This window comes from Catharus ustulatus, chromosome 6, assembly GCF_009819885.2.
Source record: "Catharus ustulatus isolate bCatUst1 chromosome 6, bCatUst1.pri.v2, whole genome shotgun sequence".
Taxonomy (NCBI): Eukaryota; Metazoa; Chordata; class Aves; order Passeriformes; family Turdidae; genus Catharus; species Catharus ustulatus.
The window spans coordinates 23,879,562-24,000,533 of record NC_046226.1 but is presented as its reverse complement, the minus strand read 5'-3'; the positions used below and the strand labels follow the sequence as shown (position 1 = coordinate 24,000,533).

General features: G+C 49.6%; 3 protein-coding genes across 3 annotated transcripts; 1 reads left to right on the top strand and 2 right to left on the bottom strand.

Annotated features, from left to right (window-relative positions):
• Window positions 1–31,141: 31,141 nt before the first annotated feature.
• ISCA2 (iron-sulfur cluster assembly 2) lies at window positions 31,142–32,942 on the bottom strand. Its single transcript, XM_033063907.2, has 4 exons — window positions 32,846–32,942; window positions 32,513–32,681; window positions 32,256–32,371; window positions 31,142–32,064 (listed from the first exon to the last, which is right to left on the bottom strand). Exons 1-4 carry the CDS (start codon window positions 32,929–32,931, stop codon window positions 31,890–31,892), a joined length of 546 nt encoding a protein of 181 aa, XP_032919798.1. The 5' UTR covers window positions 32,932–32,942; the 3' UTR covers window positions 31,142–31,889.
• A 4,151-nt stretch (window positions 32,943–37,093) lies between these two features.
• Window positions 37,094–39,173, top strand: NPC2 (NPC intracellular cholesterol transporter 2). Its single transcript, XM_033062730.1, has 4 exons — window positions 37,094–37,201; window positions 37,285–37,392; window positions 37,578–37,750; window positions 38,367–39,173. Exons 1-4 carry the CDS (start codon window positions 37,117–37,119, stop codon window positions 38,451–38,453), a joined length of 453 nt encoding a protein of 150 aa, XP_032918621.1. The 5' UTR covers window positions 37,094–37,116; the 3' UTR covers window positions 38,454–39,173.
• A 609-nt stretch (window positions 39,174–39,782) lies between these two features.
• LTBP2 (latent transforming growth factor beta binding protein 2) lies at window positions 39,783–109,977 on the bottom strand. Its single transcript, XM_033062931.2, has 35 exons — window positions 109,458–109,977; window positions 101,432–101,502; window positions 95,544–95,787; window positions 78,431–78,606; window positions 76,863–77,033; window positions 75,088–75,288; window positions 74,503–74,771; window positions 72,869–72,971; window positions 64,340–64,414; window positions 60,457–60,579; window positions 59,829–59,993; window positions 58,810–59,040; window positions 58,255–58,277; window positions 56,553–56,592; window positions 56,094–56,180; window positions 55,033–55,155; window positions 54,701–54,829; window positions 54,185–54,304; window positions 53,126–53,245; window positions 52,795–52,917; window positions 52,476–52,601; window positions 50,029–50,151; window positions 49,637–49,762; window positions 49,417–49,539; window positions 49,056–49,187; window positions 48,017–48,142; window positions 47,130–47,273; window positions 46,664–46,855; window positions 46,461–46,541; window positions 45,729–45,857; window positions 45,356–45,496; window positions 44,944–45,111; window positions 44,186–44,449; window positions 43,818–43,967; window positions 39,783–40,663 (listed from the first exon to the last, which is right to left on the bottom strand). Exons 1-35 carry the CDS (start codon window positions 109,910–109,912, stop codon window positions 40,497–40,499), a joined length of 5,241 nt encoding a protein of 1,746 aa, XP_032918822.1. The 5' UTR covers window positions 109,913–109,977; the 3' UTR covers window positions 39,783–40,496.
• Window positions 109,978–120,972: the final 10,995 nt, after the last annotated feature.

The window sequence follows — 120,972 nt, the reverse complement described above, 5'->3', positions numbered from 1 at the left end:
ACAGACATTCAGTGTGACCTTTTCCTTGCTCCAGCTACGAAATCTTGCTGGATGCCTAAAGCATGTGGCAGAATCTCAATCTCCTCACAGCATAAAAAACTCCCACTCTCCTGGAGAGTTGCCTTAGGAGGGCAGGACATGGAGGTCATTACGGAAAAGGGCAAGTCCTCATGAGGGCAAGAGACCTCCATGCATTCTAAATGTCCCCATCAATGCTGATGCTCCTGGACCAGAGGCAGCTGTGGTGTAGGCTGGGAGAGCTGAGGAGCAGTGTGGGATTTTACAGGATATGAAGGGGGCAAGGAGAGAGAAGGAGGTGGTGTGTATGAGTGCAGTAACTTATGTAGGGGATATGTTCAGGGAAATAGCAGACATCTGGAGGACGAGTGGGATATGGAAGGGAACCCTGTGTGCTGTCTAGCTGCTTTGCATTGCTCTGGAAAAGCAAAGCAGCTCTAAACCCAGAATAGCTGCTCCATATGCTTTGTCTGTTTTTGCTTGCAGCCAGAGCTTTGTGGTAAATCTGGCCAACAGTCTCTTAAAAATGCTGAGCTCGTGGGACTACTTGTCCACCATGGATGACCTCAGAACAGTCCTTCCAGCCTGATTCTCTGTGAGTCTGCAACTGCTGAAGGTAAAACTCTGAGTTATGGAAAAATCAAGGGGGAAAACTACACAACCTCGAATCTGTACTCCCATGTAGCCTGAAACTAAAAAAGCTCAGTGAGCTTCAGCTGTAAAAATGTTGATGTGCTTGGGATAGGGCAGAGTGTTTGAGGCCTGTCTGTGCACTTCTGCATCCTATTTTGTTGAATTTAAGTCACAAACTGAAGACTTCGCTTTGACATAATTCTTCCCAAGAATAGAAGTCTGTAACATGTGGTTGCCTGGCAAATCTTGCCCATCTCTGATTGTGAGAGAAGTGAGGTCAATGGCTGACAGATGTGATCCAGCCTTCCTGTTACCAGAGCTGCTTCTGCTGCTGGTGCAGACTGCAGCCCCTGGTCCCTAGGGCCTTGGAGGATATGGAGCAAATAGCAGTATTCAGCCATGTTTTCACAGGAGATGACAAAGAGAAAACTCCTCATGTCCCACAGCTGGCTTTGAGACAAGAGGGTTCAATCCTGTTCTTTTATAAGGGCCTGGACTGTGGTGCTTTGCTTCATTAAATATGCTTCTACTTACTGTTTTTTTTCTGTTCCCTCTCATTTTTTGGAGTTGTCCCGCTCTGCCCAAAAAACCCATGCTGGGCGAGGATGTGTCCCAGCTTATGCACGTGGGGATTGGACAGCCACAGCAGCTGGGGGCTCTCAGACTGTCCACATGCTGTGATGTAGCGGCAGAGGGTTTAAGTCCAACCCCAGGAAATACAGCTGCTACCTGAGGTGGCCATCACTTGCATGATAGCAGGTCTCCCACTGACTAATTGCTGAATAAACCCTCTTTAAAGGCTGGCAGATTGATCCCTGGGGACCTCCTTATGCAGCTATTAGCAGGAGGCAATGCCTCTGGAAATGAAGCTTTACCAGGTTGCTGAAGCCCCAGATTAAAGGCAGGCAGCAGGGTTAGGATGAAAATATCAGCGAGCAGCTGTGCAAGCACCACAGGGACCCTCCCCATTTGTGCTCAGTCCCTTGCTGGCTCAGAGGGGCAGTGGTGGGCTGCATCCCTGTCTTTGGGATCCTGTAGTCTCCTGCAGACCCTTCAGCATCCCTGCGCCCTCCCCTGGGGACTTGTGCTCGACAAGTTGAGGGCACCCTCCACTTCATGGCTGTAGTGGGAAGTGGACCTTTCACCAGGGCAGCCTCCTGATGCAAACCGCTGCACACAGACCTGCAAATCTCTTGATTTCTCCTTCTTTCCTCATTTCTGGTATCAAATCTCTGAGAGACTCACTGTGAACATATTAAGGAAATTCAACTTGCCAAACAGGAACAGAAGGACTTTGCCCCCCAAACCCATAAAAAGTATTGAAATTCACTCGAATAAGCAAAAAAATGACTGAGCTGTCACACATGAGGCACATGAATCATCTTCAGGGAGGAAAGCAATTCTGGTGATGTCTGGGGCTTGAAGTAACTGTAGTTAACATTATAATGACTCATACCACATATGCGTCATATCGTTTTTCATTAAGAGCAGAATTCTGATGTCCTGTGACTAACTGGAAGCTGGAATTGTGCTCCCAAAGTGGGATGGGAACTTGTCTTGCTCATAAGTTCTGTCTTAGTGTCAAAGGCATTATCAACCTTCAAATATTAAAATAATAATAATAATAACAAAAATAACAACAGCAACAACAACAACAATAATTCTCAGATCAAACACTTCACTCAAGTGACAATTTGAGATGGGTTTTGGAGCTGTCATCCCCAGGAGTGCCATGATTTCAGTAGGAAGAAAATAGATAAATTGAGGGCAGGAACCTCCAGAGAGGCCATTCTTCTGCTCAGCTCATTATTGTCAAACCAGGCTTTTCAGCCCATTTCTGATCTTCAGACAAGGTCAAAATTTCCATTTTTGTCTCTCCACAGAAAGACCTTGGATTCCTTTTCTATAACCCTATGACCCCCTCAGCATCCTCCCAACAAATGTTTTGATGTGCAAATCCTTGCTAGTCAGGCATGAACAGCTCTGGCAGCCCAGGCCACTCAGCCAACATCATCCAGACCAGTCTGTGTGTCACCAAGCCTCTGTTTGTCTGCACTTGTCAGGGACCAGAGCTAGCACTGATCCTTCACCCCGTGGAACAAGGTTCTGGAGGCTGGCAGAGTTTGGGGTGTCAGAGGTGAAGGGGTAATATTGCACAAGAGATATAATACAAAGATGGATGAGTTGGGGGCAACAGCTGCAGAGGATTAAGGGAATGTACTACTGGCAACTCATTGAGGACAACCTCAAATTTTTGAGGGCAGAAGCTGCAGCTTTTGTGGCCTCAGTCCATTACACTTGACCAGGGGAAATGTCATGGCTCTGGGATGATGTCAGCTCCTCTGGTCAGACCAGCCCTCTCCACCATTTCAGCCTTGTTGTTGCCACAAGAGGTCAGCCAGGCTGATTTTGGGGGCTGCTTGTAGTCTGTTAGGGTGTGTCTGGAGGACAGTGAGCACACCCAAGGCAGTGCTAATAGACCATTGCCCCTGTTACAACACCAAAATGCTCAAATTACATCAAAATCTGAAGAGTGGTGGGAGAAAATTACCAGGAAATGGGAGGTAAAGGTGAGGAGATTCCCAGGAGCAACCTGTCATAGGGAAAAATGGGAGAGATGTTGCTCTGGGATATGAGCCAAGGATGCACTGAGCTACCAGAAGAACAGTTTTGGGCGCCTACGCCACAGCTATGTTTTGATGGTAGCATAACTCCACTTCCCAGAGGGCTGCCGTGGGCTTTGAAGCACAACTGATGTCACTTGTTGGCCATGGTTGCCTTTTTTGTACTGGCAGGGCTACGACACCCATTCAGGGATGGAGTCCTCTGTGGGGGGTTACAATGAGCAGTCCTAAAGTGACTGCTGGGGCCTGCAGAAGGTCACAGGCTGGACACCATAGGATGTTGTTCAAAAACCTCTGTGCAGGCAGAAAGCACCCTTCCTGCTCAGAACTGCCCTGGGATGAGGCTTTGAAGAGATGGGTGAGAAAGCCAGGCGCAGAGCAGCAGCAGATATGCAATAGCAATATGGACTTCCCAGGGCTGTCCTTGGGGTCTCATGTTCTCAGGACAATGGCTTCTCCGGGTTCTGGGCCCCACTGAATCTTGTGCTGTCAGCTTAAAACCACTTTCCACAACCAAATTGTCCTCCAGCATAACGACAACATCGAATCTGGGTGTGAAAAGAGTAGCTGAGGGCTATGCTGGAGTTCCTGTATCAAACTGCAGGAAGAGAAAAAACACAATCTGGAATACACCTGCGGTGCTAAACACACCTTACCCTGCCATCTGAAGAAACATATCAGCCAAAAAATTATTATCAAACTTTACAAAATATACCACCTATGGGCTGAAAGAAGCAAGAGAAAGTGCATCTCAAAGGGAAATATTTATAGAAAAAGTAATGAACTACAAAAACAAGTTGCTTACATTTGAAGCTCACTTCAATCATTGCAGCAGGGCAAGGACAGTACTTTGTCTGCTGAAGAGAAGTGCTGTCATGGGTGGCACTGATGCACCATCTGAAATCCATAGCAGGCCAATAATCATTCACATCAGCTGCTGAAATACTTTGTGGAGGCTAGATTGGCAGGAGGAAGAGTCTTACAGACCTTGGGAGGTGAGATTGCTTGGAGATAGAGACAAAAATACATCAGCAGTGGGGTCCAGAGGGAAACAGCAGTCATACAAATTGCCCGTTTAGCTTTGCCTCCCTAACCCCAGGACATCCATCCCCCAAGCTGGACCTGTGACAAGGCTGCAGCATCTGCTGCCATTTCGGTACCACACTGAGTCTGACCAGCTCCAAAGTATATTCACAAGCAGACAGGCTGTGGTGGGGAGCTTGAATCTAAGGAGAAGTGGCCAATATATTTGTTTTCTTGTGGATGCTTGGTTGTAAAAGCAAACTGTGCACCAAGTCCATACAACTACTTGGTTTTTTATTTGGGTCCCTTTTCAGGGTTATAGATTTAGCTATATCGTTAACTTCCTCAACCTCAGACTTGAGATCATCTATAAACAGGAAAGTATTTCAAGTGTTGAATGGGCCAGGCTATGACAAAAATGGGTTTAGTTTGGAGGGACTGTGCTATAATCAATTGACTCAGGATACTGTTATCTGTGAGACGCAGATATAATCCCATAAAAACATTTCTAAAAGGTGAGAATACAGAATAAAAATATTTTGCAAGCCTCTCTCTCATCGATGCATTTCTAATACAGCATTTCCAATACGGCATGTCAAACTCATGAGCACAAATGGTGTGATTGCTGCCCCAAAGGCCTGCCCACCCTTTTCCTTCACTTCCCTGCACCAGTTGGTGAGACCCACGTGTGCAGCCCTGTGGGCTTGAGGCCACAGCTCTGGGCCTGAGCAGATACAGCCTGAGCACCAAAATTGCTATGTAGCTTCTGGATTCAGGCATCCCAACCAGGGTCATCTCTTAGAAGGGTGTCCAGGACATGTGTCTGGACATCACTCCCTATTGCAGTATCTCTCAGTGATCCAAAGGTCCCATGTTTTTAAAAATAAGCTTCTACTCCAGACTGATGTGCCAACTTTGCAAAGTTGCTCTGATTTGGCTCTTTACAGCCAAGTATCATTGTCCTGCACTGCACCCCATACCAGTGTGCTTTCAAAGCATCAGGGTCCTGCAGCACCTCTGCTGGCTTTGGAAACAGGGGAGGTCGGGGACCAAAGTGCATTCTTTGTTTTCATCCAGTAGCGCAGTTTGTACAGGCTGTACCCTGATTTACTGCACCCCCTGATGACCATGCAAGAGCAGTAAACACCTACTGGCCATTTGGCTCAATTACTGTAATTCCCTCTCCACAGGGCTTCTCCATTGTGCCTTGCAGGTTGTTCTGGAAGCAGCAGCACACTGGCTTACTGGCTGGCGCTTCATTATCATATCATCTTCACTTCTGCCACCTGTAGAGCAGTGAATTGATTGACTTGGTCTCACTAGTCCCTAAAGCCTTCATCAATGTTTATTGTGGATGTCTTAAAATCCCATTCTCCATCCACACAGGAACTGCCTGTCAAATCTTGTCAAACCTCTGTCCTCGCCTTAGCCCTCTCTGCTCTTTCAGCAGTGCTGCTATAGAGCAGGAAGGGCGGGGCTCTGAAGACACGGCATGATATGTATTATTCTTGTTTCTCACCCAGCTGCAATGTAATTTGTAATGGTAATTACTGAAGTAATTACCATTTTCTAACACCCAGAGATGTCAGTGACAGGCAGTATGCTGGCAGCAGGTATTGCATGGACATGAAAAAAGGAAATGTAGAGGGCATATCTGGGATGCTGCACATAACAGCACAAAGCCAGAAGTGCACTCAGAATAGCAGTGACTAGGAGTGCCTTTGAGAGAGCTCAGAGCCAGAGTGGTCAGGAGACCAGGAAGAATGACAAGAAGCTAAACAGAAAAGAGAGGAAGGATAGAGTTATGGAGTGAGGATGAGAAGTTCAAACCTGATTCAAGAAGAAGCCAATAGAGAGAAAACAATTGATATCACATCCTGGAGACAGAAGCAGGTGCCACTGGGCATGGGTTGAAGAAGGCAGAGATAAAAGAGCATGGTTGGGAGCTGCAAAGCAAATGCTATCAAAGCATGATTTTGACCAGCACTTGATTAGAGCTAAGTTGTCCCTGCACTGAAGCAAGCCAGACTCTAGAAAGGCCAGGCACAACTGGTTGGCACAACTTGGACGTGAGCTGGGTGTGCAAGGAGAGGGACAGAGGATGAATAAAGGTGCTCACTCCAAGCTTCAGTCATAGTGTGAGAAGCATCACCAGGAGAATGCCACCCTGCTGGTATGGTAGCTTTTTAGCATTCTCCTTGACATCCTGTTTTTCCCTCCTGCTCTGTACCAATTTCCTTTAATTTGCTCATTAAAGGGAGCTGGGTTATTACAACAAATTGTGGCATTTTCTTCTTAAACCTGTGAAATAGCCAGAGCCCTGAAATTGCCCTGAACTCTAATGGGTACAATCCTGGCTCAAATAAATTGTTGGCAACCTTCTTACTGGCTCTTGCAGAGCCAAGATTTCACCTCAGATGGACCCTATCTTTCAATTTAAAAGTACAATAATTACTCTTAAAAGTCATTAAAATTCTGTCTAATCCTAGCCTTACAAGGGGCAAACCCTGAAATTCATTAAGAGTTGTGTAGAAAACAGAAAGGACAAGACAGGAAAAGTGTTTTAATTGAGAGGCTAAGGAATGCCACCTTAAACTGACCTTAAATTGGCCAGGTCTAAGAAGTAGGACAACTTGGTTCTGGAGCCCCTGAGAACTTCCCTGGGTGTGAGTGGCTACGGAGCTGGTGGGAATTCCTCCAGCTTCCCATGGTTTTGCTCTTGTAGCTCCTTGCCTTTTCCAAGGGTCCCAGTGCTGAGGCAGAGGAGGGTAGGTGAAGGAGGCAGCATGGAGCTACGGATGCTAGGAAGTGCCCACCTAATGCCTTTGCTTCACCTTCTCCCTTCAGCCTCCTTGAGGTTTCCATCCACACAGACATGACCTTGCTCACGGGCACTTCCCCCAGATGCCATGTCCAGCAGCTCAGCCCACAGCCACACTGAGGTCACAGGGCAGTCTGGTCTCTATGATCTTGCAGGCCTCACCTTTGCTATCCTGTGTTGTGTCCATCTGCCATCCTCTAAAGCCTCTCACAGAAAAACTTTGAAAGAGTGCAGCCATCAGTGGGGAGCAGCTTCTGCCTGGGGGGGAACCCAACAGTTCTGCTCATCCAGGGGTGTGGTGGAGATCCTCCACGCTTCACCACTCTTTGAGGCTAGGCATGCAAAAGACTCTCTATGCTCTTGAGGAGATAGCCCAGAGCTCAGCTCCTTGCCGGATGGGAGGGCTGTCACAGCTGACCCTTCCAAGGATCTCAGCTGCATTCCTGACTCTGGGATATCACAGCATCTACTTAGGGAGCTGTGCTGGTTCTCAGCTCCCCAAGACTTCTCCAGGCTGGGAGCATGCCAGACACTGGCTCCAGCTCACAGACTGCCAGCAGACTTCAGTGCCTGCGTGAAAGAAGGATAAGGGTGACAAGCAAACATGGGAACTATCTTGGCTGGCTGCTGCCCACCCTCTCCAGCATGCTGCCTGTTGGCTAAGCAGCCATGTGCAACTTCTTCCCCTTCATGGCACTTTGGCCTCTGCTTGCAGATCAGGAGGTCCCCCAAGAAGCGCCAAGAAATCCAGAGGCCACCATATTCTTGAAGAAAACCAGACCTGCACTTCACCCAATGAGACCCTTCATCCCCACCACAGCCTGCATTTCATTGCACACCTGTGCAAAGCCCCACGGGCTACTTCTGACTTACTGTTGGCATCTAGTGGCGGTCTGGTTTTCAAATCCAACACTCACCAAGCCATTGAGAAGTTGCCCAAGGATTTGCTGTTACATGCCTGGAGAAGCATCCCCTTCTGGCAGTGAGCAGGCAGCTGCCAGGGAGAGCCAGTGAACGCAGCCCTGATGTTAGCTTTGGGATAAAAAACCTACCGAAAGAAAAAAATACCTTGGAGGCTGGAAGAGGAAGAAATGAAACGGAAGAAGCTGGCCAGGTGAACTCTGCAAGGGTGTTTCTACAGACCAAAGGCCTGGATCAAGTAACAGGATTAGAGATATTTGGCCAAAAAGCTAATGAGTTGCCTCAGTCAGGAGCTGAATCCCAGATATCCTAGTATTTTCTGGCCCTCAGATATGAACCAAAGTGCCTTGGGTCTGTCCTTTGGTCACTGTATTTCAGTGCAGGCATCCTAGATTCTCTGCTTGTCTTTGCAGATGCTGTAATTTTGTATGCATTTTCATGAGGCTCATATAAATAAAAAATATTTCTTCATCAAATAAGCATCAGTGCATTATTCACAGGCTGCAGCTGTAGGTGGTTGCTTGACCTCTGTGAGAAGCCCTAGTTTACTACATGTTAGACGAACAATTTTTCATTGTCTCTTGTGTTTCTCTGCATCTGTTAATTCCTTTATTTTTATTTCTAAAGCTGTCCCATCATGCTGGATGACTCCTAAATCCCTCTTCTGTCTCTCTCTCCGCATTCTGAAATCCAGATTTAACCCTAGGAGTGCTACTGTTGTCTGAAGCCAGAAGGAAGGCTGCCAACAGCCCCCACTGCCTGTTCTCCAAAATATCACCTGTTTTTCCAATCTATGAAATATGCTGGATGAAACACATTAGGTTCCATTGGTTGATAATCCATCAGTACTCCTGAACACCAGGGAAGCAGCCATGTTCTGCCTTCTTCCAGCTAATTCTCTGAGCTCTGTTCTCCTGTCTCCTCTGTTGTCCTGCCACATTCTGTTTCTCTCTGTGGCTCCCTTGTCCCTCTCTTGCTTCCCAAGTCTGGCACTGTTCCTCTTTGAGCTCCTTTCCTTAAACTGTGTCCATAATTTTCTGATTTCTTACTCCCTACCTCTTCTTACTTCTTCTAGCCTCTCCATCCTGCTTTCTCCTTGCTTCTATCTCTTAATAAATTATATACTGTCATTTAAAACTATAACAATGATGAAAGACCCAAGATGTGAAAATAGCAGTCATTGGTTTCCTATCTGTCAGTTCCCTCCTCTCATCACACCCCAGGTTTATTGCATTCTTCCAGATCTCCCACAGCCAGAGCAGCAGCGATCCAGCCTGGCTGGGGAGTATCTACGTTGTGCCAGCTGATGAAAAAGTGACGAAGGGTGTGAGAAAGGGCCAGCTCCCCTGGCTAAGCTCCTTTGGGAAGCTGTGATATTACAGCTGGAGCAAGGTGAGGGCTGGCTTCGGAGCACTTTCCACCCAGCCATCGCCAAGTGCTCTGCAGTGATAGGCAAATTGCTTTATCTCTGTGACACAGATGGAGAAGTTGAAACAAATCATTGGGTTCTATAATGAGTGAGAGGGACACAGGCAGAGTGCTTTCCCTTTATGCTGGGATAGAAAATATCACTCAAGGGGCCTGGCCCCAGGGAGAAACCATAGTTGAGCTTGACTCTCCCAGTGGGAGCAGTAGCAAACTATTCACTGCAAATCTGGAATCTGCAATGTGAAATTCAGCCTAAACTTTGACAGTCCTCTGCGTCCAGCTTGCTGCTGAGGTGGCAGAGGGCTGACTCACTGGGAGCCCATGCCAAGGCTGGACCTTGGCTGCAGCACACTGCCTGCTGGAGAAAGCTGAGGGGAGCAGCCCTTTAGCAGGGAACCCGACAGAGAAAATGAACACAGCGATGGATATGACCTGGCATAGCAAATGCCATGACAGGCAGACATAGCCCACATAGCCTCACAGAAACTCCCACCTTCTCATTACCCACACCCCAGGAAATAGATTTATCAGAAGTTGATCCAAGCAGTCCCTGGACAAACCCAGCCGATCATCTAGCCCTAGCTACATGCCAGGCCCACATAGCCACCAGCTCTGCTCTTGTTCATCCTGTTTTCCTTGCTTTAAAGGAGGGGATTTGAGTTATCTCCCTTCTTCAAGTGCTTTTTGGCTGTCCCTCCTCTTGAAATACCTGTTCTTACATTGCTTGTGTCATTCTTGATGATCTCAGTAAATCAAGCAGGTAACCAACAGTTGGCTGAACATTAGGCTTGCAGGACATGCTTTTCCAGTGGTATAAGCTGTTTTGAAAAGATAATGAGAAATTAGCCAAGCATTCATGAACAGATGCTCTTCCTTCTGAAGAACACAGGGCTCACTTCATTGTTTGAACAAATCTTTCTACTAAGCCGCTGCTAGCTGCCAAGGTCCTGATTTGATGTGATGTGTACCATTTGTCTTCATAACAGTTTCCAAGTTGAGTGCTACAAACGAAGCTGCCGACACCCATGGGCTGTTTTGGCTGAGTCAGACTCAGTAGATGGAAAGAAAACTTCCTGACATTGAAAGTGGTGGCCTCCTCATTTCAGTGTCTCCCCACCACTGCTCTTGCTGCACAGCTCTCCACAAGGGCACAGTGTGACATGAGGGTGGAGATTTATCTTCAGGGTGGGTCATATTCGTGGCAATGGTCCAAGGGTGTGGGTACCCAATCAGGGACAGACATCCAGATTTAACATTTCTCTCAATTTGCAATAATGAGTGAGAAATTTAATGTCTCTTCAAGAGGGCCAACTCAAAAAAGCAGGTCAGTGCTGGTTCAACCACATGATATAAAGCCATGCTAGCTCTAGCCGATATTTGTAGGGAGAAATGAAAAAGTGGAGAATAGATTTTCTTTTTTGTATCAGGAATCCTTGTGAAAAAAAGGGGGGGAAAAAAGAGTGTATCCAAACAACTTGCATTTCTGGAATAAAAGCAAACACTGGAGTTTGGAGGCTCAGTGGCTTCATTCACATAGATCAAATTCTCTATAAAAAGTTGATAAATTGATACTTCTGTTTGTGAATCCAAAAGCTACAGCTCTCATGTGGGGTCTGGATGAACCCGGGCTCTCAGGACCCTTATTTTGTATCTGTCAGGCTCTAGTCATTTACTCTTGTCCAGCCTCTCAGAGCTTTAAACATCAAGCACAGACCCATGCTGCTCACTCCCTGGGGTCTCATTTCTAGGCTTAGCACAGCTTTGTGCTGCTGAAATCCTGGCCACTTGCACCAATACATAAAAAAGACATATTTCTCCTGAACGTATGGGTCTCTTCATTGTTCTTACAGCTCTGAGGCTATCTTGTATTGAAGTTCTTTTATTAGGCACAAGCATATAGTGTATGAAGCTATAACCCAGCCCATTCTTTTCCTTCAAGGTTGCACACCCGAAGCTCTCATTTTTTAGCCCCACTTCTCTCCCTGGGATGCTACATTTATTCCTTGTTGTCTCATGTGAACTCAGTCATGGACATCATGGGGCACAGGAAACAATTATAATGAGCAGAAATAGCCTGCACACACAGTGGGAACAGCTCTCTAATTCAGAGCCCTTATTATAGATCACAGCCCATAAAATTCAAAGTCTGCATAGACCATAAGAGACTGCGTGGTCTCTGGATTTCCTCTGAAGCACACTATGGGAAGTAGAAAAAGACATGTCTGTAATCTGAAAAAAAATTACTTAACCCTTGCCAGCCTGGGGGTGGACCAGGGTAGTAGAAAGATGGGTGTCTGGAGCTGGGGTCAGGTTAAGGTGGGACACATTAGCCCAGACACTTTTACATCTGGGGTCTGCAGCAGCAACAGATGACTTGATTAGGATTGGGGCTGGATCTTCAGGGCTGGTTGGATTAATTGTGTCTCTTGCCCTGAAAATGCACTCTCATCTCTCAGAAGATTATTTTCTGTGTCCATGGGCATCTTCTTACTCACTGATTTACCTTGTACTCTAGTGGCAGTCTTAACAGGCAAAAGGGTTCATCAGGTAGGACATAACTTACTCTGAGAGATGTTTCTAATCAAAGCCATTGCCCCTCCGAAGCAGAATTACCCTGAATCCTTGGGAAGCCCCCAGTTTTGTGAAAGTGTATATGACCAGGTTGCATTTTACAGCACTGTTTCCCCTGTGGCTCTGTGGTGCAGGTGGCAGAGTAGGGGTTTCTTCACCTGCTTTCCTGTTTCTACCTCTGCCCCCAGTGCTGGACCCACCCTTTCCTGACACCACTTCCTTGGGGTATGCAGAACCATTACTTGGATCTTCTTTACAAAGTGGTTTGCACCACACTCAGTGCTCCCTGTTCATCCATCATGGCAACTGAAGAAGCAACCCCTCCTCAGTGCTCCCAGCAGAGAACAGTGATATTTGTTGTTTCCTCTCTGCTTTCTGCTGTCAGAGGTTCACACACCTCGCTGCCCCAGAAAACAGCTCATCAATGCCATGGTGTGTTTGCAAGGCACATCAAAGCTGGGGATTAGGGCCTTCACAAGACACTAGACTTCAGCTGAATGTGCCCCCAACTCCACTAACAAATCTGCAGCAGCAATGACCCAATTTCATCTCTCTCCACCTCTCAACCTTAGACAAGAGCATGAGATTTATTATGCTGGGACTTGTATTCCTAAGCATGAGGATGTTGCTATTATCAGCAGTTGACAGGCCATCAAGAAAACATTGCTATCAAAATGACAAGCCAGTGGTTAGCGTTTCCCCAAACCCCCATTTGCTGGCAAGCAGCAGGAGGAGCACACTTCCTGCCCATGAACACAGGTTCCTGGAGACCTGGGGGGATCATCCCCCTGAGCAGGATGGATGTGGGTCCAGCTCTCCAGCATCACTGCTGGAGGTTGAACCATTTCTGAGCTGGCTGCTGTGCCCTGCTGCTGGCAGGAGGAAGCCCTGGCTGCCTTGCCAAAGACTTTTTTGGTTGGTGAGAGATAATGACAGTCAGTGTGCTGGGGCTGTCCACCATGTCAGCATCCTATTTTTTGAAGGATGTGTGTTAGGCTTGAATAGCCTCTAAGCACAGCAGGAGAGGTCTCAGCATGGAGCATTAGGCCGACGGGCTTCCTAATCTGAGAATTACCTAGGAATGGCTACTAGCAGAGGTCACATCCTTATCCTTATCCTTTTTCTTTTTTTTTCTTAAGCCTCCTTTTCAAAATGTAGGAACACAGTTCTCGGCAAGCTGTTTTCCCTGATGATGAACACACTCCTACACTGTGTCCTCAATTCTTTCAGAGGAGGATGCCCTGCCAGAAGCATCAAGGGGCCATCACACACAGAGCACTGCCAGGCTGGCAAAGAGGAGGTCACCTGCACATGCATTATTTAAAGCAAGGCCCAGACCGACTCCTCCCTTGAGTGCTCTTGAGCTGGGCTGCTCTAAAATGCAATTGTTTGAAATGTCATGTCAGAAGGACCTTTACCAACAACTGCTGAAAAATAAACGTTTTGGAAGGATGCATGTGTTTTAGATCTTTTTAGGGGTTGGTGTCTCAGGGGAATGGGCTGTTTCCATCACTTTGTGTCTGCTTTCTCTGGGACAAGGTAGTTCATGGCTGTTTGATTACTTTTCATAAGGAATATGGGGGTTCTGTCTGAAATAAAGCCAGTGCACAGGATGTAAAGTGCTCTTCCACAAGGGAAACTAGCCTAAGGTTTCAAGCTATTGAATTTCTCCCTTGTGTACATGGGTGTTTTTGCTTTAAAAATGTGTCACAAAGTAATGGGGGAAAAAAAAGAAAGGAAAAAAAGTGATGAAGTCCATTTGTGACTCAAACAGCCACATCCAGATATTAAAGGCAGATTTTAGCACTTATATCCTCCTTCCAAAAAATCCTTCATCCCTGTGAGGTGCTTTAGTGAAGTGCCCAGAGCTATTAAAAGATTGGGTATGATGCATGACCCTGGCTCGGAATGAGCACCCTTGGCTGAAGTTTCATCATAGAAAATCAGGAGTCACCTATTCCCTAAAATTAGATTTTCTGTAGCCTGTTTTTTTATCCAGGCAGTGTCTGCAGCATTAGGCAGGACACAGAGTAAAACCTCAGCTCTGCTGTTGGTGGGCAGGGGGTGAGCAGGAGCTGTCCTCTTTAATGGGAAAAGAAACCAAATTAATCCTGTTCAGACTCAAAGCATACTATCAGAGGAAGGCTGACAGGTCAGTGGAGAACTGCTCTACATAGCCACATTTTGGTTGTATTAATTTCTCTGCTGCTCAGTCAGAAGATTCAAGAACAAATCCACTTTGCAACTAACATGTAAATAAAGAAAATGTTTTAGAAAATGGTGGAAAGCAGTATTACCATGGTGAAAGTCTGCATCACCCAGCTTTTCTCAGGAGCAAGGTTGCCTTTCCAGGGTGGTCTGCTAGTGCTTGTTCTCACGGTCCTTGAAAGCAACAGATATTAAATAAAGATTTTGCTGATGAGACTGATTCAAAGTCAGTGTTGAGCACTACACTGGAGCTACTCATCTATGGTAGAGTTCCTACCCTCTTGCCTTATTTCAGAGAGCAAAGATGGCAGGTTTTTCTCCCAAAACCTTTGCTACCATCTCAGCTGGAAAGACTCCTTGTTTCATTCAGTCAGAAATACAGAATATTAGAGAAAAAAAATGGTCAACTGCTATTTTTATCAGTTAAATAGAGATCAACTTTCTTTGCCTTAAATGAGCTTCTCTTTCTTGTCTTGCTAATGCAGAAGCTTGCAAAATAGCTTCCCAATTAACTGGGGATGGTATGCATGTTAACTGCTGAACTGCATTAAATTACTGTGCACTTTATATTGTCATTATTGGAAAGTGGGGTTAAAATTTAGCTGTCATTTCATGAAGCTGAGGCTTGACTTCTACTACCCCTGTGTTTTGGCTGCTCATCTTCCCAGGCAACTGCAGGACCTGGTGAAGCAGCATAGTCTGATGGCTTGGGGAACAGGTTCCCTTATTCCATTTGAACATCGTCTTTCTGCTGCTGGTATAGAGGGCTGTCTATAAAGGTGCTTGCCATGGGAACTACTGTTGCAGGGGATTTCTAGGGTTTCCAGCTCCCTGAAACCTCCATTGTCACTCTGTCCAGCAAAAATTGAGGCTGGTGCCTGCTCCCCCTTCTTCAAAAGAGAGGCTTTGGTTACTGTTTGAATTACTTGAGTCCAGCAAGGTTCTGTGGGGCATCCATAAGACTGCAGAGAGGACTGGTATCCTGATCCCATAAGGGCTGGAGGAGCTGGGGACCAGAGCCCAGGACTGGTTTTGGCACAGCCACTGGGATGGAGAGCACCGTTTGGGGAAGTGGGCACAGCAATGCAGAGGATTTGGGGGAACAGGGGGGTGCCAGGCAAATGTAACAGTGAGGTGCAAGATGAAAGGAAGCAAAACCTGACTGGGGCTGCTCTGAGCACCTAAGAACCATCAAGGAGCACCCAAGTCCAGGCAGTAGCTGACAGTGCTGTCACTGACTCTGTCTTTAGCCTCACTGCTGCAGAGTCCAACTTCTGGGTACCTCTCCTGTGGATCTTGCTCAGCCTGAAGAGGAGTGCCAAAGAAAGGAGGCCTTACTCCTGCCTGGCTGTGCCTTGAGATGCAGGGACAGCTACAGGGGAAATGGCAGGAGGCTACAGTCATTGCCACGTTGAGTAAAATTATGTTAGACCTGCCCCTCAGTGTGACTGCAAGCAGGACAATGCAGGGAGGACTCTTCTGTGATAATTCAATTTGTCTCATTTTTATCTTTCTTTTGCTACCTTTCCCTGTCTTCTCCTACAAGACCTCTTTCTCTGGCTCATCTCCCTTTTCTTCTTACTGCAGGACTTCTGTGTTGCTTCTCCCACCTTCTGATTGGTCCCATTTTTTTCCTCCTCTTCTGACACTTCCCTTTTCTCTGTGCCCCCATCTCTGTCTGGAGTTTCCAGATGCCCACATATCAATGCTACTTGTGACAAGGTCAGCTTTTCTGATCCTCCTTCACACCTAAGCACACTACTGTTGACTTCCAAGAGTCAAGAAAGAAAAGATGGATAGTTGCCCTCCTGGGAATGGAGAAATGCTTGAGCTGGGTGACCCAGGCACTGGATGCTGTTGGAAAGGATTCAATTCTGTTCCAGGATGGGAAAGCTGCTTCATTGCCATTGACTTTTCTGACTCTGTTGGGTTGGCCTCCACGGTCTCAGCTGAGCGCTCATGAGAGGCGATTCCCAGGCTCGGGGGCTGAGCACAGGCATCCTCTTGGAGGTGGATGGGTCTCCTTTGGGCAGGTCTTCAACGACAGTTTTGCTGGCCTTGAAGACTGACTGATGTTTGACAGAGAACCTGTTATCTCTGCTTTAAAAGTGCAAGGCAGAGTGTCCACACCCTGCAGTGCCCACACTCCAGGCCAAAGGAAGAGATACCATGCTGTGTCCACATGTCAGGTGGGCATTCCTGGAAATCACCTTGGTGGGCAACAAGCTTCCAAGGAGCTGCCCGCCAGCCTGCCCCCACAGCACCTCACCCCAGGCTCCTTCCTGGGTCACACAACCCGGGAGAACATGTGTTTTGGGATGCTTTTAGCTGATCCTGAATGGGCTGTTCTGGGTTGAAGTGCCTGCCAGGGCAGGCCCCTTCACTGCCAGCATACTGCTGACAGTACAAGTTCCCACAGCCAGCCCCACCAGCCCCCTCACTCACACTTATTGGAAAAAATAATTGGATGGATTGAAGTACAGCACCGTTTTACTTAACAGATAAGAAATTTCATATCTGCCCTGATTAAGGGCCAGGAGATAGGAGCTCGCTCCAGCAGCAGAGGCAATTTCATTTCACTTCTGCTGACAGAGAAAGAAGTTTGAGGGGCTGAGCACTGCTGCAGTTTGCTGCATTAATGTCACCACAGGAGGGACCTGCCTGCTCCCAGTGGGCATGGGGATACTGAGGAGCTCAGGGATGCTGAAGAGCTCAGCCAGGAAGGCAACATGGATGTCATCTGGCAGTGAACACAACAAGGGCTTGGGGCAGTGTAAGATGCTCATCCTCCTGCTCAGCACCTGGAGGGCAGGGGGTTCCCAAGCCTTTGCTGCCTGTGCTGGTGGTATCTGGCACCTCACCACCTCTGTTCTTTCATCATAAGTCCAAAACACCCAGACTGGTAAAGAAAATCAAAGTCAGGCTGAAGCCATCACAGCACATGGGTGTGCTTAAGCTTGGTGCCACCCTGTGTCAGATGTGTAGCACTTTTGTGATGTCTTTCACACCTCAGCATGACAAAATGTCTCTACTAGAGGTATTGCCTAATTCTCTCGGAACTGAAGTCCCTGCTTTCTGGCTGTCCTGCTACCACAGACCATGTGAAATGTATCACAGCACAGTGAGCTCTGCAGACGGGCCAGAACACAAATGCACACCATGGCAGGGGCCCATGTGCTTGAGCATCTCTGTCCTCAGCAGTGGTCTGAGGTATTCAGCAAGTCCATGTACTCACCAGATAGGCTGGGTGTCCTTCATGACCCAGAGAGGCCAGCTGGCCAGGAACAAATTGGTCTCAGTAGTCCTGACATCCAACAGGGCAAAGCTCAAGTAGGGAAAATTTAGGCACCTCTCCAGCTTTGCAACCAAAGCTGGAGTAGGTGAGTGTGCAGGTATGAACAGGAGGCATGAAGAGAAGGACCTTTGCCTGTACTAAGGGTGAAACCAGTGAAGTTATTAATTGCCATCAGCATGACGAGCCAGAGCAGGATGCTACACTGAGCTGGGGGAAATGGCATCTGAGGTTGAGTAAGCAAAGTCAGGAGCAGATAAAAATGACAGCAGGTGTGAAGCTGCTCCTTGAACACAGGGTCCTCTGAGTGCAAGAAGTCAAGGGACAGAGGAGGAGGAGACATGGGGAGCACTGAGGACTAGGCCACTTGTTCCCTGATAGCACAAACACTTGTCACTTCACGACATTATGCCTAAGATCGTGGAGTTTGACACCCCTCCTTCGGGGTCAGTGTCTACAGGCATATTTCTGCGAGCCGAAAAAATTTTTTTGTAGATGTTAATGGTCTTTTCATATTTTCAAAATGAAAATAATTTCTAGCTGGCCTCTAGTGTGAGGTGGACTATGCAACCAGGAAACATTGGCAGTGTTGCATCCTGCATTATGGGCAATCCTGGTGAAGGAAATAGGAGTGGTTTGGCTAAGGTGGCACGTCCTTGAGATCCAGGAGCTTCCAAAATGCTCCCAACACCAGGCAGCAAAGAGCAGCAGGTTCACATGGCGCTGTTTTTAGACCCCAAAATACACCAGTCCCTACCTGATCCACAAAATGGAAGAGATCAAGCACCCTTCATGTACTGAGAGACTTTTGGGGAGTTGAGTGCTCCATCACACAACCCTGCACAATGCATACGGCAGAGATGAAACAGGGACAGAGAGAAGTGTGATAAATGTACTCCTGCTGTCAGCCAGGGCCAGGCACTGGTGTTCACAGGTGGAAACCAGGAAGGTTTCCACTCTCTTACAAAACTGATGTTGAGTTTTTAAATCAATAGCTTCACCTTCTGAAATGTTCCAGAAGAACCTGTAACGATTTTCAATCTATTCTAAATGTCAGAACAACCAGAGTTCTCTTCTGAAAAGCTTACTGGCAGTGGTGCTGGGAGCCAGGCGGGCAGGGAGTGCAGCTCCATCTGTCTGCTCTGGACCGCACAGCTGCCACAGGGGCCGTCTTGTACCTATCCGTGGTCCTTGGTTGCTGCAAGGAGCCTTGGTCCTGGCTGCAGGCAGGAAAGAGCTTTACTTCTTGAGCTATTTTGTATTAAAGCAGGAATATATACACAGAAGACCTGTGCCCCGAGACAAAACTTGATCAGTATCTGTTGCTGCTATGTATGGCCTAATTTGGAGGAACTAGGCTCCACTGAATGTTTTCAGCCTCCCAGAGGGGAAGGATGTTAACCCTGAAACCTGCCCTGGCTTAAGGAAAATGTCTCTGGCAGCTGTCAGGGCAGAGAAGTCCTCAGGGCTCTGGTCTGGAGGTGCTGGTGTCAAGCCTGTTGCAGTGACACAAGGCATTCTCAGGAGTGAGCTGCTTCAGTGGAGATGCTTTCTGTAGTCCTCCAGTCCCTCTAGGGATTTGCAGGCAGCTCGAGTCACAACTGCTGCTTGCTTTTTTCTCTCTTACCTTAACCATAATACCGTAGATGTATTTTCCTCACACTTCTTCTGGCAAGCCTCTCTTTCCCTCCTCCAGCCTGCAGGAGAAGAAGCGGTGAAGAGAGGAAAATGCTGAATTCATGGAAATAGGTCAGAGACTTTCAGGTCTCACAGTGTGCCAGAACAGGTTATTGTGACAGGCAAGCTTTAAGCTATTTAAGCCATGAAATGAGGCAGAGGGTTCTGCCTGACACCAGCTTTGGTCGTCCTCCCAACTCAAGGACATATTTTGTAAAGGTCTGTGTTATTGAGCTCAAAACAAGCCCCAGACAGCCCAGCCCTGTCTGGCATGGGCAGTTGTGAAATCCCCTGCCAGACTTGTGCCCTTAGCCTCTCTAACCTGCTGAGGCCTGGGGTGGGAATTGGTGAGAGGCGTGTAGGCGGCCAAAGCTGTACCACAGCTGCTGCCCAGCCCAGAGGTGCTGTGTGAGACCAGAGGTCTCAGTGTGCAGTGGTCCACTGTGTTGTAAATGGTAATCTCCTCTTGATATCTAATCTGGCTGCTGAAAAGCACATAAATCTCTCAAAAGGCTGCACAGGACACAGCATTTGATACCTGTTCCCTTCTCTCCAATCTATAAATCTTGCATGCAAGTTCTCTAAGAGTCCCCTTGATTATGAACATATTTTTGCCAGCTGAATCAACAACTGAAGGATGGTTCTAGCTTACTTATAGTTCCTTTCCTCACTATCATATGCCAAATATAATCAGGGCCCCAGATTTCACCCCACCAGCTGAGCTGAGGCTAGAGCCAAAGGCAGGGACAGGCCATCATCCTGTGGGTACCTGTGCCATGCTTCCTACTGCAGGCACAGAAGTGCTGGGGGAAGTTAGGTCAGGGAGAAACAGTAAGGGGCTCCGCATGGAGCTGCCCTGGGCACAAATGGAACCTTCCCAAATTGTGTCAAGCAGCTCTGCTCTCTGCGTAGCTCTCCAGGGTTTGCCCAGCACTGCTGTGCTTCAGATGCCTGGGTTGTGCCCATGTGAAACATGCTCGACATATGCAAAGCTTGCCTCAAAATTCAGTTTTCAGGATGCCCAACTTTTCAGACACATTTGCAGAAAGATTTCTCTGAAAATGTATGGAACAATTTTTTCCTGAAAATGTCAAAACATTATGTTTGGACATTTTACAAATGAAGTAGCTTGGCTTTCTTTCAACATGACAGTTCCATTTCAAAACTAACCTACCTTTTATTTATTAATTTTTTAAAGCTAAATAATATTAAATATTTGGGATTCAAATTGATATTTTCGTTTTATTTTTTGCAAGCACCCCCTCAAGTTTTCCATTTGGTTTGAATAGGCAGGTCTCCCCCTTTCTCCTATCTGTGTATGGAGGAATAGGGATGGGTTATTTAGTCTCCCCACAGAGACAAGAGTACAGTAAGCTTGCCCAGGATGCTCCTTCTCTTTGTGGTGGAGCACTGCCTTGAATACCTGTATTCCCCTCCCTCTTCTCCCTCCCTGAGGTTTTACTCCACTGCCCTGTTGCCCCATCCTGGAAATAAAAATGTTGCTGTCAAGGCTGCCTGTACCTCTCCACTCTCCCTGCCTGCCTCTAAAGTGTTTTCCATTAAAACTAAATATTATTTTCTAACCTCACTGACTGACAGTGTGCCAAGAGGGAAAAAATGGTGCAGGCTAAGGAGTGAAAGACATGGAGGCTATGGAAGAAGACAAACAATCAAGGGTGGCATCAGTTCAGTATCACTAGCTTTCTAGCAGGCCAAGGTGTGTGGGGATGGCTCTGGGGTGCATGCAGTGCCCCAAAACCTGCCCTGCAGAGCCCTGGGACCTGCGCATTCCCATCACATTCTTGTCCCTGGCCTGGCTGGGGGTGAGCTGGGGCAGCCTGGGTTCTGCTACCTTCATCAGAACCATCAGGATGGTCTTGTTCTCCCAGCCTTCAGCTGGCCCAGGACAGGAAGAAACCCTGATTTTCCTCCATCGACTTCCCCGCACAGCTGCCACCGATTGCTATGGAAACCCGGGAGGATGCAAAGCAGGGGAAAGCTGCCTGGCTGGGAGGCTCCCGCAGTGGGAAGGGGTCCCGCAGGAGGAGGCATGATGTGACAAGGCTGGGTGCTTCTGCTGGTGTGAGCCCAGGGCCAAGCCCTTGTAGGAAGGCAGAGGATGAGCACTGGCTCGTCCTCCCCATCCCACTGCCCCCCGGGGGGTTGAGGTGCTAGTTATTGCCTACAGAGGATTCACTGCTTTTCCTCTCTCTGTTTCTGCATCAGTCGTGACAGGAGCTTGCAGCAGAAAAGCACCTCCCTCACCAGCTGGGAACTGTTGCCAGATTTCAGCTTCACCAGCCTTTCTTCCCCTACCAATATACAGGAGTTTTCTTATGTGCAGCTCAAAGGCTCTTCTGTTTCACTTTCTTGTGAGGACTATCAAAGTGCTCACAGAATTTTTTTCTTTCTTATTTTTTTAATGTTTAGCAGCCTTTAAGAGGGGTCTCAGCACAGGTGAGAGGCTCTCAGCAGGCACAGGTTCTGCCTTCCCCTTTGAGCAGCAGAAAGACAGCAGAGAGAGAATGCCTCTTAATTAGTGAGCCAGTGCCTCCCTTCTTTTCGCTCCCTGTCCGAGCCCCAGCAAAAGGCCATGAACATCCCTCTGGGGCACCAAAATCAGCTTCTGATGACAGTGCCCTTCGTTAGGCACATTCATGTCCTGGTAGCCTTGTGAAACTCTGAGGAAAATATGCAACAACTTTCTTTGTCAGAGACACCAAACCAGCTTTATCTAGGTACGTTCCCAGTTCTTCCTCCCTTTTAGTATCTCTTAGCTGTTAATGCAGACAGACTCCTGCTGATACTCTTATCTCAGCATTACAGATTATGAGGTGACATGAGCAAAGGTCATGTTGGCTAAGTTAAGACAAGCTATCTGTGTAGGCAGTCTCTGAATAGCATGGCCTGTACTGGGATCATCAGCCAAAAACATACAGAGAGGCACACACCTAGGAAGTATTAGGCTTTTAAGACCAGGTTATGTCTCCTCCCTCTCTTCCCCTGGGGTAAATTAATACAGAGAAAATCCTTTCCAGTGCTGCTGGCTCTGCCAGCAATGCACACGTGAAGATGTTTGGAACCCAGATACCCAGCTCCAGAGTGATTCTGCTAATAAAATGTACTCTTGGGAAGCCTGCTGACCCAAGGAATAGCCCTGCCTGCACAGAATTGAGCTGGGGAGAGAAAGCAGGTGTTTAGATCAGACCTGAGAGAATTTAGCAAGGTAGCAGCTGAATCACCATGCTGCCTGAGGCACGGGAGAAGCGTGAGCAAGCCCAAGAGACAGACAAATACTCTCTGCAGCCCTTGCTGAGGAGTGGTGCAGTGCCCCTCACACCAGTTTGTGAGAAGAGGGAGCCAGAAAGAGAGCTGCTCTCTGGCACTCAGCATCACTTTTTTATGTAAAAAGGGTGGGTGTTGTTTTCAGTCGTTCCTGAATCCTGACTTTGATGTGACAGTTTGTGCAGGAAGGTACAAAAGAAAGCAGGGAGATCTAGAAAATGCTTCTTGCCTGAGTTGAGATTTAGTTAGACTCCTATAATTAACGACTGCAGCTCTCCTAAGAAAGATCCCAGCTGCTTTCCTCTGCAGTTTGCTCTATAAATTTTTCTCTCACACAACTGACACGCTCCAAAACTCATTCCTGTGAGGAAGGGAATGAGCATGTATAAATCAAATCTGAAAAACATGAACAAGAGGAGAGGGAGTAAAAGGAGAACAGACTCCAAAAGAAGTTCTATAAATCAACTTCCCTGGGGGGCTGTGATCAGGTCCCTCTGAGCAAGAGGTAGCTTGCAGGATCATATGTAACTAGCCCTTCACATCTGATCATTAAGTGAAGAGCTCAGGCAGTAAGTGAGACCTCTCTGTGCCCAGCAAAGACATGCTGTGCAAAGTGCACACTCATTTTGTCTTGGGATAAACAATTCTCTCAATAAACTACTTGGTGTTTGGAGCAGCTCCAGGGGAGCTAGGACCTTCCTGTGCATCCCTAAGTGTGCAGGAACTCTTCCAAACTGAGTAGTCTCATCTGCCCTGTAAAATTCTGTCATCCACCACAGAACAAAAGGACATCAACTTGCAAAGCCCAGGATATTGTAGAAATAGGCATTCTCAAGCAGCAGAAGTCTGTTCCTCAGATCCTCACAACAGGAGCCTTTACTGCTTTGGAGAGCTAGTTCTTGCTCCTAAGCATATAAAACAATCACTAAGGCTCTGTGCACTCTTACTTTTCAGATCTGCTACCTTTTCTCCAGGCCAGTGGGGCCCAGCTCTTGAAAAGCGGGTAATGTTCCAGTCCTTTGGCAGGTTTTCACCGCTGAGACTTTGGCAGTTTCAGTTGCTGATGGTCCTTCTGCACAGACTGTTGCCATTCAAAATTCAGCCAATGCAGAGAAGAGCAGGTAAGTGACTTCATGAATCTGGAACCCCCAACAGTTGTATTTTGGGGTGACAGGTGCCCAGCAGGCACGAGTACATGCTCTCCTCAGGCCTTTAATTCCCTTGGTCTATCTGCCTATTCTTTGTTCCTCCATCGCCTTAATATTTGTCTGCATGAACTATAAACTAACCCTTCACCAGTTCCTGTCTTCTCAGAGTCTCCTGTGTCTTACAAGGTTCTTTTGCCTCTTACAATACCTGCACAGCTCTATGTGCCCTCCCACTTTCTGAGGGCGCTTTCTTCACCCACCAAACTGTGCTTCCATAGCAGAGCTGGGTGAGGCTCAACACATACCTCCTGTTGCCTTCCACCCCTAAGCGTCTCTCTGGGCTATTCACCCTTCTCCCAAACCATCCTGTTTTGCCTTTGCTCTCTCACAATGCTTTGAGCTCTATTTGATTTGCACAATTTTCTTCCATGTAATTCAGCTCTGCCCTGTGAATTGGCTCTTCACTGATACATTTTTGCTTAGCTTGAGGAGGATTAAGTAAATTCTTTCACCATGGCAGTCCTATTTCTGGCCTGTGCCTGTTATCAGGGAACATAGGACAGCAGGGGGAAGCATTTTATTAAGAGGCCGAGGTATCTGCCACACAGTCCTACTGCTTTCCTGCTTCCCACTAAGCTTTTGCAGACATTGGTAGATAAAGTTCTGCTAACAATAGCATTGTCACCAAAGGCAGCTACTGAATTTTCTTTTCCAAATGCTATTAGCTTTTCCCTCTAAAGTTTCTGTATTTAATACAAATCTTCTATGTCTGAAGTTTGTGGCAATCATGTATAGACAGGCAAGGAGGTGAAGGGAAGCCTGCCACACAGCTGTCCAACGTGCTCACCTGGACACAGCATAGGATGCCAAGGAGAAGCTGAAGAGGAGGCCCTGCCACTCCCTCTGTCAGTGCCTACTCAGCTGCTACTGAGAGGCACCCTGGCTGTTCGGCTCTGAGCCACGGCTGCAAGGCGAGGACTGAGCCAGCACAGAAACCTCCTATAGGTCCTAGCCCACAGCAGCCCTCAGCAGCAAGAAGCTGTTTCTTCTCTCAGGCTATTGCACAGCACCTTAGTTTGCCACAGCAGACAGAGGGCAGCCACTGCTTTGCAGACAGAGCATGTACAGCAAACCTTTCTCTGCACCCTCTACCTTGGCACCTCATGGACCAGCCAGCCTAGTCCAGCACCAGCAGCATATCCTCCAGCAAGCATCTGTCCATGCAAACCACACAGAGTTTATCTCAGTGCTCAGCACCTAAGGAGGGCCCCACATCTCAGAGAACACTCTCAGTGTCTTTCAAGCAATAGCTCCCAGTCAAGCCCTGGCAATGTGTCCAGGCAGTAATCTTTCCAGGGTGAAATCCTGCAAGTTCAGCAATGTAGAGGACTCACTGGTCTTTGTTCTTCCCTTGATGAAACAACAAACCCAGGCTGACTCTGACAGGTATTTGTCATGTATGATCCACTACAGCAAGGAAAACTGTTGACCTTGAGCAGCATCTGGCTTACCTGGCTGACCTGTTGTGAAGACCACCTCTGTCTCCACGCTGACTTCTGAATGGACAGAGCTTTATCATCCTCTGCTTTCAGCATGTGGTAAAGACTAGTGGGGCAGATGTAGAAGGAGAGCTCTACCACATCCTCTCCCTGGATAACTATTGCATCAGGCTAGAACTGTGCAAGACACAAGCTTTTTCCCTCAGTGACCAAGATTAGACCATGAATAAAAGGAATTAGCTAAAGGTCAAGCCAGCTAGAAAAAGAATAATGAAAACAGGCTTAAGGAACAGCTGTGTGCAGTTGCTCAAAGTACAGCAGATTTTGTCCTTTTCCTGACTCAGTGGCTGGGGGAGGCAGAAATTTTAGCAGTGGCCAAAAGCACGTCTGGCTGGTGGACTGCTAGGTGCATCATAAGCATATGCGTGTTTTCTCTGCCCTGTATCCCCTGAGTTGTACACAAAACAGGTAAGCATTGCCTTTCATCTCTAACTCTCTGATGGGTGCTACCTCCTGCAACAGTCAAATCTTCCCCCCTTGCAAGAACATCCCTCACTCCCAAGGTTAATGTGATGTGCCCTGGTGCCTCCAGTCACAGCAGACAAAGGCTTCTTCTCCTTGGAGTCTTAGACCCTGTAATTAACCCTTGGCCCTTTGGACCAAAAGAAGCTGGGACGCTTTGACATTTGGAACCTGTTGGAAAGTTCAATTAACTTCAAGGGCCTTTTCTAGGAACGTTAGTTGAGGAAACAAAGAATTCAGAAAAGTGCTGGAACATTGTCATCAAATTGTTCTGAATGTATCTATTTTTAGATGGTGAAGAAGAGAAGCAGCTGAAGAGAATACCTTAGAGCCTCAGTGCATGGCACGGTGGCAGTAGTTATGGGCCTCTCTCAGCCCCTCTCTGGCCAGAGGAAAGGGGGTGGTGATGATGGTGCTGGTAGCATCTTTCTTTATTTTTTTATCTTATTTTTTTAAGAGATGAAGTTCCATTTTCACCACCCCACCCCCATGGTCAGAAAATGAGACCCACAGATAGAGCTGAAGATAATGGCAGGTTGCCATGGAAATGTGCATTTAGTCTCACTGTTTCCATGGCAACTGAAAGACATACCATTCTGTTCCTCTGAAGGATGCCAAAGGTAAATGAGCACTGATTAAAACAGGGGCACAAACTTGGGTTCTAATCAACAACAAAGACTAGGACCATAAACCCTTATTGCTCAAGCAGGAGATATTAAGAGCCATACAAGTTCTGGGTAGGCCAGCAGCAGGAAGCACTGCACACAAACTGCTCCCACGGGTTGCAGAATCACAGTCTTGGTGTAATGGCCCATCTCACTGTCATGAACAGCTTCAGCTGACTCACACAATATTTCTGTCCACAGCTGGATACTAAACCACCCCAAAGTTCATGATCTACTGAGCTGTTTCCTGGGCAGGTATCTGCACAGATCAAAGCCACTTGCAGCCTAATCCTGGAAACCATGCAGAGCAAACATATTTCTCAGAACCCAGCAGGATCTGAACCGCACCATTAATTCTCTACCTAGCCCCTAATGGCATTTGGTTTGAGGATTCATCCTCTTAAAAAAAAAAAAAAAAAAAAAAAAGAAAGAAAAAAAAAGAAAAAGGAAAAAAAGAAGAAGAAAAAATTTAAAAATAAAACAGAAAAAAAAAGAAGAAGGAGGAAAAATAAATAAAAAGCTTCCCAAATAGAAGTTTAATAGAATACAGGTGGCTGCTGTTTATTCTTGCCCATGCTCCATGTCCATGAACTGTGGTTCTTTATCCAGGCTGGCTGACAGTTGTATCAAACACACCATTAGACAAGGCTATCCCTTCCTCTACTGCCAGTCTCTCTGACAGCTATGGCCCATTCCAGAGAAGCATGGTGAGAGCTTTGGCTGGTGTGCATGAAAACAGGTAAAGAAAAGGGAGCATCAAAACACTGCACATGCTGCCGCACTCTCTGCTAATAAATTTGATGGTGGTATTTGCTAGTGGAGACAATATTTGTTTCAGTCCTTAAGCATGCGTTGTAGCAGCTCATTATGAAATACAGCATAGTTGCTCTGAATTTTTCTCTGAACTCCCAGAGCAGCCCTATGGGAAGGGACCATGAGCATGAGCCAGCAGTGCCCTGGCAGCCGGGAGAGCCAAACCTGTCCTGCATCAGGCACAGCACAGCCAGCCAGGCAAGGGAAGGGATTGTCCTGTTCTGCTCTGCATTTGGGCAGCCTCACCTCGAGTGCTGGAGACAGGTCTGGGTGCCACAATATAAGAAGGATATAAAGCTATTACAGAGTGTCCAAAGGAGGACAATGAAGATGGTGAGGGCCTTGAGGGGAAGCCGTATGAGGAGTGGCTGAGGTCACTTGGTCACCGTTCAGCCTGGAGGATACTGAAGAGAGACCTCACTTGCAGTTACAACTTCCTTGTGAGGAGGCGTGGGAGACACTGATCTCTGTGGTGATCAGTGACAGGACCCAAGGAAATGGGATGAAGTTGTATCAGGGGAGGTTTAAGTTGGATATTACGAAGAGATTCTTTGTCCAGAGGGTGACTGAGACCAGATTAGGCTCCATGGGGAAATGATTACAAGACCAACCTTACCAGAGTTCAAGAAGCATTTGGACAATGCTCTCAGGTACATGTGACTCCTGGGGCTATCCTGTGTTGGGCCAGAAGTAGGAGTCAACGATCCTTGTGGGTCCCTTCCAACTCAGGATATTCTATAATGCAATAAACTCCACTGAACAGTCCCAGCTTACAGTGTGTGATCAGTGGAACTGTTCGCAGTGTACAAACTCAATTTTAAAAACTCAGGTTTTTTACTTGCAGCTGCCACCAGATGTTTGAAACATTTGTAAGGTTGAAAATAGTCTTGGTACAAAGCATGTGCCTTCACAGCGTGGGACATAGACAAGAGAAGTATTCTTTCATGCATTTCTGCCTTTCCATTATTGCCTCCTCCACTGTTCAGTGATTCCTCCCCCAGGTGCTGGATTCAGACAAGCCCTTAAAGTGGCAAGAAATTACACTACTGTGTGGGAGAAGTAGAAGTTCCAGTGGGTGTCATCCAGAGGTACTGGTTCCTCAACCTCAGTTGTCTTCTGGACTCACCCAACAGCTCTGTACAGATGTATAATGACACAAGAGAAAGGTCTGAGATTAGTGAAATTTTGCATATGAAAATTTGTGGGTGAGACAGACAGCTATTCCCCTAACATTCACCTTAGGTTGGCCATTGGTCCTATTGCAGCCACTCACCTCAAAATGCTCTTCATAGTAAATGATACCACACAGGGGCCCACCAACACAAGCATAGCACTCATGCATATCCCTAAACCATGAAAGAAAGGGGATAACAAAGATCTCCTATTTCCCTACCACTGCCTGGCTTGAGGCCTTGAAGTGGGACTCTCAGTTAAGAGGCTGTGTAGACACCAAATCTGAAGAACAGGGCCAGTAATAGGCTAAGGATATACTGGTCATCTACCAACAAGTCTCTACAGAGCTCCCAGAAGCTCTCACCAAAGGCAGAATTTCTATTCCATCTTCTTCTATCTTCTTGTCAGTGACACTGATGATTGTGCCCTTTTCCCTTGAAGTTTCATCTTAAGGCTTCCATAAATATCTTTCTTGATCATTCATTCCTTGTCAGGTGGGTGAACTGAGAGAATCCTCCTTCTTTATGTGGGAGCAGAGAAAGATTTTCCACTGCAGTTTCTCATTTGGCATGAAGTGAAGCCAGCACCTCCAGCTCCTTCAGCTTCTCAGTGGCTCAGTACAAGGGCTCCCAACTATTCCCCATTGCAGACCTCCTGCAGACATGCCTTGGCAGCCCCTCACGGTCCAGGCAGCATCAAATCCCCTGTCTAAGCTTCTGCATCCTTCTTTTGGCACCATGAGTTTTGCCTCACAGGCTATAGTGTAGTGCCATCTTTGTCACCTATTCAGTGCACGAAACCTGACAGGTTAGGCTTTTTCAGTAGGAACCAAGATCTAGCCTTTTCTGCCTACAGAGCCAAAATACACTAAGATCATCTTTGTACCACTCTGTCAGCAACAGCCCCTTTGCTGACTTCCTAACATTGACAGAAGTTCTGATGTACTGACAAACTTCTAAAGAATCAGGACAACTCTGGAGGTTACAGACAGCCCTTTCCACCCATTCCCTAAAGTGAACTGGGAAACCAGTTGCTTTCGCCAATAGGTTACACCTTCTCCCCAGGAAGCAGGACTAGGAAGCCAAGAGCAACATGGTGTATGGGCTGGAATCTCTACAGCTCCTAGCAGTTTCTCTGATCTAAAGAGCACACTGCAGCAATACCAGCCTGCATCCAAAACAAACAGCTGCAAAGAAACTTTTGCTCTTGCTTTGGTCCTGCATGGAGCAAACCCAACCTCACCCCAGCACGCCTGTGAATGTCCAGTGCAGTGAGTCCCAAGGAGTAAGGGGTCCACCTAGTGCAGTCAGAGCAGTACTGCCAGAACACGGGCAGAGCACATCACACATGCCAGCTTCACAGCAACGCTGCAAGTGACACTGGTGGGCACCAAAGCCTTATCCTCTGCGCAGTCCCAGCCAGAGGCAGACCCTCTGAAAGGGGCAGCACTCCACGTGGACAGCACTTGTTTCATCTACTACACCTGTACAGAGCAAGTGTAGGCAAGTGGAACCTGGCTAAGCTGAACAGACAAGGCACATTTACATTTAGTAAGAACAATAATCCAAGACAAAGCCTGCATGTTTACTGGGGCTAAAGGCGATCTTTAGTCCAGGGAAAAAAAAAACCCTTGGTAGCTGCTGGTTTGCTGCCTCTCCAGCAACACTGCTGCGCTTTCATTTCCCATAAAAGATCTCAAAAGAGACTTGACCTAGGTCAGTCTTTGTGAAAGGGATCAAGAATGGATCTTCCTGGTTCAGAAAGCTACTCCTCTGGCCTACTTACAGCTATCCCAGCAGAAAGAATTTGAGTTTATCTAATGTATTCTACCTACACAAGCTTTAAGGTCTTGCACTTTTCAAAGGCAGTTCTGGCTGACATCCCCTTCAAGATCTCAGAGGATAAAGGTAGGGTTAAAACACCGTGGAGGGGTTCAGACAAATCTTTTAACCACATCCTTTTAGTTCCTTCTACAAAACGTGACAGCTCTCTCTGATAGCAACATAATAGGTAGACGTCGTCTACAGGAAATGGAAAGAGCTAAACAGAAAGTGCCACTGCTCCACATCCTATCCGTGTGTATCCCTTTGTGACAAAGCCAGAGCAGATCACATATGAGCTCCTATAATATTGGCCAATGAAACTGAAACTAGCTGGCTATCAGCTCTGAGCACTAGAAATAAATAGACAAAACAGAGCTGAACATAGGCACTACTAAATAGTTTAAAAAGGCATTTGGGAAGCTTAACAAAAAATGCCTGTGGCATGGTCTTGAAAAGCTCATAGTTTGCCATAGGCAGTTCCCTTGAGACCAAAGTCATGCAGTACTCCCACACTCACGTGAAAGACTAAAGTCTTAAACAATTTGGTTATGATCAGATAAAACACAAAAGAGGGAACAAAAATAGCTTCCCCATCTCTCCTTTCATCCAGGAGCAGGTGAATCACTGACTTAAAAGGCATCTAGTGGCAGATAAAAAACTATAGAAAATGACTAATCGAAAGGATGTTATTCTGGAAACTTCTAGACTTCCCATTCCATGGGAGACTTAGAAAGGAGTGGAGCTATTCCAGTCTTTCATCAAATCAGGCATGTTAGACAGAGACTAAATGGTAAACCAAGTTATGGAAAAGCTTCCCAGACAACTGTAAATCAAAAGGACTTGCAGACTCTTAGGCAGTACTCTTGCTCTCCTCTATCACCTCAACCTCCCTTCCTGCTGGCAAGAGCAGGCAGCAACCACACTATGAAACCTGAGAGTCTGTACAACCTAAAATTCTAAGTCAGGCTTAGGAACAGCCTAAAATAGCACTGGAGCATAGAGAGCTGTGTATTTTATTTTTTCATATATATACAAGGTGTTTCTTCTTTTTATATATAGAAGACATAAGCTATTAATTATTCCTACCTCAACATTTTTGGTTTCACTTACTCTGAACAAGTGAAAAACATCATCCCAGGAACTTACAGCAAAGCCACCATAGGTTCCTGGGACAAAGAGAATCCTGTTCAGCAAGAAAAAAGTATCTGGAAAAGTCCACTGCAAGCTGGGTAGTGGAGAGCCAAGCAGTACATGTGAGAAAGACTCCAAGTCCCATTCGCTTGGAAGATGAGGAATAAGCAACATTAGCTTGAAAGAGCCCACATTCTACCCACATGTAAATGCACAAGCAATACCAATCAATCTCATACACTTTTTTAGTAAGAACTTTCAATAAACATACACACACACACACATATATATATACAGCCTTCTCTTGCAGAGACAGTTAAGTAGTTCCACATTCAGAACAGGGCAGGCCAGTCAGCACCACCTGGCCAGTGGTTCACAAGGCGCTGAAGATGCTCCTGTGTGTGTGCGCATGGTAACTTCATCGTTTCTGAAGGGAAGGCCAACAAGTCTTGGAGACAGGCTCAGTGCAAACACACACACAGCTGCAGTAATGTGTAACAGCTGTGTCACAGTGTAAGGGAGATGAGAGGGAGCAGCAGGGAAAAGAACAAACATAAACCCTCTGGAGATTGCCAAAAGCGTCTGCAAACAGTGTCCATCCATGAGAAGTCCAGTCAGAATTTGACAGAGAAGGAAGTTCCACATGAGCAACCCTTCTCTGCCTGGGGGTTGCTCACCACCTGAAAGGAGCTTCGGATCAGCTCTTGGCTGAAATCTACCATAGATCCTTTCACAAAGGCCAGGCTGTCCACATCCACGACCACACGGGCACCACCTTGTTCAAACACTCTGCAAAAAAGCAGCATATTTAACCATTAACTGTGGCAAAGACCTTACAGAGAAGCACAACCTCAGCATGCTCCTGTATCTTGTAGGCCTCTTCCCTTCAACGCAAGATACTATTATCTCATGCACACCCCTCCTGCCACTTTTGCAAAGAACAGTAACACCTGATCACCAAAACACCCCTTTGTCCTTGCCTGTCATCAGGATTGATAACTGTGTCCAAGGAAAACTTGTACTGGAAGCCAGAGCAGCCACCTCCTTCCACCTGCAGCCTGAGAAACTCTGATCCTTCTGTGATCTCCAGCAGCCTCTGCAAATAAATAAAAGGAAAAGGATTAAAAGGCCTGCTGAACAAACTGGAAAACACTGCAACTTGTCTCCTCTGCGTGACGGCAGGACAGGCAGTGTGGAAACCCTCCCAGAGACACGAGACCCCTGCCAGAGTCGCCACCTTCACGCAGCTCTCGCTGAGGAAGATCTGTCCTTCGCTGGGGCTGCTCTCCGTCGGGCCCGGCTCGGAGAAGGACGACGCCCAGCGCAGCAGGGAGACAGCTGAGCGGTCAGGCCCGGCCGGGAGCCTCGGCAGCGCTCGGCCTGGGCACGGTGAAGCGGAACACCGGCTGCCTCGGGAAGAAGGGAGAGGGAGTGCCTCAGAGGGGTCCGCGCCGCCGCCGCAGCGGGCAGCGCGCCCGGCCCCTGCAGCCACCACCTCCTGCCGCGCAGCGGGGACATTCTGTGCCCCCGAGGGAGGGTCCAAGGGGCCGAGAGCCCAAGGGAACGGTACCTCGCCCGGCCGCCCAGCGCCAATATCCACGACCGCCGCAGCACGGCCGGCGCCGCCATGACAGCCCAACCCCGCCCCGCCGCCATGGCGGAAGTGCGGCCGCGGCGGGCGGGAGCGGCCGCGCCCACACCGGGGCGGCGGCGGTGGCGGTGGCAGTGCTCCTGTTCCTTTGCGGGCAGGGCTCGCAACGCGTGAAGGCGTTGCAGGCGCACAAAGGCAGGAAGCTGCTGTTCGCAGCCACGAAGCAGTGAGGAGTAATAAAATAAACAGCTGTTCGTTTGCGCATGCTTGTCCCGGGACTAGCCGTAAGGTTATCATGAGCAGAACCTAGAAAAGGGTCAAGGTGACGCCTCAGGGGAGTTGGGTAGGCTGAAGAGCAAACACGGGAGTAGGAAGGAAGAGGTTTTAGGGTTTCTCCCCGACCCTGGCTTTTCTGGTTAGCTCTCCTTTATCAGGTGGAGGCCACTCCTCTTTCGTTGGAGCGCTTGGCGCGGCGCTGCTGGCGGTGCTCAGCCTCACACCCACACCGTGCTCGCCTCCCACCGCAGCAAGGGTGGGAGCAGCCCCGGCCCCGGCAGCGCTCACCCGACTCCAAGCAGGCCCCTACGGCCTCCCGGGGCACGTTGCCCTCCCACGGTGGTTTAGGCTCCTCCTGATCGTCTGCCGTGTGACAGCGGCCTGGCCGGTCCATCGCAGATGCGCGCGTGGTTAAGAGAGTCTTTATCTCTTTCTTCCTCATGTGATTCTGGGGGAGGAATCCTGTTCCTCAGCCCTAGCCAGACCTGTGGAGAGTCATACAGTGACTGTGTGGAAGACTGGTGGAAGAAAACCTGTCATCCCAGCAGGAGGGGGTGATTTACCGTCAGAGGACTTGAGGACCTTGTAACATTTTGCTTTCTCACCATCCTGTTCCAAACAAGGTGGTTCTTCTGTAACCACGGGTTTTGCTTTTTGTTCCACCCTGAGCATAGAAATAAAGACTGGTTTGAGCTGTTTAATTTTGCTTAGTCTTGGGTTAAGCTGTAATGATGCTAGGATAAAGCCAGGAAAGTACCACAGGCAGGGTCCCAGCAGGAGTAGTACTAATGCAGGCACCTGCAATAGTTGATGAATCCTCATCAGGCATATTGGAACACTGAATGTTTAAATAAAAACATGCTGGGGAGTTTCTCGATTATAATCAGTGTAGCATCTCAAAAGCTGACAGCTTTGGAGGAGGGAATGAAAACCTCCTAGGAGAAGAGACAAGGAGGGATCATGCCTGATTTCTTTCCATACTGCATTGACTTTCTCACTCTGTAGGGTATTAGATTGATCTTGCTGCATTTCTCCGTGTTGTGGCTGTATTCACTCTGACACCTTTTGGAGAATGAATGTAGCCCCCAAAAACCAGACACTTTGGAATTGCCTTCATTTTTACTGTGTTAAAGTGACAGAAAAGTGTTAAGTGGCAGAAATGTGGCAAGCAGCTTCAAGGATCTTTGGGACACTGCTGAAATGACTACTGCAGACTGAAAGAATGAGGAAAAGGTCAGCTAGCATCATTCACAGTTAATATAATTAATAATCTGTTGTGCCAAGGAGAGACTCATGTTCTGGGGACACCTTTTTGGTGTGACAAGGGGAGGTGGGGTAACGAAGGAGAACAGCTATTCTCTTGCATCTCTTATCACTGGCTGCTTTTTCCCTTCAGTCAGCTATGTGGTACAGGGACGGTTGCTTGCTTTTTTCATGGAGTTGCAGTCTAGTTTTCTTTCCTGAGTTCTGATTTTGTTGGTTATCTTGTTCCTGATAGCTGGACATAGTCTGTTTTTGTGTTTTGATTTTCTGTTCTTATTCTAATTTGTGGTGTCTTGGTTTGGGGAGTTCCTTTAGCTCTCTTTAAGCACACTGTATTGAAGAGATTTATCTGAGAATTGAATTTTCTAGATATTTCGCTCTTTTCTCCTCTGCAAATGATGCTAAAATCATCTTGTATCTATTTTGAAGGGAAACTAAACTTGTTTCAGTGCTTCAGAAACTGGTGATAATAAAACCTCTGGTGTGGTGTTGAATGCAAAAGTGGATGCGATGAATTTAAATGTGAATTCTGATGATCTGTAGCGAAAGGAACATGTTCTGGCTGAAAGAACAGTTAAATTGATTAGTCTCTGTATGTGAATTTTCTTGAAAACCTGCCTTCTGTATTCACTGATGCTGTAGTGCCTGCAAGCACATCTGTTTACTGAGCTGCAAGTGCTGTGCTGTTAGAGGGATTTGAATTAATCACGTGTAGATAACTGATGAAGTGGAACTTCAGGCTTTTTCCTCGTGTAATAGAGTTGGTTGAACTACAAAAATTAACAACTGCAGTATCAGTCTTGCTAGAAAGAATTTGTCTGCTCACTTTCTTAGCCTTTTCCGCTGGTGTCTCTGCACTGCAGCATAAGCTCCCTGTGATGTTGGTATTCTGAAAGGACCTTCATCTGCAAAATAATGAGACCAGCCTGATTTGAATCGTTCTTAAGCAGTGTTTGGCTCCAAGGGAACCTGGAGGCTAGTGCCTCTTATCAGATGTCATAGGGGGCATGTGCCTAAAAGCAAGGTCTGTTTGCCCCAAGATGCTTATGCTGCCCTGGGGAATTTAAGATTTAGTAATGTTATGGCAAAACTGACACCATGGTAATGTATGATAACAGCTAAAAACCTTGGGCAGAAGGTTTCTGCTTCTTTCTTCTGTAAAGGCCTTGGCTGTAGATTTACAGACTTACACTTATTAGGTTTTTTACTACTCCAGTTTGGGGTGCAGGGAGGGGAAATAGACATGTTAATTTAGATCTTAGATGCAATGATTTTTAGTTCAAAGCCTTTGAAATATGTGTTGACTTGTATGTACGTAGTCACTGCCATTGTGTAAAAGCACCTGTGAAGCGAAGATTGGTGGTAAGTTATTTCACAGGAAGGCATCCTGATTTGATGGACTCTGGAATTTGCTTCCAAGCAAATTCCAAGCACTGCTTATCCTGTGAATGTGTGACGGCACTTTATGGTGTTGCTCTGACCTGACTGCAGTTCTGTTACCAGCAGTCAGATAGGCAGCTTTGTTTACCATCTGTAAGACTGGAAGGATGGGGATAAGGGAAGCCTTTTGAAGGGCATCTTTCCATGCATGAGGAGAAGCCTTTATCTGGGTCAGTTATAAAGTGTGCTAGGTAGTGTTAAATACATGGCTTAGTCTCAGCAGGGGTTTTTTGAGGGTGATGGTTTTTGTGGTTTTTTTCATAGGGCTGCAGTAAGCAGTTTGTGATGCATGTGTTTGAAAACTGAATGCTTATTCGAAATCTAAAAAAAACCCCAAACATTAAAAAGCCCTACACTCCTTATGATGTGACACCCTTTGCAGAGGGCCTCAGCAAAGTGTGGGGTGCCACCTCTGAGTCACTCGGCTGTGCAGCTGCAGCTGAGCAGGCAGACACCTCACTGGGACAGAGGTCTGGAGTGGGGACGCTGTGTCAGCTCTGCCACGTTCCTACCAAATCAGCGCTCACATGCCTCTCTACCATGTTCTGACATGATCTCAGAAAGGCTGAAATTTGCTACCATGTGAAATTGGTGAAAAGTTTTAAACTTTAGCTTGGATCAAATGCCTTCTGAAGTGTCGTCTGGTTTGCCGCGGCATCCACAGCACAAAGCAGGGAGTCTCTGGAGATTCATGAGTTTGAGAAACAGGACTGACGTGTGTGCTGTGAAAGGTGGCAGCCACGCCAGGTACTCAGCGGATGTGACTCTTGGCACTCATGTTACACAAACAGCTTTCGACATAAAGAACACGAGGTACGGCATAAGTATGAACAAGGCCAGGGACGAGTCTATTACAGCAGCTTTGTGGGCTTTATGTTTTATCCCTTTTCAGCAGGGACAGCAAAGGAGCTTCCCGGCCCATGGCACTACCAGTATCTGAGCCTGTCCTCGGCTGCTGTCTTTGACACTGACTGTCCCAGGACAACCCAGGAGTGAGGATGTCCAGTGGCAGCACTTTTGGAAATGGTGTGTCTGTCTATCTCTGTCCAAGGGCTGTAGTTCCAGCTCTCGGGCGGTCCTATGGTACTCTGTCACGGCGCTGCTCCCACAGCCCTTCTGTCCCTCCCCCGGCCACCCCCGGGAGCGCGGGGTGGCTCCGGCCCGGCCCCGCGGGCGGGGCCCGCCCCGGCTGACCTGCGGGCGGGGCCGCCGCTCTCATGTGACACCGCGGAGCCGCCGCTGCCGCCGCCGTGCCCGCCGTCTCTGCCGCCATGGTGCCGTGCCCGCTCGCCCTGCTCCTGGCGCTGGGCGCCGCCGCCACCGCCCTGGCCGAGCCCCTCCGCTTCGTTGACTGCGGTGAGTGGCTCCGGCCCGCGGGACAGCGGGAGGACTGCAGCAGCAGACGGAGACGGCCCGGTAATCCCGACTCCTCCTTGCAGGTTCCGTAGACGGCAGCATCCAGGAGGTGAACGTGAGCCCCTGTCCCACTCAGCCCTGCCTGCTCCACAAGGGGACATCCTACAGCATCAACGTCACCTTCGCCAGCAGTAAGGAGCACATCCCCAGCGGGAGTGGGCAGGGGCAGGTGATCCCCTCTGTGTCCCACTGCCGGGAGGGGATAAGGGCGGCTGGAGAAGGAACTGGTTGAAGAGTGTCCCTTAGTTGTGTTCTTGCAGCCTGTGGGGTATGTGAAGGGCACGTGGGGTATATGTGTGTTCTCCGTGTTTTGCAGAGATCGAGAGCCAGGGCAGTAAAGCAAGAGTATACGGGGAGATGCTGCACGTGGACGTACCCTTCCCTATTCCTGAACCTGATGGATGCAAGTCCGGGATCCAGTGCCCCATTCAGAAGGGCCATTCCTACAGCTACCTGAATAAACTCCCTGTGAAGAGTGAATACCCCAGTGTAAGTATGCAAGCAGCTGGTCAGCTTCTCTGCCTATATTGGGGTAGTGTCACCACCTGCCTTTAAGGGAAGACACCTTGTTCTGTTCTGGTGAGAGAGTAGATTCCATAGACCATCTGGTGTTCTTTCTGCTGTATGACTCTAGTTTCAAGTTCCCACTTTGGGACAGACCCAGCAAAGGAAGCAGCCTTGCTCCAGCTGCTGAGAAATGGCTTCAACTGCTCCAGTATCTTCCTGTGTCGTGCCTCCCACCAGAGCCTGCTGCATGCAGCTGAATGCTCCCAGACTTGGTGTGCTTGACTCTGGAGTGCAGTTCAGCTGGGGGTGCTGCAGGGTGTTTCCACTCTACTTTTTCCGGGAGTGGGAATTTGAGTGTAGTGTGTGGAGGTCTCCTGTATCATGTAACTGAGCCCTCTCCATCCACAGATGGTACTCCAGGAATTGGTGCATGAGTGTGGCCCACCTGTTACATGCAAAGACAAGGCCCCAACTCTGTCTTCTTTGTGCAGAGGTCCCAAGACCTCCTTGTTCCACACAAGTGATAACTTTTCTCCCCATGCCTTTACCTTAAGATTTCCTGAATGTTCTTGTTTTCCTCTGCTCCTCTCTCTTTCAGATTAAACTGATTGTGAAGTGGGAGCTGGTAGATGACCAGGACCAGATGTTGTTCTGCTGGAAGATACCAGTGCAGATTACCAGCTGAGGAGTCCTGCCATTAGTAGGGCTTGGGGAGGGAAAAACCAGAAACAACACAGGCCAAATTCTTTTATATAATAAACATTTCTTACTGCTTCCTTCAGAGCTCTGCAGCCTCTGAGCAGCCAGCACTGTGTTCCTTGCAAGATCAGCCCCTGGCAGAGTGCTCTTGCTGTATTAGGGTGACATCCTTGGGATGTTCTCCTAGCAGCTCAAAGGGCAGCAGTGTCAGCTGCAGGAGTTACTGTGCCTCCAGCTGCTCTTCAGAGGCACTCTGTCTGTTAGACATGGAGACATGGAGCTGTCTGTCCTCAGAAAGGAATTTCACAGTGATGAACCTGGCTATTGTTTGAGCTGCTACCTGGTAACCCTTTCAGTGCCTCTTCTAGAATGCCGGCTGCATCCATCCTCCCGTGTTTCTCCTGCTCTGTTGTGATCAGGATGCCCCTGGGACATGCATTTGCTATCTATGCAGCTGAAACAGAGGGAAGGAGAGGAGTCTTCTTGAGCTGACAGCCTGCTATGTCCTGGGCCTCTGCTCAAGCCAGCAGGACTCCAGCTGGGAAAACTTCCTTTTTATGGATGGAAAGCCAAATGGCATTCAACGTCTCTGCAGGGATGATTCTTTCTCTAACCAATGGTTTGCACTACTACTAACTTGGAGCTGCTGCGAGCTCCTGAATCTCTTTTTATAACCTTCCTTTTAATAAAGGCTAGACAAAATCTGCTTGTGTTGTATTCTGTGAGTGTAGAGGATCAGGAGGGAAAGCAGAGAGGCTGGGCATCTTCTAGCTGGGGTTCAGCTGGTCTTCTTAGCTGAAGGCATGAATAGAGATGGTATGCTGGCCTAAGTGTGGGTGACCTGGAAGCAGCCAAACATCTCTTGCTGGTATCCAGCTGGCAATGTCTGGCTGTGCTCTTGCCCTGCTAGTCCTGTGCAGGCTTTTTCAAATTGTTCAAAGGCTCCCTGAAGAGGTGATGCATAGAATATAGTCTTACTGCTGCAGCACAGGTAAAGGTCTTTATACTGAGGGGTCTAGGGCTGGAAAACAACTCCCAGACCTGCCAGAGAGCATTTACCAACTGCAGTGGGAACTGCAGCCCCCTTGTGTGGGAACAAGGCCGGGTGTGAACAGCTACAACATCCGTGCTACCTGCAGGGACTAGAGTAGGCTCCTGTCACTGGTGCTGGCCTGGGGATTTGGCCTGACAAAGCTCTCTGCTCTGGCTCGGGAGGAGGAGAAGGCCATGTGCCAGCTGAGAAGGCTAAGAATTGGCTTATAAGTGGGATGGCTCTGCCTTTGGCAGAGGCAAGACAAGCACAGTTCTGACAAGCCCCAGTGTTTTGAGCCACAGGGGCCCAAAATAAATGTTTTATTTAACAACATGAGAGAAGTTTCCAGCAGAATCAGTTAAAAAAAAAACAACATCAACAACTTTACAAAAAGGAAGCTGGACCTGCTTCCCCCTCCCCCTGCCCAGCCAGCATGGGGCACAAAGTGTGAGGCTAAAGGCCACAGGGAGAGCTGGCTTTGGGGCCCCTCAGGCCTCTTTCCCATGCCCCAAGGTTAGGCAGCAGCTCTAGAAAGCTCGGGTGGAACCCCCATCTTAAAGCTCTGGCCTGGGGGCTGGACGATTCACAAGGAGTAGGGCCAGCACCCGCCATGTGGGTAAGGCTTGTCACTAGGTCAGTGCAGCAGTGGCAGGGAGATGAACCCCCTTTCTTGGCAGGGTGAGGGAGACAGGCTGGGGCTGTGTGGCAAGGGAAGGAAGGTGTCCTGTGAGCCTCCATGACACAGGGCAATGTGACAGGTGCTGAGGGCTGGGGTGGGCTCTGCTGTGGGAAGAGAAGGGGCTGGCAGGGCCAAGAGGGGTGCAAGGCTAGGAGCTCAGCCCTGACCTATAGAGAGAGGTGGTGGGGAAGCTGTGTGCTTTGAAGGGGAAGGAACAAGGAGCCTCAAAGCACCTGCAGCCCCGGGAGGCCTTTCTCTGTGCTGCCAGGTCCCAGAGCCATGTACAGGGGAGCAGCCTCACCCCTGCTCTCCTAGAGCTACGCAGCTGCTGGGTTCTGGGCTGTCTGGGGCACGCAGTGGTGTGACCGGGCCAGGGCCACGTAGCCCGGCAAGCACTGGCAGCGGTAGGAGCCCTCTGTGTTCTCGCAGGTGCCACCTCGGCACAGGGGCTCAGAGCTGCCCACCTCCTCACACTCGTTGATATCTGCAAGGAGAAGGATTGGGCTGAGCTGGTGACACAGTAAGCAGTCCCAGCCCACAGCCATCTCCTTGTGCCCCTGCCTTCCCCCCTGGCCCTCCCACACAGGGCCTGCCTGCCTTGTCCCCCAGCCTGTACCTTCAGGATGTCCACAGTGACACCACAAGCCTCTCATGCCCTCAGCATATCTGCAGAGCATCTGTAGTATCCAAGGGTGGCATATCCTCCAGCACAGTACTGAACCCTGCCCCCGTGTACACCAGGTAAGAGCCCCTCCACGCTCTGCAGCTGGTGACACCCCCTGGTTAGCAGCTTTTAGCTAATAAGCCAAGATCTGAGGCCACTTCTAGCCTTGGAAAATGCCCTTTTCTGATCCAACAAGGTCAACCAAGCAAATGATGATGACCCTGAGAGAGCGATTATCATCTCCAGGACCAAAACACAGAGGGACTTCGTGCTGCACAAACAATAGCTTATTTTATTAACCCACAATCTGTGCCAAAGGGCTCAGTTGGCCAGGCTGGAGTGTGCACGTGAGCCCTACAGCAGCTGCCCTGCTGTGACAGGTCTGCTCTGCCACATGTACTCACCCAGACACCCTGCCTGAGATCCACCAACTTGAGCTGGACAGAACACCCATGTACAACCCCATAACCACTGTTTGCACCCACAGGACCTACAGAGCCCAAATCCTCATCTACCAAGGCAGGCCAACCTCTCTCACCACAAACTCCCAACTCAACCACCACTGATCAGCAGGGAGTGGGGAGCAGCTGATGGGTTCAGTTGGCCACCCAAGGGAGAGAGAAGGCCCCAGCAGTAGCCAATGAACGCTGGGAGGACCAAAGGGTTCTGCCACCCCAGGGACCTTGGATTATCTCTAGCATAGGTGGAGGAGGCCATCTGACAAAGAAAGAGAAGTGCGGCCCCATGGAGGGATGCTGGAAGCAAAAATTTTCAGGGAGGTAAGAGAAAGCACAGCAGTCACAGAAGGAAGATGGAGAGGGGAAACATGAGAAGAGAGAGCTTGAGAAACAAAGTAGTCTCCACACACAGCCAAACCAATTATTGAACTGACACTGTAGACTCGCACTAAACCTCAGGATCACACATTGCCATGAACAGGATGGCTTGCTCGGAGGACCAAGAAGTTAGGCACATCAATAAAGATGTGCTTTGCAGCCTCAGAAGCAAGGGAAAGTAAAAGCTGAAAGAGCAGGCAGGCTGGTCTGGCCACCAAATCAAGAGGAGAAATGAAACAAGGACACTTTAGCCCAGAGAGACCTGAAAGCCAGAAGCAACAGCGTAGTGTTGCTAGCAGTCTGCACCAAGCCCTGGAGTTTCCCCACTTGAGCAGGGGTGGGCACACACAGCTCACCTTACAGGGCATGGGTAAGCTGTTGCCCTAGGGAAGTGAGAGGGGAAGTCCTGCAGCAGCTGCAGGAGTATTCTAAAGGCCTGCAGCCAGCAAGGTAAAAACATGGTGATGACTAAGAACCAAGCAGAAGAACTGAAAGGAAAAAAAACAGGCTCCAGTGTAAAATGAGGGTTAGTTAGTTTCAGGATGGAAAAGGCAACAAGCAAAGGCTCCATAAATATGTTAGGAGGAAAGAATGGGGAATGTCAGTCTATTTCTTATCAACAGAGGAAACAAAAGCCAGTTGAGCTGGCTGGAGCAGCTAACACAGGCTTTGTTCCAGCCATCATAAAAACACTCACGGTGATCAGACAGGGCACAGACCATGTTTGAAGTGTTTAAACAAGGGTGCAGGAGCGCAGGGAGCGAAAGGCCACACTGTGATGGAGAGGTTCAACAGTCAGTTACATCCATAAAGGTTTGTGGCAAATCAAGTTCGCATGCTTAATGCTGCCTGCAGTCCCTGAAAAGTCAACAGTTCTCTCTGAGATGGGAGCAAAAAGGAGGCCTCAAAAAAGCAACAAAGGATAAGTCTCATAACCATCTTCAAAGACAGAGAAGGGAAAATCCAGAATTACAGTCTGCTCACCCCTAAGCAGTACAGCTTTGTGAGTGCTTAGGTCATAACCTTCTAAAGGATAACAGGATCATTAAATAGCTGGTGCAGTTGAGTTAAAGCCTGATTATGTTAAGCCAATCTGGTTCTCTTCCCTGACCTGATAACTGCCCTGTCAGATAAGGGAGAAGTGGTGGATATGATGTGCCTTGGCCATAGTGAGGATTTCAACACACTCTCACATGACACACTCAAACAGATTGAGAAAATACCGTCTAGTTTAAACTGTGGCAATTGCACAATGGACCGCACAGCTGCACTCCAAAGACAATTAGCAATACCTGGCTGTTGCAACAAAAAGCCTTTAAAGCACAGGCTAGAGTGGTCTGTCCTTATCCTTGCTCCATGAAAATGTTGTCATTAAGGTGGACAAAGGAAGAATCCCCATGCTTATAAAATATATGTGTGTGACACCAGACAGCGAGCACTTTGCAGGGCTCAGACTCACTCTGATAGAGAAGTGGTCCAAATTCAACCAGACAAAATTCATTGAAGGCAAGTGCAAAGCATTATGGCCAAGGAAAGGAAAACAGTGCACAAATGCAGAAGAGAGAGTAACATCTCAGGCAACCATTTTGCACAGCTGCATTTGGGATGGTATAGACCATAGGTTCTATATGAAGAAGCTGCACCACTGTATTGTACAATAAGGCTGCCCTGAGTTGGAGTGAGTGCCGTGCCTAAGGAAAAGGAGAGGGTTATCATTGCTTTTTTGAGTGCGTGAGGTCTCAGCTGGCTTGGAGACATATAATGTGAAAAGGATGGAGACATGGCATAGGGATGTAGGGAAAATGCAGAGAGAAGATTTAGAAACCGTGTGTCATAGGGCAGGGTGGAAAGTGAGGAATTTCACTAGGGCAGTGGCAAATGCAGAGGACATTAATCACAGTAACAATGGCTTGTGATGTACAAGAGTAGTATGAGAAGACAGGAGACATCAGCCGCTCTCGGTAATGCCTAGAGCTGCTCTTACCTAGCTGCCAGCAGAAAGTGGCCGGCTGAACCTCCACGAGGGCCCTCCCAGCCGTATGGGAAGGAATCGGAAGAAGAGCGGGATGCTCCTGCTGCCGTCCCGGCTGGCACCGGCAGGGAGCAGCCGCGGCCAGGGGACGCGGGGCCTCACTCACCCACGCAGGCCATGCGCGTCATGTCCAGCTGGAAGCCGTCGAAGCAGTCGCAGGTGTATCCCTCCGGGACGCGCACGCAGCGCCCGTTCTCGCAGCCATTGAGGATCCCGCACTCCTCTGCCTGCAGCCCCTCGAAGCCCTCGTAGAGACCTGGAGGGTGGCAAGGTGGGGTCAGAGCAGGGTGACCCTCAGCCCAGACACGAAGGGAATATCGAGCATGCAGCAAGACAATACTGGTGGCGCTAGGACTGACACAGAACAGCCAGGAACAGAGCTTGCTCCGAACCTGGAGCAGCCCGGCCAGGGTGGGAATTATGAGGCAGTCCCCACGGACACGGGAGGCACTTCTCTGTGTCTCCAGTACTCACCAGTTTGGCTGGGCAGGTAGTGGGGTGGAGACCGCACTGGGCCATGGTGGAGAGGGCTGCCACGAAACTCACTGCTGGGCTCCCTCCGAGGGAAACCAGCGTCAGGGTTTCCATACTCAGACTCCAGGTAGTTGTAGTAGGGACTGGGAAGGCCATAGTGGGGGTCTTCCAAGCCTGGTCCGTATTCGTATCTAGGTCTTTCTCGGAGCTCAGCCCCTCTCTCACTGTCTTCACTGGCCCCATTGCACAGGAAAGCAAAATCAGCTGCAGGTGAGGAAAAGGAAGGGTCAGTGAAGCCTGGCTCCGCTATATGGCCAGAGGGTGTGCATCCACACTGGGTCAGCTGAGCCAGGACTGCATTCAGTGCCTTCCAAAGTTGCATCCTGTAGTTTGTTGATTGTCAAGAAGACATGGGCCTGTCTAGGGCCAGCAGGTTCTAGAGCAGCAAGAATCCCAATTCCCAGGGTGCTCCCATCCCTGGCTGCCAACTACCTCCTAACATGTGTAGAAGTAGTGGGATGCACAGGGCAACTCTCCCCTCAAATACCTCGGACTTGCTGCAAACCAATTTCAGGTACATTCTACCCACTGGTGCAGCTCAGCCCTTCTCTGAAGAAGTGTGTGTGGGGTTACCCAGTCCTTGGGCTGACTCCAGCAATGCAGAGACTTTATGCAGCAGACCTACGTGACATGACAAGTGGCAGCCCAGGCCATTCCCACCTCTGCTGGGAGGTGCTTGCCCATGCTGCCCAACTTACCAGAGGACCTGTGGGGACAAAGTGCACAGTTCTGGCCCCAGGCTTCACCGAGCCGGCAGCAGCACTCGGTGTACGTGGTCTGCTGGCCATGCAGCAGGTCTTGGCAGATGTAGTCAGCAACGGTCTGCCAGCAGACGTCCAGGTGAATTTCATACTCCTCCATGGCATCTGTGAGCGACACAAGCACAGGATGCCACGGATATCATCCAGAAGAGTGCCTGTCCATCTTGTCCCAAGAGGGATGACCAAGTGCCCCAGCTTCTTCCCCGTCCCTGCCCTGGCTGCACCTGTGTTGGTGCTGACACACCTCAGCCAGATACCAAGTCCCCACCCACTGCTCCCTCTTGGAGGACCCAGCCATGGGGTAGGATGTGTGGGGCAAAGGTGTGCTGCAGTGGGGGATCAGGCTCACCTGCTCTGCTGGAGAAATTCACACACCGGTTGCCAGTGGCATCCAGCACAAGAGGGAGGCTGCAGAAGCAGTGGTAGGAGCCTTCTGTGTTCAGACACTCACCATTGATGCAGTACACTTCATTCTGACACTCATCCTGATCTGCCCACACACAAGGACAGGGCAATGTTTCAGGCTGGCAGACATGAGAAACATGGCCCTTTCCCTGCCCAAACGGAGACCCCATGTGCCTCAGGCCCTCCTCTCTTGTTCCCCACCAGGGTCCCAGGAAGCCTGTTATCTAGACCTGGCCCAGCAGGGACAAGTCTGGGTACAGCAGCACGGCTATCCCATCATGTGCATGGGGTCCCACTGCTCTTTGAAGCCATCTTACCAACACACTCAAGCCTGCTGGAGTCATAGAAGTATCCTGTACGGCAGAAGCACTTGTAGCCCGGCACTGTGTTCACACACTGTCCATTGCGGCAGAACTCAGAGCCAAATATCTCACACTCATCCATGTCTGAAAGAGGGATGGAGGGAGGGGAAGTGAATCAGGAAGTAGAGCCATGGAAGCAAGGTGAGCTGAGTGCTACACCTGCAGAAAGCTGTCACAGCACCTTGCCTGGATTACTGACACAACCCTGAGTGAGCTCCCCACGCCTCCCACAGGTCCCATGCTTGGGAGCAGAGGGAGAAGCACCCCCAGGCAGAGCAGGAGGAGGGACGGTGTGAGCAGGACACTTTCACAAATAGGAAATTCATGTGTTTCTTAAGCACACAGCCCCTATGGAAGTGAAAGACTGAGTGAGCTGGCCACTGGGAGATCTGACCAGTAACTGGAAGAGCTGTGTCTTAATGGTCCCAATCCCTGGTTCACAATGAGAGACTTGCACTAAGAAAGAATCACTGCCAGCAATGAGGCAGGATTGGAGGGAGGGACACTTCTAGCTCAACAACACTGGCAGTCTAGGATTTCTCTGGAATGGGGAAAACAGCAGGAGGATGTTAGCATCCCCCACAACAGGCCTGGGGAGATAGTTTTGTCAATGCATTTTCATGCAGGGTTTTAAGAAGCGCTCTCCCTTTTACCCCTCGAAGAAATGAAAGAAAATGGTGCTAGTACCTGTGAAAGAGACTTTTCCTGAGAGCGGATCTTCCCGGGGAATATAGCCCTTCCCAAGAGGGCAGATCTCTTGGTACTCCACTGACCAAGATGCAGATGCCAAGAGGAGATGGAAAGGAAAGAAGCAGCTCGTTAGTGCAATCAAGGTGGAGCTGGCAGGCAGAGCACTGGCCCTGCCTGGTGTGGTGGGGCCACAGTCCTACCTGTTCCTGGGATGGGGCAGGGGTAAGTCTCACAGTTGTCACCCCAGGCTGCCCCCACAGTACAGCAGCACTCCTCTTTGGTGATGTTCTTGGCCAGGACGCTGTCACACAGGCGAACGTCACTGATGTGGTAGTAACACTGCTTGCGCTCTGCGCTGTCAGAGAGGTGGGCTGCACGTGTGTCAGAGCCCTCTAGAAGACAGCAGAGCAGGGACGGGATGGGGTCCTTGGCACCCCAACACAGCATCCCATACCTAGGAGGTCCCAGACCACACCCATCACCAGCAATGTGGCCTTCCCAGGTCCTCACTTTCAGGCTTCTGAGCTTTCCCCAGACAAAAACTTGCCCATTATCTGTGGAGGCTTGCACAGCCCTGTCAGCCCCTCATCTTTATCTCACCCCAGGCAGGGCTACCATGCTCCTGCTCTAGCTGCCACCCATGCTCTATTGCAGTTGCCTACTCACCCATGGCAGCTCGGGGCTTGCACTGCCCTGCCTCTGTGTCATATTCCTCGTGGTCACTGGGGCAGAGGCACAGGAAGGATCCCTCCACATTCTCACAAAGTGCAGTTCCACACACGGGGACCATCAGTTCACACTCATTCACATCTACAAAGCAAGGGGCAGCAGTGGGCAGCAGGAGCCGTGCCTCTGCATGGGCAGCCTGTGCACAGTCTGCAGCATGAAGCTACCCTGCAGTACGGAGATAAAAGCTGCTAGGGACAAGCTGAGAACTGTGTTCACACTGTGACTCAACACAAGTCTGGCAGGAGCGTCATGCTTAGTGGATTCAGAGCCTGAACTCCAGCTTGCTGAAATCCAGTGGGTTGCTGAATCACAGAATCGTCTAGGTTTGAAGGACTTCAGTCCAACCCCCTACTCAGTTATAGGATCCCACCAGGCTGCTCAGAATGTTTTCTTGTTGGGTCTTTAAAATCTCCAAGGATAGCAGCTGCACAATTATCACAGGCAACTCTTCCACTGCCTGCCTGTCTTCACAATGAAGATTTTCTCCCTTATAATGCATCCTGCCTGTTCTCTACAGGCACCCATTAAGGTGCTTTCTAGCACTTTCAGTGCCTCCATCCCCCAAGGACTTCTTTCCTTCTTTCCACCTGGACAGAAAAGGGTTCCGTGTTCACTGTTAAACACTCACTTTTTCAGAGCCTGGTCCTTTGCAATCCCAAAGATCTGCTGTGATAAGGGAAGGAGTTTTGACTCCATGAGCTGCCCTGTCTATGTGTGAGATTCTCAATGCATGGTCTGGGAGCCGTCACACAGCAGGGACGCCAGACTGGCATCTGCCAGTGGCTCTCCTTTACTGACTGGCAGAATGATCCTGGCAGACTCACCAATGCAGTAGTGTCCAGAAGGTGAGCTCTCATAGCCACGGTCACAGAGGCAGCGGAAGGAGCCATCTGAGTTCTCACAGAAGCCGTGGCTCCCGCACAGCGTCTCATTGGCACATTCATCAATATCTGCAGCAAAGCCAAAAACAGGAATTGTTCTGGACCCCACTTCTTCCAGTGGACACCCCTACTCAGGCCCTTCGTCTCTGACCCCAAGATCTGGGACTGGGGCATCCCTTGATATGAGGAACAGGGTCCTTGCTAAGAGTATGCATGCTAAGAGAAGCTTCTTGCAACACTGAGAGCCACAAAGAAGCCATGTGAATAGAGCAACAGGGGCAGAGCAGGAATGGGAAATTGATAGGGAGCATGGGAGGTGACTGGCAGGGGTGGCTGAGGATAGCAGTTTCCTGCAGAGGCATAGAGGGACACAAAGCCTACAAGTTTTCTTGGAGCAGTCAGAGCATCTATGTGTTCACAGCCCATAGTTCCCAAGGCCAGGAGCAGCTTCACTTGCTAAGGCTGAGTCTTAATGCAGCCCAGAACCCAGAGGCTGGCAGCAGCTCCTCCCAGCTTCAACCTTCCTTGAGCTGGGGGGAGCCTTAAATATGCAAAAACCCCTTAGCTCTTTCCTCTTTGCTGGAGCCTGGGCTTCAAACCCAGACTTGCCAGCCTAGTGCACATTGGTAACAGCAGCCTTTCCCCTCACTCAGGCCTGCCAGGCAGGTGACTGGCACTGGCCCCAGCAAGCACAGCATACAGGGAGCTGTGGTCCAGCCCCAAGCCTGGAATGGCTGTAACCTGCCCAGGACTCTCCCCAAGCGGAAAGCAGCACAATGTGGTGTCTGTTCCAGATGCCAGGAAGAGAGAAGTCTAGACGCAAGCAGGCAGCACAGCCAAGAAAACAAACTCTCAGCATTATCTGCCTCTCCACCAGCCACACATTTCCTCCTCCTCCTCCTCCTTCTCCTCTGTGCCTCTGGCAGAAGTGTCCCACAACCTCCCCCGTTTCTGCCAGGGTGAGACCCAGGGCTGTACTCACCAATGCAGTCACCCAAGGGCGTCCAGTGGAAGCCAGGCTGGCAGCCCATAATACAACGGTAGGAGCCCAGGCTGTTCTGGCACCGCCACGTGCCACAGATGGCATCCCCATATTCTTTACACTCATCCACATCTGCAGGGAGGAGAGCAAGGCGATGAGGAAGGTCAGATGGGGACCCTGCTTGTTCAATGCAGCACCTGGGTCCGCTTCAGCTGGCTAGAGGCCTTGAACCAGTGCTAGTCCTCCTTACAAGTCACCAGCAACTGTGAGTGCTGGGAGCAGAACTGCCCTCCCCCCTGCACTGGCTTAATTTGTCCCCTCTAATTCTGGGAGGCTGATCTCCGCAGCAATGAGGTCTCACCCACGCAATCATCAGTCTCCTGGGAATGTTTGAATCCATTTTCACACAGACATCTGTATGAGCCTTCCGTGTTCAGACACTGGCCTTGTGAGCACAAGGACTTGTCTGCACATTCATCCACATCTATGAAATAAAGACAAAAACATCAACCTGGATCTCACAGCAGGGCAGGAAGCAGAGGGCAGGACCTAAAGTATGTCCCTGCTACTCTCCAACTCACCTTGGCAGCTGACTCCACCAGCCACATTTGAGAAGCCAGGGGCACAAATGCAGAAGTAGGATCCATGACTGTTGAGACATTCACCATTGGGACTACAGGTCTCACTGTTCAGGCACTCATTCACATCTGCAGAGAGAAGAGAATCAGGACCATGCACCAAAGCCACATGGATTCCCTGCCCCCAGTCAGCCCTCAAAGGGCTTCTGGCCCTTGTTTTCTCATCATGGAAACAGATCTTCCCTGTCCATGGTGAGCCTGAATTTGACTACAGCCTTATGGATGTGCCATGCATGGTGGCATCACTTGCCTTGGCACCAGCATCCTCCCTGCTGAAGAAAGAAGGGGATCCAGTATGTACTGGACCCAGAGGGCTGCATGGATGGGGTCCATACCTTCACATACGGTGCCATTGATGAGCTCAAAGCCAGTCTGGCAGTGGCACTCATAGGAGCCTGGTGTGTTTCTGCACTCTCCCCGCAGGCACTGAACAGCAGGGTCCTCACACTCATCCACATCTGCCAAGAGGAAGGGCACAGCACAGAGTGAGGCCTCAGCTCTTGCCACCACTGGGAAAGATCCCCATCCACAGAAGCATCACCCAGCTGTTGGCCTGCAAAGTGGGTTTGAGCTGTCCTCCCAGACCATCCCATCACAGTGAGAAGAGGGTAGAGACTCCCTGTTACCAGGGTGTGCAAATTCAGCCCAGACTCTTCACTCCCTTCCATCACAGGGACCAGCAAAAGACTATCCCAGCACAAAGTCAGTGGTTCCACTGACAGGACCAAAGGAAAGGGCACAAACTGAAGTACAGGAGGCCCTGCCTGAACACTGTGACAGAACACTGGCCTAGGTAGCCCTAGGTGGAGCATCCTTTCTTGGAGATGCTGAAAAACTATCTGGCTGTAGTCCTGAGCAGACAACTCTTGGTGGCCCTGCTTGAGCAGTGTTGGATGAGATGACCTCCAGAGGTCCCCTCTTCAGTGGCTCTGTGAGCACAGGGATACTGCCAGCCCCAGTGTCTGTCTCCAGCAGAACTCTGCTCTGTGTATGACAACCACCAAGAGGCCAGTGCAGAGCCACAGTTGTTGACAAATCCTCTCTTCAGCCAACTGCACAAGAGCAAACACCAGGAGAGCAATGCAGCACCAGCCCTACCTTCCAAGGCTCTGCTTTCTCACTTGCCAGACTTGCCTACAATGTTTCTCTTGTGGAAGAGCTGTCCAGGGACCTACAACAACTGTTACTCAACTGCAGAGCCCTCCACAAACCCACTCCCACCCAACTCTCCCAGGCCTTGACCAGAATCTGCTAGCACTCTGAGGGTTTTGCTCACAGCAGAGTGGGGAGGGATATCTTCCCTCGCACAGAGGGCTGCAAGATACCAGCAGACTGCCTGAAGACCTTGAGGCTGGGGCAAGCATGGGAGAACACTGCACTGACAAGAGGTAAAGCCCTGAGCCTGGCAGCTCCTGAGGCTAGGAAGGAACACTTTCTCCTTTGCAGAGCACTGAGCATGCCACAGGCACAAAGAGTATTGCTCCTGACCACCTCAGGGCAGGATTCCCAGCTTTTCAGTCTCAAAGGGTTGCAAGAAGTAGTATTATGGAATCCTTCTGGAGAGGAACCAAAACATAGTTTATTTACAAAAAAAACTATCACAGAGCCCTTATCATTTTTCAAATATGAAACCTAAATCCACAGACAAGGCCACCAGCCAAGGCAGGGAGGAACATGCCATCCTGCCATCAGGTCAGTGTGACCCAGACAATATCAAAACCTGATAAGATGGCCTCATGAAATGGCTGGGGCAAGGTGGCTGAGATGGGGCTGCTCATGTGGAGCCTTGGGAAAAGGGGAGGGCAGATGTAAGGCATCAAACCACGGCTCTTCCATCACACCCAAAAATCAAATACAAAATAAGTTCATTTCACTGGCTTTCTCAGACATCAAAAGACAGGAGAATTAAGGGAGGAAAACTTCCCTGCCTCCCCTCTTGGAGGCCCCCTTAGAGGGGGATCCTTCTGAGAGTCACATCAAAGGCAAGATCTTCCATTTGCCAGCTACGTGCACGCTGCAGAGCTCTGCAGTGCTCCAGAGATAAATTCTCAGCACGTGGCTATTTAAACAAATACCTTTGCCAACTCTGCCCTTTCCCTTCCCTTGCTCCAAACAGGGAATTTTCATCAAGCCATCTCAATCCCAGGATATCTCCCCCAGTCAGCCATCAGTTTTCCTACATGTGCTGGGGCAGTTGAGCTGGAAAGCTGGGACTGAGCATTCTCATGTCTCAGCACTGCAACCAACACAAATCAGTGCCGCTGTTAAGTCCCCACTAGCATACCTGGCACAGCAGAGACCTTGATCTAAACTTTCCCTTTTAAACATGTCCAAGTTATATTAGGGGCTGGGAAAAAACGATGAAACCTGGGAGCCCACAGTCTTTCCATGAGCTGTGGACCCAAGGCTTCTCCTTCTGTTGAAGGCCTACATTTGAAGTATATGCTCCCAGGCACACAGTTCTGAACTAAAAGACACACAACTCCGCTTATGTCTCCAGGCCTCCTGCACTCCTCTGGCCTTTGTCAGCATCTCCTAGATCGTCATTATTCCATGAGTCCTTCCCCCCATCCCTTTCCTGCATGAGCAAAATCACCTTTCTGCTGCTCCAAGTGACATCTGCTTGCAGCCTTCCATGCTCTCTGCTGAACAGAAGTTACAGAGCTGGAAAAGGATCCTGAGGCTAAAGAAGTCCTCCTGCCCCACCAGTAACCCAGCTAAGGCAATGTCTCTTCCCTCATTTCCTCCAGCACCCGCGCCTCTGTTCCTGGGGAAGGGATACCTTCACACATGCTGCCATCTCTGGAGACAGCATAGCCGGTGTCACAAGACATGCAGGAATAGGAGCCCTCAGTATTGAGGCAGAGTCCGGAGGGACAGGGAGTCTGGGCTGTGCATTCATCGATGTCTGCATAAACACATGAGGTAGAGTGGGATAAGAGGAAAAAATGCAGAGCAATCACGACGAGACGCACATGTGCTGGGGGAACCATACAGCATGGTAGCCAGGACTCAGGCCAAGTGCTCAGCAAGAGCCTAGGGAACCCTCTAGACTGGGTGTGTGACACTTCAGAGTGCCTGGACACGTGGCTCCCTAGTACCTTGGCAGCTCTTCCCATCAGGTGCCACCTCGTAGCCCCGGTAGCAGGAACAGCGGAAGGAGCCATCCAGGTTGACACACCGTCCATGAGCGCAAGTCCCCTCCACAAGACACTCATCCACATCTGTGTGAGACAGCAGAAGGCAGCATAGCATGGGAGGGTGCTCAGGGCAGTCCCTCCACACAAGCTACAAGTGCAATGTGCCTTGGCCAAACAGGCTGGCTGACTGCAGGAAAAGGATGTTGCCTGTGCCCCTGCTCCTTATGAGGCTTACAGGGTGCGCTGCTGTGGGGGGCAAGGGTGCTGCCCAGAGTCAGCTCAAATTTCTCACCAATACATCTTCCGTTCCTGGGCTGGTAGCCAACCCCACAGCTGACACACTGGTAGGATCCTAGTGTATTGACACATCTCCCAGTGGGGCAAGAGCTGGGATCCATGCACTCGTTGACATCTGCCAAGAAACACAGTTCTTTCAGGCTCCCAAAGGTAAACAGTACAGCAGTCTCCAATGTATCCTCTCCAGCTGGATCCTCAGTGTTTCCCTCCAGGGCACAATGATACCCAATAGGAGTTAAGATGAGTATGCAGGGACAGACAAAACTTCTTACGGCCCCACCTATCCCTCAGGATCCTACACCCACATCTGGTGGGCTGACATAAGTCAGCAGCTAAACTCACTGCTGCAGAGTGTTGCCAAGGCCAGGAATGTGCATGGGTAGAGAAAGGGATCAGAGAACATCTGTGCAGGGCTGTCTCATCTGGGCGTTTCATAACTATGATTAGGATGGAACCTCCAGCTCAGTTGTCCTTAAGGCAAGTGCTTTCTGGAGACTGTGTGGGGGAAGAAGCATTGTGTCCATGCCCAGTTTCCTGTACTGCCTCCTAAAATAGCCTTCCACTCTGTGATGGAGATGAGCTACTGAGGAAGGGGAATCTTTGATCAGGCACATCATACATTGACAAGCGTGAAAGCTTTGAAGGGCCCAGGTCTTGCCGTGTGAATGGGATGCAGTGGGGATGGATGGCCTGAGTCTCTGCAGCCTGCTCTCCCTGCAGTACACCTGCCAGCATGACAGTTTTGTGACAAAGCCAAGGTGGCATGAAAATATATAGGCATGTCCTTCCATAATGGAAGCTGGAATGGGCTGGCCATTGGGGAGCTCCATGGAGAGATGGGAGAGAATCTCGGGAGAACTCCATTCCCTCTGCCCAGGAAAACCTTTTCCTCCTGCAGTCAAAGGAGAGGACAGGGGGAGGGCGCAGGACAGACAAATGTGGAGGTGTCCTACCTCCCTTACAGGAGAAGACACAGAGTGATGAGAAAAGGAAGTGTTCAGCCATGCACAGGATAGGCTGGAGGCACAGGGAAACTGGGAGCAGCAAGCTTTACCTTCACACTGTCCTCTGGGGCCCATGGCAAAGCCCTCCTTGCACTGGCAGTGGTAGGAGCCGGGCGTGTTGATGCATCGCTGTCCTCGGCAGATAGAAGGCTGCTCACATTCATCTCGGTCTGGCAACAGACAGGGAGATAGTCCTGAGTCTTCCCCCACCATTGTCAGGAAGGCTGGGTGAAGGAGAGGACCTGCTCCCCCTGCAGTTGGCTCTACCCAAGGGATCTCTCCTCTATTCCCCACCTGCCCTAGCATCCCCCTAGCCATGAAGCAGTGATCAGGGCTGGCATCACAGACTCCTGCCTGGATCATCATGGGCAAGATCCTATCCCTGAGCAAGCAGGAGAGTGATTCCCATGGATCAAGCTGTCTATGGGCAGGCCTGTGGGAAGGGAGGATATGCAGGTGTGCATGTGTATGCATGAGTATGTGCACATTCATGGCAGAGTATGAGGGTGAAAGAACAAAAAGGCCCTGGAGAGATGGCAGCCCTGTGCCAGGTAAGCACTACTTACCCTCACAGCTTTGCTTGCCCAGCGAGACAGTCAGGGTAAACCCAGAGTAGCAGAGGCAGAAATAGGAGCCCACACTATTGATGCAGCGACCTTTTCCAGCACAAGGGTCTTTCAGACACTCATCTTCATCTACGATCAGGTAAGGAAGGAAGACCGGCAGTCACCACCTGCAGCTGCTTGCAGCCCCCTGCCAGCCCCGCAGTGCAGCAGGTGGGCAGGGCCTCAGCAGAGCTGCCAGAAGACCTTCCCCATCAGACCTTCAGGCCAGAAGGACTGAATGGGCTGCTGAGGGTCAGAAGGCCGAGCAGTCGAACCATCAATTGTCAACCTACCAATGCAGTGTCGGCGGCTGGGGTCCAAGGTGTAACCTGGGTGGCACAAGCAGCTGTATCCCTCTGGGGTCAGAACACAAGCTCCAGCTCCACAGGAAAGGGGTGAAGAGGCACAGCCAGTGACTGTGAGGAGAGAGCACAGGGTTGGGAGCAGCACCAAAGGGTGCATGGAATTTAGTGTCCCCAGCACCATACCAGGAGGTTGCTTTTTCCCTTCTTGGAGAGTGATGCTGAGCCTGCTCCTCTCCTTCAGGCAGCCTGCACCCCCGGGACAGCAGGGAGGACACAGCAGACCATGCCATCTCCTCAGGCTCCCGTGGCCTGAGCTGGCATGCCCCAGTGCCGCATACTGCTCACCTGCACTGCGGCCCCATGCCTTGCACTGACAGCTGAGCCTGATGACGATCCTTTTGGGGTGCCAGCAGGACCCCCCCGCCTCGCACCACCCTGCTAAGCCCAGCACCGGCAGCAGGGAAGGGGCAGAGAGGCACCACACACCCCTCGGCGTAAAGCCAGCCGGGGGAGTGAGGGGGCAGCCCAACCCCAAACAAAAGGCTATTGAGGAAGACGCATTCCTCAGCAAGGTGCCTCGGCCAGGCCTGCTCCCCAAGGTGCTCCAGCCCCCGGCGCAGGGCAGGGGCCACACTCCCAGACACTTAAGCAAGCCTGGAACAACAGTACCCTTGTTTCCGGCGCAGTAAACAAGCCGCCCCGGGAGCCACATGCCTCCCCCGGCGCTCCCCCTTGCCGATGAGTCAGCGCAGCCGCGGGGGGGGCGCGGGGCCAAAGCACCGGAGCAGTGCGAGATTGCCCTGCCGGCAGCCGCTGCTGCCAGGGACGGGCTCAGCGATACGAGCTCTTGGTTCCCCACACAGGTTCGCTCCTTCCCTGGCTGGCAGCAGCTGGGCCCCACAAGAGTGGCGGGCCAGAGACTTTTCTTTGGAAAGTCGAGGGAGTCATGTGGGCAGACAAACAGACTTGGGCAGAGCTTAGGACATGATTTCATTGTAGGACCAGGCAACGAGAGACAGGGAATACCCAAGACTGGTGGACACACACACCTGCTGGCACCTGTGTTGGAGCAGCAGCATCCCAGGTGGTCGTAGGGCCAGGCTGGCGAGGACCATGCCAGAACTCCTCTTCCTCTTCTGTGGAAGGAGAAGAGAGGTAAGTCAAGCTACCTGATCCCAAGTAGAGATGCCAAGCCAAGATTTACCTGTGCTGGCTATTCTGGCAACCACAGCACCAAAATATGCTGCAGGGTGGCTGCAGAAACTCTATCATCTTATTAACACAACCTCCTTCACCTTGCTGGATATTCATCACCTCCCCACATTCCTATAGCCCCACATCAGCCATCGAGTGTGACAGAGGTCCTCCATGCTGCCCAGCCAGGAGCCTGTCCTGCCCAGCACTGGGGCCTCCTATGCAGAGAAGGCAGCTCCCAGTCTCCCCACTATCCTCACTGCCCCATTCTCTTCCCCTCAAGTGCCCTGTCCTCCCCCAAGCCTGGCACTCACCTCTGCGCATGGCAGGCTCTGCAGTGGCATCAGCAGTTCCCTGAGGGACAGAAACATAGGATTCTTGTGCATGGAACTGGGATGAAGCGCCCCTGTGACATTTTCCCACCCATCTCCTGGCTCCTCTTTCTCCCCAAGACCTCCATCCTAGGAGGAGAAGCTGCCGCAGCTGGGTGCATTTGGCAGGGCCACTCTGTCCTGAGAACATCATCCTGGGCAAGACACAGCTTCAGGCCATGCTCCGAGGGCCACCCACAGAGGGGCTGTGCCAGCAGATTGTGCAGTGAGACCACAGCACTGCTAGCAGGCAGGCACCTCCTCAAGGTGGCCAGGAAGGTGATCCAGGTACGGTAAACTGTCACCAGCAGCTCTGGAGGGCTGAGGAGAGCTGATGCTTTGACCTGCCTCAACAATTCTTCTTTACCAGAAGGATTATTTGTGCTAGAAGCTCTTTCTCAGCACCCTCCCCGCCCCAGGCAAACCTATGGCTGCCAAAGGAAATGCTGGAGCACAACCTGAGTCCCGAGTCTCTGCTCCATGGAGCTTTCCACAATGGAAGAAGAAAACAGGCAGCTGAACAATAAGTTCCAGACTTCACATTTGGAAGCTTTGGTTCAAATTTCTGCCCTGTTTTGAGACTTCTCACATGTACTTGAGCCAAGCCATGTTTATGTTCATGTTTATGAAGCAGTGACAATGGCAGTGCTGTCCCTTCCTTCAGAGATGCTGCATATGTCTGAGGGATAAGCTGATACAGCAAAAGGGCAGAGAGATGCTCAGGAGAGGTATGGCCAAACCTCTACTGACAGCAGGGACAAAGAGGCACACATTTTTCATGTGAGACTCAAATAAAGAAACACAGTCTTACGAGAGCCTAGCAGAAAATCAGTACCCAGGCTACTTCCATCAGACAGGGTGAATTCATACAGCCAGTGTTAGAGACCCCTGCCCTGACTGCTCCAGTGGTGTTTCTGCTGCACCCACCTTAACACAGGGAGAGCTGGCTGTGTGCTGGGCTTGAGCAGGACACTGGGCTCCATGAGAGAAGCATGCCCAAAGTTGATGTACAGCAGTTCCTCTTACCCTGCTGCCCACCAGCCCTACAGCCAGGCCAGGCTGACAGTGAGTGCCCACACCTCAGCTGTTTAAGTACAGCTGACAAACTTGAATATGCAGCATAGACCAGAATTTCAAGCCAAAATTCTCCTTAATGTCCTTTTATAGTGGGATAGATCTTTGCTGAAATTGCTCTTTAGGACTGAATCCATCATGGACAATACCTCCTGTGTAGAGCTTCAATCCCTGTGAGATGCAGTGTAGACATGGCTGGAGCCATAACTCACATACCTGCCTAGTTGAACAGTGAAGGAGTGTAAGCATGAATAGAACCATAGAATGTTTTGGGTTGGAAGGAACCTTAAAGATCATCTAGTTCCACCCCACTGCCATGGGCACGGACACCTTCTACTAGACCAGCTTGCTCAAAGCCCCATCCAGTTTGGTCTTGAAAACATTCAGGGCTGGGGCATCCACAGCTTCTCTGGGCAATCTGTTCCAGTGTCTCATCACCCTCACAGTAAAGACCTTCTTCCTAATATCTAGTCTAAATCTCCCCTCTTTTAGTTAATTTGTATGATATCTCCCTTCTAGCCCATCCAGCTACCACAGATGCATCAAGCTGTAGGAAGCAAACCTCACTCACCTGCACAGCAGGAGAAATTTCACCTGGAAAAGGAAACAGTGCATGGTGAGTAGAGAGAACAGATAGATGTCCTCCTCAAACCCTGGCTGCCCTAACTTTACCCACCTCCAAGACACTGCCATTCAGTCCCTCACATTTGTCTGTAAGAGCTTGTTCCCAAAGCCAACACACCTGGACTCCTGGCACTGTGCAGACCCCAGGACCTTCTGCTCCAGCAAATACTGGCACAAGCAGTTGGTCACACTGCCCTCCAGCTGGGCTGGATAGAAGCCCAAGGGCTGGAGTGCTAGGCTTGCCACACAGGCCTGAGGTCCTGGTGGAGGCAGCCTGACCAGTCAGCACCAACTGCAAAGATGCAGTTGCAGGGGTCTGAAACACTCAACTTTCTCTCCAAAGACTTGAAGACCTAATGCCTCATGAACACTACAGTCATACAGAGGCAGGGACCCCTTTTCAGCCAGAGGTCCATCCATGATATGTGGCAGGACCTGACACGTTTTCCACCCTTGCTAAGGCCCCAGATGGAGGAGCTTTAAGCAGTAGACCCCACACTACCCTGTCTTGCTGAGGTGCCAGGGTAGGGGAGTGCCTCCCGTATGCTGCCACGCAGGCTGTCCTGCAGTTGCTGTCTCCTCAGTGTCCAGTCCAAAGTCCAGTTTCTGCTCTCCCCTTGGTCTTCTAAGCTGAGGGGGAGCTCTTCTGTCTCTGCCTTCCTCATTGACAGTCGGATATCAGAGCTGGAGTAGGTGTAGCCGTGTCCTGCTGGGCAAATTTCCTTGAAGGCCTCTGTGAAGGAAAGTCAAATCAAAACTTTAGAAAGCAGAGGTTGGAGGCTGGTGGAGGGATCACCTGGCTTACCATACCAGACATGATAGTGGGACAGTGGAATAAAGGACTGAAGATGGAACAGGCATGTATGTGAATGTGGGTGCCAGTTTCCCCAATCCTATAATTTTCTGTCATTTCTAAGGGTTAAATTCTTATAGAAACACATCTGGGCTGCAGTGGGTGGATGCTTCAAGCAGAAAGAAAGTGCTCACAGAGGAGGGTGGGTTTCTCACAGGCATTCCCAGACCCCTGAAATGAAATTGCTTCTCATGGTCAGTACTGCTAGAAAAAGATCATGCCCATAGAAAGGTCCAATCTAACCAAGGGAGCAGATAAAAGCAAACCCAGAGTACCTCGGCACTGAGCACTCTGCACATTACTCAAGATACTCTGCACAAACCACCTGAACATTTTTCTGGTCCCTGAGGATTTTTGTGCTTTCCCTTCCACCCAACCCCATGCTGTGATCGTCAAACTCTTCCTCACCTGTCTTTCTTCACCGCAAAAGATGTAGGAGAGAAAAGGGCTTTTGAATAAAGCCAGGCACAGACATGGCTGTGTTCTCTCTCTGGTACAGAGTGGTTTCCCAGCAGGGACTTCTCCATCTTCCCAGTATTATTCAGGCCTGCTTCCCATCTCACAGGACAGCATTTGCACTGCTCAGCTCTGGGTCCTGCAGCTGTCTGTGTTCAGGCAAACCCAAGCCGCGGTGTAATCAGAGCAAAGCTGAAGCAGGCACATCTCACCTGAGCCGGGCACAGGGCACTCCTCGCAGTTGTCGCCCCATCCTTTGCCGACACGGCTGCAGCAGCAGATCTGCTGGGTGATGCGGTGCGAGAGGGGGAAGGTGCACACGCCTCCGGCTGCCGAGCGGTAACACAGCCCCTGCTCCATCGACACCGCTTTGTCCGCTGAAACACAACAGCTGTGTCAGCACCGCAGCTGCCCCCAGCTCTCCAGAGAGACTGGGGGACGCTCAGCTCTCCCCCTTGGCTCTTTCTCTGCCTGTGCCTCCCAGCCTGCCCAAGGGCTGCCCTGTCTTCTCTTCAGAACACCCCCTGACCATCAACCATTGGGTCTTTCCTCCAACAGTGTCATCCCCAAGAAAATCCAGCTCACGTGGGAGTTCTCTCATCCCAGGGGTCTGTGTCCTCTGCTGCCACACCATATGCACATTCCCTTCAGCCTCTGCAGGGACCATGCAGTATCCATGAAGAATGATAATGCACGATTGGGAACCATTCTGCACACAAGTGCAGAACAACCCAACTCGGGTACACTCAAAGGAGATGTGAAGCACACTGTAGCTTCCCCTCAGCCATGGGGTCCTGCTCAGGTCCCTCCCCAGACTGAGGGGTTCCCTGCAGCACTTACAGATGCAATGACTACGGGATGGGTCTAGCATGCTTCCAGGCTTGCAGGTACAACGGAAGCTGCCACGGGTGTTCACACACTCGGCATCTTTGCAGAGGCCCTGCATCAAGCACTCATTGATATCTGTGGAGAGAAGAGAACATTGTGAGATGTAAAGAAGCTGAGAGTGAACTGAACTCCCTACCCAGTGCCTCTCATTCGGGTTCTGTGAATCAGAGGGGTCTCAGCTGGGCTGTGTCCGAGGCAGCCTCTATACCAAGCAGTACAGTGGGGACCTCTGTGGTGACAGTAGTCCCACATCTGCAGAGCTTGCTTGCTGCAGCTGCAGGATGGCTTGTGGATGACTGCTCTGCTTTTTGGTCCTTGTGGAAAACAGATGTGGCCCCTACAGTGAGCCACTCTGTCAGGGTCACTATTATGGTTGTTTGCAAGCCAGGAATGGTGAGTCCTGTCCTTTCTCCCAATTCCTGGCACTGCTTGCATAGAGCTATCATCTACGGAGGATCCTTGTTGAGAAACTCAGTGTCAGTATGCAGGGAGGACATTGATAGGTCCCATCCAGAGGCAGAGGGGTGGTGGGGCAGGCTGTGGCTCACTGCATCTTCTTCTAAGAACAGGGTGAGCAAGTGGTAAGTCACCACTTTCAAGCCCTGCCTCAAGTTCTGCCTCTGCCCCTGACTCAGCACTCTTCAGACACAGTCTTTGGGAAGGAAGTTGGGTTTATCCTAGGGAAACACCATTGGGCTCATCCATTTGGCCTGCAGTAAAGGCTTTCCTACAGCACCATGTAAGAATGTATGAGCTAAGCCAGAGAAGACAGGGATTGGGAAAAATTGCATTAAGGGGAGGTGACAGCAGTTTTCAGATGGAGAGTAAGGAGGAAAGTGTCCCCATGAAATAATGTAGCTTTCTATCTTCACTAAAGAGCTTGGCCCAGAATGCTGATGAAATGTGCTGTGTCAGGAGGCACAAGCAGTGCAGGAAGACCTGGATGAGACATAGAGCAGCAGGACTGGGAGCAACCTCAGCACCACCCTGAGACAATCCACAGGAACATATACTGCAAGCTAAGACGTAGAAGCTATTAGTGAGAGGGTTCTGGGCCACTCACTGCTCACAGGACAGCTCTGAGCTCAAGACTAAAAAATGTCAACGTGGTGCTAGGCCAAAGACACAGGGCTGTGCCAGTGCCAGTGTACATGGCCTTGGTGAGTCCTCAAGTGCTCTCAGACCACCCAGTGGTGCTCCAGGGACTATTTCAAGATGGATGGGGTTGAAGACTCAGGAACAGCTTTCCCAGCACTACCATATTCCTCAGAGCCAAAGCACTACTTCTTGGTGGAGGGGGCTGTCTTGTGAAACACACTACCAGCAATTACAGCTGAAGTTCAGACTTAATGACCTAGAGGTCCTCCCCAGACCTGTGCTCTTAAACTCCTCCATTCATCCCACCAGCTGCTCCATACACAGTTGAGACATACAAGAGCCATGAAAACCAAGCCAGAAGTTAAGTCAATCACAGGTAGCAACGCTACAGGGATCTGCAGAACGCCAGGGAGGAGTAGGATTTGGCTGCACAATTTAGTGTTTCCTGCTCTGTACCAAGCACAGGACAGAGTTCACAAGAACAACCAGTGACCAGCCCCAAATATGCTGGGAACCTCACTCAGAAAATACACTAGGGCTCTCTGGAGGAGCCCTGTGGCTCACCCCTGTCACTCCATAGCATGGTCAGAGTGTTATGTCGTTCTGACAGACTAACTGCACAAAGTGTTTGACTCCATACGAACAAAGAGACTGAAGGGATTAGAGTAATGATAGCACAAAACAAACAAGCACCAAAGGCTAGGCTTTATATGCTTAGTTTAAAACAGGGGCCACATCCTGGCCTCATCCCAACTCCCTCTATTCTGCTGTCAGCCACAGTAAAAGTCCCCACTGGGATCAGAAGCAGGCAGGTACACTCAGAGCTATACACTCCTACCCCCTGCAGCATGCCTAGGTAGGACTAGCCCACAAGAAGAGGTCTCAGGGACCACAAACTGAGATCCATATGTTGCCTCAGCTGCTTTTTCCCACCCCACACAAGTGCTCGTGCCAGTGCTCCTCAGAAATAGCCACACTGATTCAGGCAGCCTGTGGGGGAAAGGTGCAGGATGGTTTACCCCAGTGCTTGGTCAGCAGAAAGGACTCAAGTCAGCAACAGACACCAAATATCCATATGGTCCGCTAGGACTTACGGACACTGAGGTGCCAGTGTGTGTCATGTGCGGTGACTGCTCTGCATGCACACCTTCTTATCCCTGAGCCTCTAAGACCTCTTTTCCTCATGTCTAGCAACCAAATTATCTCTTCCAGTGCTGTCCTTCCTGGTACTCCCAGCAGCACTGGAGGATCCCTGGATAGGTCTGACAGGCACTCTCAACTCAGATTCCTTGCAGCCTTGTTCTGCTCAATAGGACGCAGCAAGGAAAGGAAAGGAGATCCTGCAAAGGTGAACCATTTGTTTCCCTGCTGGATGGCACTAGAGACAACCCTTTCTGTCCACACTGAACAGAGGGAAGTGGGTTTCTGCCAGGGTCCTCCTCCAGTCACAGTTCTTTAACAATATCCTGCAAAGCCAGGTAGTCTCCCCTCCTACCTGGGCTGGGAAAAGAAGGCCCCATGTAGCCTCTCCTACATCTGTCCACCAAATCACTCACTCTGGGCTCTGAAGTGAGGTGCTAAGGCTTCCTGACACACATTCTGCTGCAACAGTAGAGATGGGAATAGCACCTTGAAGCAGTGGTGTCTGAAGAAAGAACTTCTCCAGTCCAGCTTACAAAGGAGCATCAGAGGCACTAATCTTGGTTCATGCTTTTTCCTGTGCAAAAACATCTCCCTAGCCAAATCCACACTGTCATCTCCCTCTGCTCCTCCCTGATCCACAGGGAACATAGATCCGGAGCAGGCACTGAAGATCTCTGCCTTCTGACATGAGTCCCTCCAGCTGCTTTGTTCCTCCAACTCGTATTTGATGTCTCTGGGCAGCTCCTCATAATCATAGCACTGTCTGTGGCCACATAAGGGATTAGATCTGAGCACCAAGCTGAATAGTTGTTGTGTTGTTAAAAGTTCTCCCTCAGGACAATGTGGGGAGGTTGAATCATTAATTAAGAAAGCATGGTGGAAAGTCCCAGCTAAAAGAGATGAGTCATTGGATTGCCAGCCCTAGGTTTGCTGCCTGCTGCATCTGTGAGATGACACCTCTCAGCTTATCAGGGATCACAAGAAGGGAACAATAAAATTCCTCTTTAGTCAGAGGACAGAAAAGCATAAGCAGTGTAGGTCCAAGAAATGACAAATAAACATGAACCAGAAAGAAAAGGGGAGAGATGGTGCCTTCCTCATATGGAACTGAGTGACCACAGAAGTGAGAAGTGGATTGATCCTGGCAGCATGGGGCAGGCAGGGAAGCCTAGCAGCATGAACAAGTGACACAGTCAAAACAGAAGGCATCTCTTTTTTGGCACTCTCCTACTTCTAAATGAACAAGCTGATAACCTTCAAAAATATTTTTAGGCAACAAAATTTCTGTTGTTTCAGACCATAGAAGTGTTCTTGCACTCACACTTAAGAGCATAAACACAGGTCCTTATGGGGTCTGTAGGACTTAACTAGTTTTCTTGTACTGGCCCAACTATGTGCTCACTGTGCTTGTCAGCTGACTCATGTAGTCCTGCGTTACCTGGTTTTCTTTCATTCTTAATGAAAACATGGAGATTTTTATAAGTCACATTCTTCACTGAGTTATACCAGGGATTTAGATAAATGAATTTTGTGTAGATAATTTCAACTCTGACAGTGGATGTGAGAAGGAGACAGATAAAAGCAGCGTTCTTACCTTGGCAGTGGCTCTGGTTCAGCCTTTTGTATCCCTGGGGACACTCCACCTGTCCATTCTCAATCACAGGGTGTGCTGGAAAAAAAACCAGAAAACAGTGTGGAACACTGGCAGTAGAGCCAGCCACCAGTCTCCTCCCTTCTCTGCCTTCCTTCCACAGGGAAAAGGCCTAGCCTTGGGTGGGGTTCTGATGACTCCCAGGTCAGAGGGAAAGGTAAGAGCAGACACATTATCCATGCAATGTCTTCCGCTTCTGGGCAAGTGCCAAACTGCAAAAGTGACCCAGAGGTGCTGCCCGTGCTCATATCTAACACTGTGTCACTTTTGTCAGTTTGGATAGCCAGGTGGCACATGACAAGGGGGATCAGAGTGAAAGGAATGGCTGAGGTCCTTGACAAGCTGCTGAAATAACAGCTCAGGCCCTGTTTATTACATTTCTTTTAATGCTGCATGTGATTTCCTGCCCCAATCCCTCTCATCAAAGAAAAATTCAGATTTCTGCTTAAAATAGTTTTGTGGGTTTCAAAATGTTCTATAACACGCACAATTAAATCTCTCCAAAATTTTTAAAGGCAAGTAAAATGTGGCCCATAAATTCCTAGGAAGTCAAATTTAGGCACTGAATTTTGGAGGAAGGAAGAGTGAATCTCAGTGGATGGGTTGGGAAGTGAGTAGGCATGGGGTGGGGTAGGAAGAACAGTACTTTGCCTAAGGTTTGGATTTTCCCGGGTGGGGTTTCTTCTTAATTTTCTGGATCTTTTGCTTGGGAAGAAGGAGTGCATGCAACAGCTAAGTGACTGCCCAGCCATATTCCAACAACTCTTAATCTCTCCTGCCTGGCATTAGTAGTTCACTCCTTGATGTCATACATAGAAAGCCCTCCATGGCAATAGTCATATTGAGGGTCTGGCAGATTCCTGCAAAGTTTAGGACAACAAATAAAGCTTGCAAAGTTTAAGAACACATTCTAGGGGCAAAGAGCAGGCATGTCCATAATTCTTTGTCCTGAACACTTGAACTCTATAAAGCAATTTAAGGCTATTCTAGGACAGTTCTTGAAAGGCAAAAGTTAGAGACCAGCCTCCTAAGATAAAGGTGCTTAGGAAATAAAAGGCAGGAGAATACATCATTACCAGTGTGTACCAGGAAGGAGAATAGAAAACCTGGTTTTCTCAGGTATATTAAATGAAGGTTTTCCACGTGTATATTGATTCTCAGCAGCTGAGTGAATGACAAAGAAAAAAGATCTATTTATCCCCTTCAACAGTTTAGTCACGAATTGTAGGCAGCAGGTGCTAACAAATATCTGGATGTTAAGGACGAGGGAGCTCCTGGTGATACTGGGAATCCCTGGATACCTTTCCAGCCTTCTGGGAAGGTAAAAAACCCTCTGGTTTGTGGGCTCCAGGCTCAATACCTCAGTGGGATTTCAGGTCCTCCCACACCATAGCTTGTGGGCTCGGGGCTGCCGACAGGCATTAACTGTGCTTGGAAGCATCTCTCATCCTTAGCACAATGTGATAACAGACACTCAAATGAAGCACCATTGTTATGTGCAAGCCCTCTGAGCGGAAGCCAAGCGTGCTGGAGATCAAAGAGCGATGATGTGTCAGAGCCATGCTCCCCCTCTGAAAAGCCTTTGCAGGGAAACAGATTCTACAGCATCCCTCCAACAGATGCTGTGGGGGAGAGGGCAAGGCAGAAAATGCCAGTGGTGGGCAGATGGGTTGCAGGTCAGTGCCACCTTAGCACTTATAAAACTCCACTTTGAAGAAACCTCACTACTTCAGCAAATTACTTGAAGCTACAGACAGATGTTTTAACTCTGCAAAGAAACCCATGTTCCCTGGAAAGAATAATTGTATTGTAACGCGAGCAGATCTCTCTGTACCAAGGAGGGAACCAAGAGAGTTTGAAGTATTGGATGGAGGTTGCTTTCTTTCTGCCAGGACCTGTCCACACGGGAAGACAGTGTGTGGCTGCAGGAGGATATAAGCTATTAACTCTCAGCTTTGTGCTTGGTTTCTTGAGTAGAGGACTATTTCCTTCCACAAGCTCAGATGTTGCTGAACGACAACAGAGATGGCCAAAACCTCCTGGAAAAAAACCAGCCTAGGACACCTAGGTTTCCTGCAAAGGGGATCAGCATCCAACCTTCTCTCATGCAGCTGGTAGGAGGTTATTCCTCTGGAATCCACCAAAAGGAAAAAGCTAAACTGATGATCAGAGAGGGCAGAAATCTGTCACATCCAGAGCTGAAGAGGCCCCAGGCTCCTGTGTCTGTCTGTCTACACTCTCTCCATCCCAGGGCCTGAGGCTAGGAATGGAGCAGCTGAGTTGCATCTGTCAGGCAGACAGATTTCAGGCTTGCTGAGGGCAGGGAGCCCTGGTTCCTGATTCAAGAGTGTGATTTCAGAACCTTGCCTCGTGGGCACTTCAGCCCTGAGGAAACTGTGCCAAACCAATGTGGTCATTAGGAGTTCCTCCTGGTTCTCCTCATTGTTTCCTCTAGCTCTCTGCAAGCTCTGCAGGCATGGGCATCCCTGGCTGGGCTCATACAAAGGAGCATGTATGCAATAAGCTCACAGGCTCAGAAAGGAGGCGAGTGTGAAGCAGCCACATCCCACCAACATCTTTGTTCTCAGCTAGAAAAATGCTTAAGTAGATCATAATATGAAAGGAAATGAATACACAGACATTGGGCAGAGAGATTTTGTTGCCTAGCAGGATGATCTTTAAGCAATTAGGCTAATTTTTCATCACTTCCAGAGAAGAGATTTTGCCCAACAGTCCTGGCTTCCCAAATACTGTCTGGAAAAGCTCAGACACTGGTGAAATGGAAAACTTCTCCTAGTGGCGGTAGCCACAAGGGTGTGAAGTAAGACAATGTTTGTTGGATGAGATATTACATTACATTAGTCCATACAATATCACTCTGTTAAAAGGGGAAGAAGTGAGCCTGTGGTCAGATGAGAAGTGAGAAAATGCCCATTTCCTGAAAGCTAGCCCATTTATTTTGACTCTTTCTATCTACCATACTTAAGACATCAACTCACTGGGAAACCTTGAGGGTAGCTGTGGTGCCTCTGCTAGTCCTAGGTTTTCTAGCACATGGGAGGTGAAAGGAGCCAGAGTGAATGGTCTCATAACACCTGGAGAAACTTGGGTGGTGGACTCAGTCAAGCCTCAGCCTGGTTTAGTGTGAAGTAGAGAGGATCAGCCTCCACTGCAGAGAGGACCTGAACTGCTGAGCTCCCTGGCAGAACAGTAGAGCAGCTTGGACCCCAAAGCAGCCTCCAGAGATGTAGTTGAGGTGCCACAACAAGAAGTAGGCTGTGGCTGTGGGGATCAGCTGAATTCTACGGCCAAATGGACATGAAGGAAAGAGGCAAGTCTGTCATGACTGCTCTCCTCTGGATGGTCTGTTCTAAGGAGGCTCAGCAATTCTTTCTGCAATGCCCCTGCAAGGGTTATGGTAGTAGGGGTGGGGAGAGCATGCACCAGTGCTACATGTGCGATACAAAACTATGTCCTCTGGCTCTACTCATGATCAGTAAAGATCTTGAAGGGGCAAAAGATGCTTGAAGGAAAAAGGCTCTGGTAATCCGTTTTTGCTATTTGGTGTTTCAGCAGAGAGATCCTCATTCTGCTGCCAAGGTGGCTTCCAACTCCAACAAGATATCTTGTGCCTAAAATCCCCAGTTCTGTGACACTGCTGTTGTGTGCTGCTATGACAATGCTGTATGTGAATGATGAGCAAAACAAGCACTATGCAGAACAAAGCAGTCCTGAAAATGCTGTGCTTTCCCAGGTTAAGCATTGCTTTCTGTGATACTGGCAGAATCTTGCAGAGGTTTCAGCTTGTATCGCCTCCTCCAGCCTTTCCTTACTGTTCCACAGACTCCCTGTGGCACGTGGTAGCAGTGGCCTCTGTAGCTTCCTTCCCATATATCCAGGGATTTTTTTCCCTGTATCTTACCCTGTCTGTTCACAGGAGCAGGCCAGGGGGGTGATTTTCAAGGGGCTTCCTGTGGCTGTTTCACTGCCTGCAGGCAGAGCGCAGGGGAGGTGAGGCTTGCAGAGCCACTTGGCGTTTCTGACCATGAGGGCTCCATGGGTGAGCTGCCACCCCTCTCACTGTGGGAGGTCTGTTAGGGGAGTGCTGCAGATGCCAAGCCAGACATTACAGGATCCAATTTTCCATTGAAATTCAGACTTTTCTCTAGGACAAAAAACTTGAAAAAACACGTGAAATGGGAATAAAAACAAAACAATAGCCTTCAAAGACTTGTTTCTTGATGCAGTTAAAACCCATAGGAGGAGAGAAAGCAGCCCAGGAAGATCTCCAGTGAGCAGAATGAGTGGGTGCACAGCCCAGCCCATGTTCAGGCTGACTGTAGCTGGAAGTAAGGGACAGGGGGCACTGAAAAATCAGGACCTGGAAAATGCAGATTTACTCCTGCACCCAAAAAGTCTGCTGTTTGCACAGAAGGGTGAGACTTGTAGTTTCTGGCAGTACTGGAGATAGTGTCCACTGATACAGGTGTTCTTCTGGAATGCTGCTGGTTCCGGAGGTGTGTGGTCTCACAGACAGGGAGGCAGTAGAAGAGCAGGGCTGTAATCCCCTCTGGACAGAACTCTCTGCTACCAGGTTCCTTTATCCCCATGTGTCTGAGAAGGGCCAAGGCTTTGGGAAAACCAGTGTCCAAATCCATACCTGCCATGGGGTATGTGTCGACCTGTAGCTCCAGTCTCATTTGGTTTAATTTCCAGAGATCATCTCTTAATATTGTTCCAACATGTTCTTTCCACAGACCTCTGTATCCTCCAAAATAACACATGGTCTGGCAGGTAAGCAGGAATAGCTCTGCCCAGCAGTGTACTTGCTACTAGCCCCACATCCTGAGCTTGCCACAGGACAGGACGTTTCTTCAGTGCAGGTTCCTCACCAGCACTGCTCAACTACTGTGCTGGTTGCTGAGCTTCCTTTCAGCCAGATCCTAGTGTCTCTACTTCAGCTGGTTCATCAGCCTCCAATTCCCTATTCCTACTATCAGTCTTCTCCAGGTTTTACTTTCCAGCTTCTGTTCCCCTACCCTTCTGTTCCAGCTTTTCAGCGTGTGCTCCATTGCTTTCTCCAAGTACTAAAGACCCAGGAGAGTCATTGAATATCTCCACCTGACTTATCCTATCTTGCAACACAACATATTTCATCCACCAGATTCTGGCCAGAGCTGAAGGACTGCAGGCACATGGCAGCATGCAGATGTCCTGCCACCCTCCAGGGTCCTGCCTCTGGCTCATCTCTTGCTTTCCTGGATCAAGCAACAACCAGCCTTTGCTCCAACAGCTCATGGAGCAAACTCTTGGCTCTCCCCCTTCTCCCAGGGCTCTCTCTGACATATCATGGGGGTGCTGTCTTTTGTTCATACTTGCATGAGCAACAGCAGCTCCCAGGAACTCCTTCTCTAGCCTGCTGGAACACCCATCTCTGCACCCACTTCTCTGAAGACACTTAACGATGTACAGCCCCCCAGCAGCAAATCACACAGCCTGAGCGTGGCCTAAGGAAACATCTAAGACTAAAGTAACACTCACTACAGAGACTCCTGGCCAGGTCAACCCTTAATTTTGAGCTCAGCTTTTAACATGGTCTCATTAGGATGTAGACAAAGCATTTGAGTGCCTTGGCTTTTCTGATGCTGAGTAAAACACAAAAAATAGCGAGGATTGGTCATGGTAAGTTTGCTCGGACAGATGCCTGCCTCCTATGCTTCTTCTCTGATGTTTTTCCGCACACAAACACGTACCAAACATGAAAGCTGCAGACGATGGAGACATCCGGACATATCCAGACTCTACTAACAATCAGTGTCTCGGGCAGACAGTCAATCCAAACAAGTTCCCCATTTGTCTAGCTCTTGCCTGGCTGCACTTCTGTACGTTTGTAAGTGTTTACACTTAACTAGCTTCTGCCATTTCTGTCTCTAGTTGTTGGAATTAAATTCCCAGTGCTGTCAAGCAAGTCTGCTCTGGTGCATGCTTCTCGCGGTAACACGAGAGCAAGGAGTTCTCTCTGAAGATCACAGTGCTAAGAAGAAAGCTGGAAACATATACTGGACATGTTATCTCTGTGCACGAGACACCAGATCACTGAACTACAGCCCAGTGACTTAGAGTGAGCACAACACAGGCCAGCAAGACCAGAAGGCAGAAGGAATGCGGGTGTGGGATGTGGTCTACAGGCAGGAAGTACACGGAACAATGCCTTCACACTGCCATGGAACTAGAAACCCTGGCAGACAAGGCACAAGGCAATGAGAGGTCACAGTGCTTGGTAGCTCTGTTAAAGAAGTAAGGTCACTGAGAAAGAACTGTTTCCCTGACTCCACTCTGGGGTCAGCTATCTTGTGTATGAAGACTACATGTCTGAGAAAGGCATGCCATCTGCCTGGGCTTCTCACTGCACAACACCTGGGCTCTCTTAGGCTGCTTCCATCATGTGTCTGCATTACAGCTCCTTGCACCAGAGCCAAAGCAGGAAGATACCTGTATATACTATTGAACAGGATGAAAATGGCTCCTTCAACTAGCCTGAGTTCCTGCCAAAATCACAAGAACCATTAAGTCTCCAAGGAGGTACTTTATCTTCCAAAGCCAGAAGGAATTTCTTGTGGCACAGAAATACAAAAGACCCACACGGATACATTTTTCGTATCTCCCTGGAATTGGTCTGAAAACAAAGCCAGACAAGCAACTGTCCACTCAGTGAAGATCAGCAGTGACAACTTGCCTTGAGTTGCTCCTGGGACACAGAGCATGTGTTTAGCTGTGAGCTGTGGAGCCTACTGGCAGCTAGGAGTCATTTCTTAAGTGCGTTTGCTCTACTGACTGGCTGACTGCAAGGAGCACATGGGGGTATTTTGTGTCTGTTTTCACATCTTAGAAGTCTGTGATTAGACACATTTTAAGCTCTAAGTCCAGCAGAGCAAATCACTGCTTGCAGCTCTGGCTGCATTCTCTGCAATCATTTGGCATCCTTGCATGGAGGAGAAAGGAGGTGCAGAGCTTTTGCAGCAATCTGCAGGCTAACTAAAGTATTAAGCAGCCCCTCTGCTTTCTAATGGAGGGATCACAGAGACACAGGTGAGAAACAGGGAGACTGCTGTGGGATGGGGAAGAGAAAGCCATGACTGGGGTTGTGAAGGTCAGGGACAAAGAAGAAGGGGCTCAGGCCTCTGTGGGGCATTTCCTTGTGTGTGCTGAACCTGCAGATCCTGGGGTCACCCCCACACCACATATGCCCAAGACTTTTTTGGGATTGGCACATGGGTGAGGGTAGGTAAGCAGCAGCATGGCCAAGGCCACAGCACAGCCATGCAGCTTGGGAAGATGACAGCAATCAGAGCTCACAAGATCTGACTGGGTTCCAGCATGCTGACAACCTCGTCTGTGATTGCAAGGAATTTGGCTCCAGTCAGCCCTACCCCTGGCTGAGGAGGAATCGAATTGAGGATAATGAGACACAAATTCAGCTCTTGGGAAAATGTGCGTAAGCAAGCAGGAAAAACTCAGAGCAGAGCTAGAAGTCACCAACACCACGCTTGCAAAACCTGCCACTTTGGATACCTACACTCTATTCAGGAGTCCAAAGTCTCCTGAACCGTGGGGTCTGTTTTCTTTAGTTCTTTGATCCAGTAATGGGATGTGATTAAGCAGGCAGGCAGCAATGAAAGGGGGCAGGGGGCAGGCAGGCAGACAAGCAGGGAAGAGGTGAGCAGCTCCCTGCCCACATTCCACGAGGTGAGTACACCTTGCCCTGCACCACATTCAGTCAGCACTGGATGCTGGAACCATTGTGCCCATGGGACTGTCTCCTCTGCAGCCAGGAGTCCTCCTGCATGGCATCTCCACCACAACACAGGATGGGACTGTGGTGCAAGGTGCCACGCTTGCCATAAAGCACCCTGAGCAGAGCAGATGAGGAATCCCCATCTCCTGCTAGATCAGTCTGTCCAGCTCCCAAGTGCAGCAGAAACAGAGCTGGACGCCCATGCCCCTGGAACGGACCCCGGGAGTGCTCCTGCCAATTGTTTGATGTAGTGTTATTTCCAGAGCCCCTGCCAAACCCGTGTTGGGCCCAGAGCAAGCTCGTAACTCTATAGGGCCAAGTCTGCAGCCTCCTCCTCCAACCTAGAACTGCGCCTCCTAAACCCACAGCTGCTTTTTTCCTGTTTCTCCCTCTGAATGGGGCTAGCATGCTGGGAACCATTGGCCACATGAGCCTGGGACCAGCACTCAATCCAGAGCACTGTTCCCTGGTGGGCTGGGGCAGCAGCTGGCATGATCCTGCACTCACCTGGGACATGCTGCCCATTCCTGAGGACCTTGGGCCAAGGAGAGCCATGTGTCATGACCCGCAGCTCTGCTCCCTGCCTTGGCTACACAAGCAGCCAAATCACTTTTGCTCATTGAGGGTTCAGGCTGTCCCTCACGCTGTCCCAGCTCCTGGCCAGCAGCAGTACTCACCTGGCCGGGGGGGACAGGCCAGGCACTGGTCCACGCCCCAAAAGAGCCCCACACTGCCACAGCAATCCTCCAGCTTGGTTAGCCCTGGTAGGGGGTTGGTGCACTGCAAAGAGAGAAGCAGATCAGGCTTCTGTGGGATGCAGAGGAAACATGTGCCCAGCTGGTAGGGCAGCAGCAAAGCCAGCACAGGGAACAACTGTCTGGGGTCAGAGGCTGGCATGGCCTTCTTGGCACAGCTCCCCACAAGGACACAGCAGGACCAGGGATGTGGACTAAGATAGTAAAAAGTTGTGCAGACAGAACCTCCCTCAACTGCACCCTTCAAAGGGGAAGGGGGCATCAAACAGAGCAGAGATGAACCAGAGATGATATCATCTGGCAAAGCCCCAGAATCAGCCCCTTGCCTGGCTGATTAGCCTGTGAAATGGGTGCACCACTCCAGCCCGGCGGGGAGCTTGTTGTCAGGCACTTTCCTCTGCTGAATGAGTCTCTCTTTCCCCCCATTCCCGGCAAGGCCCTCTGGATTACAGGCTTCCCCATCAGAGCGGAGCCGCTGGGCCCACAGGCTGGAGCTGGCCCCCGTCCAGGCACGCGTGGCCGCCTGCCCAGCGCTCGCATACCGATCGGCCGGGCTGGGCTGAGCGGGGAGAGGCAGGCATCCCCGCCCAGCCGCTCACCCTCTCCCAGGCACGGCACAGCCCAGCTGGGCGAGGTGTCAGCATAGCAAGGGTACCCCCTGCCGCCCCTACAGCATCTCTCACAGCCTCTCCAGGCATCCATGAGCATGTCTGTTCATCATCATCCTCTGCTCATATGGTCGCAGCGCTGCCATCTCCCCACAGAGAAGCAGGGCTTTTGCAGCCCCAGGTTCTGATCTCCTCTATTTTTGCACTAGAGAGCGGCTGTTTCCTGCTAGAAACGACTTGGATGGGAATGACTGAAGGATGGGATGGGAACTTGGAGCAGCACCCCCTGAAAAGGCTGGGGAGCAGTGGGGATGGGGCTGAGTCCCAGACTGCCAGGCTGGGGGTCTCTCTGAGCATGAACTGCTCTGGGGGAGCTCACAGGTGTTCCTGTGGGTGCCAAAAACCTCCAATGCTTTTCCAGTGACGCAAGAAAAACATATGGGGAAAGACAAAATAAGAAATTACGATGACTGTGGGACAGGGGTGAGAAAGTCCCTCACGTGCATTTGCTTCCCAAGCCCCAGTCGAGCTCTCCAGGAAGGCATCGTTCCATGGAAATCAGACTTCCATTTATCGTCTGAGAGGGAAAGGAATTTTCCTATGTTTTATACGTTTCCTACAATAATCGCAGAGCGTGGCTGTAAATGTTGCTATAAATAGGGCACCCTTTTAAAACCAGACTGTATGTGAAAGCCATCAAGTCTGGGCTGTGCTGCCCCAGGGCACAGCCTGGTCAGGGCAAGCCAGTGAGGTCTCTCTGTTGGATCAAAGCAAGGAATTTTTTTTCCCAAGTACTAACACATTGCTGCCTGTGCCCATGGCACCTGCAAGGATGCCCATGCTGATGCTGAACAGCTTCACAGAATAAACCACCCCCTACACCCTGAAAGCCAACGCTCCCCTACCCCAGAACAAGAAATACACCAACACTTGAAGATGACCTCTTACCTGCCCATGGAGAGCCTCCCGAAAGCACCTCCCCAGCAGCCCTGGAGCTCTCTGCTGTTGCTGCCTGCTCTCAGTGGCAATGCTGTTGCCATTCCCATGGGCATAGGTGTACCAGGGCACAGCAGCCAGCTGAGGCACCAGGACTGCCTCCACACTGTTTTCCTCCGACGCCTCTGCATCACCCCGTACCCTGGCCACCTGGTGAATTTGCACGATGGCTTCTGGAGGGTGGTTGATGTGGACATTCACCAGAGAAGGGTTCAGGGAAGCTGGAAGATGAGTTTACACCACATTTGTGACAATCTGGCAACAATTTGGCACCCAAAGAGTATCATCATGAACAAAGTCACTTGGGAAGAGAGGTAGACTGAGCCCACCAGGAAATCAAGAGGAAGACTGCATCTAAGAGAAAATACTTCTCTGGCCTAAAAGGAGGACAAAACCTCCACAAGAAACTAGGGAAACTCCTGGTCTGAAACAGCAAGCATATGGAGGTAGTGGCCTCCTCAGTCCTGTTAAAAAAATATCTGAGGAGCACACAAGTAGGAATAAAATGTGGGGTCTGGAGTCATTGGCCATGCTCACCCAGCTGGTTAGACAAGGGCAGGGTATATGTGGAGTGCCTCATGGAGCTGCCAGCTGGGGTCTTTGGGGCTCTTCCTCCTTGCTTCTTTTCCAAAGACGGAGCTGGCAGGTGGCAAAACTTCCCTGTGGAGTTGGAGGGGCACCAGCATTCATCCCGGCCCACGCAGCGCCCTCCATTTAGGCAGGGGATCTGACAGAAGTCTGCAAGGCAAAGAGAGGTCTGCTTAGAGGAGGAACTGAGACACTGGCTCTAGCCAAGGGTAGCTGGGGGACACCAGGCAGCTGCATCTGAACAGCACTAATCCCATGATGTCCCAAGGACCAGCTGCAGCACTGGGCTGGAGTCAGCCCTTGCAGCCTGGAGGCAGGCTCGGGTCCCTGCTGGGCAACACCATCTTCCCCAAGCTCTGCTAACAACTGGAGTCATGACTTGAAGAAAATGAACCCTCCCTTGGGCTCTGGGGTCACAGCCAGGCTGGGGCACCCATGTCCTGGGGGGCTGCCAAGGTGGTGTTGCAGACACAGCAGGATCTCTTGGAATGGGTTAGGAGCTATGGCAGCCATGTGTAGCCAAGTCTGCCCAATTCTTTTCACTTCTGCATCTCCCCCTCCCCACTTGGCAGGGTTTTTACTCCTAGCCCAGAAGGGAACTCAGCAGGATGGGAGAGGCAGACAGAGAGAACAGGCAGAGAGCCACATCCTCAGAGCCTGTCTCACATCCAACCTTGGCCCTGCCAGCAGTTCATGTGGGAGAAGTGTGGAGGGGGACAAAAGAATCAGGAGCAATTCATCTGCAGAGGCTCAGAAAAAGCATCCACAGATGAAACCAAAGTCATGTCCTTTCTGACCTCATCAGATGCTTGGAGCAACTCAGAGCATCTCAATGTGAACTACACTCAAGCAATGCATGGGATTCCTTGACAGATTATCCTGACTCATTTCAGTGCGAGATGAGACACTGCTGCTCCACATTCCTGGATGGCTTGTAAGGTTCATCCCAGGGGATGAACACCCATCCTGTTTCAAGTTCATTGGCTCAAGCCCAGCACCCTGTTTAGGGGGAGGAGACACATTTTTTAACTGGGACCTAGGCAGAAATTGCTGTGAACACAATCTTCCATCAGTGTCCACAACAGCAAGACTTTTCATTCTCTCAGTGTTAGAAGAATTTGAGATAGAGAGGCACTCAGAGGGCAAGTCCCAGTAAGTCCAGCATGTTGCTCCCACCAGCTGGCTCCAAAACAATGTGACCAACCCACAGCTGGATATCCCAGTGACTTGATGAGCAATCCCAATGGCTCTGAAAGGCAAGCAGTGGTTTCAGCAAGCCCTGTTTATAAGAACAGTTTGCAGCCTGCAGCCAGCTCTCCTGGCTGCCATGTGAGTGAAAGGAGAGAACAGGAGGAAATTAGGTGATGAAAGTCAGCCCCAAGACTGGATGCCAACTAAAGCAGTGAGCTGGCTCTGAGAATAAGGGGGTGGTGAGGCTTGGCTGCAGGCCTGACTCAAACACATACATCCCCTCTACCCAGGGTGAGATGGAAACAGAATCTGCTTGCCCAGGAAAGAGAGCAATGAGGCAAAGTCTGTCTTTCTACCCCAGAGAGAGAGTAAGCCCCAAAGATTCCAGAAGACATCTTCCAAGGCACTGAGAGAAGCCATAGCTTCCCCTCCCTACAGCAACCCAAGCCCTTATCCTATAGAGTCAGGAAAAGCAGGAAGAGTAGAGTGGGAAAACAGGCAAGAAAGTAGGTGCAGGACATAGGGGTGCTCACAGATGCGGAAGCCAGATTTGGGATCGTGGTCATGCCCCCCTTGGCTATAGAGAGTGGTGGTGTCTCCTTTCTCGCAGCTGTTGTAGCAGCGCCCATTCTGGCACGTCTGTTTGCAGATGGTGGGTGTGAAGACAATTTTTATCTTCCTAATCTTCTCTGTCAGGTTGGCCCCTATGAAAGAAAGAGTGCTAAGTGGAAACAGCATGTCCAGGCCAAGGGAGCTGTTATTCACAGCTCACCTCCAAAGCATTCCCAGTGCAAAGAGGGGTCCCTCCCCAAGGTGGTGGAGTCACCATCCCTGGAGGTGTTTAAGAAAAGACAGGATGTGGCACTTAGTGCCATGGCCTAGCTGACAAAGTGGTGTTATATCATTGATTTGACTCAATGATCTTGAAAATCTTTTCCAACCTAGCTGACTGCAATTCTGTCATTCTGTCTCTCCTTGCCCCTTGCTCACTCCAGCCTGTTTTTTGCTCCAGCATCTGTATGTTTGTCAACACATGGACAATGGCAAGCAGCATGCTCTGCCTGCCTAGTTGGGATGGCATAACAGTGTGAAGGAACACACATACCCTAACTTCATCACAGAGAGAGTTTTTCCACTTTAAGCAATATTATTTCTCCAGCCACATTAGTACTCAGAAGAACTGGCTGCTCTTAAACCACTGGAAGTCTTTGCACATGAACACACTGGCATCCAGAAGAGGCAGCATCAGGTCTTAAGAAAACCATTGTCTCCCTACCAGTGTCCCCTGACCTCCTGCAGCTATCTGTGGTCCTCTTCTGGTCCCTCATCATCCTCCCATATGATGGGAAATAACACTCAGAGCTCTTTGGGACTCGTAGAAAATGGTCAACAAACAGAACTATTGTATAACCAGCTGGCTTGACACCAGCCTTCCATCCCACCCCTATGGGACAGTGTTGCCCTTGCTGTACTCCCTCCGCTCCCTGTTTCAATGCCCACTTTCAGATTACAGCTTTAACCAGGTTCATGGCCCTACTCATAGCGGCTGAGGTGCCACATGGGGCCTCCTTGGGGAATCACGGCTTCAGGAGGGAACCAAGCTGCAGGAGACAACTGGCATCTGTCCTAGCTGGGGAAGCATTGAGGCTCAGCATCTGCATGTCCCAGCAGCCTGGCCTAATCCCTGCTCATGTCAGAAGGCATCAAGGCATCAGCCAAAGGGAAGAAATAGATGCTGGTTGCACAATCTGATCTTGAGAGCTGCTCAGACTGAGTAAGGTGGGAGACACCATTCCTACAGACTGAGGCAATTCCCCTTCAGGGCAGTGTGCTGGGGTGATGCTCAACATCTCTGACATGCAATTGTCATATCCCCTGGCTTCTGTCTCAAGCCATCAGCATTTTGCTTCCCTGATGTGTCCTCCTCCTCCCCTTTCTTTGCCAAGTCCAGCAATGCCCATGCTGACCTTCCTTTTTCATTCCACTGAGCAGCACAATCTTTGGGAGTCCATGGTTTCTTGGGGATCCCTGGTCATAATGTTGGCCTTTCCCATGACCCCAACAAGAAACTCCAAAAGAGTGACGGCCCTGCAGGCCTTACCCTTTGCAGACAAGGTGTGCTCCTGGGAAACAGCATGTGGGCTGCTCTGCTCGTGTCCATTCCCATTGGGGAGTGCATTAGAGGTGAGCTGGCCATTGCTGGCTGGGTAGCGCCGGACAGTCCTTGATGACCCCGTGTGCTGAGGGGAAACAGGAGAGCCAATTCTGCTCTGAATCCTGTGGAAGAAAAAAAAAGTGAACCAATATGCCTCACAAGCGACTGCACTGACCACAGTGCCTGTCCACCAATATATTTTGCAGCAACCTTCACTACCAAGCTGCCTGAGCTGCCACCTGGACACAGAGATTTATCTACCTGAGCAGGATCCCACTCCTTCCCTACTTTCAGTCATCACCATGGCACACTGATACCCTCTAGGAACCATGCCCCATGTCCTGAGCCTGACAGGACACGGTATTCACCAAGACACTCTCTCTGTACCATCCCATCAGGCTGTCCTTCCACGGGGATGCTTCATCTGCTTTGAAGAACCTCTGCCATCCCATCCTGCTCAAGATCTGTTCCTTGACCACAGCAAACATAAACAGTTCCAAATGTACTTGTTCTTATGGTGGAAGTTCTCTCAGGACCTGCCTTCCCAGCCCCAAACCAGCACTAAAAGCACAGTAATACAGTCAGAGAAGAGGCCAGACCAAGCAAATACACAAAACTTGGCCCATGAGAGTCACAAGCAAGAGAGAATGACCAAGAACTCAAGTCTGTAAGAGCAGTTACAACTTTCTGCACTAACTGCATTTATGGTTTTTTGGTACTCTCAGGGGACTAAGGACAGAGAAGTTATCCAGATCTCAAGGTCACACTTCATACACACTCTTTTATAAAGCCACGTAGACCACAAGGCAAAGCTCTTTGTGTTAAAGATCTTGATCTATTGCACTTGCTGCTATTTCCTTTTACTGACTGCAGCACTAAGCCTCCAAGAAGGTGCTCTGCTTTCCAACGAAAGTATCTCACTCTCACCTGCACCACCTGCAAGGAAAAAGGCTTAGTACAGCCAAGGGCCAAAATAGGTTGGCTGCCCACATGCTCCTTGAGTTTCTTTGAAAGTGCCAGCCCTGGATGCCTCTGTAACTGAACTTCAGTACTGACAATTCTTCTGCATACTCTGTCCAACACCTCCATCTCTGACTAAGTGGCTGAGGCACTGAAGTGCCCAGAGAGGTCTGTCCCATTCTATGGTTTTTGCCATCTTCCCTGTCACAGTCAGCACAGGAGATGTGTTACAGTGTCTACAGGGAATGCAAATTTCTAAAGCAAACAGGACTGGATGATTCAATGAGAATTGGCTGACAGCAGCTCTGCCTTGCAGACATTCCTTGGATAGCTTGGAATAACAATAAGATCTGGGGAGAAGGAAAGGGAGCTCATGCCGTGCTGGTATTCAAGCAGGTCAAGAACAACACACAAGGTAACTGTCAGCCAGTGAGTCTGAAATCAGCCCCAAACAATGGAAAAGATGACTCACAGGTCAATTAATTGGGAACTAAACAAAAGGAATACAAAGTGACATCAAGTCAAGGAGGTCTGTGAAGAACCACTCTTGTCAAAGGAGTGTATTTTCATAATTTGATAGAATTAGACACATGCACACCAACAAGATGAGAGCCTATGCTATTTCAATAAAAAAATAAACAGGGCAGTACAATGTCAATCAGGCACATGCAAAATTAATAACAAACTGGCTGTGAAACAGAACATAAAAAGTAGTTGTCACTGGGGAGGGGATCAGATGGGTTCCAGGGTGATCAGTATGATGCCTGGCACGATTTGAGAATTTCATCTGGAAATAAATATTTTTATTTCGAAATAAACATACAATCAACATTGATAATGTGTGCTGCTGACACAAAAATTTGCAATGTAGTGTATCGTGATGAGAACAGAGCAATCACACAGAGCAGTTTGGATCTCTGTGGAGGGTAAATACATCCAAGCAACATGGGATTTTAATAGAGCCAAATGCAGGATTACACTTCTAGGAAGAAGGAATGCAGGCAGCAGCTGCAGATAGTTGGAGATGATCCTGGAAACCAGCAATTCTGAAAAGATTTCAGGGCTAATGACAAGCATTTAAATATGAACTGTCAGTTCAATGCCCTGACATTAGGACATTGAAACATTGCAGGAATGGGGAGGTATTTTTGCCTCCCTACACGTCCTCATCACAGGAGGGCATATACATGCTATAGTATTATCCTAGCTGTGATGTAAAATATGTCACATCTTCTAAGGGATGTCAAAAAAAATTGAGAGAATACAGGAGAAAACATGACAGAAATAACTGATGAAAATGCCTTTCTGTAGGAAACCTCAAGTACTCAATCTCTTCAATTTAGGATAAAAAAGATGAAGAGGTGTTTTGATTAGAGGGCACAGGTTTCTCCACAGGAACAAAATGCCAGGTGTAAAGAGCTAACAACATCTGCAAACTGAAGCCAAATGATTCCTTACTAGAAAGCATGCCTACATGCAGCAGTATTGCTGTCTTCCTTCTGCAAAAACCTCAGCGTGGATTCCCAAACTCCTGATACCACCTCTTCAGGAGAGGAGAGTGTGCTGACCAAAATATTTCTTGTCTTGTTAAAATTGAGTTCTAAACTGAGATGAGCTCAGCAAATAATGTTTGTTTTTCAATAATCAGCAAGGCTAGCCAGAATAATTAAAGAGAAGTGAACCTTATTTCAGTTCCACCTCAGTCCCTTTCAGAAGCTCCCCTGAGATTCTGCAGAGTACCACCTATCCCAGATGGCCAGGGCAGCCAGGCATGACCTGCCCACACATTTCTGAGCTATTAATTCAGCCCTGCAGCCAGAAAATGAACTTCTGATGCCTGTTATGTACTGCTTTGTCATCTGGTGTGCTTCTGCTAGTTTAGTTAGTGACAAAGGAAAAGCCATATGGAACTCTAGGGAGGCTAGGGAAGAGCTACCAAGCTTTGGAAGCTCAGGCACATTTGTTCTCTGGTCTCTAGTAAGAGATCCCAAGCAAGTCCTATGGGTGAACGTGGCTGGGATTGCAAGGTCTTTTACTGCAGAGATGGAAGCACCCTGAGGAAAAGAAGTGCATTCCCCCAAACAATAGTGACTGTCTTAGTGCTCACCCTGAGTTCTGAAGAGTCACTGGGTGAAGGTGACAGGCAGCATAACACAGGGAAATATCAGCTCTTCTGCTTGAAAATCCTCACATCATGTCTACCCTTGAGAAAAGAGAGCATGCTATGTGCAAGTAGCAGGGCTTGGCTGGGCTCTATGCACTGCCTGCCTGAAGGAACTTCACCCTTTGGCTTTAGGAACATCTCTTGTCATTCCCAGGATTACCAAATTTTGTAACAAAACCCACAAAACCCCATAACAACAACATGTGAAGGGCTTTAAATAAAATAATCATTAGCATTTCAGTTACAAAGAAGAAGGGATTATATGACCTTACTACAAGGGGCAGTCCAACTTCACTAAGGAAAAACAGAGTAGGAACATTAGTCTACGGTTTGCAACACTTGAGGAAAAGTCATTCTACTGAGATCCCATTGGCAAAGCATTCCAGTGTGAGTTGAAGCAGGGAGGAGGTGTGGGGGGGTCAGATTTGCTTTGAATTAGTTTGTTTATTTGGTTCTATTCTGGGCGGATGAGCACTGGGATTTGTGGACTGAGTTGAGTAATACCATTCTAGCCTGGGCTGCAGAAATCAATGGCAAAAGGCATCTTTCCATCTCAATTTTTCATGCTGAGCAGCTGGCTCATGGTCAGGGAATACAAAACAGAGTTTTTTTCCCTCCAAACCTTCAGAGTCAGTCCATGTGGACAGACAGGGACTGGCTTGCTTGAAGTGTCTCAGGAAATACACCTGAGCTCACCACAGCAGTACAGATGTGATCAGAAGCCATTAGCAATCCCTACCCATTGGATGGATCTTAATAAACATAGGACCACAGTTTGGCCAGTTCCCAGGGATCTGCACTGCCACAGGTCCTCTCATTGGTGTGGCTGTCCTAGGGGTAAGAGTGAGGACGGGAAACAGATGGGGTAGCTCCAAATCAGCAGAGTGTGGAGCTTGTGTTACCACGCTCCATGCCTCCACCTGCTTGAGAAGAGACAGTGAAGAGGCAGAGGAGTTTGACACTTCAAGCACTATGTTCTAGTCACTTAAAGTCACATTTATATTCATTCAGTCTTACAGCCTCCCTCAACATGGTATTACTCACTTCCACTCCTTCAGCCAGGCACATGGCCAGCACAGATCTCTACAAAGAGGTAGTGGTCTCTTCCTTTACAGACAACTGCCTGGCAAGCAGCTGGTTTCCCTGCTCTTCATCCATCAGAGATGCTGACAACTTTCTCTGTGTCAGGCACAGCCTGCAGGACAAAATCAGCATGCAGACTGCTAGGACACCTCCCCTTCTGGGCTGTCCTATAGCACCTGCCTCTGGAGCTCACAGCAGCAGTGGTCCAGGACAGAACATGGGGCAAGGAAGGAAGGCAGAGGGAGAAGCATTCTCCTTCCAGAAGCACAGATGTGTATGCTCCTGCTGATTTCTACCAGCTGAAAGAGATCTCAGTCACCTTCACATGGAAAACCCTAGAGGCATTAGGTGCTTATCAAAATTAAGAGATTTGGGATAGGAGGGAGCTGTGCAGACAGACTGACCCACATCTGCAACAGTTCAAAACTATCCAATAAACACTTTTAGCTGCCAATTCTGAGGTGCGGTCAATGACCTGGATTCCCTATAAGCCCGAGGACATATGCTAGAAGTCAAGAGAAATAAGGGAGGTCTGATCCTCTACATTCTAGTGCTACATATCCCTACAGGACCCAAATAACACTTGTATTTCATTCGGCAAGGGATCCCACACAGCGCCACGTCACTTTTGTGTGTAAACGTTTTATTTTCAATGAATTTTGGTACCACTTGCACTCTGCTCTGTATTTACTTTAGTCTTAGCAGGGTAGAGAAGGTACAAAAATATTGTATACCCTGGATATCAGGGCTCTCCTGACAGTCCCAGATGAACCTACAAGCTGCCTGTTCTCTGAGCAGAACAGGTGAGTGATTTCCTTGCTGAGCTGGCAGACTCCCAGAAACTGCACAGATGGATAGGAGAATCTCTGTTTCCCGAATCAGGCACAGGGTTTTTTTAAATCCTGCCATTTCAAGATTAGATTCACACAGTCACAATAACCAAATCTAAATCACTGAGACTGAGACAATACTGTTTTCCTAACCCACTGTATATAGAAAGCATTTTCAAATCTCTATTCACTTCTGATAACCATAGTTCCCTGGATAAGCAAAAGCCAGAGGGAGTACAGGTGAGCAAACTGTTCTCTGAGTGACTTCACACTGGGCATCCTCCTTGGAGCTGGAGGTAAAGATGGCAAACTCTTCAAAGCACTTCCCTCTCCCCAGCAGCAACACCTCAGTGTTTCCTGGATTTAGCTTCTATCGGCTGCTCTTCATCCAACTGTTGACTTTGGCCAGATTGCTAGTGAGCTGGGAAACGGTGGGGCTTTTTTTTATTTGTGTAAAGGAAATGCAGAGCCAAGTACCACAAGGTTTTTCATCCAGCCTGCCTCACCCTGTCCCCCGCCAAAGCCTGACAGACCACAGCAGGGTGGATGGCTTGAGGCACTGTGGAGAGAGTGAGTCCTGGGCAGTGTGGTCAGCAGGGAGGGGCACTAACCCCAGACAAGGCAAGGGCTGGAGAGATGAGGATTGGAAATTCACTCTTCCAGCTGGAAACAAATCTTCACCATGCTGAACATCAGGGAGAGATGACAGAGACTACAGAGACCTAAGAAACAATTCTCAGAAGGGCAACAACAGCACTGGCCAAAACAAATCTGAAGATAAGCAGCTCTCAGAGAATAAACTACTTTCCCAGGGTCCAGAAAACCCCATCCCAGGGCCCAACAAGCTCCATCTCTCCAAATATAACCAGCTTGCTGCTTGGGATGCAGGTGCTGGCTCCAGGTACCCAGAAAGGACACATGCTGCCCACAAGGCTGGGAGCAGAGTCCCATGGAAGGGAGCCACTGCAGCTCTGGGAAGTCCACCCCAGCTACTACAGGCCTGCATGTGCATCTCCAAGATGAGTGGGCTCAGCCAGGACAGGGATTGAGTCATGCTCAGCCCCTGATAACCTGCCAGGGAAACAGGCAGGTTCTCCCCTGGATTTTAAATGCTGAATAGTAAACTCGGTGTCTGTCTTGTCCATCTGCCTGTCCCTCTGGCAAGATGCCCTCCCTGCCTGGGGCCACAGGGACCAAAATCAGTGATTCACTTCCCCCTTTGTAATGCTCAGCAGTTGCTAATTTTCCACTAAAGCATCACAGAAGAATGGGCAGCCTTAACACCAGCATCTGTGTCTATGAGGGAAAGAGAAGCAGCCAGCCTTGGAAAGCAGTAAATTGACTGCAAACCAGAAACTTCCCCTTTCTTGGACTCCAACTAGGTTCCTCAGTGGGCAGAAAGGATTCATGGCTCAGCTGGCAGGCCCTGGAGCACAGGAGAGGCATTGCTTAGAGAGCACTCAAGTTTATTATCAATTAGCTCACAAACATGCTGACAAGGAAGACAGCTCTGGTAAGACTCTGTGAGGAGGGGGAAAACCACACCATACAAGGCACCTGACTTCAAGCCCACACACATTATGTCCATAAATCCTGACTCAGTTTATTATGTCCAGGAGCAGCAGAAATACCACTGAAACCTGCCTGCTGTCTCTCCTGTTGTTGTCTTCAGCCCTGAAGTCTGAAGCTTATGCTCCCCAGCATTTGGTGGAAGGCAAGGGAAATTCTCCTGCACAGGGGAAGCAGCTAGCAGCATCCCACAGGCATATGACCTTTTTGGGAGAGCCAAGCAGAATCTACGTGCCATGAAGGACACAAGAATGACCTCTCAGACTTTGTGCCAGATTCACAGACACCTACAGCCAGGTGTCATGCAAGATGGGACACAAGACATAGGCACCTGGACCATCACAGGGATATCAAGGTGCAAGTCATCCAAATCTTTTCCCCCAAGACCTCTAGAGCTGCTGTTGGCAGAGTGTCACTGATGACACCCTTTGCCTTTGTGTGGGAGGGCACAAACAGCACTCACAAAGTGGGGCTGCAGGGCCAGGAACATGTGTCAGGCTCCCTGCTGCACATTATACTCTGTCACTGGCACATGCCAGTGCCAGAGCCATGTCAGTCCAGTACCCAGATGCCAGCCCTATCCCTTACCACAGCAACTAAGAAGCTCTCGCAGAGCCCACTTGGCTCTTATTTTGGGCTCTCACCTGTGCCATATTGCAGTGGTAACTCCAGCTGCCTGCTCCACTTGACATATGTGCCAGTGGCTGGCCAAGATTTCTCTGAATCTCTCACTACAAACTGTAGCAACAGATGTGCAAGTCCATGGGACAGTAGAGTCACCAGTTGTCTGCCTCATGCCACCAAGCTCAGACTCCACCAGACACCACCACCCTGGCATCTTCCTTCTTCTGAGCCCCAAAGCCGTGCCAGTGCTGCAGGGCCATCCTAGCTGGCTCCCAGCTTGCCCTGTACTGTGTGAGAACAGAGAGAGAGGGCTGTGAACTCTAATTTTATCTGTTCGGGAGTTGCCAGACACCACATACGTAAGTGAACCCTTCTAAGCTCACAGACAGCTAACAGGTTCATTTTAACCAGTCTCTTGGGATCCAATTTGCTCCTTAACCAAAGTGGCTGCTCACATGCCTCCACACAGCTCTGTGCTGACATTAAATGCCCTTCCCTTGCCACATGTGCCACACATGCCACCTGCCACTCTGTTGAGTGCTCTTCTTTGCTCTCATGTATTAGGCAGTGAGCAACTGACTCCCTGGAAGAAGTCCAACTCTCCAAGCATGGGAACAGCACCTGCCTGGCCCAGCGAGGCTGCAGAAACATGCCCTGCACAAGGGCATGGCATCAGGTGGTCACCAGGAGCTGCAGATTGTGCTCATGGTTGGATCCATCAGACCTCAGTGCTGACTCATAAAATGGCCAGAATCATGATTTCCAAATGCCAAATGTGATAAAGAGCTGTCTGCAATCTGCTTGTCTCCAGAGCTGAAGTGCAGGCCCATGCCAAAAATAAAAATGTAGCCTCTAACTGCTCTGAGCTTCAAATGGAGCCATTTGAGAGGCCCCTTTGAGATGGAGATCTGTGTGCTTGTGTGTACAGGCACAAATTGATATATTGTCCCTCTGTTTCCACAAGACACAACAGCTGTGAGCTGGGGGCCTGGCTGCCATCTAATGAAACCTGCTGAACAGGCATCAGCCAGAGAAAAGCTCAGCACTGGCTGCAGGGAGGTCACTCATCTCCCCCATAACACAGCGAGAAAACAAGCACATTTGAGTTTCATTTTCATCCTGTTGACTAGCAACACCCACCCCCTTCACTAGGCTGCCAGCTTCAAAGCCCTGAAAAAACACTTCAGCCTATTCATCCTCGCACCCACATGCACCCCTGGGAGTGGGGGGGGCAGCTGCCTGCCCACTGCTCTACACAGGACGTGGAGAGGGCTGGAAATGCCTCTCTCATCCCAGGCATGTGCGTGGGGTGAAGAGTTTGTGGCTGAACACACACACAGAGCAAGAGAGCAACAACATGAGGTGATGTGTGTAGTGCTCTCATCTGGAGAAGTGAAGGCTTTTCATCTACAGCAGGTGGTCTCCCACTCATCCTGGGAACACTGTAGATCTAAGACATATTTTAAGCAAAAATAATGGTTAAACACCCAGCAGGATGTCCTGGCCTTTGGATCTATTACCTCAGTGTTGTTAGGTCTTCTCACATCACTCCATCCCCAGCCACACACAGGATTCCTGCACCTGCAGCACTCAATCCATGAGAGCTGAGTTGGGATGTAACCTTTGCTATCCACTCTCGAAATCCATTCCCTGCTGAGGAATGAGCATCCTGGTGATTTCTAGTCTGCATTGCTCTGGTTCCATCCCTCCACTTGCTCACTAGCCAGAAGACTAGTGGCTGTCTGGGAACCAGGAGCACTCTTGGCCATGTAAGAATGATGCCTGATGGCAAAGCCAGTGATTTCAGGAGTACCATGACCATGATTCTGCTCTACACCTCTCTCATGCGGTCTTCAGTACCCACACCAAGGACTATAAGGGAGGAAGAGGTTTCACAGATTCCTCATTGAGAAGGGATGTGGAGCACTGTGCCTGCTTTGGCAACGCCTGGACTCCAACTCTGCAACAGCAGAGCTCCAAAGTCAAGGAGAAGGCAAAGCTCCAGTGTCATTATCAACCTGTCATTACATCCCTGGAATAGTTTGGCACATTGCTTTTTAGAAAGCTATACCATTGAAAAATTACCATGGCCACTCTGCCAAGGCTACAGGCAACCTAATACACTCTGCCCCATCCTGATAGCCTCAGCCTCCAAGTATGTTCCTCATCCTCCAAGGCCAACATTTGGCTCAGTTTTGCAGATGTGGGTCTGTTAACCATTCCCCTCAGCTCCCTCCCTCCCTCAGAATTCTTTCCAATTTGTCAAGATCTTTTCTGGCAATAAAGAGTACCTTGACTCAGAGCAGGAGCCCAGGGTGTACAGGGAAAAAAAACTCATTGGGTATTTTGCCTCCAAACTCCTAAGCACTGTCAGTCCCTGGTATGCAACACACGTTACCCTCCGTTGACTAATTTGCTGTTTACTTCTACCCTGAAAAATCTTAGTGTCTCCTTCCAGATTTCTTCCTTCCACAGAGGATATTTTTCCTTCAGCAGTAACAGATAAGATTTTTCCAGGCTGAATGTCTTCTTAATTCCTGCCTAGATGTTTAATTTCTGCCTAAATGAGAGCCTTCACTCAGGTGAAAAAATAAAAAGGTGGTGTGGAGAGAAAGGTACCAATCCTGCCAAGCACCAAGCACTCAGGGCAGCATTTCTCAGCATGCTTCTGAAGAATGGAAAAGAGAACAAGTAGATTTTATATGGAGACTTTCAGATCTTCATTTCAACCACTTCTTGTATCAAATCAACTCCAATTAATCTCTTGTTTCCTGCTAGCACTGGTGATTTATGGGAAACATTCACAATTAAAGAGAACAGCTTTGATTTTACTGATGTACTAGTTTAAACCAAAAAAGGCAACACACAGTCAGGTATGAGAAACTGCAGTAATCCACAGGCACAAGGGAGCCGAAAGCAAGATAGATGACAATCCTAATTCAGGCATTAGGAAAACTCTCCCCAGTATTTGATCATGGGGCCTTAGTGCTCCTCTAACAACTTTCTTTTTTATAGAACTGCTATATAAATTGCATTGTCATAAATGTCTCAAATGATATATGTATAGTATATAAAATAGGCTATAAACTGGATTTTCTGTACTACCTTACCTACCACATCTACAATGTATTTGCCCTGCACCCTGCTCTTTTGCATGGAATCTCAGATTAATCTGACAGTAGCAGCAATCTTCTATCTGTTAGAAGGAAAAGTGCATTTGAACTGGCTAAAGATTGCATTAAGCTATAGGAATGGCTCCCAAGGAGGTGCAGAAAAAACCAGGTCTAATGCAAAGACCATATTTGGAGTTTAAAAAAGGGGCCTGAAAGCCAGTTATTCTCCTGCTGCTCTGAGGGGTATGAAACCCCCTAGAAAGTAAATACATAAAACATATAAACCAAAATGGTGCTGACAGCTTTAAAGCACTAGAAAATAAAGCAACTGAATCTGGTGCCAGACTAGTGAAGGTATATAATGTGATTTAAAAATAGGAGTATTTTAATATAAGAAAAATGGCATTTACTCTCCTCTTGAGTAGCTCGAGTTTTTCCTTTAGCCCTCTCAACCACCTTGCCAAGAACTTTTGACTATGTCAAAGCAGGAAAGGGGCTGAGATCTGGAGCTTATGGAGATCTCATTGTCCTGAGTGACATATTTTCCTTTTCACATATTCTCACCCGGAGTGGCACTGGCTTTTTAGTTTCAATTTTTTAACAATGTCTCAGATATCTACTCAAAGTTGGCTTTGGATCAAGGAACGTAAATGTTTGGCCACCTTGTAAAAAGCATATTTCGAAAGGGAAGCAGCTTAGAAAGCTGCAGTTCGGGCTTATCTGCACTGAGAAAATATGCCATTCAAGTAACAAGCATGAAGACAATGTAGTGGCACAAGGCTGGCACCGGTGTTTTACCTGGGAATTCAACATCATGCACTATGGAACTCCTGGGCTGGTCCCATACCAAATGAAGTGGGAAAGCTGCCACAGCCCATGCCATAGGAATGCACTTACACAGGGGCATGCTTCTCATCAAGGGCTGGCTTTTATTTTCTGATATTTGGATATTAATAAACTCTCATAAATGTGGACTGAATGACAGTCATAAGTGAGCAGAATAGCAGAAGATGCATTCAATAAGTATATAGCTAGTATAGACCTTCTCTTAGTGTTATGGTGAAAAAACAGTCCTGAACACTCATCAGCATCCCAAATAAGGCAGTTAGCAAGTTCCCCTTTTTCTCATAAATGTGGAAAGTTCAAAGCTGGCAAGACAGGAGGCTCCAGATCCTGCTTTAACAATTAAGACAAATCTGCCTCTGTTTGGAGCAGCATCTTTAAAAAGCAACTGACCTTGCAGTGAACTTTTTGTTCTATCTGCTAGTCCTCAATGACAACAAGCTCATCAAGCTGGTTTTGCCAAGCCACCATTCTCAATGTCGTGTTTTATGTGGCCACCCCAGGGCAGACAGCTTTGTATCCACCCATGGGTTCCACTCCCCTTTGCAAAGGATCATGCTTGACATTTGACTACCACCAGAACAGGATTTTCAAATGAAACAGAACAATTTTCAGATGAGGGGAGATACACTTTCTCCATTCAGCAACCTTTGCCACACACCCAAGATCCTCCCAACTGCTTGCTCCCTGCTGTTCTAATCCTTTGCTTCCAGGAGAGAGAACAGAGATTTTGGCAGAGCCTGCCTACTGGCACGAGGTTCCCAGTGTTCCCAGGCCAGGAGCGCTTGCCACAGCTCCTCAAGGGCTGCTTATAGCCCTTCCTCTCATCAGGGAGGGAGGAGATGTCTCCTCCAGGGTGCTGCAGAGGAGAGTCTGAGATCAGGAATCAGTGGGCCAGGCATGTTGCAACTCATCCCTCTTCCTTTTCCATCCTGAAAACACCAGGCAACTCCCAGCAACTGCCTTGCCTAAACAGAGCCCTCTCAGAGGAAGCTCCCTGCCCCCAAGAGCTTAGCTGCATTAAGCTGTCTGCACAGTGTCTCAGCACCTCACACCACAGCTATGTCCCTTTCCCTTGCCTGCATTACAGAGAAACTGCTTTGCAGGTCCCAGACATCTCTGCTTCTCATCCAGAGGAAGGATGCCTTGCTTTGCAAGCAGCCATCATCCAGCACATACATCCCATCCAGGCAGCACAGCTCCCTTGCACAGACGCTGGCTACAGATTTATGCACATCACTCCTGGAAGAAGGGACCTTCTCAGGTGACAGCAACAGGACCCTCCACACACACTGCCCAGAGTCAAAGGCATCTGGTCAGCCATCCTGAGGGGAAGGGGCAAGGGAACAAACCCTTTCCACTCCCTGCTAAATAAACATGAATTCTGCTGATACTCCAGCCTTAGGAAAACAAAGCTGTTTCCATTTAGCTCGGCTTCTGGGCTGAGGTGCAACTCCACCCGCACAATCATCCATCAGGGCTTTGCTTCTCCAGGCAGAAATTCAGGCTGAGATCAAGAAGAGGGAGGATTTGCAGCAAGTCCGCACCGGGAGGGCCTCTAACACCCCCAGGATTTTGCTCTCCAGAGCACTTGCTGTTCCAACCAGCACAGAACGGGGGCCTCTCAGCTTCTGCAACAGCTAACAAGTCTCCACAGTCTCCCTCAGGCTTTCCACCTGACTCCAAAACTCCACTGAGCCAGACTGCTGAAGGGACTTGGGAAATGGCACCCATTGCTTAGCCTGTATTTCCAGGGATGACAGTTTGAGCATCACCAGCTCTGGTGTCAGTAAAGTAGACCCAGAGCTGCCCTTCTTGTAGCCTAATCTTGCTCTGGGCAAGAGTTGAGCTCAAGTGAGACTTAATACATCTACCAGTATTACAACCAGTTGCGTATGACTGGTACAGCCCAAGGAGCTGCCACTTCGGTACCCTGGGGTAGAGGACTGACAGTAACATCTCCTGCTGTCCCAGTAGCATTTCCTGGGCTCTCCTGGAAGGGAAGCCCCAGAAGTCTACTTGCCCTTCCAGAGCTCTGGAGGGCCTGAAGCACAACCAGAAGCACACACATACCAAAAGCAGAATCATTAAAACAGGCAGCTGTCTGGCCATGTTCTTCACCAACATCTTATGGGCTCCTACAGACTCCCAAAGATTTTTTACCTCCAGACCAGGTTACTCCCCACATTGAAGGTGCATGATAAGCAGCAAGTCCAACTAGATGAGGTTAAAAAATCATTTTAAAGCAGTTCCACCACTCAGGTAAGTGGGGAATATTTCAGTCCAGGAAGCTCCTAACTAATTCAGCTGGTTGCTCTCTTAGCTCTCTCTGAAGACTCACTCCAGAACACATTGAAACCAGAAGCAACCCAATCTTTTCTTAGAGACCAGGTCTCTGTGGAGGATTCATGGGCTTTGTTGCATGTTTGTAGAGAATCTAATATAGTACTGTTCTAGTGCATGGCTTCAGAGCTTCTGATTGTTAGCCTTGTGCAAACAAACACAAATGAAGCCAATATAGATGCAAATAAACAAAAGGAGAATGCAAATTAAGTCATGTGAGGATTGATTTCCTGTCTTGGCACAGCAAGACAAGGCTTAGATGTCTATAAGCTCCCACTCTCGTGCAACACCTGCTTGTTAGCAATGCAAATGTACAGGGAGGTTGGGGACTGCGTGTTTGTCTTGGAACTCAGAGTCTTCTCACAACCACTGACCTAGAATCACCATGGAGTGTCCTCCATCCACTGAACCATTCAAGACCTGCTTTTACTTTTTCCTTATTGACAAATCAGACAAGTAAGCCAGCTCCTGTGAAATCATGGCAGACTGACTAGAAAAAGTCAGTGTCCACCATCACCCTCATCCTGGAGCAGACCATGGACCTGACAAGCCAAAATGTTCCTCTCACACTTGACAGTGAACTGAACTCCAGTGAATGAAACTCCAAGTTTGCAGTGCCTAAGAGCCAATCCTCATACTTGCTAACACTAGCAAGCTCTACCTAGCTCTTTTAAGACAAACTTCTTGCTTTTGCTGCTACAGCCCAACTGTATGAAGAAAGTTTCACGCAAAAGCATAGAAAGTACTTCAGTGGAAAGAGATGATGTTGTCACTGCAAGTTCAGACAAGTCTAAGAGCGTGGTTTCATGAGACAAATAATCAACCTAAGAAGTGACTTCCCCACCACCAAAAGAGAAGTCCCTTCCTTTCCTTCCCTTCGCTGCTAGACTTGCAATTCTGTCCAATTTTTCTGGTCTCATGATCTTCCAAGAAGCCAATTTAGCCCACTGAAGTGGCAGAAAATTATCCTTGATTTTGCTGTGTTTGTTTTTTTGCTGGTTTACTGAACAGAGCCAGCTCATCCAGAGACCAGATGGGGACCCACATGTGAAGCAATGGAAGGACATGGCCAAGACCATGGCTTTGGCTGCAGATACTCATTCTTACAGGTTCTGCAGCTAGTCCTGAAATTGGCATGCTGAAAGGGACACTGAAAAACATTTGGGAAACAACTCTTCCAACAGCAACAAGATTTTTAAGTCATGCCATAACATGTTATAAGTTCCACAGACCACAGAAAAAAATCCAAGTGACTGAATTATAGAGAAGAACACCCAGGGATTGAAGAGAGGCATTTCGATGCAGAGCAGTGCCAGGGTGCAGGCAGCCCTCCACCTGCCTGCAAAGCAGGGCTGTTAAACATTGCCTGAGCAGCATAGCACCCAGAGGTGTAGTGACAACTCCCTCCTGAATAGACACACAGTGGCCTCAGTGAATCCTTCGGGACATCTCCAGAAGGCAGTCAGTGGTGGATGTGTCCCAGTGTCCTACCTGTGGCCATTGCAAAGGACAATAGTCAAACTCTGCTGCTGAAGCATGGAATAAAGATGACATCCTATGGCCCTCATGGGGAGGGAAGGAGGAGCAGCACAGCATAGTCCTTAATGGAGTCCTATTTCCTTGGGATAGTGCCAGAGGATTTAAGGTACGTTAGGCAGCTGGGCATTCAGCAATCCCAGTTCGGTGATCACTAGATGCTATGTCTGACTGATTGGACAAGAATGCTCTGCCAGTGCCTGCACAGCCCTCTGTCCTCTGTGCAGAGCCTGAGGTCATGTTCCTTACTGGGAAAGCCTTCAACAGGTGCTGTATCTCCAAGGACACTGCTCTCCCTCCCCTCCAGTCCCTCCACACAGAGTGGCAGCACAGAGGGGTAGGAGGAGGTCATCACTGCAGGGAGACTCATCAGCAATGCCCAGGATTACAAGCACGTGAGAGGGCTGAATGCTCACTCGGGCAGCAAGCCTCTCTTAGAGCAGCAATGACAGGGGCTTGGCCACCTCTCCCTGCCAGCATCACCTCTGCCTTTCCTGAATTTGGTTTCTATCAGACAGTCTTCCATTTGGGCACCAAGATATGTCAGCTTCAGTAAACTACTTGGTGCCAGTAAAATCTTTGCCAGTCACTTGAGCCTCTCCAAAATTATTGGCAGCTGAGGGTCTAGAATTGTCTCTAGCCCATACATTGCCTCAGCTTCAAAAGGACAGAAAGGCAGTAGCTACTGTAGGAGCAATGGGCACATTGGAAACAATCCGCAGGAGAATAGCAAAACAAAGGCTGAACTGCCCTCTCCTTGGGCAGCTCCAAGAAAAAGAGAAAGCCAAAAGTTCAGAGAAGGAGAAATGGAAGCTACCTCCTGGTTAAGCACCTGTAATTTGCTGTAATGTCTTCTGACTGTGACTGAGGGGCTTCTGATGGAAGCCATGAGAAAATTCTCTGCTTTGGTGGCTACCAACAAAACTGGTCTTTCTGGCCCAGCAATTGAGTGAACAGCTCCAAGAAACACAGGAGCCTTTTGGGGTGATGCAGTCTAACACTTTGTTCCCATGTTCACGGACTCTTACAGAAAAGTGAAGGTGGTCTTAAAAAAACAAACAAATAATATGTTGTACAGGAGCAGGCACTACTCTCAATGCTCCCTCCCCACCAAACTGCTTGGCACAGTAGCAGTGCTTATTAGAGAAAGACACCTCTCCCATCTTTACCACCTCATTCAGCAAAGACAGCTCCAGATCCAGCAGGATGTCACAAAACACAAAGTTTTGTGAAGGAGTGGTAGCTCAAGCACAGGAGCATCGCAGCATTGATCTGAGGCAGGTGCACTGCACAGTTCTTCCTCACCCAAAAGAACAAACGATGCCACAGTTGTCATCCTGAGCTTAACACATTCCTCAGAGTCCCTCCTGCATGGACCTCTGAGCTCCAACAGCTCCACCTTTGCTTCTGTACCCAATATGCAGGCATCCAGCTGGGTACCAAAATTACCTAAACCACAGCAAAATCACACAGAAATATAGAACAAATGGCTCCATAATTGCCAGAGTCTGCCAGGAGACATCTCTGAGTGTCATTGTTTTGCCAACACCAGCACTTACAAGCACGCCTCAGATGTATGTACTCTTCTGTGGGTACTATTAGGTTGTATTGCTCTAAACTTATCCTCTTGGGACAGAGATTTACCCACCACTCCTCTGTCCACCCTGCTGCAACCATGAAGGCTATTCACCAACAGGACAGGGCAAACTGATGACCTTCACAGTTCTTCTTCCTCATGGGAATCATCATTAGCCAGTGGGTGCTAGGGGTCTGTGGGTACTAGGGGACTGTGACAAAGAGGTGGAAACTAATTTTCCTTTGGAGGCACAGCAGGACCTGACCGCCTTTATGTCAGCTAGCACAGCCTATGGCAGAGTTTTGGTCAGGAGCCACTTTGAGGGTCTCATGAAGCAGAGACTGTGGCCCAGCTGATCAAGGTATTATTTGCCTGAGGGACTGGCGGAGCATCCTGCCAGGAACCAGGTTTGACTTACACAGCTGGGACATGCCGTGGGATGGGCGCCTGAGCCCCCTGCAGGGAGGCATCCCGCCCTGTTGTGCTGGTCCTCCTCCGGAGGGAGCTTGTGGGGGGCTGGAAGGCAGCAGCAGCGCCAGGCGGGTGGTACTCCTGCTCAGGAACAACTTCTTCACACCGCAAGCCCTGGAAGCCTGAGCGACAGGTACAGACCTGGGGGCGGCTGCAGGAGCCCTTGTTCTGGCACGGCGGGTCGCAGACAGCTGAGGAGACACAGAAAGGCAGTTAGTGCACACAGGAGTTTAGCCCCGTGGGGGTGACACCCAGCTGGGGCAGCACAACTGGGACAGTCCCATCTCATCTCTGCAGGTAGGTGACCTTCACAGTCTTGGTGTTACAGCTGCTGTGCACCCTAACACAAGGTCACCTCTATTCTCTGCCCTGGTCTCTGCAGAGCTTTTTTCCAACAATACTCATTTCAGAAAATTCAGAAATGAGCAGCATGGCCTGCAAAGACCACATGGCTGCCAGCATTGTCCAGAGTGCTCTGGACCAGAATAGGTCCTAATTTGCATAGCAAGGGGTTGCATGTTACCTTTAGTCTGTTTTGGGGTCTGATTTGCACAGTGCCCCTCGCCTGCCCTCTTCAGTGCTTTCCAGTTTTCCTTCTGCAGCTGATTTTGGAGTCACTGTGCTCAAATTCCTCCACTGCTACAGGGACTTACAGTTCAATAACCTTATGCCTAAATCAACCTCTGAGCCTGTGTGTGTTCCTAATTACAGCACATCAGCTTCAGTTTGCACCCCGGGAGGAAAGTGCTATTAATTATACACAGGACCCTAACACTTCCCAAGTCAACAGATGCCAAATTGGGTTTATAACGCAGGCAGTGCCAGCCAGGAATCCACAGATTGCTCCAGTAGGAGCAGGCTCATTGTTCAGAGCAAGGGTAATTGAAAAGGCACTGGAAAACAGTGTTGTCCTTCAAAGAAAGAAGGTGCCAGCTGGTCAAAGGGTAATGAACCCTTGTTCGACAACACAAGGTGCACATTAACCTCCAGCCACATGGAAACCCTGTGAATGGGTTTCAACCCATGAAGCCACTGCTTCTGCTGAAATCTCCTATCCAGGGCTGCCCCAGGGAGACTAAAGGGGCATCTCACCACCTTCACACACAACTGCTGGGCTTTCATGAGCAATGTCCCTCCCTTTCTGGCTGTGCTCTCCACTCCAGTGAGATACAAGCACGCCTGCAAGAAACACCGCTCTTGGACAACAAACACAGACAGCTTTCCTCGTGTGCCATCCGTACATCATCCTGCTGTCATCAAGTGAGAGAAGTCCTTATGCAGACACTTGAATTCCTTTCAGTATAGCCCCTACAACTCTTCCCTCATCCCAAAACTAGCCTGCCATCAGCTTTTCCTAACTAGATCAGGGATATGCTCACTGGAATGTTTCATATGACATTTATTACCATGTTAACACTCATGAAGACAGGGAGATCTCAAGGAAAAGGAGACCCCAAGTCACGTAGGGCTGTATAGGTTAAAGCCAGAGGTTTTGATGAAATATCCCAGTAAAATAAATCAGCCAACACTGCAGTCTCTGGAACAGGGACAAGGTCCTAGTCAGGCAGGAATTAAGCGTCTCTGGGAAGTCTGGCACTCCAGAAGTTGATGTAATTTATAATACAAAACTCAGCTGTGATTTAAATAGGCTGCCAGTCCCTACTGTTATCTCCCAATAAATGCCTGTTTTAACAAAGGCCACCAGCCCAGGAAGCCTGCCATTGAAAACAACCACTTCACATGCTGAAATACTGCAGAGCCACGATGCTGGGACCTGGAATCACAGCAGTTCTCACAACCTCTCCCACCAAGAGAGTCACCTTAGACTGTACCCTTCAGCAGGAAAGCGGTGATAAGTGACCAGGCACTCTGAAAAGCCCCTAAGGCAGTTTACATAGAGAAGAAGGGAATGGGATTAGTCTTCTGGTCTCTTCAAGCAGGATGACTGGGGAGCTGCCCCAGCTGAAACAGTTCAACTCTAGGATTAATTCCCTTCTTAGTTGCTTTTACAGACTCAGGAAGAACTTGATAGAGCTTTAAAATTTCCTGGTTTTCACTCAGTTCAGCTATGCAATATAAGGACAGCAGATCAGTCAGTGGCAGCACCTCCAGTGACAAGTGTGTGAAATCACTATTCAGGTCCCCCAAAACAAAGCATTGGCTGAAGAAACAAGATGGTTAAAATACACACGCACACACACGCACGCATATATATATATATATATATATATATATATTTGAATTTTTTCTCTTTGCTTTCTCTTTTCTGACCTCAGGGGTTACTTTGAGGTGTTGCTCCCCACATAAACTATAAACATGACTATAAACAGTCCCAACATGACTATAAACAGTTTCTGTTAAGATGACAGGCACTCATTTCTACTCACTGGAGTCACATATAATCACCTGTTCCAGGAGCTGGAAACTGGGGAAAACAAAAATAGTAATCTCAAAACTCTTAATAAAATAATAAGACTTGGAGAACTGCTGAGGTATCACTAATAGAAAATCTAGTTTGTTCAAGAATATCTAGCAGTGCCCTCACAAATCAAGTCTAGCCTTCAGTGCATGAGGTAAGTCCTCCCAGCAAGGTCACACAGCAGGGATGATGTGGCGTGACTCTGACCACCCAGCCAGGCCTGCCACAGGGGAATGCCAGCAAGTTCAGCCTTGTGTTGTTTTGCAGGCACACCTGGCCCAGGGTTGAGCAATGACATGCAAGGTGGCATTCGATTACTGAGTCCCTGAAGCTCTGCTCATGCTCTTCATCTAGGAGAGTGATGTAGATCTTCACTGTAAGGAACTCCTGTGCAGTTCCATTTAAAATGGAGGGGGACCTGTCCATCAGCTAGGGCCCCCAGAGAAAAACTGAGAGGGTGCTGAAGGGCCACTGGGGTTATTTTGTCCACCTTCTCATGGAAAAGCTATGTATGTAAGCTCAGTTCTAACTTATAGCTCTGACTGTGGAAGCACACCCAGAAGGGATGGACAATTTAACACAAGTGAGATCTGTGCAGAGTGACGGGGAGGTAGATCAACAGCAATGCAGGAATAAAGGAGAGAAAACAGAACTTCAGTGAAGAATAGCCAGGGTCCAAAAAAACCTGTAGCCACTGTTCAGAAGAAAGACAAAAGAAGCGGCATGTGAATGTCATTTTGCAGATGTGGAAAAGCCCTAGGGATGCTAATGGGACTGCCTGAAGTCACACTGTGAGGCCACAGCAGAGCCAGAGACTCAGCCTGGAATCCCTACACCCTTATTAACCATCTTAACTGCAAGACCATCTGTATAAGATTGGAAAGTGCATTATTTAGTCCTTCCTGACACACTGATTAAAAATGTTTCTTTTAAATTTTAAAATATTCATGTCAGGAAAAATGCTCATGCTGCATTCCCAGCGCAGCCCAGGATACTGTCTCTGGAAGCAGCAAAGAACCATCAATAGTATCATGAATAATGCTGATGAAAGTGAAGGTTGATAAACTAACATGGAGAGGCTGAGCATTATGAGCTAATAGGCAGCAGCTAAATTACTGACAAGCGTACACTGCAGCCACTGGAGCCCCTAAAATGTGGGCAATGCAAAGGGACTTTTGGCCAGCTTGTGTATTCAGGTTTCTTCACCAAACTATGAACACAATGGCCAGACTCTCACTCCAGAACAAAGTTAAGCAGGCAGGAGGTTGAACCCTTCAGGCCTCCATTCAGATGCAGCTCACTATCCCTACAGGCTCCTTCTGAGAGAAGACCTCTGGAGCCTCACCACATACAGCCCCTGTATGCAGCTCAGTGTGATCACCCAGCAGTGTATGGGTAAAAATCAGGCCCACTGCAAACAGGCAAGCTCTTCCTCCTAAACTCTCTTAGCTCATTTCTACTTTCCCAGGAGATGTTGCTGCTGCAGGAAAAGATAATTCTCTTTTTATCTTCTCAATCACAGACTGTCTGAAAATTCCACAAGTCCTCACTGGAACTTTGGTCCTCAAATCTGAAACATATGGAGAGACACTTCCCTAAGGCTGCAGTTAAGTCATATGCAGGGATGTTGAAAGAATAAAGTGCCTAAAAAAGCATGGGTGAAGGAAGAAACCACCACCCTTGGTAGGTGAGAGGAAGGAGATTATGGCAACAATTTGACCTATCCTCTGTCCTGTACCCAGGCTCGAATCCTTGAAAACCAAGGATCTAGCCAACACCTGAATGCCAATTCTTCCATGCTTCATCACGCTTAAGAGGTTCCCTCTGGCTGCATTTCTACCCCACTAACTTCCTTGACATGCCACATATCAAAGACCATGGGAACAGACATTAAACAGCATTACAGTGCAGAAACTTAATGGGGATGGGCTGTCCAGCTTGCCTTGGCAGCTTTAAAAACAGCTGAATGTCTCCAGCAGCTTGAACTCCAGCAGAAAAGCCCAGGGAGGGAGGTAGCTGGGAATTAAATTATGTTTACACATCACAGTCTCCACTGAAGTCCTGCCTGCGCTTTACCATCCCTGGTCAGAGGGACGCTGCCAGGCCTGATGATGTTGACACTGTCCTTTTAATGAATCCTTGGTAACAAGGGATTGCACCTGAGCAATCACTAGGCAGCCTGCATGGCTGCAAGCCCAGATCTACTGCTCCTACCAAAACCCCTAATGAGAGAAAGATGCTGCCATGGCTGGCCCCGCGCTGTGTTTACAGACAGTGTCTGGCAGCACAGCACGCTCTCTACCGTTTGGCTTCTGCTGTCATGGGGGAGAGGGAGAAGGGAGGTGAGTCAGCCCTTGGCCCCCTGCTCCCAAACAGCAATTGCTAATGCAATTACCCCAGCACGGCCAAAGCGCCGTGAGATCCTGCCACAAACAGCACTGAGCCTCCTTCCCTGCTCTGGGCAGCTGCTGCCACTCAAGTAAAGGCAGATGCTCTCACCTATTCTGCCTGTGCTCCCTGTTCCAGCTGACTGAGCACCACAGGCACCTCCCTGGGACCAAGCGGTGCAGGGGGCCAGCAGCCCCGGGGAAGGCCCAAAGGCCCACAGATGAGCTGTGTGGTGCAGTCCTCTCGTTCAGGGATCACAGCAGGGGTTGGTCTGTGGCCGCAGAGCTATTGGGGATGCAGGTGACAGCTCACTTGTCTCTGGTGTGCATTGCACTGGTGCCTACCCAAGCATCTTCTCTGCCAGTGCTGTGTCAGAGAGCCCACGATGACCACAGCCCACAGGGCTGTACCAGGGCTGCCTGGATGGGCACAACACTTAATACTTCCTCTGTGGGTAGGCAGGAGGGTCCTGGCCAGGCAGTTTTGCACTGCAGGAGCACCCTGCACCCCACTGCCATTTTAGGCACCCCACGCTCCAGCCCCACCCATCCCAGACCTTGTGTCAAATCCAGTAATTGCTGTCCTCAATAGCACTCAGATAATTTGCAGCCCTGATTCTCTGCTCAGCATCAGCAATGCTCACCCACATGAGCACAGCCCCGTTCTGCCGGTTCCCAGCTGCTGGGACTTTCACAGATCGTCTTTGCTCTATGCTGGACAAGTGAGAGCCCAAGGCTCAAAATTCACACATAAATATGACACTGCAATGCCCAGTCCCAACAAGATCCATGGATGGACACTAATAACAATAATGAAGTAAAACCATAATTACTCTGTGTGCTCAGACTTTGCTGGCAGACCTATAGCCTGGCAGTCCCAGAGCAAGGCTGTGGCACTGCCTCCACAGACCCCATGATTTATCTCCTGCCCTGGCACAGTGCATGAAAGTGTGTGGGGTCACAGCAGTATTCAAGCACTTTTTAGGGATGCATCCTGAGACTTGCACAGGCTGAGAGTGTCATACTCACGTTTGATGCAGTGGTTTGTGCCTGGAGCTGTGGTCCATCCTGGGCAACACTGTCTGCCACAGACATTTGGCCTAAGCAGAGAGACAAAGCAGTGTGGTTAGGAGAGGGGGAAGCTGAGGTCTTGCTGCAGCCATCACCTCTGAGTCACCCACAAAATTATTTCCTGCAGCATCTGATATTTCCTCCCAGATGGACCAGCAGCTGAGATCAAAACCAATGGGACAAGGGCTGAGTTGTTTATGTGCTTGGAAAAGAAACCCCCAAGGACTGTGAATGCTGCAGTGTGAGCGATCCCTGAGAAAGGAGCTCCCTTTTGAACTGGCATTATGCTGGATTCCTGGCACAGAACTCAGAGGAACCATTTTCCTCCTGAGAGCAATTAGAGGCCAGCAGCCAAAGATCATTAAAGATCTCATGGCTCTTCACGGTATTGGGGTGTAAGTTGGGCCCGATTTCAACTTTGATCATAGTATCTTGCCTCTGCAAATGTCCTGAGCTGCTTCAGCCGAAGACAACACTTCATTCTCCACCTAACTGCTTCTGTCTGTTGCTGTTCATTGCTCAGCCCTGCCCTGGGAGGGAGGGCACGTCAGAAGCTGCACTCTGGGACGCTCTCCAGTTTGCTCTCCCTTTGCAAGCACCCAGTCCTGCATTTGTGATCTATCTCTAGTGCATTGACCCAGGGGGCTGAAGACCCTCTGGTGCTATGAAATTTGTGTCTACCTGTTGAGCACACACCACACTAATTCCAAGATGCTGAAATCATTTCCATGAATGTTGAATCCAAGATTTAGCTGCAGTTACTTTTTGACTACCCTTACATAAATGACATCCTCCCCACCTCTCTTATGTGTTTTCAGTTAGGGATGACTGTCAACATGCACCTATCATAGATAGTGCTGGGCCTCTAAGAGGTGCTCTGCAATGCCCAAGCAAGCAGCTAATGCTGCTTCTTCTGGTGACATCATATTTAAGTGTCTATAGTGAGAAGGAAAAACAAGTTCCAGGGTGCTCTCCGAGACTATTACTCATCATGGAGAGAAGATTTTAGAAATAGGTAACTTTCGCATGTCTAAGTAGATGAGGAAGAACAGTTGTCAAAAGATAGAAAGCTAGAAATAGCCTGAAAGCTCTGGAAATCCTCTGGAAATTAAGTGGGGTGTATGGTTTATTTCTAATGCTGAACAAGGCAGTCAGAGCTGCTGACAGAATTTACAGGAACCACAGAAGCATGCACATTTGTCTTCTGGGTTGACTTTAACATGAACATAGCAGGGTCAGAGGAAGATCCTGCTCTAAACTGAGATCCTCCTGACTCCTGCATCCACATGGCATGAAATAAGACTCCAGAAGTGCCAAGGCTCAAGCTGTGGGGCTCACATTTTAGGAGAGCCAAGGACAGAGGGTGGCAGGTATGCCGAGAATTGTTCTGGTGTTCACAAATGTAGAGGTACAGTTGCTCCATCTGGGAAGGGGAAGTGGTCTGAGAACCTACACCATTTTAAAGTATTAGTCCTTCAGGAACAATGTTTTATTAATCTGGGAAGATTTGTGTAGGGAGAAAGCACTTAAATTCCCTTGGTGTAACTTCCTGCAAGCAGAACAAGCCAAAGTAATACTAGCACCCACTCATATCTGCTCTGGCTGGGCAAGAGCACCAATTTCCAGCATTTTGTCTGGCAATCCAAAGAGATGTATAAGTCTCTTCCTTAAAGCATCCTCAGAAAGCATCCAATGAAAAAAAACCCTTCATTTACTTACTGCATAAGAGCTTACAAGACCTTAAACATATTTAAGGTGTCCTGATCAATAAAAAGAGAAAACCATTGAGCTAGAGCAGGTCTTTGGGTAATTAAGGTCCAGAGAAGGACCCTACTCCAAGCAGCAACATAAGCATCTTTGCTTAGACTGTCACAGCTCCCATTGTTCCTTTGGCACAGGTGGAACATACCCCATAAGTCATATTCAGTCTGTTCAATGAGCAAAGCCCTTGCCCTTTCTCACCTCAACTTATCCAGAAAATCATGGTTTTTGTAGGCAAAATAACTACCTTTTCCAGAGAAGCTGTTTTGACCTTGAATCATACTATTAGTTCTTCATGGGATTAAAGTTTAAGTTTTATCTACATCTCTCACAGGCATGCTGGAGGGAGCTTGTTGCTAGCTGCTCTCAATGCCAACACCAAACCAGAGGTCATAGAAAGAAAGATATGAGGCTAAAATAGACAGGGGCCCAAGCCTGAACAGACAAGACCACTTCTGAAGTCATAAAACCCCTGTTGGGTTCAGCATAAATCTCTCATTAATAGAGCCACTCAGTGTCACTGCCAAGCCCAGACATGAGTTGCCAGCCCCAGGTGAAGGGATTGGTGTCTTTGCCAGCACCAACCAGAGCGATGCTCTTGGAGAGAGGACAGCCCAGTATGTGCAGAGGGGAGCAACCTGGCAGGGGTGCCCCAGAGGCAGGGCAGAAGGAGTGCCTGGATGGGAATGTTCCTTCCTACCATAAGGTCCTGGATGAGAGAATGGGAATAGATGGAGGCAGGGAGGACCTCAAAGACTGGAAATGAGCAGTTGGAAGGAACAACATGTAGGTAGTGCTGGAGGGTGGAGAAGAACCATGACTATTTCCTGATGAAAGCCCAGTGGGTACAACTTCACAGAGCATAAGGCACAGGTAAGCAAAAGTATCAGCTGCAATAGCTATGGGAGCTTTGCTGCATGGAACCCATTCCTGAGCACGTCTGGTTCTATTTAAAGTATTTTGTTGTCATTTGCTTGGTTTGAACACCATGTGGTTTGTACTGCCTTGCAAAGAATTCAGAATGAATCCCATGAAGTTTAAGGAGCGTGGCATGTTTACAGCATTGTGGGATGGTGCTTGAGAGAGAGTGGTGGCCCCCATATTCATTTGTCCTGCTGCACATGACACCACAAACACTTTAGGCAAAGATGTGGCTCAAGCACGAGCCCCCTGTGGGGCATGTCCAGCCCTGGCCTCTCTATCTAGTGCTGCTTCTGGACAGCAGAAAAGTGACAGGGTCCCTTCAGGTCTGGTGTCACCACAATGGGGGTGACTCCTGAGCAGCCACCTGCAGATACTGAGCAGCCTCTGATCACCCCTTATTGCACAGGGAACAAGGCCTTCCAAGGCATCAGGCAGAACTGCCCGGCAAGAGGACCTGCTGGGTGACATGAGACACTGAGCCACTGGCAGACCCAACAGTGATGTAAGCCAGAGCCATGATCGTAACTTTGAAGCATTCAGCAGCTGCCTGAGCTTAGCATCCAGGTTTTCTCCTGCTTACCCACTCCTTGGAACAGGAAGCACAGCAGCAAGGAAATGGGAGCATGACTCACACCCTCAACCAGGGAAGACTGGGCAGCAGAGGTACCAGAGTATGAATGGGCATGTGGATCAGCAGCTCTCCCAGCTGGAAAGAAACTCAATAGTCAAAGCAGAAGAGAAAACATGCCCTCACATGGGTCTTGTGAGCTGAAGTTCCACTGAACCTCATACTAGGTCACGTTCTATGGGATGTTTTAATCCCAGCCCTAGCACTGATGCCAAAACAACCCTTCAGCAAACAATCAGTCTATCCTATTTCTGTCTCCTTACCAGTGGAAGAGGTTAATTAATGTATTTGCCTTCCTAAGGGTCAGGTCACCTAACACATATCCTGTGAAATGAAACATTGCTGAGAACATTCAAAGGCACTGAGACTTGATCGCTTGTAACACTGTGCTGCTACAGGGCTCATGGGCCACTTAGCACCTTCCAAAACAGTTCCCAGTCCAGCTCAGACCAGAGCAGACAGAGACCATTTCCAGTAGCCAGGAACTTGCTAGTTTCCCCTTTTTGAAGTGAAAGGGCATTGAATAGCTCAGACAGATAAATAGCCACAGTGCCAGAGAAAACCCTAAGGCATAGCTCAGCAGGAAAATGGGAAAATGCAGAGTGGGACACTGGATTCACATTTCCTCTTCTGCCTCCAGGTACAACCTGTGGTCTCCAAAGAGCACAGCAGCACCAAGCAACTGCAAACAAAGCCTTTTCTTCATTCTGTGGCTGGCACGCACCATCTGTGCCCAGGTATAACCCCTGGCATGTGGAGTTTGGTGTACAGGAGCTCCCAGGCACTATTCACTGACCTGCTCCTTTTCTGGGATAGACAGCTCCTTGAAACTCCCCACAGAGCTGAAGCCAGTGCCATGAAGCATCCCTGCACCCAGAAGAACCATTCATAGCCCTGACTGGATGCACTGGTACAACCTTCAACTTGAGCAAAGGAGCTGCCACAAGCCACTCCTTCATCCCCTCCTTTGCTGCTGCAGCCAGAGGCCACCATCAGGATCGGACTCAGGCTTGCAGAGGTACCCAGGATGAGAACAACCTGCAAGATCTTGCAGTGTTATCTTAAACAGGAACCAAGCAACCATAACAGGCACTGGGGGGAAGGAAAAAAAAAGAAAACAGTAGTAAGATCATGGCTTTTACAGTGATGATCACATACTGTTTCTGAAGCACTCAGAAGAACCCTTCTCTTTGCCACTTATTTTAATAGCAATCTATGCATCATCTTTCAGCTTCACACAGAGCTCTGTGCTGCCAAATATGCTGACTCCATTCAGACCATGTACAGCATCCTCACAGGAGACCAGAGGGACCATTAGAGCATCAGGTCTGCCTTTCTGCTGCAGGAAAGTGAACTTCATCCAAATGCATATGAAATATTTGCAGTCAGACCCAGTGAAGAACATTAGCAAAAGGCTGTTGGCATCAATGAGTCACTGAAAACCTTCTGCCAATTCCACATCAGCATTAACTGCCTCCACTCCTGAACAATCCTATAAACACATTGTAACAGGAACCTGTATGCCACAAAGCCTGGGTAAACCAGGATTATACAGCTACAGATGGTGTCTGTGACAGCAATTAAACATGAACTGGGGTGTAGAATGCCCAAAAAGAAAATGGGAGGGAGAAAGAATGAGTCTGGGACTCTCTGCCTGCTACCTGGGAAGCTTCACATGCCACTTGAAACTCTTCAGGCAGGTACCAGAAAGAGAGGCTTCCCCTGATTACTCTCCCCTTACTCACCTTCCTCATCACTGTGATCCACCCTCCCAGCCACGGGGCAGAGAACAAGGGGGAACACATCCCAAGGGACACAGATGTAGAGGGAGATGTCCAACAGTGTCCTCCCAGCAGGATTGGCCAGCCCAAATTAGGAATGCATCCAGCACAAAAGTACTCTCTTTGTTGGCATGTGTCAGAGCTACCCTACCCCACAACACTCAAGAGGAAAATCTTTGTAGTCAGGGGAGCTGGAGAAACAGGGATGTTAAGCTGAGCAGAGCAAAACAGTGATGTTTTCAGGGCTGGATTGTTTTCTTCACTCAGTGTCAGATGTCAGTAACTTTCTGTGATGTTTGCTGGGATATCAAAAATCACCTCAGAGTAAGTCTTCTGGGGAAAATACTAAAACCCAGCTCTTGCAAGTCATGAAGTTGAATGCATTCATTAAGTTATTTGTACAAGTCACACCTGCAAAAAGGTCCGACATGAGCAGGATGGCAGACACGTCCAAAGAGTCCCCAGGAAAGAAACTCAATCTTGGGTATGCAGCTATCAGACAAGGTGAGAAAATAATTATATAGAAAAACATAGAGTAAAATAAATGGGTTTTTTCAACCACAGAACTCTGCAGGGCCCCTGAAGGTACCAGCAGAGAGCTCTGACTGGGGATTCTGGAAAGGCAACATGTGCAGGAATTGAGATTCTTAGCCAAAATAATAGTATAAATAAATAGTACCGGGGTTTAGTGTGCCTTCAAAGTTACCTGAGTAAGGGAAAATGAAGGTTGTCATATCAGAGACTAGCAGGAGTTCAGTGTAAATAGCAGAACAGAAAATATCCCACCTGGCAAAAAAATTAAACATCACAAAGTGAAGTTTTTTAGGGGTCCTGAGTCTCCTGGATGAAAATGTGTCTGGTGCAGCAAGGGGCATAAGAAGATGAAGGAGGTGGAAAGACAGTCTCACAGAATGGGTGGAGGCAGATAGCTTTCCATGAGGAGCAACACCATGTGGTTACTGATGGACAATTATTTCAGCCAGGCTTTCTCTTAAGCTCCAAAGATAGTAAGTTATAGAGAAGCTTCAAAAGTGACCCTTTGGACTCCAGAACAGACAGAAAGTCATCACAGGAACTTTTCAGAACCGACGTTCTTGCGGATTGGAGAAAGCTTTGTATCCCCAGCCTTGATCTGCCTTGAGGCAGAAAGTGCAGCAGAGCCTGCATGAGAAACACAGCACTAGGACACAGCTCTTCCTTTAGGCTTGGAGACAATGGCACTCTCTGATATAGATGATAACAGGTAAACCGTGTGTAAGTGCTGGACCAACCATCCCTGTTTACATCCTGGATTAAGGGAAAAGCTACTTGCAAAAAGGTTCAGCACTCTTCTGAACACAGTATGAACCTTGGGGCAGCCTGCATGCTCCTGACAGCAGCACAGGCCAGCTGTTGTCACCAGAGGCAGCTGCACTCTGAAAACAAACATGCTATGTATCAGATGACTCAAATTCAACCAAACTGCTACATGATCCCAAAGCAACACTGACAGCATTCCAACTGCAGAAAGAATAAAATCTTTCTGAGCCCAAAAACGTCCAAATCTGACTGAGCAGGACTGGATCTTCCCAAGACTTCCTCTCTGGGTGGCTGGCAAGCCAAGATAATGAGCTGGGTAAGCCCAGAATTTATATGCCTAGCTGTTAGTGATACTTTGTGTATCAGACATAATGGATGGAGAGCGAACTTTGTGCTTCCGTGGATCTGTTGAAGGAAAGTGCACAGAGTGGCACAGAAAATATTTCTGTCTCAAAACTTTGCAAGGAGATGAGAGAGAAAACTCAGGGACAGACCTTTTGTGTTCTGGTGAAGCTCCCCACCAGATGTTTGCAGAAGACATTTCTGCCTGTGTCAGGGGGCTGTAAACCCAGAGCCTGTCCCCATAATCCCCCAGCAAGGCTCCCATGAGAGCCACACACAGTGCCACATGGTTCGTCAGACTCCTGCGCGATGGTTTTGGTAGCCCTGCCCAAGTTGCAAAGGAGCTAATCTCGAAGGGCATCAGCCACGGGGAAGCAGCGAGGAAACTGCAGAGGAAGGGGCCCTGGGCTGAAGAGTATCAGCCCTGTGCCAGACGTCCCACTCGCAGGCTCCCCTCACAACCGAGCAGCTGGCCTCGCCATACGATATCCCCTCCACCTCCACAGGGCTGTAGCCAGCGACTGGAGCTGGAAGCAGCCCTGCCAGGCAAGTCATAGGAAGCCTCCTTCGTCTGAGCCAACTCAAGCCATGGGAAGCTGCGGCGTGGAGTGCTTACAAGGGGCCCATTATGGGATGAGGGAGCCAAGAGGCCAGGTACCTGCAGCAAGAACGGCAGCGGACAGACTCCGTCCCGCAGCGCCAAGCAAGCCCCTCCAGCTTCTCCACCACCTAAATCATACTACATCCCCCTCGGGAGTCCCCCAGCCTGCGTGCCTCCCAGGACGGCCGGGGGCAGCTCCGGAGGGCAGCTGGGACACTGCCCGCTGCCGCGCAGCTGTCTGCCAGCCGGGGCCCCGATCTCTACATCCGAACCCTCCTGAACCGCACACTGCAGCAGTGGCAGACAGCGGCCTGGCTGCCCACGCACCCTCAGGGAGCACGCCACGCCTGCGAGCACGGCGACCCACACGCACCCACGAGCGGCCGGGAGCGGCGCGGCCGCGAGTGCGGCACAGACGGGCGCACGACAGCGAGCACCGCGCGGGTTCCCACGCCGCTCCGCACCCGGGCACGGCCAGCACTGCCCCGCCATCCCGCGGGGGACGTGGCAGCGCCCGTGGGATGGAAAAGGGGACGCGGCACGGGGCTCGGGATGGGACCCTGCGTTCTTTCGGGGCTCGCCAGCGCCGGGACCAGCGGGGCTCACGCTACGCACCCCGGCAGGATTCCCCCCGACCGCAGCACTTACCCCGTCATCCTCCCTCTGCCGCTTGGTTCCTTCGCCCGGGGCACGACTCGAGCTTTCAGCCCGCTGCTCTGCCGCTGGCGGGAGGAATCTTGCCTATTCCTCTGTCCCGCGCCGGGGCCGAGCCCGGCATCGCCCGCTTGGCCCCGGGCCGTGGGCAGCCCGCGGTCGGGACGCTGCCTCCGGCCGTCGGCACCGCTCGGGCTCCCCGCGGCGGCCGCGGAGCCGCGATCCACGTGGAGGGCTGCGGGGAGGGGCCGTGACGGTGGAGGGGACCGGGACACTGGGGACAGGCCGTTCGCCGTGCCCACCGCCCCCAGGGCAGCCCCCCGGCTCCGTAGCCGCGCCGCTCCCCCGGCTCCAGGCTCCAGCCTAGGCGCTGAGTCCGGCCGACAGCGGGCGAAGCCCAGGAGGACGGCGAAGGTGAGCGGGAGGAGGCTGGCGGCAGCGCCCCGCATGGTGTCAGCCGGTGGCGAGGGGAGACGGGCGGTGCGGAGCGCTCAGCGCCCGGCTGGCATCCCCCGGCGGGCGCGGGGCAGCGGGGACCGCCGGCTCTCCGCCCCCCGCTCACCGCCCCATCCCGTTCCGGGACTCCGACGGGACCTGCCGCCCACCGGGGCCGGGGGCGCAGAGAGCAGCGCTGAGGCAGGGGAGAGGGCTCCTGGGCGGCCCCCGCAGGAGGACGAAGAGGAGAAGGGCGGTCGGCCCCGCTCTCCGGGCTGCCAGTGAGATCCCGCGCTCTGCAGGCAGCTCCAAGCACCTTCGCGCCTGCCTCTGGCACTGGCAGCGCCTGGAGGGGATGGAGGGTTTTATTTTTGGAAACCTCCCCCTTTGTGTCTTTTTGATGCTGACATCCCCCCTCTCCAGAGGACACGGCTCGGCCCCCCTTCTTAGGAGAGGAGACATTCCAGCAACACCCACTTTGGCAAAGGGAAACAAACTACAACAGAGAAGCCTTAACCCCTGCCTGGCCAGGGAGACCCAGCCGCCGCCGGCCGGGCAGCCGGCGTGCAGCCCCCGCAGCCCGCCCCGCCGCCCGGGCCGCAGCGAGCCGCCGGGTCCCGCCGCAGCTGGGAACGCTCAGGAGAGGTGGAGCGAACCCGGCTTTGGGAACACAGAGCTGAAGACACGGATGCCAGAAGAATACACCGCTGCCCCTCAGCATCTGGGGACTTGCAGAGCTGCATCAGCACCGCTAACCCTCTCACTGCTCTGGATCACATCTACCAGGAGAAAGGCACGGCAATAGGAAGAGCTTTGTTGGCTATCCCACGCTGGCTCCAGAGCTCTTAGATCTTCTCAACCCCATTCAGGCCTTTATAATATTCGTTATATAAGTTCAGGTTAGAAAAAGACCCACCTATAAGCTCCAGGTCCTTCAGCCTGAGAGATCTTTCAGGAGACATATTCCAGGAGCTTAGAGTAGGTGTCCATCCTTCCCCCTATCTACCACTGCCTGAGTACCAAAAGGCTGAGGGAGGAATTAAAATGACTGCTTTGCTTTATATGCACTGAGAAGGACTGAGAGTAGGAGGAGGGAGAACAGGGGCACAAATCCCCTTTCAGCCACACACATCAGCTTGACCTTCAATCAGACGTCTCTACAGACCTCTGCTGTTCTTGGCCATCTTGGGCAAGGAGCAAATCCTCCCACTGGAGTGCAGACACTCTCCTTTATTTGAGGTGATCTCATTCCACCCCACAGAAGCATTGGTTAACTTAACAGGTGACTAAAGGCCTCTCGCTGCATCTCTAGATGCAAAGAGACAGATTAAGGCACCACAAATGCTCACAGGAAAGAGATACTTACTGGATTCTGTCCCTGCAGTGGGTCCTGTGGTGACCCCAACTGCAGCAGCTGGATGTCTGCAGGAGAACACAAGGAACTCTGTCTGGGCACAGAGTGATCCTTCGGGTGCACCTTTATATCTTCCAGCAGCTCCCAGGGTAGGGTCTCCTTCAGCCAGCTGCTGCAGCTCAGCCACTGGGTTTAAAAGGCAAACTGTCGTATCAGTCAATTATTTTATCTGATTTATTTTGTCCCTTTTGATGTGCGGGGTGACTGCAACATAGGACTGCTGGCTCCTCTTTTGTGCCCAATGCTCCCCCAGCCTGTTAGATCCCACTGATGCTCCTCTCCCTTCAGCCTCTCCTACTACAGGTGCTGCCTTCCCCGATCCTCACCAAGCTGTCTGCTTTCCAACAGTTTTGTGGCAGAGGGTTCTGTCCAGCTCCCCCACTTCTATGCTCCAGCAGTTGTGCTCCTAAAGCCTCTCCTACTTGAAACCAGTGGCTCCATCTCCCTTCTTATCATGGCCCCTTGACTTTTGGAGTCTCTCAAACCATAGCCACCTCCTTTTTGGGATGGAAGCACTGTTGTCTACCCTCCAGTGTGCAGAGGAGCTGGGAAAGGAGCAAATGCACAGGGAATGAATCCCCCTGAAAGCATGCTGGAGTGGAGTAGGACCTCTGCACATCCCTTCTGGCTGGGGATGGCAAGGGAGAAAGACGGGAGGTAACTTCACAGGTGAGCAAGTGTGACCAGAATGATGGGTAGAGTGGGTTCAGGCTTTACCTTGGTGCTGGCAGCTGGCTTACAGGGCAGCAGAAATACCAGAGGGTGCTTTGGCACTTCTAGGATGCAATCAGTTTGCCCCTCTCTGTCCTATCAGGGCAGAGAGAGACACTTGGGCAGAAGTTTGCATGGGGGTGGATGTCATAAGCAATGCCCAGTAACAGCCGTGGCTTGTTTCTTTGTTCTGAGAAAGAAGAATGTCCTTTCCATCCTCACCTAATTACTTTCTTATGCAGCAGTGGAAAGAATGCTTGTGCCTAAACCTGACACGAGAAAATTATCAATGCTGTAAACAAAGGCATAAACAAAGCAGCCAAGAGCCAGGATAGTGTTCAAAGCCAGAGCAGGAAACCCCAGAACAGGGGGCACAAGTGTATTTTTCCTTCCCAGAGGTGCTGGATCACCCCAGAGAAGAAGATGACTTCAGCATCCCCAGGGGATAACATGTGCACAGGAGCCTGCACTTGGGGCACCACCAGTAGTGGGACTGCAGGAGCTCGTACCTCCCTAAGGGGGCTGAGCAATGAGATGTACAAACCCAACAGAGCCATCAATGGCCCCCTGGCACCTCCTGCAGTTGCTCCTGGCTGCGGTGGAGCCTGGCCCAGGGAGTTGGCATCCCTTCTCAAATCTGCTTAGCTCTGTGTTTACAGTTTCCCCCTGGAGCTGGACACTGAGCTCCTTGCAGCTCCATGCAAACACAGCTTTTTCAGGGATGTGCTGATGTCATTTGATCCCACAGAAGTGCTGCAGCAGAACAGGGGCCAGCTGAGGGCAGTGGCCTCCATTCTCCCCACCTAAGGGCTGTCTGGCACAAGGAGCTGAGGGCACAGGGGTTATGTGCAGGTGTCCCATGGCTCATATTTGGCCTTTCCCAAAAACAATGCCATTGAAAAAGAGGAAGGACAGGCAGTGTGGGGAGTCCTGGTGCAGGTTGGGCTTCAGCATGCGGCACAGCGGGGGCTCAGCAGTCAAACATGAAATACCTCATTGCTCAGGAACTCACACAGGCAGAGTGTGGATGGTTGGGCTGCTTGCTTCTGAGGTCAAGTCCACACTTGGGAAGAGAAATCAACAGTAGAAGAGTGAGGATGGGGCAATAAGCTGGCAAGCAGGGTTTGACAGCCCAGCCACCAGCAGCAGGGAGCACAAGGCTCCTCTGGGGACATGACTTTCAGGCAGGCAGCTCAAAGTGCTTTTTTCTGCCTTCACTTCCCTTAATTCACCATGCTACCTTCTAGACAGCAGAAATGGCACCAGAGGAGAATCTAAGGGCAGACACAGTTGCAGCACCTCTGCAAGTCCATGCTTTCTAGGACCAGGGCACTGAGCTGAATGAGGCAGACCTGGCAGCCAGTTCAGAAAGTAAGAGGCTCATCAGACCCTGAAGAGAAGAGGAGCAAGTGTGGCCTGCACTGATGGCACTTTGCACCTGTCCTGTCTGTGGCAGAGAGGGTGGGGTGCTTGGGCAGCTGAGGATCAAAGCCACAGGGCCAGAGGCAGAGGGGTCAAAGCAGGCTGTGACCTGGAGGGACGAGTATAAGTCACATCCTCTTGAGCCCTCTCAAAGGATAGGGAGAAAGAACTCTTCTAGACTGTGCTGATGGGCCCCCCCCTCACACCTTCATTACCCCACCCATTGGGGCAATGGGTCCACACCAGCTCTGCACAATTCCTTTGGGGCGGTAACACCTGGGAGCCATGCTTCCAGGGCCAGTTGGCCCCCAGATGTGCTCCTGGCACTGTATCCCATCGATTAATTAGCCTCTTTTCTTCCTCTTCGGAAGGGTTCACAACCCACATGTGCTTCTTCCTCTGCTGAGAGCATACCCGTAACACACTGCAGATGGGACACATTCCATGGATTCAGAAGCTGCCTGCAGCTCCCGCAGAGGAAGAAGTGCTCCCCTTGCTCAGGGCTCAAGGGCAGGGGAAGGTTGGCCAGCCTCATTGGCTTAAAAATCGTGGTGTGGAGCCAGCCTTGTAGAGGTACAACTTGCAGCTTCTCTGAAAAGAGCCTCTCACACTAGGAGGGAGACCATGGCAGCTGTGGAGAGCTGGATAGAGAAACAATTTCAAGGCAGCAGCACAGAGAGATCTCTGGAGACGGTCTCTGTAACCATGGGCATCAGAGGGGCAGGAAAAGCAGCTTCTGAACTTGCAAACATAGACAGCAAATCCTTCATGGCAGCATTCTCACCCATTGCCTTTGCCATGAGATACACACAGCTCAGCACATTCATAATTATGGCACCCAGGGAAGTAGACATTCCAACAGACGAGCCACTACAGCCAGACACACAGCCTGATTCTTCAGCCACCTCCACACACTCTTGGTGCTTCCCTCAGAGCCTTGGGGACATCTTGGCTTCTCCCTGGGAGGAGGCCACCAGCAGGCAGCTAAGAGCTGTGTAAGCAGTGGTTTGTTGTCAGAAAACAGAAGAGAAATTGTCCAGCTCTAGCCTAAAGCCAAGGTTTGCTGGTTTTATTGTTCCTTCTGCTTTAATTTAACCAGGGCAATCTCTGAGATGGAGGCACAGACCAGGCAACTGGGTGTCCTACAACTGGATTTCCTGGACTGTTGTCTGAGCGTATGTCCATGCTTTACCAAGGACTGAGATCACATGCTGAGAAAGAGGTTACAAGAGAAGACAAAGACATACCACTAGGGAAAAAGAAACCTGGAGAGCAGGATCAGAGGGCAGAACCCAAGGGAATGGGAGTGCAATGTGAGGCAGAGAAGAGATTGCCGTGGACTACTGCTGTAGAAAGGCTCTGGTTGGGCTGGCTGCAGAACCAGGTTCCATATTTATCCATCACACTATTTAGAGCCCGTTTGGCAGCTCCTCAGGGAAAAAAAAGAATGCTCAATTAGAATGGGATTCATGCAGATCTACAGCAGCTCAAGAGAGTGTGTCCATTTATAATTAATGAAGTCCTATTTGAAGTGATCTGACTGCAATCTTCCCTTTTCTCAAGAGGCTGATCAGGCCTCTCTGCTTCTCCAATACCTGTGGCTGGAACTGCACGTGGCAGTGAACAGAGCCTGAAAATCAGGAAAGCCTGATCATGCCCTAGGAGCACAGAGGCTGCCTTGACCAGGAAATCCATTCCATCACATGTTCCCTGTGGAACAAGCTTGCTCAGGACATCAGCCGAATGGAGGACTTCAGCTGTTCCACTCATTTGTGGGCTGTCCTAACTACAGAGGGAAAGGGAAGAAGAACATCTTGCCATTTTCATGGGTTGTGACCCAGGAAGAGGGAGGTCAGGGCACTGCTGAAAACAGTGGAAAGGGCCCTGATAGTGTGAATTTCCATAACCTGCTCTTCCTCTTTTCACTGGGGTCTCAATGCCAGGAGGCTATTCTTGTGGCAGCTATTGAACATCAGTGTGTCATAGACTGGAAGGGAACAGGGAAGCAGGAACTGCAGCTTGAGGGTATGCAGGGAGCCTGAGGTGCTCTCCTAAGTGAAAAGTCTCCAGTCCTGGTGTCTGATACAACTTCACAGGCAGCACTTCTGAAGGAAACCGCAACCTGTAAAAAATGTAAGAGATGCAAACCAGTTGCTCCAGCCGCAAGGACAGAAGAACCCAGGCAATGCTCAGAATATGTTGAAGAAGCTCTTCCTGAGAAATTCCTCCCACACTGAACTTCTTAAAACAAAGAAATCAGAAAAAAACAAACCGGAATCAAACCGAATTCTACAGAGTGTTTGCAATTAAAGTAGTTTCGTTCCTACTTGCGATTCCAAAGCAATCTTCCTAAAAAGCAATTATTGGTTTCCTTCAGGTTGCTGTTCCTTCCTTAAGAGTCTCATTGCGGATGCCCAGTGCATGGGGAACTTGGACTTTAAGTTCTTCAGCCCATCAGCTTTGCATAACAGAGTAAAACTGATGATGGTAGATCCTGAAATAAGAATGATTGGTGGGGGTGATGTTATATCTGTATACTAGTCTGATTACTCTGCCTTCCTGAGATTTTGGGCTCACATCCATCACAGAATTCTAGGTGCTTTCCTACCAGTTTGGGCACTGCAATCACTGTGTGAGCAGTGACCTCAGCTCATTACAATGCAATGATTTCAAGGGGATATTTAATAGCTTATTAATAAGTGAATCTTAGGGAACTGAAAAAAGTAGCAATTATTAGGTGGCACATATTAGAGCTGAAATAGTTATACATCATGCTACAGAGTAGTGCACTGACACTTTACAGTCCCATTGGGTAATTATTGGGATTAGGCTGAGTACCCAATTTCCCAGCTATGACTTCATAGGCTGGGAATCCAGCTCTCTGGTGACATCACAGTTCCACAAGTCCCCCTCACTAGTTGCCATTCTGACTACTGTCAGGTGGTGACTACATATAGGTGTGGCACACAGCCTTAAGAAATGACCCAGACTCTTACAGGAAATAAGAATAATGATGAATGAGAGTCTAAGAAGCAAATAAATGCAAGTCAGCTGCAGAGAAGATGAGCAAAGCCCTCTTTCTTGCCACACCACATCAGGTCATAATGTTCTGAGAAACATAAGGAGCTTGAGATAGGGAAACATGCACTTCCCACCCAGACAGGGACGATACCAGGCACAGAAATCCATAACGTGATTAAAGATATGTCATTCATGATTCTCCTACCTCTCCCAGAGGAGTTCGGAGCCAAAGATGAAAGCAGGGACAATGTTCTCTGATGATTACCTCTGTGCTCAGTTCTGGCATGCATTTTTAGGCTATGCCTCTGCCTTCTCACCCTCTCCCCTTTCCCTATTTCAGTTCATCTGAGCAGGCAAGGAAGACTTACACAACTCAAGCACAAAGAAGTGCCAACAGCAAAGGTGGCCACCTGCCTTCTTTAAGGCTGGCAAGCCCTGACAGCAGAGGTGGCAGCCGAGGAAGGCATCTGGCACCATCAAGTTGGAAGAGACCCTCTCCTTCCCCCCTCCCAGAGCCAGGCCCTCTGCATCCCTGAGCCAAGGGAAGCTCCTGGAGGGTGGCAGGACTGAAGGAGGTGGGGAGTTCCTGATATTTCTGGGGAACATCCCTACATCAGCAGCATCAGGTCAGAACTGCCTGCTTTGAGGCAATGCAAACTGGGCTGGTCTATGAGCAGCTCCTGCTGCAGAGGACCAGGAGGAAGCCAGACAGTGCTACAGAGCAGGGAAGTTCTTCCCCAGCCAGGAGTGCAATCTGGGAGCAGATGAGAGTGAAGCAACAGCAGTAGCTAGCCTTTATCCCATGTAAGGGACATGGGGATGCTGAATGCTGGGCACAGAGTATGGCCAGGCCCACCCCAGGTGGTGAGAAAAGTGCTGTCTCTGGGGACCCCTCTCAATGCCAGCTCTAGTCCTGTGCCTCCTCACCAGGACAGATCCAACCAAGGCCAGTGCACCCCAGGGATGCATCTGTATTACCCATACAAGCAGGGCAGCCTCTTCTGCCACAGTTCTAGTGCTGCTCAGCCTAGGAGCTGAAGGATATTCTAGCTTGCCCCTTTCTTCCCTCACAGTCTGACTCTGAGTTGATGTGAACTACAGCTGACCTACAGCTCTCTGCCTCACCTGTTCCTGCCCTAGTATCCATATCCTATATGGCATCAGCCCCTTGGCCCCTGCTCAGTTCAAGCCTCCAGCTGGCTTTAGAGCTACTGCTAGAAACATTATAGCACACCTGTTCTTCAGATGAGGGTTTACAGCCAAGACTAGCACATCTGGATTGTAAAATAGACATTTGGAAGTTTATCAACATGTTTCCAAACAGTCTGAGTATGGCAGAAACTCTGTCTGGTTGCTTCAGTGAAGGAAGCAGCTGCGCTACAAGGATGGTTTGGTGCCCTTCTCACGCCCCATGCAGGTTGGGCTGAGCCTCTCCTCCCTTCCACCTTCCCCTAGAAACTGAACTGCCCCTTCCTGACACTAGTGGTCCAGGAAGCTGTGTCAGCAAGGCTCTAGGAAGGAAACAGTGAAGTGAAGGGAAGTGAAATCCAGTGCCCTTCTCACCCCAGAACCTGCTGAGCCATCTACACAAAGCCTAGACTTCAGCCAAACATCTCCCAGAAACTCCACATGCTCAGAAAATTGATTGTAAATCTGCATCAAATGGGTTGGGAGGGGGTAACTGACTCCATCATCTCGGTCCTGTGCAAAGCTCAGCTGCCCACAGACTCCAGGGCTTTTGCTCTCAGCGAAGTCCTGATCAGCAGCAACACCAAGCTGCCACTAATGGGCTTGTCAGCACCAGGCAGATCTAAAGGAGGAACGTGGCCCACTGCTCCGAGTTGTTTCACATGCGCAGCCCCTCTCATCATATTTGTTTCTCAGATGTGCAGCACTCACACCAGCGCTAACAACAGACCTCCCACATAATGTGGGAGTATGTTCAGTAACATACTCCACAGATTTTTGTCTCTTTCCAGTCATCCCACACCAACAGAAACACAGCCAATACTTTGGGGTGTGAGCGACAGAGGCAAGAGACACAGACAACCTGTACAGCTGATAGGCAGGAGGTAGCTCTACCCCCAGCATGCAGGAGAGCTTTGGTAATGTGGTGGCTGTTGCCCTTAAGATCTTCAGATGGTCTGGGCTGAAGTTAATCAGCAGTTGGCTAACAATCCTCTCATCTCCTTCCATTTTGACAGTCCACTTGCAGGTGAAGGCAACATTCCTGCCCTGCAGTACTGACTACCATACTGTGCTCTCATCACCCCCGAAAGAGAAACCACTCTGCCAACACAGTGGTGAGCACTACTGAAGACCATTGAGGCATTTGGAGATCAGGGCAAACATGGATTATTTCATCAGCTACACCTCAGTGAATACCTTCCCTCCCAAACTCCCATGGTCTCAGTAATAATGAACTACCTCTTTAGAATCACTAATTCAAAGTGGTTCCAAATTCAAGAGGATTTTGTGGAGGAGCCTGGGGAGAGATAAAGGTGTGAAGGTCAGGGGTAACTCCAAACCTTCAAATAGTATACCTGCAGTGATGAAGATACAAATACATTTCTATGGTGCTTTGCACTCAGCCAATTTCTTTATGTATTTGTTTTAAAAACCTGGGGGAAAAGTGGAAAAGAGATCACCCTAAAGGCACACTCTGTGTTTGCCCATATACCTTGCTAGTCCCTCTGACACTAGAGTGAGCCACATTTCATAGAACAAAGGGCAGGAGAAAACTCCTGAATTAATGTGAGAGCTGTAGACAGGTCACTGCTCAGAGGGAACCACTGTGTTTAGCTGCTCCTACCACTGAGCACATATAACATTGTCTGAAGTCCATGCTGAGGCCTAGTTCTACTACTGGATATTTCTTCCATGGGACTTGAGAATCTACAAAGCTGCTAGAAGGAATTCAGGTTAAGAGGCACTGCCAGACACAACAGAGAAGAACAGGTTGGAAAATAAGGGAAGGTGATTCAAAATATCATTTGGATCTTGCCAAGCAAAATTTCCTTTTGCTTCTGGATGTTCCAGTGGGCCCATGTGCCCAGACCGTTCCAGATGGTGTGTTTTTGCTGAGAGGGGAGGCAGCATAGCTGCACATTTCTCATTAAATTGAGCTGGTCACCTCTAAGCTTACAGGTCAATGGGTGTGTTTTCCCTTCCTCCCCGTGGACTATAAATCTGACCCCCACCCCAGGCCCTCCCTCCCTGAGGCAGGCAGGTCCTGCTCATGACAGCCAGCGCTTTGTTTAGCAGCTGAGCCAACACTTCCTCCCAAGGGAGAATGTAACTCTGTAGAGGCAAAGGTCAAGCGTGCTCTTCCCAAAGCTGAGGATTTGCCTTTGCCACTTAATCCAACCTGAGATCTCACAGCCAGCACAGAGCTTCTCTCAACCTGAGAACACAGCCTTTGTGGACAGAGGAAGGCACACACCTGAGGCACAGGTACAAATGCAAACATCTGTTCTTTGCCACAAGCCTTCAGGGCACTAGCAAGGAGGCAGCTAGGAAAACCAAACCCTGCCAGATGCTCACTTCATCACTATTTTGTGAAATAACCCTGCCCTCACCCTCACCAGCTCAGGCCTAATGCCAAAGACAGCCAGGTGGCTGCGGGTGCCAAACTTCCAAGCTGCTTTACAGCCCTGCCTCCCATTGGGAGCTGTGGAACCAAGTCGGTTTTATCACTGTGGGGCCCAGCTCAGATGGCTTCCAAAAGGACTCCACTGTGCCCTGGAATGCTCCTGTCCCGCAGGTCTCAGCCACAGCCCTGCAAGGACCGCCACAGGCAAGAGAGTGGTGAAGGACCCCATCACTCTGGTTTCACAGTGGAGGGGAGGAGAAAACAGCTCCCGCTGTCCTTGCCTCAGCCAGCTATGAGCTTCCCAGCCACAGCCAAGCAAGCAGGGCTGTCCTGGCCGTGGAGATCATCCCTTGGTGCTCTCCCACACACTCACAGACTGCTTGAGGTGGGATGTGACCTCTGGAAAAGGGCCCAGTCCCCTGCTCAGGCCAGGATGCTGGAGTCACATTTGATAGAGTTTTTGAGCCCCTCTAAGGATGGAGGCTCCACAGACTCCCTGGGCAACTTGCTCCAGCATTGTTAACTATTTTCTGGCCTCTAACACAGGTGGCCATCCACCAACTTTGCTGTAAGGGGTTTGGTCACCATCAGAGGAGGTGGAGGTGCCCCTCTTGGGGATGTGACACCTGTGGACCCACAGTTGCTTTTAGCTGCACTTCCTGGCTCCAGTCCCAAGGGGCTCCCTCAATCCCCAAGTTACAGGGCCTTGGTCAAGAGGCTAAGCCTGGAGCCTCATTCCACCTGACCATGCAGACACAGGGATAGCAGATCCAGCCCTTGCTGTTTCCCCAATTTCTTGCTCTCTCTTCAAGACAATGAAGAAGCAGGGGTGGGGAGCAGGGGACATCACCTGGGAGGAAGACTTTATTTTTTCAGAGTTGATTGCCTCTGAGATTTAGGAGGATTAACTCTTC

Excerpts from the sequence above, each read along its gene's own strand:
- ISCA2 (XM_033063907.2), bottom strand. The coding sequence starts at position 32,931 with ATGGCGGCGGGGCGGGGTTGGGCTGTCATGGCGGCGCCGGCCGTGCTG. Across the intron at positions 32,682-32,845 it reads GCGCTGGGCGGCCGGGCGAG|CCGGTGTTCCGCTTCACCGT; the intron begins GTACCGTTCCCT and ends TTCCCGAGGCAG. Across the intron at positions 32,372-32,512 it reads TCAGCGAGAGCTGCGTGAAG|AGGCTGCTGGAGATCACAGA; the intron begins GTGGCGACTCTG and ends ATTTATTTGCAG.
- NPC2 (XM_033062730.1), top strand. The coding sequence starts at position 37,117 with ATGGTGCCGTGCCCGCTCGCCCTGCTCCTGGCGCTGGGCGCCGCCGCC. Across the intron at positions 37,202-37,284 it reads CCTCCGCTTCGTTGACTGCG|GTTCCGTAGACGGCAGCATC; the intron begins GTGAGTGGCTCC and ends TCCTCCTTGCAG. Across the intron at positions 37,393-37,577 it reads CAACGTCACCTTCGCCAGCA|AGATCGAGAGCCAGGGCAGT; the intron begins GTAAGGAGCACA and ends CGTGTTTTGCAG.
- LTBP2 (XM_033062931.2), bottom strand. The coding sequence starts at position 109,912 with ATGCGGGGCGCTGCCGCCAGCCTCCTCCCGCTCACCTTCGCCGTCCTC. Across the intron at positions 59,994-60,456 it reads ATCCCGTAGTCATTGCATCT|CGGACAAAGCGGTGTCGATG; the intron begins GTAAGTGCTGCA and ends GTTGTGTTTCAG. Across the intron at positions 46,856-47,129 it reads CAAGCCCCGAGCTGCCATGG|AGGGCTCTGACACACGTGCA; the intron begins GTGAGTAGGCAA and ends GCTGTCTTCTAG.